Here is a 144,179-nt window from a genome sequence, read left to right as displayed (position 1 = left end):
TATGCAGGATGTTATGCTGATTCATCTCCCTATGAATCGTTGCAAATAATCACGTGCATAAATCTTTGATGCTTTTCCTTCATTTGAATCCGAGAATTGTTCTTAACATTTTACGATGTACAGTTTTAGATGAAAAAGGAACACAAACCCAGGAGTAATATGGGAAATTAAGTTTGTTATATCTTATGCACAACATAAGTGCTGTTAATTTCTTTAATTTGTTGCACTAGAAGTTGCATTAACTGAAATGCCAGTAGTAGAACAGAAGACAAGCCGCCCATAAAAAACTATTACTCAATAATAGTAAATAAAACTCAGTAAATAGCTATTACTCAATAAAATTGCAACATGATGATGTTGCTATTCTTCCTCCTGCATGAAGTGTATTGATAGCTAGTTGACATGAAATTGACTAGAAAAACATACATCTTAAATTTAAAATGTATATATATTATACAGTGTGGAACAATTGAACCAAGAATCCATTCCCATAACTCAATGGCTGTAAACCACTTGGTCTTCATCGCTAAAGTTTATTACGCCAACAAAACCACTTTAATTGGATCACTGTCTTCCTATCAGTCCATTCTACTCATTACTCTCTCTGTTCTGTTCTGCCGCAGTAAGCATATATTAAACTAAGCAATTTTAGATGACTTTGCATCTGAATAATCCGAGTACTTTTTCAATGCTGTTCCTCCTCAGAATGCAATATATTGCAGAATCTTTATTATTCCAATAACAACTGCATTGTATAAAAGTATGATTATTTAAATATAATACCTGAAAAAATAGCTGTTCATTGTAGAGCTATACAGCTATTCTGTGCTATACAGCACAGAAACAGGGCCTTCAGCCCAAATTACCCATGCTGACCAAGATGCCCCATCTACAATTGTCCCAACTGCATGTGTGTGATCTATATTGTTCTAAGCCTTTCCTATCCATATATCTGCCCAAATACCTTTTAAATCACTTAGATTTTTTAAATATTTACAAATGCATATGCAAGATCATTATTTGTGTTGTTTCGGATAAAGGAAGCTGGGTCAGTTTTGCCATCCACTTTCGTGTTTGCACCTTAACATCTTTTTCTTTATAACATCAAGATAAAAATGGCCGCACCAAGGAATCCATGTTTATAGTGCAGAATGCTAATCTGACAAAGATCTGATTTAAACACAAATTATAGGCAAATATATATCCACCTTCAGTTGTAGTCCAGCATGAACTTCAAGATGTGATTCATCTCATTAGGGATGGTTTGCAGCAGTTCCAATTGCCGTTGAAAAGTTGCTGGTAAATATTGAGGTAGAAGTGGAAAGAAATAGGTTGGAAGAGTTGTCCATGTCTCCTTAGCCCTTTTTAAATGAGGAAAAACTGACTTTTGGCTCAGCTGCAATGGGAGCAGAATTTAGGTGTACCCTTTCTTTCAGAATTGTTCCTGCTGTCTTTATGAAAACGTAAGAGAGCATCTCAGATAGAGCACGTGAATAGTGGTAGAACACTTAGACAGTATACAGTCGCCAGATTTGGCCCCATTTTCAAGTACCAGTTGTTGTAAGTGCAGGGTTCTTGACCTGATCATGAAGGCCCGTTGTCCTGGCATCATTGCAGGATGGCCTGGCTAAGCAGAGCCGTGGTGTTCTCTGCCGCTGCTCCACCGCTGTAGGCTGCGTTAGGTTCACACGCTTGGCCTCTGGGAGCGGTGGCTGATCCAGCTGAGTCCCAGGCTGTTGCAAGGCCTCCAGCGGCTCACTCCACCATCCATGCAATGCATTCCCTCACGCAGCCGGTCTGCTGATGGGCCCTCCGTCCGTCTCCGTCCTATGGGCGCGCGAGCCGGGCCTTCCGGGTGCGTTCCCGGTCTGCAGCGCAGTTCCAAAAAGGTGGATATTGACAGGGAAAGCAATCGCCCATACCTCTCTGACAGTTCCAGCCCAGTCTTGATGTCAGAGTCAGACAGAGATATTAGCTGGAATGGAATTTTTCTGGTGGCATCGTTTTCGGTGGCGTGACACTGATGTTAAGAGAACTTTTAAAACTAAGCTTTGGAAAATCTGAGATCAAATCTAAATGTTAAACAAATCCCTATCGTTTGTAACTGAAGAGCTATGAGTTCAGTTGCTAATGTTTGGAATCCATGAAGTGAGTATGTACTCAAAATATTGCAAAATATACTGGGACATCATCAGAGAGGTAAACATTTCCAAGGTGGACAGTACAGGGCTGCCAACATTGGGTGAGAGTTGAGAGTGAGATATTGTGAGGGAGCATAGCGACCGAGGGGGGGAGGCTGTGTTCCCCCTCCCATAGTAGGCTCCGGAAGTGGCACCAACTCACCCAGTCCGCACCTGGCTCCAGCCGGGGTTAAAACTCCATGGGGTGTGGACAGAGCGGTCGACGGACATAGAGCCGCCGGAGGTGAGGGTGGGAGGTGTGTGCCGTGCCTCAGGAGGGAAGGGGGAGGGGGGTTGGTGCTGGGACCACCGCCGTCGTGTCTCACCTATCACACCATCTGCATGGGAGAAACTAAACTACTTATTTTCCCTCCAAAATCATCCCGCAGGCCGGTAGTTTGATAGCCCTGCTTTAAACCAATCTCCTCTAGTGTTTGAATCACATATCCTGGGAAAAAGACTATGCATTCACCTGATATTCCCCTCATGGTTTTTACTCACCTCTAAAACAATTTTTGCTTTATTTTGAACTTTCAGCACCCGCAGATATTTGAGCGTGAGAAATCTTGTGATCAGCGTGAGAGCGTGAGAATTTTGTGAAATGCGTGAGTCTCACACTCAATGCGTGAGAGTTGGCAGCCCTGCTAATAATGCAAACATTTTATGCAAGTTCCAATTGTTTGGACAAAAATCACTTATTACTGCTTTATAACAGTTAAGTTACTTTAAGACCATTTCAGAAATGATGGCACTCAACAATCAACTAACAAATTAAAGCAAACTAAAAAGAAATAACATGTTCCCTTTCCTGACTCGACCTCACAAGTACTTTAACGCTGTTAACAGAGCAAAGGGATATTAATCTCAAAAATCAAAATGGGGAAAGTGGGGGCAATTTTGCTTAAATGGTCATTCTAAGCCCATTCAGATCTTCATAGAGTCAGAGTTATACAACATGTACGTGGCTGGTCCAATTTGTCCATAATGATCAAGTTGGCATTCTGCGTGCCCAGGGACTGGCTGCTGTTCCCAGATTAGCTCGCGTCCCAGGGACTGGCTGCAGTTCTCAGGTCGGCTCGCCTGCCCCGACCCAGCGAAAACCAATGGAAAAAAAACTTGTTTTTTCGGGTTACGGGCGGGATTCAGCCCGTGTACCGTAGGTTGCTGAACCCTGTCCTAGATGTTTGGCCTCATTGTGGTCCTCCCCATGTTTTACAACCGATTCACCTGGTTAGTTTTATCTCCGGCTGCTTCATGTTGTCGGCGGCTGCACATCCAACCAAGAAAGAAGAGAAGAGAAGAGATGTGACGTCACTCACAGCCGCCAACTGACGCGCTTCCCCAGACTGCACAGATCGTTGTGATATGGCGCAAAAAAACAAACTGTGCAGGGACTGAAGACAGCGTGAGAATTCTGTCATCAGCGTGAGAATTGGCTGAAATATACGCTCAAAGCGTGAAGAGTTGGCAGCCCTGTCTAAGGCCAGGATGTGACAACAGATGCACAGGGAGACACATACACAAAGGAAGACACACACACACACACAGGGAGACAGACACATACACACAGGGAGGCAGACACATACACACAGGAAGACAGACACACACACACACACAGGAAGACAGATACACACTCCCACAGGAAGACACACACACACAGGGAGGCAGACACACACACACACACACACACACACACACAGGGAGACAGACAGACACACACACACAGGGAGACAGACAGACACACACACACACACACACACACACACACACACAGACACACACACACACACACACAGGGAGACAGACACACACACACACACACACAGAGAGACAGACACACACACACACAGGGAGACAGACAGACACACACACACACAGGGAGACAGACAGACACACACATGGGGACACACACACACACACACACAGGGATACACAAACACACACACACAGGGAGACACACACACACGGGGAGACACACAGAGACACACACAGGAAGGCACACACACACACAAGGAGACACACACAGGGAAACAGACACTCACACACACCTTTCCTCTCCCCCCCTCCATCCTCCCCTTCCCTCCCTCTTTCCTCCCTTTCCTCCCTCTCTTTCCTCACCCTCCCTCTTTTTCCTCACACTTCCTCTTTCTCCCCTTTCTCCTTCCCTTCCTTCATCCCCTTTCTACATTCCCTCCCCCTGTCTCTCTTTGCCTCCATCCCTCCCTTTTTTTATTTCCCTCTCTCTTTCTCCCCTTCCCTCTCTCCCCTCCCTCTCTCTCCCCGGCCCCCCAGTGGGGAGTCTAGCGGACACGGTGTAGCGTGGATTGGTGGCGCTGGTGCTGCCGTGTGAGCTGAAGGGCAGGAGGGAGGGAGGGAGGGAGGGAGCGAGGTTGCCGCAGCAGCCGGAAGCGCAGCGCTCGCAGACGGCGCACAAAAGCGCTGACACCCGCTGCCCGGGACCGACACGCTTCCCCAATCCGTGCAGATCGCTGTCATGTGGCGCAAAGAGACAAACTGTGCAGCAAAGATCCTATAGCTCCGCAATAGGATCTTTGCTGTGCAGGGACTGAAGACAGCGTGAGAATTCTGTCTTCAGTGTGAGGGCGTGAGAATTGGCTGAAATGCGTGAGTGTCACGCTCAAAGCGTGAGAGTTGGCAGCCCTGACAGTACCTCAGTAATATCAGGTCGGCGCAAGGCATTAGACTTAATAGGAACCTTATCATTCTGAAGGTCGTTGTTCACAGGTGGTGGTGGTGGGAATGTTTTTAGGCACAATTGGCTTTGGACATTATATTGATAAAGTCCATGGAATGAAAAGCTTCTTGGATACAAGGCACCACTCGTGCAGAGCAAATGCAGCATACACCCACCAGATTGATTTTTGAAATGGGGACTACAAAGAAAGGTACTTACTGCACTCCCATGGAGTTAGATGAGGTAGACTGGGCCCTTGCATTTTCAATTTGAAAGAATGAGAAGAGATCTCTTGAAATATACAACATTTCTACAGGGCTTGACAGAGTAGATGCAGGCCGAAGGCTGTCCAGAACCAGGGAGGAACAGTGTCTCAAAAATTAGGATAAAGATGAGAAGAAATCCAGTGGACACTGTGCCTTTGGAATTCTGTACCTCAAAGGATTGTGGAAGCTCAGTGGCTAAATAAAGAGATTGAAATATACTAGAATAATAACGGGTCCAAGGGATTTGGGGTTGGTGGAGGAAGATGATACTGAGGTAAAATATCAGATTTAATCGTGTTGAATGGCGGGGCAGGCATGAGGGGTCAGGTAAACCCACTCCTGATCCATTCAAGTCACAAACTACAAAAGTAAATGTTTCTAGCTGACAATATTTCTGTCCATGAACAATTTCCATTGTGCATTACATTAAGCCATTAATTTGTAATACACTGGTAATTTAGCTGGCAGTAAAATTACAGTTTACACCAGTGATAATATCACTGAGTGTAGAAAGCATTTTGAAAAAAGCTTTCTAGGTCATTTATCTGCCCAGCCAGCAGCTAAATCATGAATCATGTGGAACTCTAATAATTATTATATTTTTGTCAATGACATGGAAATACATAATAAATCACTCATATCCGTTTTATTTAATAATACAATCACTTAATTTGTTCTTTTACAAAGTTTTTTTTATCTCATCTCATCAGAATTTTATTTAATATGAAATTGATGTATTAGATCTGCAAAAATAATCTTTTGGGCTTCACGGACCAAATCTTATGATTTGAAATGTATTATTATGATTAATTATTTTATCATATCAGATGCTTACAGCTTTCTATTGTAGAATACATTTTTTTGGCGAATTAACTCGATTAACGTCAACTTGCAGATTTTGATTTGATTTTTTCGTTTTGAATTTAGTTAAAAAAATAATTGAGAAATGCTCCCAATATTTGACAAATGTTCCTTTAATAAAAACACAGAAGCTTGTTTTCAGGGAAAACCTATCTAGTTCATAATCACCAGCATTAATATAAATATTTCAGGTATTCTTTGACTTGGTGATTGGCAAATATAAATAATGGGAGGTTACAGCCAATAGGTTTTTCATTTATTTTCAATTGTTAAATTACTGCACTAACACAGTGACATTTATCAATTTCTTGTAAAAAAAAATGCTGTTCATTTATATTATTTTTGGTATCCTTGAATCAAGTTAGTTTCTTTCATCAAAATCTTTTTTTAATATTTCTGCTTCTGAGAAATGTTATCCTACTAGATAAAGGAGTCTTCTGATAAATTATCCTGTCAAATTGCAGGATAAAGGTTAATCATTCATTAGTTGTTTGTTCTTATAAGGCTTGAATGGACCGTAGATTGAAAATGGAACCCACTTCATAGATTCAATGAAGTTCTAACTCTATCCTGAGCAGTTGAAGTTGAATGTGGTTACAATGTTAGTTTTTTTTAAGCTATCAAATTAAATTCAGACAGCATTCAGAACCTCACCAAAATACTTCACGTAAATTAGATGAATTATGTTCAACACGCCCATCACAGATCTCCAACCTCTTCCCAGACATTTGCTGCCTGGCGCCAGGAACCAGTGATAATACATTGAAAGTTGTTGGCAGGTTTGGGAATGGTTTTATTATTCCAATGCTATGGAGATTAGCATTGGCACCTCTGTCTACAACCTTGTCACACGTTCATCCAACATTATGAGGAAACCTTTCTTCTCTTTTATTTTGATTTTGGCTGAAGAATCATTCGTAATGTCTATGATGGCAAAACACTTGTTATATCGAAACAAGGAATTCAGATGCCGGTTAACAAAAAAATGATACAAACTGCTGGAGTAACTCAGTGGGTCAGGCAGCATCCCTGGAGAGCATAAAGAGGTGACCTTTCTTCAGTCCATCAGTCTGAAGTTAGGTCCCGATCTGAAACATCACCTACTGAATTCATGTTCTCCAGGGATGCTGCCTGACCACCAGAAACACTCACTATATATGGATACCTATATTTATGCAGATAATGGCTACCAATTTGTTGTTATAATAAATGGCTGTGAATTTTTGGGCCTTATATGAAATGAATCATATTCCACTCACACTTTTCCATAGAAAACATGGACACTGACGAGAATGCTGGACAGCTTAACCATACCACACCTAAAATGAGAAACCAAAATAAAGATAATAAACTGTTATGTTTAAGAAAGAACTGCAGATGCTGAAAAAATCAAAGGTAGACAAAAATGCTAGAGAAACTCAGCGGGTGAGGCAGCATCCATGGTGCGAAGGAATAGGTGAAGTTTCGGGTCGAGACCCTTCTTCAGACTGAAGAAGGGTCTCGACCCGAAAGTCACCTATTCCTAATAAACTGTTATGATTTATTTGCATGTTTCACAAGCTACATAATACGATCCTACTCAAACATGTCAACATTCTGCGAGCTGTTTATCTAGGTAAACAAATGATCAAAAACTCACCTCTCGTGCCTCCTTAAACCAGTGATTGCTTGATGACCCGAAATCTGAGACAGTTTCACCAAGTGGTTTGGTGGCTGTAACTTAGTCGTTTTAGAAGATGTATAAGCTATTGAACAATGCAATTTACCAGGCCAGAACCTTATTGAATCTTTAGAATGGAATGCATTGTCAATCTACAGTTGTTTCACTTGCATTACAAACCAAACCATTTTCAAACAAATTCCACCACAAGAATATCCAAAACATATTGTTCACTAATGATCTCAGAATATCCAAAACATATTGTTCACTAATGATCTACTAGCCCCACTAGGAACAACTAACCCTAAAGATAATTATGATGCCTTCAGCAAGAGAAGAACAACAAGCTAGATCACGTTCAATCCTTCTGACCCCTTGTGCTTTTCTCATGGCCACGCCCATTTTTCGCAGCTTCGTGGGATTGACCAACCCTGCAGCATGACGCAGCCTGCAGCGGTGGAGGATACCAACAGTGACATTTAGCCAGGCCAACCCAGCAACCCCACCAGGACAACGGGCCTTCATGGCCAGGCCAAGAACCCTGCACATACACCAACCAGGACTTGAAAATGGCGCCAAAAACTGGTGGCTCTGTATACTGTCCCGGTGTAATACTGTTATACATGTGTACTGTATCTGATATGCTTATCTAAGATGTATTTAGATGTCCCAAGATGTATCTAAGATGTATCTAAGATGTATCTAGATTGTCTAAGATGTTCGAAATAAATAATAATAAAAAATAAAAAAATAAAAATAAATAAAAATCTAAGTGCTTATGTATAGTAATACTTATACTGGACTGGATACAAAAATGAATTTCACTCTACATTGGTACATGTGATAATAAAGTACCATTGAACCCCAATGGTTGAATGAACCTCAACCTCATGAAACATACACTGAACCAATGAACCTCAACCTCATGAAACATACACTGAACCAATGAACCTCAACCTCAATGGTTCAAAGGCACTTTGTTGTCATGTGTACCTAGGTACAGTGAAATTCCTTTTTTTGCAAACAGTTCAGTAAAAATCTTCTTATACATAGTCACAATCATTCTTAAGTACAAGAATGTAGGAATAGTAGACAAATATTGGCACATTTCCGGCACCATTTGTATGTTTCAAGTCCAAAGTTGTTAAAAATGTAGAGTGGTAACTTTTCCATTCCAGCCCATTGTTCTGGTGGTGGCACTAGGTTGGAGTTGCTGGGTCGGCCTGGCCAGGCAGTTGTTGATGCTCCGCTGCTCTGCACCACTGCAAGCTGCAACCGATCCAAGCGTTCGGCCTCTTGAAGTGGCACCTGATCTAATCGAGGCCCAATCCGGACATGTCAGCCCTCAAATGCACCATTCCCTTGTCTCACATGGCTGCCGCTCCGATACTGTGCACCAGGACGCTTGCCGCAGCCGACCACGGAGCAACCAGTGCACCAGCGAGTGCACGGGAGGTAAGGTCACAGCCCACTTACCAGCGCCATTGTTCCTGCCTCAACCACCATCTTGAACAAGTATGGAAGACAGAGCTGAGCCACAAGATTCTACTTGCATCTCCCCCACCATGACCTTGTGGCTGCTTCACACTGTCAATGGCCTTTTCAACTGTTTTGAAATATCTCTAATAATCAAAGACATTAAATGCAGTTCATTTATGTTCAAGTAAAAAATTAAAACTGAATTTAAACTGATTTTAAATTTGTAAAAATTAATTAAAAATGTAAAGAAAACATGACAAAGAAAAATAAAAAAAACACAAAACTGAACTTACTTTTCTGTTAAGATCACCAACCCAATTCAAATGAATGGGAACTCCAAACTTGCACCAGTCAAATGAATGTGTATGTCAAGTATATATTATGTGCATCGACCCCATGTATCTCTAGTGAATCTGTAGATCTAAAGTGAGTCCACAATGGAGCAGGAGATCAGGTGTGCTGGCAGCTGACTACATGGAGAGACCTCTGGCATTCATCATGTCGAGAAGCACCCTGTCAGATTGCATCACAACTTGGTTTGGGAACAACTCCATCCAAGACCGCAAAAAATTGAGAGAGTTGTAAATGCTGTCCAGTCTATACAGACCAGACTTCCCATCATCGACAGAGGGCGGCAGCAGTGGTAAGTTGCTGCATTACAGCACCAGAGACCCGGGTTCGAATCTGACCATGGGCGCTGTCTGTGTGGAGTATGGAACATGACCGTGCGATTTTTCTCCAGGTTTTCTCCCACACTCCAAAAACGTGCAGGTCTATAGGTTAATTGGCTTCTGTAAGTTTCTCCTTGTATGTAGGGTGCGAAACTGGGATAACATAGAAATAGTATGATTGGGTGATGATTGTTTGGTGCAGACCCAGCGGGCTGAAGGGCTTGTTTCCACGCTGTGTCTCTAAAGTAAAACCACACTGCCTTGGAAAAGCAGCCAGCATAATCAAAGACATCCCATCCAGTCATTCCTTCTTCTCCCTGCTTCCATTTGGCAGAAGAAGGAATGGCTGGGATGGGACAGAAAGTGTGTACCATTAGACTCAGGAACAGATTCTTCCCCTCTGTTATCAGGCTTCTGAATGGTCATTCCATAAGCTAAGGTACTATCCAATTCACCTATAGTTTATCTGATTTGTTTGGATTGCCTCAAAAACAAAGCTTTTCGCTGTACCTCAGTACATGCCACAATAATAAACCTTAACCAGCAGGTCAGGTGAAGCTACCCAACAACCCATCAATACTGTGTAGGAAGGAACCGCACACAGATGCTGGCTAAAACTGAAGATAGATACAAAATGCTGGAGTATCTCAGCGGGTCAGGCAGAATCTCTGGAGAGAAGGAATGGGTGACGTTTTGGGTCGATACCCTTCTTCAGACTAGTCTGAAGTTTAAAGTGGGCTGAAGAAGGGTCTCGACCCAAAACGTCACCCATTCCTTCTCTCCAGAGAAGCTGCCTGTCCCGCTGAGTGAAACCATCAATACTTCTCATTCCATATATCTCTCCCAGCTGAAATGATATCAATACACTCAATTACACTGGCATTTTATGAAGTATTTCCTGCTGTAACAATTGTGTTTAAAAATAGGTTGAACTTTAACAATATGCAAAATAGTATAGATGTTTAACTAAAATGTTAATGACTTATTGATTTTGAACGACAGAATTTGTCTGAAACAGCAGTGAAATTCTTACTACCGTGTCATCCATAATTTGAAAATATGTACATGGTATTATTTACCAGCGCGACAGCTCACTAACTGAGGTCATATCAAACACCATTGAAGAAAGATCAGTTATGAGGTGGGCCAAGGAATGGCAAATGGAATTTAACTCTGACCAGTGTGAGGTGTTGTTCTTTGGTACAGGATGTCTAACCAGGGCAAGACTTACAGAATAGTTCCGGAGAGTGTTGCAAAACGGTGAGATCTGGGAATGCAGGTGCATGGTACCCTAAAGATGGCGAGTCTGGTGGACAGTGTGATGAACAAGGCTTTTGGCACGCTTGTCTTCATTGCCTGAAGTATTGAGTACACAAGTTGGCACATCATGATGCAACTGTACAAGTTGTTGGAGAAACCACACTTGGAATACTGTGTGCATTTCCAGTCGCCCAGCTATAGGAAGGATGTCATTAAGTTGGAAAGGGTGCTGAAAAGGTGCATCAGGATGTTACCTGGGCTTGTGGTCTTGAGTTATAGGGAGTGGTCGCATAGACTTGGGCTTTGTTCTTTGGAGCATAGGAGGTTGAGGGGTGACCTTATTGACATGAACAAGATCATGAGAGGCAAAGATAAAGTCATAGTCTTTCCCAGGGTAAAAGACTCTAAAACTTGAGAGCATAGCTTAAGGCTGGAGGGGAGAGATTTAAGAGAGACCTCAGGAGCAACAGAGACCAGTCCATATCTGAAATGAGCTGCCAGAGGAAGCTATAAAAGCAGATGCAATTGCGACGGGCAGCATGGTGGTGCAGCGGTAGAGTTGCTGCCCTACAGCGCTTGGGGCGCCGGAGACCTAGGTTCGATCCTGACTGCGGGTGCTGACTGTACGGGGTTTGCACGTTCTCCCCGTGACCACGTGGGTTTTCTCCGAGATCTTCGGTTTCCTCCCAAACTCCAAAGACGTACAGGTATGTAGGTTAATTGGCTTGGTATAAGTGTAAATTGTCCTTAGTGTGTGTAGGATAGTGTTAGTGTGCTGGGATCACTGGTCGGCGTGGGCTCGGTGGTCCAAAGGGCTCATTCCTGTGCTGTATCTCTAAACTAAACTAAACTAAAATAAATAACATTTGGACAAATATCTGGATAGGGAGGGTTTAGAAGGCTATGAACCAAATGCAGGCAAAAAGAGAGCTTTAAAAAAAAATGTTTAGTTTATTTTAGTTTAGTTTAGGAGATACAGCATGAAACAGGCCCTTGGGCCCACAAATTCCACGCTGACCAATAACCACCTGTCTCGTTCTACCCTACACACCAGGGACAATTTACAGAAGCTCGTTAACCTACAAACCTGCACATCTTTGGAATGTGGGAGGAAACCGGAGCACCCGGAGAAAACCTACATGGTCACGGGGAGAACGTATAAACCCCGCACAGGACAGCTCCCATAGTCAGTATCGAACCCAGGACTCTGGCACTGTAAGGCTGCAACACTACCGCTGCGCCACTGTGCCACCCTTATACACTAAAGTATTCAATTAAAACATCTGACACTACAAAGTTACCAGCAAGCAATCATGAAAATATCCTTCATATCTGAGAATTCCCTGCCCACCGCATATATATTAATACATATTTGGTTTTTAGATATTTGCAAACTATAACTATTTGGCTACATATTTGCAGTCATATATTTGTTTTGTTCCGCAGTCCATTTATCCAGACAATTCACAATGATGAATGCTTGCTTCCTGAACGCATCACTGTGAAATACTAAACACCAAGGTCCATAATTTGTAGCTATTTCTTGATTGATTTTCAATAATCTAACAAGTTGTAGTTTGCTTATTGAGCTTACAGCAGAGCATGGAGCGCAGTGGGACACCACTCTAAAAACTCATTCAACCTGGTACAATTAGAATTCTAACAAATGTGTAGGAAGGAACTGCAGATGCTGGTTTACATCAAAGATAGACACAAAATGCTGCCTGTCCTGCTGGTATAACTCAGCAGGACAGGCAACATCTCTGGCGAGAGGGAATGCGTGACATTTCTTCAGACTCTTCTTCAGACTCAAATTCTACCAAAATTGGATTAAAAACGTCCAGCTCCCCCTGCACAAAAGACACCAGCCAACCACACTGCACACTGCTTTGGGCTAGGTCTCTCTGGGCTTCTGCACCATGGGGTCAGATGTTGAGATCTCAGTGTCGACTCAGGTGGCGTAGTCCAGAGATACTGCCCCCCAAAACACTGCTAACAGCTGCCGATAGGAAGCAAAGTTAGGGGCTGAAGCTCAACCTTGGCTCAAAACCGTGAAGAAATTTAGGCAGATTCCAAGGATTCAATACAGGCCAGATATTGTTGCTCTGATATTTACACCAGATGGAATGTCATGTTCATTCATTTCTCAAATTGGATCCTCATTGCTTTTATCAGAAGTATTCGAGGAGATGATAAACACATACTTAATCTGCTAGTAACCAAAGGGTTGAATTATTTCTCAGCAATTTCAAAGCTTTCAGAATGTGCTTGCACAAGATGCACGTTTACTTTGCATTGTTAAATTCTCTGACCAGCATTTGGAATGAATTCTACTAACTATCCTTTCTCAAATCAAAAGTGAGTTTGGTATTTAGACACAAAATGCTGGAGTAACTCAGTGGGTCAGGCAGCATCTCTGGAGAGAAGTAATAGGTGATGTTTCGAGTTCCGACATTTCGTTTCTCCAGAGATGCTGCCTGACCCGCTGAGTTACTCCAGCATTTTGTGTCTATCTTTTGGTATAAACCAGCATCGGCAGTTCCTTCCAACACACAAGTTTGATATTTAACCATATATAACCATATAACAATTACAGCACGGAAACAGGCCATCTCGGCCCTACAAGTCCGTGCCAAACAACTTTTTTCCCTTAGTCCCACCTGCCTGCACTCATACCATAACCCTCCATTCCCTTCTCATCCATATGCCTATCCAATTTATTTTTAAATGATACCAACGAACCTGCCACCACCACTTCCACTGGAAGCTCATTCCACACCGCTACCACTCTCTGAGTAAAGAAGTTCCCCCTCATGTTACCCCTAAACTTCTGTCCCTGTACATTAACTTTAAATTGTACTTTAACAAAGTTGTGCATTGAAATCATGAACAATATGTAAACCAATTCCTGGATCACACTTATGCTTTTTTAAAACTAATATTACCAACAAGGAAATCACAAATGAACAAGATATGAAAACCCACCTCTTCATCATCCTCACTGAAGCGGGCTCCTCTGGGATTTTTATTTATGGCCTGGGCAACGCCAATGATCTCACCATCACTGTTTTGTATTGGCATGCACAGCAGCGATTTTGTCTTGTACCCTGTCAGTTTATCGATTTCATCTCGGAAACGACGGTCCTAAGCAAGAAAATATAATATATTGGTTATCGCCTTCTAGTTTCAGCAATAAACATTTGATCAGCTTTTAATGAATTAAAAAACATCAGAACAAATAATGTAAGAAATTTCTCTACTGTGCAAACCTAATTTATATGTCGACAGGCATGGTTTAGAGGGATAGAGGCCAAATGCAGGCAGGTGGGACGGGCTAGATCGGGCATCTTGTTTGGCATGGGCAAGTTGGACCAAAACGCCTCTTATCCACGTTCTCCAGAGATGCTGCCTGACTCGCTGGGTTACTCCAGCACTTTGTGTCAATGTCCGATTAAAATATTACTTTAGCCTAAGCCTGTTTAAATATTAAAAACGAATTTTGCAACAAATGATCAGAATTTTTGGACATTTTGTGGAAGTGGAGTGTACGACAAGTGTTAATAGATAAGCCCATAATGTCAAATAGGCAACCGCCATTCATCTGAACGTCCACCTGTTCTGAATACTTTCAATGTTTATCCGTATTCATTACAGCCCTAAGGTAGCAATTTAAACTCAAAGTGTATGGTCAGGTTGCTCAAATTAAGTTGGAGTATTTCAGATATCATGATTCCTTTCTCTGCTCCTGGATAAGAGAGCAATAGCAATCAAACCAAATACTTACTGCTGATCGCTATGACATACAGATATTTGTAAAACAGGTGAAAACCATTTGCAGAAAGGTGATGCTAACTCGGCAAGAAGATTGCAGATGAAGTATAGCACAGGTTTAGTTTAATTTAGTTTAGTTTAGTTAGTTAATTGTCACATGTACAGAGGTAGAGTGAAAAGCTTTTTGTTATATGTGGAAAGACCATACATGATTACAATTAAGCCACAGTGTACAGATACAAGATAAAGGGAATAACATTTAGTACAAGGTAAAGTCCAGTAAAGTCCAATTAAAAATTGTCCAAGGGTCTTTTATGAGGCAGATGGTAGCTCACGACCACTCTCTAATTGTTGGTAGGATGGTTCAGTTGCCTGATAACAGTTGTGAAGAAACTCTGAATCTGGAGTTACGGAGGTAAATATGACGTTATTCATTTGAGAAGGAAGACTAGAGAAATGTAATATTTTTTCATCTGGAGTAACTAATACAAGTGGATATTCAGAACAAATTATGGATCAAGTCCCTGACTATTTGCAGCTTGTTAACCTGAAATGCTGAATAGGCACATTCCCTATTTGTTAACTGTTCCTCAGTCCATGACAATACATTACTCAAATTACTACGATCTATTATCTTGTACAGTCACCTTTCTTTTTCTTGGGATGTCCCTTGAGATCAAGGTTGACTTGCTCCCACTCTTGTACCAAGGTGACTGATGGGGTCAATTTGGGACCCATAGGGCTTATCCCAGATATGTAACAGTCAAAGGAGGCGAGGAGAGAGGTGTTGAGGCAGAGAATGGATCTCATTGAATGGCAGAGCTGGCTCGAGGCCAATTAACCTACACCTCCTCCTCGTTCTTATGTTTCTTAAATCAATTTCTACTCACTTATAGTACAACTAAATGATGCGGCGATAATTTAGATAAACATTTCAGCTGCTTAAGTTACTTCAAGATATTGTTTAAAATGTTTCAATGCTTTCATTTTGCTTTAGATCTTAGTGCCAAGGGAATTGTTGGCCCTGTTCAAGCCCAGAAGTCCCTGTCAACTGGAATGACAGACACAGCAGTGAGATAATTAGGTCTGCCATCATATTACATGATGAGGTGATAATGGAGATAAGTTACTGGTAATTAGGCAAGAACAGGTGCTGCTGGTTAGACAATGAATTTACAAGATTAAACCACAAATAGTAATTTCATATAGCAATTTTTCCTTTAGAATTGGAAAACCCCTGTCCTTTTATCTCTTCCCTTCCCATTGTCCAGGGACCCAAAGAGTCTTTCCTTATGAAGGAGTGATTCACGGGAACATTTTTCTAAACAAAAGCTTTTCACTATACCTCCGTACACGTCATAATAACAAACTAAGCTAAACAAAAATACACAAATGTACTCAGCATTTTAATATCTGCCCCACTAAAAAGGGACACAAAATGCTGGAGTAATTCAACAGGTCAGGCAGCATCTCTGGAGAAAAAAGAATAGGTGACATTTTGGGTCTAATATACGATTTACAGAGTACTGTGTTTACATATATTCTGTTCTGCTGCAAGTAAGAATTTAATCTGGAACATGTGACAATAAAACACTCTTGACTTGACTCTTGTTTATCATGACCCCCCATGTCATTCTCTGGGGATTTCAACTGTTGCCTAACAGGAAAAACATTGAATTGTTGATACACGGTGTGTTATGTGGGTCTGAATGAGATCCAAATGCAACGTTTTGCAAAAGGCTCTGCTGAGACGTAAGTGTACTGGGGAACTGGATTTTATCCACCCATCTTGTGCCAACACCCATTCACAGGTGGTATTCACAACCAATGTATTTTCAGGCCATGAGACCTGGAAATCTGCCCATTAAAATAAAATTCAAGTTTGTTTCAAATAATATGAAAAAGAGAGATTAGTCCTCTAACGGTAATATGCTAATGGAATGAGCAAGAGAAAATTAGGACACAGACAACAGTCTATAACATTCAGCTTAATTACATATTTTGGGAGTTATCAATAGTCGTTTATGAAAATCTTCAATTATGTTCTGCTAAAATCTCAAGGGTTAATGAGGCATTTTTCTCATTTACTTTTCCGCAAGCTAACTAATGACACTATTACAAAGTAATTTCATCTTATTAACAAAAGCACACCATTTAGCATTTTTAGTTAAAATATGTTATCCATCAGGGCATTATTAAATAATTTTATGTTTTATTTTAATGCTTAAAACTTTTACTTCATTATTGCTACACCAACATTATAATAAAATGTACTGTACTATGTTACTGAGTTGTGTATAAAACTGCAGCAGAAATAATTGTCTTTACAATTTACACCTTTTGAGAATCTGTCAATCTCTGCCTTCAAATTACCCAATGACTTGGCCTCCACAGCTGTTTGTGGCAAAGAATTCCACAGATTCTTGACCACCCCCTGACCAAAGATATTTCTTCTCATCTCCTTTCTAAAAGTACGTCCAGTAACTTCAGCTCTGGTGTCCACTAGAGCTGTGTCGAGTTGTATCAAAAACTTGACAACTTTTATATTCCAAAACCCTTGAATCAAGTCAAACGTCTGCTCTGCCATTTCCATCAACTGGTGCACTTCTAACAGCGTTTTCCCATATAATCATAGGAGATGCAACCCCTGTCCTTTTATCTCTCTCCTTCCCACTGTCCATGGACCCAAACTATCTTTCCTTATGAAGGAGTGATTGACTGGAGCATTTTTCAACTTGTTCTACTATTCAACATTGACAATATGATCAGACAAAGCAAACGCAAATGAACGACCATGTTGCGAATACTGAATTCTACAGCTTCAGGTAACTTACTTTGTCTGTTTCTATCAGAGCTGTCTCTTTCTGCCTCAGGTTATACTAGTGTGATATTAGCTCAATTTTTCTTCTTTTATCAGCACATCGTTTACATTCCTTTGTTGTTTTTTTTTGTCTTTCCAACTTCTCTCACTTTCTCTGTTTCTAACTCATTAACACATTGATCAGATGATGTCTTCAATTGATCCCTATATCACCCCTGGCATCACCTTATTAAGGATATTCCCTTTGTCCTATCCACATCTCTGCCATCCTCTTTACAACTTACAACAGACTTGTTATCTCTCTTCCTCAGTTCTGACCATGGGTGTTAGATTGACACGTTAACTCTATTTCTCTTACCACAGATGTTGCCTGATCTGCTAAGATCTTCCAGAATTTTCTGTTTCTTACTGTGACAAAATGGGGGTAAGCTGATCTATAAAGAGAGACTGAAAAGATTGAGCCTAACCTTATTGAAGTTAAGAACAGAAACAAGTGATAATATTGAAATGTGCAAGATTGTGAAGGCAATTGACATAGTAGATGTTCCCCAAGTGATGTTATCTGTAAGCAGGCATATAATTTTTGACTAAGGTGTCACTAGTTAGGAGATAGATGCGAAGGAATCTCCTCGCTCAGAGGATCACAAATCTTTGGAATTCTTTACATCACAGAGCTGTGGAAACAGTCAATGAATCTATTCAAAGTCGAGATTGGTGATATTAAGGTCAATTGAAACCCATTATAAACTAAAAATGTGGGAACAAGAGTATACCCAGCTGCATGCCCAGCGCACTGTTTACTTTGAGACCTTGTTAAGATAAAATACTCATTTGATTATAAAGTAACTGATTTACGAGAATAATCCCAGAAATGACTTGGTTAATATATGATGAGCATTTGACGCCATTGGGCCTGTAGTCACTGGAGTTAGAAGGATAAGGGGGGACCTCATTCAAACTTACCGAATAGTGAAAGGCCTGGACAGAGTGAATGTGGAGAGGATGTTTCCACGGGGAGAGTCTAGGAGCAGAGGCCATGAGGAGATGAGGAGGAATTTCTTTAGTCAAAACGTGGTGTATCTGTGGAATTCATTGCCACAGACGGCTGTGGAGGCCAAGTCAATGGATATTTTTAAGGTGCAGATTGACAGATTCTTGATTAGTAACAGTGTCAGGGGTTATGGGAGAAGGCAGGAGAATGGTGTTGGGAGGGACAGATAGATCAGCCATGATGAATGGTAGAGTAGACTTGATGGGCCGAATGGCCTAATTCTGCTCCGAGAACTTATGAACTACTGATTTCCTGACCATTCGGATTTGAACTAGATATATATATTCCATTATATCTTCTCTGCAATTCTGGCTGCAGCACTTTTGTGTAACTTATTAAATCAGACAATGAAATCTGTTGCACATTGTGAATGGGAGTTTGTGGAGCCTGACAGATCAAGGGAAGACAATTGGCAACACCCCTGCCAACACATAATAATAATAATAATAACTTTATTTGTTAAGCATCTTAAAAACAACCAAAGCCGACCAAAGTGCTGTACAGAAAAAAAGAAAACAAGCAAGACATCATAAAACAGGCAGAACAACAGAACATATAACTAACACGAGGCGCATAAATTACATACAAAAATCCAAACAATAAATTTTTTAAAATAAATAAATAAATAAAAATGTACTTAATGCATTGAAAAGTCCAAGATTCCCCTATCATCTCTGTGACTGTACAACAGTCAAAGTCAAAGGTAAAGATTCGTATGTAAAGCTAATGTGTAGAACTCTGACAGAGAGTAATGTAGGTGAGTAGTTATTTATGCTGAAAACACCAAACAAACTCTTTTCTAATTAAGGCACAGCCAATTACGGGTACCAGTGAACATTTTGCACGATCACCTATTCATCGTCCACAACAATTATTTTCACTACTATTATTCACCCTATATCTGATATTTGAGCAGATCTGTACTTTTAATGGCCAAAAGCTTGCAGCCAACAACAAAACAAGCATAGTCGCAGAGGGCAAAATGAACTGCAGTGGGAACCAACAATGAAAATATTGTCAGGGAGCTAAAAAGATTTCTCTAAAGTAAATAGAAAGGATGGGGCTAGGCGTTGCAGTACCTCTGAATCAGTATAACAGAGACAACGTGACAGGAATTGAAAATAATGTTTTGATGACCGGAATAAGATCAAGTTCTCTCTTGGAATTATTTCAGTTTGTGGTGCCCCATGTCGGACAAGGTTCATGGGAAGAGATAGGTGACATTAACTGGGTTAGGTACACACAGATCTGCCTGAATGCCTTGCTAGAGCTTCCCCTTGCTCTAAATGATCCATTGCCTATGGGTTGACTTTTGCAAGTAGAAAAAATCAATCATGACCTTTGCAAGTAGAAAAATCAATCATGACCTTGACAACAGAAAGGTAATTCCCTAAACCAGTAAGAAGTAGAAAAAAGGAACTGCAGAGCTGTTTTACAAAAAAATGACACAAAATGCTGAAGTAATTCAATGGGTCAGGCAGCATCTCTAGAGAACATGGATAGGTGACATTTCTGGTCAGGACACTTCTTCAGGCTGAAGGTCACCTAAACCATGTCTTTTTTAACTAGAGAAGCTACCTGACCTGCTGAATACTTCGATAATTTTCTGATTTTTTCACATTTCCAATGTCTGCAATATTTTAATTTCAAATTGTTCTGGTGATTCCTCATTGCACCCCTTCCAATACGTCCTCCTGAGTGCCTAATGCTAAACATTACACTCTATGATGGATTCTACTGCTCTAGACAACAGTAGCAAGTAGCAATTCAGATGCAAAAACAACCCACTGGACCATTGAAACTAGTGTAGGAAGGAACCGTAGATGTGCTGGTTTACACCGAAGATAGACTCAAAATGCTGGAGTAACTCAGCAGGTCAGGCAAGATCTCTGGAGAAAAGGAATAGCTGACGTTCCAGGTCGAAACATTCTTATACGTAGAGGAAGAAGACTTGCTACTTGCATCTGAATCTGAAATTTGCATCTGAATACTCGAATTTTGAACTTCTATACCAGATCTCCTTCTTCCTCATCAATTCCTAATTTTTCACCATTTTGAAAATATTCTATTGCTTTTCAGTCCTTTCTGATGACCTTTCTGTATTGAAATCCATTTGCATTCACAAAATGTTTATGCTTCTTTGGCACCCGTCCCATTGATCTCAATTTACTGTTCCTCCTGACTTATTGTTATCTGCAAAATTTATTTTCCATCTTCATCCAAATTATTTTTTACAATATGTGGTTGATTTTGCAGAACAATCTTTAGAAAACATTTCTTGTCACATGTTGCCTTTTTGACCCAGCCATTTTTGAATATAATTAAGATAGACACAAAATGCTGGAGTAACTCAGCATCTCTGGAGAAAAAGAATAGGTGACGTTTTGGGTCGAGACACTTCTTCAGACTGAGAGTTAGGGGAGAGGGAATCTGGGAAAAGGTACATGGCCAAGGCGCCCACAATGGTCCATTGTTGGTTGTGGAGGACGTGATAATGAGAGAATACAAACTGTAAAACTAGCAGGGTGACTGGGTTTGGGGAGGAACAAAGAGAGATGGAATGCAAGGAAATACAATTAAAGAAATCAATATTCATACTGCTGGGTGTATGGACACTAATTATTGGAAATAATTTCCATGTGGAATCATATCGAGTAACCTCTGGAGTCTTATGGAGATTCCTTTGTCTATATTACTGCCAACATAATTTATTGGGATGATGATATACGACTGTGCTATAACTATGCCATGCTATCTCTCTCTGATCATCTCATATTTGCTGAGGGTACATTCAGTCACATTTTAATCATACTTGCTGATGCTCTATTCTTAATAAACATTCTTATTAACTTCCCTTCGATTGCCCTCGAGTTTATTAGTTCTTCTTTCACATTTTCTTAAATAATAGTGATGTTAGGAAATTGTCAGGTCAAACAAGACAATTCCTGAATCAAGGATTCATTATAGGACAAATTACAATGTGAATAAATATGTTATGATTTTACAATAAGACATTTGGCAAACCAATTCCACACCATTATTTAATAAAATTCCAATTAATAAATCGAGAAGATAATATTGGAAATGAAAATAATATTTACTCTTCAAATGTGTAATTTTTCAAAATTTTAGGAAAAAAAAACTTGACAATTGAATGTTTTTTAAAAATGCAGGTTCTCCCTGACTTACGTAATAGGCGACTGTGGGTTAGCATGTGATGAGCACTTGACAGCACTGGGCCTCTACTCGCTGGAGTTTAGAGGTTGAGGGAGGACCTCATTGAAACTTACAGAATAATGAATGGTATAGATAGAGTGGATGTGGAAAGGATGTTTCCACTGGTGGGAGAGTCTAGGGCCAGAGGTCATGGGCCAGAGGTCATAGCCTTAGAAATAGTGGGTGCTTGTTTAGAAAGGTGAGAAGGAATTCCTTTAGTCAGAGGGTATTTAATCTGTGCTGCATTAAACTACAGAGGGCTGTGGAGGCCAAGTCAGTGGATATTTTTAAGGCAGAGATAGACAAATTCTTGATTAGAACGGGTGTCAAGGGTTATGGGGAGAAGGCAGGAAAATGGGATTAGGAGGCAGAGATCAAGAAGGGTCTTGACCCAAAACATCATCCATTCCTTCTCTCCAGAGATGTCCCGCTGAGTCACTCCAGCTTTTTGTGTCTATCTTAGCCATGATTGAATGTCGGAGTGGACCCAATGTGCCGAATGGCCTAATTCTACTCCTATAACTTGTGAACTTGTGACTTATGTAAACTCGCACTTAAGCAACCGATTCTTTATCCCACTGCTTTATTTCCGAGTTGTACATCTCAGTGGCAGCGCACGAAGGCCATTGGATGCGTCAGCTTCCTCAGGCCAATCAGCTGTTATAGTGGATGCTCCCACATGGTCTCTGCGTGGGAGCTCTCACATGGTCTTCCGTCTTACACAACATCCAATGAGCGTAGCTTGACTTCTCCTGACGTAGGTGCTGTCGTAGGTTGTCGCTAGGATGACGTTGGTTGTCGCCGGTTTTTCGGCGACCTGCCACAACTATGACAGTCGCCGGCAGTTGCCTAAAAAATCGCTAAGTGGGACAGGCCCATTAGAATTAGTATACCTTCCCTTCTCCCCCTGGATATTAATTACAGGCTTTGGAAGTATTACAGATTCAGTTTCTGTTTACCAACTAGTATCCTTCTTTCATCTTCATCTATTCAGCAAATCTGTGGAATGAGGTTCAGAACATCGCAAAGCATGTCACTGTTTAAATTTATTTATCACTTCTCCTGAATACTCTGACAGTCTGACATTCTGGTGTGAATGTTTATGCACTTATCCTTTATTTTTCTTCTGTACCTCACCATCAGTTTTGGTTTTATTTTATTCTACATGCATATGTTGCAAAGCACTATGAACAGATAAACGCACACGATCTAGGTTTACGTGTATTATTCTCACATGTACTGCGGGACAGTGAAAAGCTTTGTTTTGCATGCTGTTTAGTTTAGTTTCATTTAGATTTGTTTGGAGATACAGCATGGAAACAGATCAGGTAATGCTATAAATAAATAAATATACTCAAGCCAAACCTAAGTACAATAGGTAGAGCAACGGTGGAAGATACAGGGTGCAGAATATAGTTCTTAGCATTGTAGCGCATCTGTTCCATAGATCTCCAACTCCTTAATCCTCACTTACACAACAATTGTATACAGGTTTATTCAAAAAAGTAGTGATGTAGACGTTATTACGATGTAAAATGAGCTGTAACTCAGGGCAAGTTCATGGTCTCCAGTGGCTCATGTTTTCATAGGCAAGCATTGACCAAGTCTTCCTCACAGCTCAGCTTGTCTCAGTCTTCCATACCCATGCATTGAAACGTTGAAGTCAGTGATGAAGTGGTGGTCGGATACTAACACCTATGACATCCCGCTCCACTGCTGGCTTTGCCGTTAGCTGTCCTTTGTTTTGCTGTGGCAATTGAATTACAACTTTATTTATTTCCAAGAATAAACTTTATTGAGATTAAAAAATATATACAAAACAAGAACTGTGCAAACTCTTCAGACATTCTCAGCTTGATACATTAGTTCATGTCATATTTAGTAGTGTTTGCAACAACCTAAACCAAGCGCCCTTGCCACTCTCTTCTCTTATTTGATGGGTATCCCCACCGGACTGCCCTGAATTACAACTGGTACACAGGATGGCAGTGGAAGGAAGGCACTGCATGGCACCATACCAGATATTAGCCTGCAATATCAGCTGCCAACGTTCACATATCAGTTGTGTCATGTGAGAATCAAAACCATTTGTTTTTTTTGTAAAAAGGGAATATGATGGTCATCCCTTTTTGCCCCTATTGTAAAGTTGGATAATGTTGCCAATATCAAGATTAGCGGCCTATGAGGAACCAGACAATCTTCTTCTTCTGTGACCATTCACCAAAGTTATCTCTCATTCCAATGAAGAAAATAATTCCGTGCTTAGTCACTAACATAGAAGATCCTCGGAAAGGAATGGCAGGGGATTCCTTTTGTTACTGTCAAAGGTCTTGGCACAGGCAGAATATTCCCATTTCATGAGGTTAATGTAGTTACCTTAGCAGCCTGTGGCAAAGAGGTGTTTGACGTCGGATTTGAGATGTGGCAGATTTCAGTGTCAGTCCCCGTAGTGAAGAACTGACATCTCACAGGTTGGTAGATAAAAAAGCTGGAGAAACTCAGCGGGTGAGGCAGCATCAATGGAGCGTTGGAATAGGTATCGTTTCGGGTCGAGACCCTCCTTCAGATTGATGTGGGGGTGGGGGGGACGGGAAGAAGAAAGGAAGAGGCGGAGGCAGTGGGCTGTGGGAGAGCTGGGAAGGGGAGGGGAAAGAGGGAGAAAGCAAGGGCTACCTGAAATTGGAGAAGTCAATGTTCATACTGCTGGGGTGTAAACTACCCAAGCAAAATATGAGGTACTACTCCTCCAATTTATGGTGGGACTCACTCTGGCCATGGAGGAGACCCAGGACAGAAAAGTCGGATTCAGAATGGGAGGGGGAGTTGAAGTGCTGAGCCACTGGGAGATCAGGTTGGTTATTGCAAACCGAGCGGAGGTGTTGGGTGAAGCGATCGCCAAGCCTACGCTTGGTCTCACCGATGTAAAGCAGCTGACACCTAGAGCATCGGATGCAATAGCTGAGGTTGGAGGAGGTGCAAGTTAACCTATGCCACACCTGCAAAGACTGTTAAGGTCCTTGGATAGAGCCAAGGGGGGAGGTAAAGCGACAAGTGTAGCATTTCTTGCAGTTCCAAGAGAAAGTACCAGGGAAGGGGGTGGTTTGGGTGGGAAGGGGCAAATTGACCAGGGAGTTACGGAGGGAGCGGTCTCTGCGGAAAGCCGAAAGCAGAGAAGTTGGGAAGATGTGGCCAGTGGTGGGATCCCGCTGGAGGTGGCGATGATGGCTCGAAAGCCTCCTGCACCTATTGTCTATTGTCTGTGATGGAAGGCAATAAAGTTCAGTCATCTTCCTCATTTATTCACCCATGGTCGGAGATATCGGTAAGAAGAACAGCCATCAGCGCAGAGTTAAAGCTTCACTGGTGTCATATGGTGCCTGCTCTGCATATTTCTTGCACTTGTCAGGGACTTGCACAAACCCCATTACCACTTTGCTTCAGAAGTACGTGCTTGTGCCACACATGCCATTTAGTCAAGTCAAGTCACATTTATTTATTTATTTAGCACATTTAAAAAACAACTCTCGTTGGCCAAAGTGCTTTACTTTGGTATAAGAATAGTATAACAAACAAACTACATACATGTAGCCCTCGCTCAGAGGACGTCAAGGAAGGCTTGGGAGTACAGATGAGTTTTTAGTCTCGACTTAAAGGAGTCGATGGAGGGGGCAGTTCTGATGGGAAGAGGGATGCTGTTCCACAGTCTAGGGGCTGCAACCGCAAAGGCGCGGTGGCCCCTGAGCTTATGCCTAGACCGCGGGATATTCAGCAGCCCCAAGTCGGCCGATCTGAGGGACCTGGAGATGGTGTGGTGGGTGAGCAGACTTTTAATGTAGGTGGGGGCAAGCCCATTGAGGGCTTTGTAGACATAAACAAGGATGCTAGTAGATATTTAGAGTCTACTAGCATCTATAAAGCCCCTACTATCTTGCCTGGTTCGTTCCTTTCCCAGAAGGACACAAAATCACATTTGCCCAGTTCCCAAAGCTGAAATTTAAACTGTGCTGAGAAAGGGAAAAAAAATGGATGCAGCCTTTGATGTACCTATTCACGATAAATGCTGCCTGGCAAGATCACATTTTGCTGGTTAGTATTTGATCATCATGCTTTGCAACATAGGCTGAAATTGCCTGATGCTATCATTAACATCTACATAGAAGAGTGTGTAGAAAGGAACTGCAGATGCTGGTATATGCCAAAGATAGACACAAAGTGCTGGAGTAACTGAACAGGTCAGGCAGCATCTAGGGGAAAAACAATGGGTGCTGTTTCAGGTCATGACCCTTCTTCAGACTTCTATCCACATAGAAGAGGTTGCCTGTCAGCAACTGTTCCATTCTATCAACTGCGCACTCACAACCATAGAAGAACACTTCACACACATGGAGGTCCCCGATACAAATTGGAAATTAAAAATATCGCCAGTTGTTTCCATGCACAATTATTAACCCAGTTTAAATTAATGCAAGTAAAGACACAAAGTCTGGAATAACTCATAGGGTCAGGCGGCAGCTCTGGAGAGCATGAATAGTTGACGTTTCATGTCAGGACTCTTCTTGAGACTGATTGCGGTGGGGGGAAGAAAGCTGGAGGAGGGGAGAGGCAGGACAAAGCCAGGCAAGTGATAGGTGGATAAAGGTGAAGGGAGTGGGGATTGATAGGCAGATGGTTGGACAAAGGCCAGTGATGGAAGACAGAGGATGCAATATAGGTGCATGAGGATGGGGAAGGGGATAAATGTGTGCAGGCCCAGGTGGGGCATAGGGAAGAGAAGGGGCACCAAAAAAAGAGGGAAAGAAGGGGGTGGGGGTTGTAGGTTAGTTACCAAAAATTGGAAAAATCAATATTCATACCGTTAGGTTGTAAGCAGAATATGAGGTGCTGTTTCTCCAATTTGTGTGTGATCTCACTGACAACAGAGGAGATCCAGGGCAGAGAGGTCAGTTTGGGACTAGGAAGATGAGTCAAAATGGTTAGCAGCCGGGAGATTCAGTAGGCCTTGGTAGATCGAGTGCAAGTAGATCAGCGAAACGGTCACCCAGTCTATGCTTTATCTCGCCAATGTACAGGAGACCACATCGGGAACAAAATGGGCAGAATGGCCTCCCTTAATGTGGAAAATTTATGTTAATCTATGGATCTGACACTATAGATACATTACCATTTCCTCATCACAATGGAGTCCAACACAATTTACAATAACAAGAACATAACACCATTACTTCAGTCTTAATCAAAAAAAGGCTAGCTGTTCTTCATAGCAATAACTGCAATATTATTCATAAATTGTTCTTTGCTTAAAGCAAAGTCCCATATTTCCCAAGATATTTTTAAATGCACCATTGTTAATATTCAATAAATGTCTCTCTGTTACTTTGATGAATAACTGTAAATTTAAGATTCAGAAATCGTACAAAAATGTTTATAACTGTTATTAGCTATTAACAAAAATGTTATCATTAATTATTATTTCAATTTGTTATGAAGTAAATAATTCAGTTATTATGACTTCATACTTAAATGTTTTAAAGGTATCTCTGCGCCAACTCAAAATGAATAAACAATGAACAATGTCAAGGGGATCTTTGTTCATGCTGTCAAGTGTGCCATATACAATATCACAAAATATTTGTAACCTAACGCACTGATAAATCCTGTTTCATTTTATACAGCAGCGTATTTGGTTCAGTATTTCTGTTTTGTAGATTGAGCTTATATTAAAGTCATCTAATGGTTGTATTCAAATTTAGTAAATTAATTGAGCAGATAAAACCTTATGTAGAAAAGTTTTTTTGACAATGGTTTGTTAAAAGATAAATGGTTTTAATAATGTTTATTCCTTCTGGAGGCATTTAAGCAGCATTTTCCTGTTTATTAACCATAATTCCAGTGATGTTTTCCCTTGTACTGAGCCAAACTTTGCACATAACTTCAGATGCTTCAACAGAGATGATTAACCCCTCTGGAAATACTCAGACAACAGAATCGTGTTATAATTTTGTGCAAATACATTCAGATCAGCTTGTTGAATTTTGTTCATTCATTCTTTAACATGTTTTTCTCTATTTCTCATTTTACATAGTTCCTTTCAGCCATCAAAATACCAGTGTGCATTCAACTTATTCCAAATTTTCAGCAATGCTACCCGATTCACATAATATGAGGGAAAATAATCTGCTATAAACAAAGGAATCCAATCCCATTTCTTTCGCAACACATCCTTCTTGTGAACATAATTACTATACATTAACTAATTCATACATCCAACTTTTTCCAACACCAAGATGCTGTGATATCTAATTAGAATAAGTTGGAGAGGCCAATGTTTGAACAGAAAGATAATAATTCCTCAACTGTTGTTAATAAACAGATTAAATTATAATTTATGAAGCCTGAGCATAACTTCACAGCTTCCTTTAGACTTACTGGTGCCTGCATGAAACCTCCATGCTGGTGTTGAATGTCTCAGAAAATTGGACCATAAATTGTTGTTACGTTTCCTAATTTGTCGTGGGGCCCTTTACTACCATGATAAAATGAATTTCTGGCCTGCAATGAATTTGTGCCTCTCACCAACATATTGGAGGAAAGGAACGCGCTTTAATGTTATACAAGCACACATTTGTAATTTTGTTTATTTCTTACTATCTCATAAATATGGAATGTGCAACTTTATATTCGCATAGAGCGTGTTCAGGTTTCCGTCGGGAGCTTGGTTGTTTATCTTTGCTGTATCATGAGGGACAGATTAAAATTGGGTTGTCAAGGGGATCTTTGTTCATGCTGTCAAGTGTACCATATACAATTTTTACAAAATAGTAATATTGGATATGTCCTGTGGAGATATTAATGGACTGAACTATCCTGCTGTTCCCATACAAGATAGCTTAAAGATTAGCATTAAAAAGTGGAAAATATTTATTGAAAAGAATGTCAATAATACTGAAATAAATAATTTGATGTAAGTGTTTATATTTATTGTTTGTGGAGAAAATATAAATGAGGACTGAGTGAACATTTTAAATTTCTAGACATTTGCCATCACTTACAATTTTTCAAGTGTCTACCTGAGATTATGTAGAACGTAAGGCCCAGCACAATGAACTGTGGTTACAAAACGGAAGAAACTTGGTTAAAAGTTTAAAGAGATAATCCTGATGACATTTAACATGTGCAAGCTGCCCAGACAAATTGTGCAAAATCTTTTAAATGCAAAAAACAGAAACATATGAGAAACAGAAATAGTCAGATTGAAAGAATACTTGTTTAAACTTGTATTAAACATAACATGACATCCATGTGCGGGCTAATTCTTTGCAGTGATAGAGTTGCTGCCTTACAGCACCAGAGACCTATGTTCGATTCTGACTATGGGCGCTGCCTGTGCTGAGTTTGTACGTTCTCCCTGTGACCACGTGGGTTTTCTCTGTGTATTCTGGTTTCCTCACACATTTCAAAGATGTGCAGGTTTGTTGGTTAATTGGCTTCTGTAAATTGCCCCTAGTGTGTAGAATGTGAAATTGAGATAAAATAAAATATAGTGACAATAATAAACTAAACTAAACTAGTGTATGGGTGATTGTTGGTCAGTGTAGACTCGGTGGGCTGAAGGGCCTCTTCCCACGCTGTATAAAGAACTAAATAACTACAACTTCCAAAAACGCTAAAGAAAACGATAATACAAGCATTATTGGTTTTACAAAAAAACACAATGTGACCATGTGACATTTAATCAAGTGAGCATTCTTTAAGGAATAAATCCTTGGGAGAAATTAAAAATGTCGAAATGAAACATTTCTGAACCAAATTGAAAAAATGACCATTTAGACAGAGGACAAAAAGATAACAGAAATACTGTAGACTATCCAACAGTTAAGAAGCTATCCACTGCTTTTGACAGCCACTAGATTTTATAATTACGAATAGTTGTTGTTGCACAAGTAACTTTATTGGGAGATGGGCTTGGTCTCTCTTCCAGAGTATGTCTGGAGTCATTCACTACTTTCAGGTGGATGTTTGTTGATGCTGGTTTTCTTTTCCTAAGCAGGAACGAGATTTTCATTTTTATAAAGTGATGGCAAACAGCCTGGGCTCAATTGATGCTGCATTCTTGTTCCCAGAGCCAAATGGGAACTTTTTTTTCCAAGTTGCATCTCAATAGATCCCAATGGCATTATTAATGTCGCTTTGTTAACGATCCACCCAAACTCTCTTCCAATGCACTTGTTGGCATCAGAGGAGAATGAGAATGATACCATGTGATTTAACAACATTGTAATCTATGTTCCTCTCCCCTTCCTCCAGATTATATCGAGGAAGCTGTGTGGTGGCCAGTAATTCACACCTGTCTCAGACATTTTGAGCATTTGGTATCACCACCCTCTATCCACAAAAGCACCAGCGCAAGTATATTCATGCTAATGGATCTATTTATACAGGATAGGAACGAACAGCATTGAACAGGGTCAGAGAGCAGGGGATTTTTGCCCAAAAGATTACTCAGATACATCTTGATCAGTCTGAAAAAAGATCTCAAACTGAACCATCAACTATCCATGTTCTCCAGGGATGCTGCCTGACCCACAGAATTACTACAGCATTTTATGTCCTTTGTTGACTATCTTGATGGGCTCTGCTTATAGAAACATAGAAAATAGATAGGTGCAGGAATAGGCCATTCGGCCCTTCGAGCCTGCACAACCATTCAATATGATTATGGCTGATCATCCAACTCAGTATCCTGAACCTGCCTTCTCTCCATACCCCCTGATCCCTTTAGCCATAAGGGCCACATCTAACTCTGTCTTAAATATAGCCAATGAACTACCTTCTGTGACAGTGAATTCCACAGATTCACCACTCTCTGTGTAAAAAATGATTTTCTCATCTCGGTCTTAAAAGACTTCCCCCTTATCCTTAAACTGTGACCCCTTGTTCTGGACTTCCCCAACATCGGGAATAATCTTCCTGCATCTAGCCTGTCCAACCCCTTAAGAATTTTGTAAGTTTCTATAAGATCTCCCCTCAATCTTCTAAATTCTAGCGTGTACAAGCCGAGTCTATCCAGTCTTTCTTCATATGAAAGTCTTGCCATCCCAGGAATCAGTCTGGTGAACCTTCTCTGTACTCCCTCTATGGCAACAATGTCTTTCCTCAGATTAGGAGACCACAAAGACATTATGGAGAACATATGCTGAATTACATTCACAAAAGTATTTTCCACTGAACTCACTAAGCTGCTAGTCAGTGGGGAGTTACCTGGCTCGGCACTGTATTTTTTGATACAGTTACAGATCTGCCACCATAAAACAAGAGGCTTTTCCATGGACAAACCAAGTGGTCCTGCATGGGTAATGACCCAACTGACATCTCTCATATGTAGAATCTGCCTTCCATGCCCCTGGAATGGAACAAACATCCTTCTTCTGCACACATACGCCTCACCGTCCAACTTCATTCAAATCAAAGGTGCTGCAAATTATGCTGAATAGTAGACAGGGAGCAGCAGTGCCTAGTGGTAGAATGTTACTGAAGTAAATACAGTGAAAGATCTTGTGTCTGAGGACGATAATAGAACACACCTCAGAGCACTCCACACAAATAACCATGGATGAGATACCATTAGCTGAGAAAGCTTAACAAGCCCCTGGCTTGGGGGGGGGGGGGGCGAGACAAAGAGGGGCCCGGAGTAGGAGGACCACTGAGAGACGGTTTCAGGATGGTGGGGGAGGGGCGGAGGGAGAAGGAAGAGGGACCATCGGGATTATATTGAATACTTTTGTAAATTTGTCAGTGCCCTATTCGCGGTGATTTTTTGCATACTTGGGACGTATGAAAAAGCAAATAATTTCACTGTACCAAGTGCACATAACAATAAAGTATTAATCAATTGTAGTTCAGTCCTAAAGGTGTTTACAAGACATGCCTGAGCACATGAACTTAGGTCTGACAGCAGGAATTTAGATCAACTGTTTCCATTGGTTTCCCCTACACTCAGGTTTCCACCGAGTCCAGTTTCATGCTGCTGTGTGCAGCAGAAGGTGGTCACAATGAATGAGTGCAGTGCCTTTGATGTGCAGTGCACTGGTGAATCATTCATGAAGAAAATTTGACATTCTTCTCAATGGTGTGCATTATGACCCCGCGAAGTAGGCCCAGAGGACATCTTTCTCAATGTGAAACGAGAGGCTGGAAACCTTGGCAGAAGTTGCCTTCAGTGGCTTTGGGCAAAAAAACAAACTGCTTGAAGGAACTCAGCAGGCCCATCCCCCACACACCGATCATCAAACCTCTTCTTCCTTGGCCAACCTTTCCTATCCCCTCCCCCATCTGGTTGCATCTGATCATTATCCCTCCCTTATCTTGTTCCCCTTCCCACATTCCAGTTTCTGTCTCTAATATGCATTTCCCCCGCACCCACCTGGCTCCTTCTCTGTTTCCACCTATCACCCAGCAGACTGTGACTCAAAATGCCCCCATCCCCCTCCCGCACCTGGCTCCATCCGTCCATGATCCACCACCTCATCTAATTCCACCTATCACCTACCAGTCCCTTCCTCTCCTCCCCCCACTCATCTCATCTATTTTCACTCTACACACGCCATCCTGATAGATTCATGTAGTCAAGCAGCACGGAAACAGGCCCTTCAGCCCAACTTGCCTACGACAACCAAGATTCCCAGCTACATTTTACCAACTGCCCACGTTTGGCTCATATCCCTCTAAACCTTTCCTATCCACGTACCTGTCCAAATGTATTTTAAATGTTATTATAGTTTTAACCACCTGAAATGTCAACCACCCCTTTGCCTGCACAGATGATACTTGTCCCTCTGAGTTCTTCCATCTGTTTGTTTTCTGCTCAAGATCCCAGCATCTGCAATCTCTTGTGTCTTCAGCGGCTTAGAGTTTAGTAGGTGAGCCAGGTTGAAATGACAATATTTACAAGCCTTTCTGATGCTTACTTGCAAATGCAATGTTTGAAAAGGAAGGGCAGAAATCTTTCCCAAAAGAAAAGAGAATCAAAAGCAGCATGAACAGTCCCAACAAACCTCACCTTTGGACTTCACGGCCACTGTCCTGCAAAACTCTGACCAGAAATCTGCTAAATTAATACATTTGTTTGGAACTTTTCCCTAAGGATATCGATTCTATTCTGTACGGAATAATTGTACACAACAGCTGACAACTATCCCCTCCCCCATCTGGTTCCATCTGATCATTATCCCTCCCTTATCTTGTTCCCCTTCCCACATTCCTGTTCCTGTCTCTAATATCCATTTCCCCCGTACCCACCTGGCCCCTTCTCATAACTAAAGATTGGTTATCATAGTAGGAAATAAAGAGAATAAGAAACTATCTAAATATTAAAAGATAATTTTGTCTTTGTAAATGACATTCTAGAAACATAGAAAAATAGGTGCAGGAGTAGGCCATTCGGCCCTTCGAGCCTGCACCGCCATTCAATATGATCATGGCTGATCATCCAACTCAGTATCCCATCCCTGCCTTCTCTCCATACCCCCTGATCCCTTTAGCCACAAGGGCCACATCTAACTCCCTCTTAAATATAGCCAATGAACTGGCCTCAACTACCTTCTGTGGCAGAGAATTCCACAGATTCACCACTCTCTGTGTAAAAAAAGATTTTCTCGTGTAATAACTAGGACTACCTAAAGAATTAGATAATATAACACAAAAAGAAATTCAATAAACAATAGACAATAGACAATAGTGCAGGAGTAGGCCATTTGGCCCTTCGAGCCAGCACCGCCATTCAATGTGATCATGGCTGATCATTCCCAATCAGTACCACATTCCTGCCTTCTCCCCATATTCCCTGACTCCGCTATTTTTAAGAGCACTATCTAGCTCTCTCTTGAAAGCATCCAGCGAACCTGCCTCCTGAGGCAGAGAATTCCACAGACAATATAGAGCAGAACCATTTCTGTAGTTCGTTGTCAGTTTCATTTTTACAGTGAGGTACAGTATTAATCTCAAGTTCTAAATGAATGAGAAACAAAACATAACTCATCCGGGAAGACTGCTCAATCCCCAACATGAATTCACCTATTTCTCCTCTCCCTACATTCCTTTCTCTGGGTTCACAATTTGTAACTCTTCATTCATTTTGTCTCACAACTTCTGTCTTTCATTTCTGGTATTTTGTCCAACCACCTGTGTTGACCTATTACTTGCCTAGATTTGTCTTGCCCCTCCACTCTTCTAGCTTTCTGTCCGCCCCTACCCCCTACAATGAGTCTGAAGGGTCCAGATCCGAAACTTCATCTATCCATGTTCTCCAGCCTTTGTTGGGTTAGTCCAGCACTTTGTGCCTTTCTCTGTGAACCAGCAGCTGCAGTTCCTTATTTCTACATGCATTCAGTTGCAATGGATCTTTTGAGTATAAGGTGCCAACGTTGTCCTCCAACAGTAATGGGTGTTTGAAGCGACACGATGCCTGCCTTTGAGCGACAAGCTAGACTGACACCATGTGCAATGGTGGTGTAAGCAAGCGACTGGTTTCATTCCTCTCTGCAGCAGCAGATCTATTGACGCAATATGGTGAGGCGACTTTGCAGCGCCCCCTGCTGCTCTGTGCGCTGGAAAGTGAGTTTTATTCGGATGAAGGGCAGGGTTGATGTTTGATCAGTTTGCGGCCGGAGGATCACTCCAGTCTCTGCAAACACTTTGTTACAGTCTCTTTGCTGTGCCACTTCCAAATACTGCAGTTTAAAGCGCTGTGCGACTCCTCCGTCACCATTATATCAATGGGTTATATCGTGAAGCTATGCAACACTGGGATACGAACTCCGAACGAGTTGTTCGGATTCGGTCTGAGTCGTTATTTATACTTTTATTGGGTCATATGACCACAGTACAACTGTTGAGTTTTGCTAGAGATTGGAATGGTCCTATGGTGTCTAATAGAACTTAGAACAAAAGTTAACATTGTTTGGAGCACTTGTGCAGCAAGATTACGAATGATCTGCATTATTTAACATTGTGTTCGAGAGAGTTATACATTATTTGTATGTGTTCTGTTAACTTTTTCTTTACAGGAAAGTAAACAGCACGCATTATATTTTCCCTTCTATTATAATTACGAGAACAACAACCTAGTGCTCTGCTCATCTGCACAAGCTGAATGCACGTTGCAACAACATCTAAGTAGGATTTCTGGGGGGGGGGTTTAAAATAGTCTGTTTTCATTTTGAGGAAAGAAACCAGTGGTGCCAGATTTTGTCGATTAATGTTTGGAATTGCTCTGGCTGTTTCATTTTGATGCTTCAAGACTGCGATCTGGGTCAGAAATAGGAAAACATGTCAAACTTCAAAAAGGTTTTGCTGCCTCGAGCGAAATATTTGATGTAATTTTGTTAAAGCACATCTAAAACATTGTTTTACGCATTATTTGTAAGTCGTATTTTAACCCTTTTCCGAAATAATGGAACCTTGTGTAATTTTCTCCATTTGAAATTGGTAGTGACATTTCCAAATATATTCCCCTTTTCTTTCTTTATAATAACAATTGAGTTACCCTTTTATCGAGAGCCTGTAAATAAATCACTGTGCTTTAATGATCAGCAATACGATACAAACTGTAAAACAAAATACAATCTACAGACTATGTGGACGTCACTGCTAATGGTCATGGGCGCCCATTCTAACTTGATAACCATTTCACTGGAATAACTGAATGATGTTCCTTTTAAAGCATCTTCACACTAACTTGATGATGCTTTTCTTTCTTTTAAATTATGATCACCTTTTTTATAGGAATATGCAAGAGTTTAGAAATGTGAAAGTCCAAGTATATCTGCTGTTAATCTGACTTAATTTAGCCATATCATCAACTAAGAGAACGGTGGAAATGATGCCGTTTGCAAAGTAAATTGTGTGTATATCTCAGATCCAGAAAGTGACTGCATATATCTAAAAGCAACCGAAGAACAGATGCGTGGCGAATTAAAAGCGCTGTTCGCGCCTATCTTTTAGGCAAAGAAAGCGTGGGGCAAAATAAAGTGTTCGTTTCATTTGCACTTACCCACTAAACTCGAATTCTTAATGAACGCTGCAATAATGGGCTTTGCAGGGGAGGGATGCAAAGAGACTGAAGCTTGTTTTATACATAAATTGTGTTCCTTTTATACATAAAACGAAGTGCCGGAGGAACTCAGCGGGTCAGGCAGCGTCTGTGGAGGGATAGACGAAGTTTCGGGGTGGGACCCTTTAAAAAAAATTATGTTTTAAGTTCATTTAGTTTAGTTTAGAGATACAGCGTGGAAACAGGCCTTTCAGGTGAACGGGTCCACGCCGACTACACTAACTAGTTCAATGTTATCCCACTTTCGCATCTTACGCTCTGGGGGGCAATTAACCTCACGTCTTTGGGATGTGGAAGGAAAACGGAGCACCCGGAGGAAACCCACGCGGTCACAGGGTTGCTTTTTGCAAATTGCTTTTGCAGTTGTGTAGAACTTTTATCCATGGCATCCTCGGTATAGAAACTACATATTATTAGTCATGTTTTATACCCTAAGGCTTATAAATTGGAGCAAGTGCTTTAGCTGGTGGCTTTCTGCGGGGTAGATCTTACCTGATAGGCATCAGGGATATTGACAGTTTCCCCATGCTCCGCCACATAACCAATGATCCCTTTCCCCCACGGCACCTGCACTTCGCTGGAGTTGTCCACTCTGCACGAAGGCAGTACCGTGGTTCCTGCGTGCACGTCAAAGAATTTGGAAATGAGTGTCTTTTTGGTGGAGCTTCCTTCCACGAGGAACAAGGAGCAGCGGTCGGCATTCACCAGTATGCAGACAAATATGAGGATCTTGTAACTTAGGCTGGTCAGGTCCAGGTCGTTGGATATGTCTTTCACTAATTCCAGAAAGAATTCTCTCTCATTGCTATCCCTGAGCTCGTATTTATAATCGATGGCCGTGGATGTATACTGAGGGAGGTTCACCCTGGATTCTAGTAAGGCGCTCAAGATATGGGCCGTGGTGGGAGGCAGCGAACTCGCTTTCCTGAGCAAAGCTCGCCGCCTCACGCTGGAAAGCGGCTCCTTGTCTCTGGAGTTGACATGCTCATCGTAAGTCCTGTTCACGGTCATTGCCTTGGATCGGGCAAAACTTTTTCTGAGCTCCCTCTGTGACGGTCTCCTCTGCAGGCCGTCAGCTTTGGACGCCCATGACTCTTTGGGTGAAACTTTCTTTTCCGTGCTGGAAGCTAACGTGGTTTTGCCCAGATGATGCTGTTTGAGCCATTTCTCCACCGCGCTATATTTCCCCTTCCTCAGCAGGTAATCTTCGAAAAGATCCGGATGGTTATCCAGAAAAGTTTCCACTTCGGAGAAGTCGAGTTGGGTTGATCTCGACATAACTGCAGCAGAGGGAATCTCGGTGAAAGCAACGGGTGATGTCCCACAGAAGTATTGTAGTGGCATGCCCCGGCGAGACTGCATAGTCTACAGGTCACATTTTCAAGCACAACACCGGCGAGGAGTCGTTTGAACGCGATGCTTTGTATTTGTGAATCGCCATAATCCCTCTAACTTTTGGAGGAAAAGAATCCGCACTTACGATAGATTTGACAGCAGCCCTTGGTGCCTTTCCGACAGTCCAGTCCTGTATGCTAGCTTTCCATCCAGCGTGTGCTGAGCCTGCGTACCAAGCCGCGGTCGACAATGACAGAGAAAGCGTGGATCCTCCTGATCTACTGACGTAGGGGGCACTGTGGCGGTCTACTCTGACCGTAACAGAACAATTGTTTAACTGGTGCAGTACAACCGTGTAAACATTTTTGCTGAATCTGGCAGTGTATACTACCCCTGCAAAGTTTAAGCAGCGCTGACATCTTTGGAAAAGGAGAGAGTGTCTAATTTCCATCAAGCCGGCACTGCACTAATTGAGGAACAAGGCGAAAAGGAAATCGGACCATGTGTAAGAATCGTGAGATTACTATGCTAAGGAATGCAAAGTACACGATACGATACGAGATATTAATCACTCGCCGATCCTGTGATCGGGCACCTGGTTACGATAATAAAGCATTGCTGGCCAGCTATGTAGCAGATATTTTGATCAATATGAATATGTATGGTAAAAAAAAACCATTTTATTGTCCTACGCAACTAATCATTATGATCTCAAAGGATAACCGGAGAATTAAAGAGAATGATATAGAAGAGGCGTAATTCACAGCCCAGTCGCGTGTGTTTTTGTGGAACCAATGCTTTGCGTCTGCCTGACGACCTCCCCAAGGATAAATTCTCCATGGAATTTGCGTAAGGCATGTGAAGGAGTTCCTACGTCTGCATTTAAACACGTCCAGTGTCCACAAGCCTGATACAGGTTTTGTGTGGTAAGACCTCTCCTGAGATGTGTCATAGGTTAAATCTGTCGTTGCCCCATTTTCGTCCTCCCCTTTATGTTATCGAAGAGCGTTATGTTATGTTATGTTATGTTATGTTATGTTATGTTATGTTATGTTATGTTATGTTATTAGCCGGCACTGCCAGCTCACAACTTGTTTATGTACACTTCACTAATCTAGCACCGAGAACCGAACAATGAAGAAAACCATCCTCAACATCCCCTCTCCACAACCCCATGCTTATGTTCCGAGACCAATGTATTAACGCAATCACCGTGTATTCACCGGTAGAAATGTAATGAAATAATCCAACAGATCACCAGAATAAATAAATACAACGTTAAGAAATAACCTACCCATGTTCTCCAGAGATGTTGCCTGACCTGCTGAGTTACTTTAGCACTTTGTGTCCTTTTGTGTATTAATCAGCATCTGCAGTTATTTGTTTACGTTAAGAAATATTACTCTTGATTATCAATTAAGTTCGCAAACATCATTTGTTGATTTGTTTCTGGGGATGTGCTTTTAATATTTAAGCGTCACTTTGAGCCGAGCCTGGGACAAAATGAGACGGGGCTAATAATGTGAAAGACCTGTGCTTTTATAAACCCAATTACATCGGCTTCTCGCAGATGACAATCTGTGTTGTTTTTTTGCAGTGACAGATGCCTCGCGTGGAGTGCCGTTTTTACTGAGAGGGTTGAATCTTCTGAAATAGTCTGCGGGAGGTTAGTGACGAAGTCCATACCCTGAGTTGAGCGGAGAGCAGACGTGAACACTTCCATCATCAGCGGGGCCACGCAGCTCTGAGCAAACGTCAGACAGAAAGAAACCGCAGCTTGGAAGCCAACCGCACAATGATTGCCACCCACCATACCAGATATTATTCTCCCTAGGTCGGTCAAACCCATTGTTGTCGATTATCCGCTGCTATAACAGCACCGTCAATTTTACTTATTGATGAATGGAAAGTGGTAAATCGCTTATGCTCTGCCAAGATTTAACAGCCAATATTTCCGCTTCTAATAGATTAGTGCAATGTAAGTTTTAATATGTGCCCAATGTCAATATTGTTGTGAGAACTAAACATTTATCGGTCTAATCTTTTTTTAATTATCCGTGGGTTTTTTTAAATTCCGAGTGAGGAAATCTGGTGTAATATTCCGGCATGTTTAAAGCGGAGATTGACAGATTCTTGAATAGTCGGGGGGTCAAGCGTTATGGGAGAATGGGGTTAAGAGGGAAAGAGATCAGCCATGATTTGAATGCTGGAGTAGACTCGATGGGCCTGAATGGCATAATTTTGCTCCTATGACACGAACATGTTGTTAATTGATAGATTTTGAAAACAAATACTTCCATATAATTGAATAGTTGTGATCATCGTTGAAGGTACAAAGAGTTAGTGTTGTAGACAATATTTTTTTCCAGTTTCAGCGGCTCGCCACTCTCCGCGGTGACGATCTGGTTTTAGTATAAGTGTAGGAACAAACCCAAGATCACGCAAGGACAAGCAAGGCTGTCGACCGTTTCAGTCGTCCCTGTCCCAACCAGCTAAACGGTTTCAACGTGCAACTTTGAACACCGCCTCCAATATTTATTTACCTGTTATCAACATTACTACAGGACAGCGGTTGTGTCCCACATTGCTCAATGTCATGGATTTAAATAAATCGAGTCAGAGAAAGCTGGACAGATAGCCAAGCCTTTATCGTCTATAGATCACAAAGTGTTAGGATGAGGAAGAAGATATTTAAATTGGTCTTCCCAGAAATTATGGCATATTTTACCCAGATACTAACCAATTTTTAAAAAATCAAAAATTCAATCATTATTCTATTTCAAAAGGTAGGCTGACAAAATCCGACCACAACACATTTATAAATGAGCAGATCTAGTTTAGTTTCAAGTGTTTTACATTCTCTGGAGGGTACAAAGTACTCCCCAGCCAGTTAATTTGGAAGAATACATCACTATTATAAATGGTCACCAAACCTTGTACAGCAGGGTCACACAATTATGGGATGAATGGGCAGCCACCTTTATTTTGTTCATGTAGAATGAAAAATAAGCTCTTTTTTTCAATTCCAGGATAATTAAACTGTTCTTCAAGCAGTGCCCTGGGATCTTTCCAATCCGCCCGAGTGAGCAGATACTTCACGTCAATGTCCAACATGAAAAATGACTCCTTTGACATCTGACAATGAAGCGTTAACTATGAATTGCTCTGAAATGTCTGCCTAGATTGTGTATTCATGCCCTAGAGAAATGCTTCAAGCATGATTTATTCAGATGCATTGAGACAAACAAAAAAACAATGTCCAAATTGTTGAAGAGTAGTTACAATGAACTGCGGATGCTGGTTTATAAAAAAAACAACAACATTCCATAGTAACTCAGTGGGTCAGGCAGCATCTCTGGAGAACATGGATGGTGATGTTTTGGGTCGGAACCCTTCTTCAAACTGAAATGAGGTGTGAGGGCCTGTTTTGGAAACATTTTGGGCATTGTGGGATTAATGAAACAAACCTCTATAAATAAAACAAAGGGAAGCATTTAAAATATAAACTGTATTGATTTTTTAAACAAATAAGCAAGATAAAATGGAATCAGCAGCCATCTTCATCCATATTGTCCCAATGTGTGGTCATAAATTCTGCTAATTCACAACGCTATGTTGTTCATAAACACCGCTAATTCCAAAAAACATTATTATAGCCATGCTTTAGTATTTTACTGTTGATATACATACAGCTATTATAAAGTATAACTTTTCATCAAATCCTGAGTTCGAGCTTCAGTCAGATTCCCGTGCTGAATCAATCTACCCCTTCAAATAGTCAATGAATGGAGACCATATTCTGATAAAAAAAAGTTCTTATTTGTCCATTAAGACAAGTCTAGTTCTTTCCAAATGTAAGGTCTCCGAAATTTCCATAATCCAATTTATATATTTTTAAATTTACTTTTGGTTCATGAGTTGTCCCGGTGGTTAATGTGTTGCCCGTTTGGTTCATGAGTTGTCCACACCATTGGCAGAATATATATTTGCTATATATATATATTAACATTTTGAGGTAGTAATGTGAAATGAAAGTGGAAGGCTTTGCAAGCCCTTTGCCCTTTGATATTAATAAAGAGAAGGAAAAAGGTCCAGGCATAATATTGCTGTGAAAAATCAGTAGAGCGCACATCAAAGGAAATTGCCGGTTTAAGTAGTGAAACAGCAGAATCAGACCAATCATTTTGTAAATGTCATGTTTGAAGACTACAAGACGGAACGATCAAGAAATGACGGAGACCACTAGATATAGCAAAAGCTTCAGGATTAGACAATGAAACTGAAGACCTGCATTCTTGAATTAGTCTGTCTCTCGACTAGCTGTTTCATTACAGTTACAGCACAGGCTCCCTTCAGACCATTAGGAAAATTACCCAGATGTGCCCTGTAAACACAATGTGAAACAAATCCAATCTGGATAACTACCCTCCAATCAGTCTGCTCTCAATCATCGGCAAAATGATAGGAACTCTTATCGACATTTCTACCAAGTGGCAGTTGTTCATTAATCAAGGCACTGAGCATAAAAATCAGAAAGTTATGTTACAGCTTTATAGGACTTTGGTTAGGCTGCATTTGGAGTATTGTGTGCAGTTCGGTCACCTCATCAAAGGAAGGATGTGGTGGCTTTGGAGAGGGTTCAGAAGAGGAGATTAGTTTAACTTGGCATCATGTTCTGCATGGACATTGTGGACCAAAGGGACTGTTCCTGTGCTGCACTGTTCTATGTTCTAATAACCATTGCTCAGTTTGGACTTTGCCAGGACCATTTTCTCCAGAACGCTACCTGAATTGGAAGATATTAGCTATTAGGACAGGTTGGAAAAACTTGGATTGTTTTCTCTGGAACGTCAGAAACTGAGGGGAGATCTGAAAGTTTATAACATTTTGAGAGGCATAGATAGGGTAGACACTCAGAACCTTTCTCCCAGCGTGATAATGCCAAAGACTAGAGAGCATATCTTTAATATGAGTGGGGGCAAAATTGAAAGAAGATGTGTGGGGCAAGTTTTCTAAATAGAGACTGGGAGTGCCTGCAACACACTACTAGAGGTGGTGGTGAAATGATAATGGCATTTAAGAGGCTTTTGGATAGGCAAATGGATATACAGGGAATGTGGGGATTTAGACAATAGACAATAGGCAGGAGTAGGCCATTCGGCCCTTCGAGCCAGCACTGTCATTCAATGTGATCATGGCTGATCGTCCCCAATCAGTATCGCGTTCCTGCCTTCTCCCCATATACCCTGACTCCGCTATCTTCAAGATCCCTATCTAGCTCTCTCCTGGAAGTATCCAGAGAACCGGCCTCCACCACGCACTGAGACAAAGAATTCCACAGATTCACAACTCTCTGTGTGAAAAAGTGTTTCCTCATCTCCGTTCTAAATGGCTTTCCCCTTATTCTTAAACTGTGGCCCCTGGTTCTGGACTCCCCCAATATCAGGAACATGTTTCCTACCACTATCGTGTCCAAACCCTTAACAATCTTATATGTTTCAATAACATGCCCTCTCATCCTTCTAAACTCCAGAGCATACAAGCCCAGCCACTCCATTCTCTCAGCATATGACAGTCCCGCCATCCCGGGAATTAACCTCGTAAACCTAAGCTGCACTCCCTCAATAGCAAGAATGTCCTTCCTCAAATTAGGAGACAAAAATGGCACACAATACTCCAGGTGTGGTGTCACTAGGGCCCTGTACAACTGCAGAAGGACCACTTTGCTCCTGTACTCAACTCCTCTCGTTGTGAAGGCCAACATGCCATTCGCTTTCTTCACTGCCTGCTGTACCTGCATGCTTACTTTCATTGACTGATGAACAAGGATCCCCAGATCCCGTTGTACTTCCCCTTTTCCCAATTTGACACCATTTAGATAATAATCTGCCTTCCTGTTTTTGCTACCAAAGTGGATAACCTCACATTTATCCACATTAAACTGCATCTGCCATGCATCTGCCCACTCACCCAACGTGTCCATGTCACCCTGCATTCTCATAGCATCCTCCTCACAGTTCACACTGCCGCCCAGCTTTGTGTCATCTGCAAATTTGCTAATGTTACTTTGAATCCCTTCATCTAAATCATTGATGTATATTGTAAATAGCTGCGGTCCCAGCACCGAGCCTTGCGGTACCCCACTAGTCACTGCCTGCCATTCTGAAAGGGACCCGTTAATCCCTACTATTTGTAATCCCTACTCTTTGTTTCCTGTCTGCCAACCAATTTTCTATCCATGTCAACACTCTACTCCCATTTGTACAGGCAGAGGTGATTAGTATAACTTGGCATCAAGTTTGACATGGACATTGTGGGTCAGAGGCCTGTTCCTGTACTGTACCGTTCTGTTCTAATAACCTTTGCCCTTTGCGAGTAGGGGAATCGAGAACCAGAGGACATAGGTTTAATAGGAACCTGAGGGGTAACTTTTTTACACAAAGGGTGGTGGGTGTATGGAACGAGCTGCCAGAGGTGGTGGTTAAGGCAGGTACTATCGCAGTGTTTAAGAAATATTTAGACAGGTACATGGAAAGGATAGGTTTAGAGGGATATGGGCCAAATGCAGGTAGGTGAGACTAGTGTAGATGGGGCATGTTGGTCGGCGTGGGAAAGTTGGGCCAAAGGGCCCTTTTCCACACTGCATGACTCTGTGGCTCAACATGATAGTGAGGCCATTTGGTCTAAGGTGCTAGATTAGGGTTCCAACATCTCAAGAGGCATGGGCTCAAATGCCATAACTGTCAGCATGTGTATAATTGATCCATCTTTGGGGTGGCAGTGGCAAATCTAGTAGAGCCCCCACCTCACAGCTCCACAGAACCGCAGTCTGTGGGGAGTTTGCATTTTCTATTTGTGACTATATGAATTTGCTTAGGTGGCTTTATTTCTTGTATCATCCTTCACAGAACCTTCAGAGACTCAAACCAGGGAATGACCCTCACACTGAATGGCGGGGCACTGGGGAATGTTGTCAAGCAGAGCGATTTAGGAGTGCAAGTAGATAGATTCTTGAAAGCAGCATCACAGGTAGATAGGGGTGGCTGAGACAGCTTTCAGCACATGGGTCTTCATCAGTCCAGGTACTGTGTATAGAAGTTGGGATTTGACGTTATAGTTGTACAATATATTGGTAAGGCCACATTTGGAGATTTGTGTTCTTTTTAATCATAGTCATAATCATACTTTATTAGCCAAGTATGTTTTGCAACATACGAGGAATTTGGTTTACCAATTGTCATGCCAATAAAAAGGAACAGAACATGCAAAATACATTTTACCATGAACATCTACCACATGACTCCTCCACATTCCTCACTGTGATGGAAGGCGAAAAAAAGTTCAATCTCTTCCTTCTTTATCCTACAGCGGTCGGGGTCCTCTAACCTTCCGCTAACAGGCCAATCTTGCACCCGTCGCCGGCAGCGGGCCTCCTCGTCGGGGCGATCAGGCTCCTGCATCGGGGGGGGGGGGGGGAATCTCAGCTCCCCCGCGCTGGCCCATCTACCCCAGGTCGTGGCTAGTCAAACGTCGTGTGGCTTTTGGAGCTTCCCGACGTCAGTCTCAACCCGAGACTGCGAGCTCCTTGATGTTAAAGCCCGCAGGACGAGGTTGAAGTGTCGATCCCATGCAAAGAATCAGCTCCAATGGTAAGTCCATGTCCCGCGGTGAGCCTCAAAGTCAGCCCCAAGCAAGGCCTCCAGCTCCATGATGTTAGGCCGCAGAGTAACCAGAGATACAACCCAGAAAACAATCGCATCTCCGGCAAGGTAAGAGATTGAAAAAATGTTTTCCGCACACCCCCATCCACTCCCCCACATAAAACAATCCAGAGAACATTAACACATACTTTTTAAACACACTAAAAATAACAAAAAAAGGAAAGGACAGACATACAGTAGGCCAGGCTGCTATGAAAGTGCCACCTCATAGGAAGGATGTGAAGTTGGAAATAGTGCAGAGAAGATTTATGAGGAGCTACAGGGAGAGGTTAGGCAGGCTAGGACTTCATTTCTTGGAGCGCAGGAGGATGAGGGATGATCTTATAAAGGTGTTTAAGGTCATGAGGGGAATACATAGGGCAGATACACAGGGTCTTTTACCCAGTGTAGGGGAATCAAGAACCAAAATACATGGGAAAAGATTTAATAGGAACCTTCAGGCAGGTATTATCGCAATGTTTAAGAAACAATTAGACAGGTACATGGATAGGAAAGGTTTAGAGAAATATGGGCCAAATGTGGGCAGGTGAGACTGGTGTAGATGATACATCTTAGGTAGCATGGGCAGGTTAGGACAAAGAGCCTGTTTCTATGCTGTATAACTGTACGATTCAATCCCTGGGACATGAGGGTTGGTGTTATAATTGGTCTCTGTAAATTTTCCCAAGTATGTGCATGAGTTGTAGAATCCTTAGAGTGGTGATGCAAGGAGAATAACATTTGATCAATGTAGGATAAATGTAAATGGGTGGTTGATGGTTGTCCAAGGCTCTCTGACTATACATTCAGGTTGTTCAGCCACTCCAAGTTTCAAATTTGAAACAATGTTTTTCCTCTCTATTGTAAGAGCTGAATTACTATTATTTCTGTGTTGACTAAATTGCCATAGAAACATAGAAACATAGAAAATAGGTGCAGGAGTAGGCCATTCGGCCCTTCGAGCCTGCACCGCCATTCAATATGATCATGGCTGATCATCCAACTCAGTATCCCATCCCTGCCTTCTATCCATACCCCCTGATCCCTTTAGCCACAAGGGCCACATCTAACTCCCTCTTAAATATAGCCAATGAACTGGCCTCAACTACCTTCTGTGGCAGAGAATTCCACAGATTCACCACTATCTGTGTAAAAAATGATTTTCTCATCTCGGTCCTAAAAAACTTCCCTCTTATCCTTAAACTGTGATCCCTAGTTCTGAACTTCCCCAACATCGGGAATAATCTTCCTGCATCTAGCCTGTCCGACCCCTTAAGAATTTTGTAAGTTTCTATAAGATCCCCCCTCAATCTTCTAAATTCTAGCGTGTACAAGCCGAGTCTATCCAGTCTTTCTTCATATGAAAGTCCTGCCATCCCAGGAATCAGTCTGGTGAACCTTCTCTGTATGACAAGAATGTCTTTCCTCAGATTAGGAGACTAAAACTGTACGCAATACTCCAGGTGTGGTCTCACCAAGACCCTGTACAACTGCAGTAGAACCTCTCTGTTCTTATACTCAAATCCTTTTGCTATGAATGCTAACATACCATTTTCTTTCTTCATTGCCTGCTGCACCTGCATTCCTACTTTCAATGACTGGTGTACCATGACACCCAGGTCTTGTTGCATTTCCCCTTTTCCTAATCGGCCACCATTCAGATAATGGTCTACTAAGGCAGGTACAGGATACTGAGTTGGATGATCAGCCATGATCATATTGAATGGCGGTGCAGGCTCGAAGGGCCGAATGGCCTTCTCCTGCACCTATTTTCTATGTTTCTATGTTTACTTTATTGTTTTTGCTACTAAAGTGGATAACCTCACATTATCAACATTATACTGCATCTGCCATGCATTTGCCCACTCACCCAACCTATCCAAGTCACCTTGCAGCCTCCTAGCATCCTCCTCACAGCTCACACTGCCCCCCAGCTTCGTGTCATCCGCAAACATGGAGATGTTGCATTCAATTCCCTCATCCAGATCATTAATATATATTGTAAATAGCAGGGGTAACAGCACTGAGCCTTGCGGTACCCCACTAGTCACTGCCTGCCATTCTGAAAAGGACCCGTTTACTCCTACTCTATGCTTCCTGTCTGCCAGCCAGTTCTCTATCCACATCAATACTGAACCCCCAATACCGTGTGTTTTAAGTTTGTATACTAATCTCTTATGTGGGACCTTGTCGAAAGCCTTCTGAAAGTCCAGATATAACACATCCACTGGTTCTCCGTTATCCACTCTAATAGTTACATCCTCGAAAAATTCTATAAGATTCGTCAGACATGATTTAGCTTTCATAAATCCATGCTGACTTTGTTGAATGAATTCACCACTTTCCAAATGTGCTGCTATCCCATCTTTAATAACTGACTCCAGAATTTTCCCCACCACCGATGTTAGACTAACTGGTCTGTAATTCCCCGTTTTATCTCTCCCTCCCTTTTTAAAAAGTGGGGTTACATTAGCTACCCTCCAGTCCTCAGGAACTACTCCAGAATCTAAAGAGTTTTGAAAAATGATCACTAGTGCATCCACTATTTCTGTGGCTACTTCCTTAAGTACTCTGGGATGCCATCAATCTGGAATTCTCAGAGATTAATTTTTCATTTGCTTTTGCTGTTTCATCAATCTCTTAATCCCAAATATTCAAAACTTTAAAAGAACCAAAATCAATATTCTATTGTATTTTTAATTTATTGATGCTTGAGCAACTTATTACTATGATGTGTAATGTTTCATTCCTTTTCTTCACTAGTCACCATTTTTCTCCTCATCATATTTATTTTCTTGAAGGTCCATGCTAAGGTGTGATTAATCTTTTCAGTAGGTTGGTCTTCTTCTGACACTTATAGCTGTTAGCCTATTGGATTCATGAAGAATCAGAGTGAAGTGAAGCCTTGTTCTTTTTCACATCTGGCTGAAATGCATTAATATGTCCTTATGTTCAATCCAGAGTAACTTGGCCTAACAACCTGCCATATTAAGGCTGATACTAATCCAACACAGTGCTGACAGATGTCAACATTTCTAAGATTCAGATTCAATTTTAATTGTCATTGTCAGTGTACAGTACAGTAAACTAACACAAAGGGGGATGGTGTTGTGGAGCTGCCAGGACTGTACAGACCAATTGCTTAGTGTTTCCCCTATTGGAATAAGCTGTGAAAACATTAATTCTGTCAGATAAATATCAGGAAAGTAAAGTTCATTTTTAAGTTGACTTTTTCTGGAATTGAGATTCCTTTTTGTATTGTAGACCACAACATGTCAACATTGTTGGGAGTAATTAATTCATTATTTAAAATGAAGCCAGTTGGGATTACCTTTAGTATGCATGTGTTCACAACACACATTTTAAGGCTGAGTAGGACTAATTCATTGCAACTATTTACTGATTATATGTTATAAATCTGAAATAAATAACAAAAAATGCTTTGAATGCTCAGCAGGTCAGGAAGCACATGTGGAAGCTTCATATTCCGAAACAGTAATTGTTTCTCTCCTCAGATGTTTAGAAAGGTCCCAAATTTCCGGTAGGCGGCGCGGCTCTGGCCAGCAGCGGCCTCTGCAGTCTGTCCGCGTTTTTATTATTTTCTGTCTGTGTTTTAATGTAGTTTTTGTTATTTTTTTGTTGGGGTGTGTGGGGGGGGGGGGGGTGTGTGGGGGGGTGGGGGTGGGAGAAACTTTTTAAAATCTCTCCCTGCACTGGAGACCCGACCTTTTTTCTCGTCGGGTTTCCGTTGTCGTTGAGGCCGCAACGAGGAGCGGCCTCCAACAGGAAGAAGCCGGGGACTCAGGTGCTACTCACCGTCGCCGTCGCGGGGCTGGCCGAGTCCGGAGCGGTTGGAGCGGTGGAGGAGCGCTGTTGCTGCTGCTGCTGCTGCTGCTGAGTCGGAGGCTGCTGCTGAGTCGGGGGCTGCTGCTGCGGGTCTGCGGACAGCGGCGCCGGGAGCCCGCGGATCCCTGGAGAGAGACCGCTTTTCGGGGCTCCTGCAACGGCGAATTCTCCCGCCCGAGTTGCGGGGTCGAAGAGCTCCTGGAGCGGGGCCTAACACCATTGCCCCGCGCGGCTGGAACGGCCGCGGGACTTTGCGAGCGCACACCGGGGGCTCCAACACCAAGACCCGGTGTGCGACCTCGCACCACCCGGCGTGGCTTCAATGGCCGCGGGACAATCGCCATCGCCAGCCGGGGGCTTTGACTTTGACTCTGACATCGGGGGGGGGGAGAGTGCAGTGGAGAGATAAGTTTTTTTTGGCCTTCCATCACAGCTATGTGATGGATGTTTATGTAAAATGTAATTATGTTGTGTCTGGGTCTATTTGTGTGTAATGTATGGCTGCAGAAACGGCATTTCGTTTGGACCTCTAGGGGTCCAAATGACAATTAAATTGACTCTCTTGAAATGTGGGCAAGTAAGACTAGTGTAGATGGGCATCTTGGTTGGCATGGGCAAGTTAGGCCGAAGGGTCTGTTTCCATGCAGCATCTGTGGAAACTTCTCATTCTCAAACAGTAATTGTTTCACACCTCAGATGCTGCCTGGCCTGCTGATTGTTCTTACCGTTTATATTCCAGTTCATTTCCGTTGTCTTGACCACAACTGAATGGATCAAAATTCCCAGCTGGAGAAACTCATCGGGTTAGGCAGCATCTATGGAGCGAAGGAAATAGGCAACGTTTCGGTTCGAAACCCTTCTTCAGACTCCCTGATGACCATGGATCTTTACCTTAAAAGAAAATAAACTTTCACCCAGTGAATGTGTTTTACGTTTTGAATAGTGAAAATTAGTTATCAATATTTATCCGTCATTCAAGAAACACCAAAGTAGCTTTTCTTTGCGCCGTCCACCGCCATTGACGGAATTTAAACAAACAATCAGAGGGAATAGCAGGTTTTTGGTGTTGAATTACTAGAGTCAATCAGGGCTGTGGGGGATAATCGGGCGGCAGTGGATCTTTTTTTTTTAAATCACAGGAGCAGGTAACGCAACGTGCAGTCTCCACCTGTCCTTCAGGGAATCAGCGGTGGCTGAGTTGATCCGCATCCAGGGAGGTTTTCACGGCTTACTTTGAATGGCAAGCCCGTCGGGTGAACTCATGAAAACCGGGTGGAATTGATTGAGTTCTTTTGATGATCTGTGTAGTGTATTCGGCCCATCAGACAGCATTTGATAAAACATTGTATAATATAAAGTAGAAAAATTGCAGCCAACGAAACTAAACAAAACAATTTAACCACGGATACAACTGCGGCCGAGGAACAGAGAAGACGACATCAGTGAGTGAGCACCTCTCCTGCCGCGGAGGGAGTGTGCGCTCCTGCCTCCAGAGGGCAGTGACGGAACCGCCGCACCTTGCACCGAGTTGTAGACTTCAGAAAACAAAAGGTATTGTCACAATTAGCTGATGCTTCAAAAAGACAACAGTAGAGTATAGCACAGACAGAATTTAAGATGTGAAATGATACAGCGCAGAAAGGAGACAGGCAATACATTAGAATAAGACAATGAGTGCTGGAGTAACTCAGCGGGTCAGGCAGCATTTCTGGAGAACATGGATAGGCAACGTCTCGGGTGGGTGGGAGAGAAAGCTCGAAGAGAAGAGGGGCAAGACAAAGCGTGGCAGATAATCGGTGAACACAGGATGGATGGGGCGGTTGATAGGCAGATGGTTGGAACAAAGGCCATAGATGACAAAAAACAGTAGGTCTAAGGTTGTTAGATGTTACCTAAAATTGGAGAATTCAATGTTCGTATTGTTGGATTCTTAGCTACCCAAGCTGAATATGAGGTGCTGTTCTAGTTTGTGTGTGACCTCACTCTGGCAATGGAGGAGGCCCTACACAGAAAGGTCGGTATGGGAATGGGAACAGGAGATAAATGGCCAGGAACTGAGAGATCCAGTAGTCCTTGGCCGACTCAGCACGTGTTTGGTGAAATGGTGGTCATCTATGTTTGGTTTATACATTAAAATAAAGCTATTTTAAAAAGTGCAGGAAGGGAGAAACTTGGTGCTTTAGCTAAAATTTGCTGGAAAGGTAGAGGTAGCTTCTAAAGTGTATGAAACCTTGATTTTATAATTATTAAGTGAAATCCAAAAGCAATGTGAAGTTCTGTTAAACTTTTACAACATATCAAGCCTCAACATATCAGCCAAATGGGAGCCTGCTGAATGCTTATGTATGATGAAATAATTGATCTGATGATACAGTGTGGGGTATAGTATATATTTTGCCTTTCATAAAGCATTTAATATAGCACAGGTCAGGAAGAGTATCAAGGCTACAGGGTGAAGTGGATGAAGTGGAATACACAGTCTGTTATGCAGAAAGACTTGAGAAACTGGATTTGGTCTGCCTGCCATGCTGTTACATTGAGTTAAGGTGAGGTGACAGAGGTGCTTAAAATCAATAATGTTTTGATGAAATTAGAAATAAAATGTTTTCAGTGGACGAAGGATCATTTTCCTGAGGGCATAAATTTAAAGTAATTGACAAAAGAGTCAGAGGCCACACAGCTCTTTATTTTAATGCAGTGGGCTATTAATCTGTGGAATGCCGTACCTAGAAAGGGTGATGGAAACAAATTCAGTGATAACTTTCAAAATAGAGAATAAAGCATTGGAGAGATCGCATATATTGTTCATTATTATAATAGGCTCTTGAGAATTTGCAGGTTATGACACATTGTAGCAATGGAGGAGAGGTGAATTGAGAAGGGTGCATTAGACTCAGTTGAAAAGCACGGCACATACAGGAACAGTAACACTGTTAATACTGACCAAATTAAAGACACCATAAAATGGAGGATCCCTGCACTTGTCAGAATTGCTTAACCCTTGTCAGCTGATATTTACAGGCTTTGCCAGCCAGTCTAGGCTCAGACTGATATGCAGGATGGTGAGGGATCCAGGTGTTTTCCTTGTTTCGCCTAACTTGATAAAATGTATTAAGGTTTTGCAAACAAACCTTGAATGCATCATTCCGATTGGATCGCTGCAAGGGCATTGCAAATAGTATAAATTGCATTTCGTTGTCTCTGTATGTTGCGAGATGAGAATCTGAATCTGAAATAATGTTGCGAGACGAGTGCCCTGTTAATTGTTGATTGGTTGAAATGTTGCGCCTTGGAGGAACTATTTGAATCCCAGGGCACATATTGCACTGTTCATCTGTGTTTGCTTCCTTCTAGAAGCTTCTTTCAAATACAATGTATTCAATATTGTCTTATTGGGTTAGAAAACTGTCAATTATGAACTGTTATAATTAATGTGTTTAATTGTTTTATAAAGAGACCACCCCCATTTGGTTCTGCCCCTCAAGGTTCGAGGACCTATAAAAGGTAGCTCCCACAAGGTCCAATGTCGATCTTCTGGAAGAATTGTTGGGACTGCGAGACCTTTTGCAGTGTCTCTGCTTGCACGAGGCTGGAATGGCTTGGCCAAGCAGATACAAGGATCGAACTCACGGTGGTTAGGGGAACTGTTGTTGTGTTATCCAAAATAAAGTTTAGTTGCTCGTGCTTGATTCAGTATTTTATTGACTGAAACTAGACTGGGGGGAGCTTCGAACGAGCTATTTACAACACAATCAAGTTAAATGCATGGCTGGAGTGAGGGAATGGGAAGAGGGACGAATTAAGATTCCTTGGATATTAGGTATAGCTATGAATTAGAAGGATTCCCTTTCTATTAGGATGGAGAGTGACATTGTTAATTCAGAAACAATGGTTCTGAACTTAAAGAAAGGTAACTTTGAGGGTATGAGACGTGAATTGGCCAAGATTGACTGGCAATTAATTCTAAAATGGTTGACGGTGGATATGCAATGGAAGACATTTAAAGACTGCATGGATGAACTACAAAAATTGTTCATCCCAGTTTGGCTAAAGAATAAATCAGGGAAGGTAGTACATCCGTGGATAACAAGGGAAATCAGGGATAGTATCAAAGCGAAGGATGATGCGTACAAATTAGCCAGAAAAAGCAGCATACCGGAGGACTGGGAGAAATTCAGAGACCAGCAGAGGAGGACAAAGGGCTTAATTAGGAAAGAAAAAATAGATTATGAAAGAAAACTGGCAGGGAACATAAAAACTGACTGATATGCAAAAGTTTTTATAGATATGTGAAAAGAAAGAGATTAGTTAAAACAAATGTAGGTCCCTTGCAGTCAGAAACAGGTGAGTTGATCATGGGGAACAAGGATATGGCGGATCAATTGAATAACTACTTTGGTTCCGTCTTTACTAAGGAAGACATAAATAATTTGCCGGAATAGCAGGGGACCGCGGGTCAAAGGAGTTGGAGGAATTGAGTGAAATCCAGTTTAGCCGGGAAGTGGTGTTGGGTAAATTCAATGGATTAAAGGCCGATAAATCCCCAGGGCCAGATAGGCTGCATCCCAGAGTACTTAAGGAAATAGCTCCAGAAATAGTGGATGCATTAGTAATAATCTTTCAAAACTCTTTGGATTCTGGAGTAGTTCCTGAGGACTGGAGGGTAGCTTTTAGTCTAACATCGGTAGTGGGGAAACTGCTAGAGTCAGTTATTAAAGATGGGATAGCAGCACATTTGGAAAGTGGTGAAATCATTGGACAAAGTCAGCATGGATTTACGAAAGGTAAATCATGTCTGACGAATCTTATAGAATTTTTCGAGGATGTAACTAGTAGCGTGGATAGGGGAGAACCAGTGGATGTGGTGTATCTGGACTTCCAGAAGGCTTTTGACAAAGTCCCACATAAGAGATTAGTATACAAACTTAAAGCACACGGCATTGGGGGCTCAGTATTGATGTGGATAGAGAACTGGCTGGCAAACAGGAAGCAAAGAGTAGGAGTAAACGGGTCCTTTTCACAATGGCAGGCAGTGACTAGTGGGGTACCGCAAGGCTCAGTGCTGGGACCCCAGCTATTTACAATATATATCAATGATCTGGATGAGGGAATTGAAGGCAATATCTCCAAGTTTGCGGATGACATTAAGCTGGGGGGAAGTGTTAGCTGTGAGGAGGATGCTAGGAGACTGCAAGGTGACTTGGATAGGCTGGGTGAGTGGGAAAATGTTTGGCAGATGCAGTATAATGTGGATAAATGTGAGGTTATCCATTTTGGTGGCAAAAACGGGAAAGCAGACTATTATCTAAATGGTGGCAGATTGGGAAAGGGGGAGATGCAGCGAGACCTGGGTGTCATGGTACACCAGTCATTGAAGGTAGGCATGCAGGTGCAGCAGGCAGTAAAGAAAGCGAATGGTATGTTAGCTTTCATTGCAAAAGGATTTGAGTATAGGAGCAGGGAGGTTCTACTGCAGTTGTATAGGGTCTTGGTGAGACCACACCTGGAGTATTGCGTACAGTTTTGGTCTCCAAATCTCTGAGGAAGGACATTATTCCCATAGAGGGAGTGCAGAGAAGGTTCACCAGACTGATTCCTGGGATGTCAGGACTGTCTTATGAAGAAAGACTGGATAGACTTGGTTTATACTCTCTAGAATCTAGGAGATTGAGAGGGGATCTTATAGAAACTTACAAAATTCTTAAGGGGTTGGACAGGCTAGATGCAGGAAGATTGTTCCCGATGTTGGGGAAGTCCAGGACAAGGGGTCACAGCTTAAGGATAAGGGGAAAATCCTTTAAAACCGAGATGAGAAGAACGTTTTTCACACAGAGAGTGGTGAATCTCTGGAACTCTCTGCCACAGAGGGTAGTTGAGGCCAGTTCATTGGCTATATTTAAGAGGGAGTTAGATGTGGCCCTTCTGGCTAAGGGGATCAGGGGGTATGGAGAGAAGGCAGGTACGGGATACTGAGTTGGATGATCAGCCATGATCATATTGAATGGCGGTGCAGGCTCGAAGGGCCGAATGGCCTACTCCTGCACCTAATTTCTATGTTTCTCCCCTCCCCACTCCCTGTCCCTCCACCCCCTTACCATCTCTCCCCTCTCTACCCCACCTCCCACTCTCCCTTGGCCTCTCTCCCCACTACCCTTTCCCTTCCCCACCTCTCTCACCCCATCCCCCTCCCCATCTCTCCACCTCTCCTCATCCCCTTTTCCCCTCCCCTTCTCACCCCACCCCATCTTCCTCCTCTCCCCGCATTCCCCTTCCCCCCTCCCGTATCCTCCCTTCCCCCATACCCACTCTCCTCCTCTCTCCCATCCTCCCTCCCAAATAGCCATAAGCGCCTTTTGAGTGGTATCTATGTGATCATACAGTGTTTTGGATAAAATTGATGTCTGCCCTCTATCATAATAGGTCAAGATGCTTGTGCAAAAAGAGTAAAATAGTCCTCTCTCTGTGTTTTTCAGTTATTTAATGGCCTTGAAAAAGATAGAAACATAGAAACATAGAAATTAGGTGCAGGAGTAGGCCATTCGGCCCTTCGAGCCTGCACCGCCATTCAATATGATCATGGCTGATCATCCAACTCAGTATCCCGTACCTGCCTTCTCTCCATACCCCCTGATCCCCTTAGCCACAAGGGCCACATCTAACTCCCTCTTAAATATAGCCAATGAACTGGCCTCAACTACCCTCTGTGGCAGAGAGTTCCAGAGATTCACCACTCTCTCTGTGTGAAAAAAGTTCTTCTCATCTCGGTTTTAAAGGATTTCCCCTTTATCCTTAAGCTGTGACCCCTTGTCCTGGACTTCCCCAACATCGGGAACAATCTTCCTGCATCTAGCCTGTCCAACCCCTTAAGAATTTTGTAAGTTTCTATAAGATCCCCTCTCAATCTTCTAAATTCTAGAGAGTATAAACCAAGTCTATCCAGTCTTTCTTCATAAGACAGTCCTGACATCCCAGGAATCAGTCTGGTGAACCGTCTCTGCACTCCTCTATGGCAATAATGTCCTTCCTCAGATTTGGAGACCAAAACTGTACGCAATACTCCAGGTGTGGTCTCACCAAGACCCTGTACAACTGCAGTAGAACCTCTCTGCTCCTATACTCAAATCCTTTTGCAATGAAAGCTAACATACCATTCGCTTTCTTTACTGCCTGCTGCACCTGCATGCCTACCTTCAATGACTGGTGTACCATGACACCCAGGTCTCGCTGCATCTCCCCCTTTCCCAATCGGCCACCATTTAGATAATAGTCTGCTTTCCTGTTTTTGCCACCAAAATGGATAACCTCACATTTATCCACATTATACTGCATCTGCCAAACATTTGCCCACTCACCCAGCCTATCCAAGTCACCCTGCAGTCTCCTAGCATCCTCCTCACACCTAACACTGCCCCCCAGCTTAGTGTCATCCGCAAACTTGGAGATATTGCCTTCAATTCCCTCATCCAGATCATTAATATATATTGTAAATAGCTGGGGTCCCAGTACTGAGCCTTGGGGTACCCCACTAGTCACTGCCTGCCATTGTGAAAAGGACCCGTTTACTCCTACTCTTTGCTTCCTGTTTGCCAGCCAGTTCTCTATCCACATCAATACTGAACCCCCAATGCCTTGTGCTTTAAGTTTGTATACTAATCTCTTATGTGGGACCTTGTCGAAAGCCTTCTGGAAGTCCAGATACACCACATCCACTGGTTCTCCCCTATCCACGCTACTAGTTACATCCTCGAAAAATTCTATAAGATTCGTCAGACATGATTTACCTTTCGTAAATCCATGCTGACTTTGTCCAATGATTTCACCACTTTCCAAATGTGCTGCTATCCCATCTTTAATAACTGACTCTAGCAGTTTCCCCACTACCGATGTTAGACTAACTGGTCTGTAATTCCCCATTTTCTCTCTCCCTCCCTTCTTAAAAAGTGGGGTTACGTTTGCTACCCGCCAATCTTCAGGAACTACTCCAGAATCTAAAGAGTTTTGAAAGATTATTACTAATGCATCCACTATTTCTGGAGCTACTTCCTTAAGTACTCTGGGATGCAGCCTATCTGGCCCTGGGGATTTATCGGCCTTTAATCCATTCAATTTACCCAACACCACTTCCCGGCTAACCTGGATTTCACTCAATTCCTCCAACTCCTTTGACCCGCGGTCCCCTGCTATTTCCGGCAAATTATTTATGTCTTCCTTAGTGAAGACGGAACCAAAGTAGTGATTCAATTGGTCCGCCATATCCTTGTTCCCCATGATCAACTCACCTGTTTCTGACTGCAAGGGACCTACATTTGTTTTAACTAATCTCTTTCTTTTCACATATCTATAAAAACTTTTGCAGTCAGTTTTTATGTTCCCTGCCAGTTTTCTTTCATAATCTATTTTTCCTTTCCTAATTAAGCCCTTTGTCCTCCTCTGCTGGTCTTTGAATTTCTCCCAGTCCTCCGGTATGCTGCTTTTTCTGGCTAATTTGTACGCATCATCCTTCGCTTTGATACTATCCCTGATTTCCCTTGTTATCCATGGATGTACTACCTTCCCTGATTTATTCTTTTGCCAAACTGGGATGAACAATTTTTGTAGTTCATCCATGCAGTCTTTAAATGTCTTCCATTGCATATCCACCGTCAACCCTTTTAGAATTAATTGCCAGTCAATCTTGGCCAATTCACGTCTCATACCCTCAAAGTTACCTTTCTTTAAGTTCAGAACCATTGTTTCTGAATTAACAATGTCACTCTCCATCCTAATGAAGAACTCAACCATATTATGGTCACTCTTGCCCAAGGGGGCACATACAACAAGATTGCTAACTAACCCTTCCTCATTACTCAATACCCAGTCTAAAATAGCCTGCTCTCTCGTTGGTTCCTCTACATGTTGATTTAGATAACTATCCCGCATACATTCCAAGAAATCCTCTTCCTCAGCACCCCTGCCAATTTGATTCACCCAATCTATATGTAGATTGAAGTCACCCATTATAACCGTTTTGCGTTTGTCGCACGCATTTCTAATTTCCTGTTTGATACCATCTCCAACTTCACTACTACTGTTAGGTGGCCTGTACACAACACCCACCAGCGTTTTCTGCCCCTTAGTGTTTTGCAGCTCTACCCATACCGATTCCACATCCTCCAAACTAATGTCCTTCCTTTCCATTGCATTAATCCCCTCTCTAATCAGTAACGCTACCCCACCTCCTTTTCCTTTCTGTCTATCCCTCCTGAATATTGAATATCCCTGGATGTTCAGCTCCCAGCCTTGGTCACCCTGGAGCCATGTCTCCGTGATCCCAACTATATCATAGTCATTATTATGTTCTTATCATATTATTGTTTATAGAAACAATAGAATAACTTAACTGCCACTTTTCCTGGATTTTGAAAGCACAACAGCTGAGGTGTATTTCTCTAGCTGTAACACATTCTGGAAAGATGTGGATTCTGCAAAAAAAAACCTTCTTATTAGGGATTTAACTGCTTTTAACAAAGGTACATCTGACAAAAACAGGTTCAGCTAATATTGTAGAGAGGAGAAAAAAATCAAGATGAAGAACAGAGAACAAATTAGAGATGAATTATATAAAAGAAAAGGTGGCGCAGTGATAGAGTTGCCTTGCAGCGCCAAAGACCTGGGTTCGATCCTGACCACAGAGGCTGTGTGCACGGAGTTTGCACGTGGTTCCTGTGACCACGTGGGTTTTCTCCGGGTGGTCCAGTTTCCTCCCACATCCTGAAGATGTGTCGGTTTGTAGGTTAATTGGCATCTGTAAATTGTTCCTAGAGTGTAGGATAGAACTAGGGTACGGAGTGATTGTTGGTCGGCGTGGACCCAGTGGGCTAAAAGGCCTGTTTCCATGCTGTATCTCTAAACTAAACTAAGATTGGATGTAGATATGTTGGGTTCACTGTACTTGTGGCTGATGCCTGTTGAAGATTGTGTGTTGGTTTTTTATGAACTAGGGAACAGTTTGGGGGAAAGAATGGACTTTTCATTTCCTAATAATGGGGTGAGGTTGAAATTAAGCACTTGATTTCTGATTTGCTGGATATGGCAGCATTGGAGGTGGCTGGATCACAATGGGTCCATTGTTAGAACTGAATTGTTAGAACTGCATTGTTAGAACTGAAATAAATGTGGGAAGTTCATCAGTAATGTAGCAGGAGTTTCCAAAGTGAGACAGATTGGGAAATCTGCTAGTCTTTGGTCTTCTGTGCTTCTGGATATATGATTACACATCACCTTCAAGAGTAATGACCTCCATGATTGCATTACCAAGGCATATTTTGGACATTTTATAAGACTCTTGGGTAAGATTTACTGCAATGCAGTACTGATGGCTACAAATAGAAGAATATTTGCATCATAGCTATGTCACAACTTAAAGGTTGTGTGCAGTAAATCTAATCTATCGCACTACAAAATGTCATCACCATAAATTATATAATTACATATACCTGTTATAATTAATTTGGTAGATGTTGGGTCAAAGTGTGTTGCCAATAGCTATGTTTTCATATATTAGGTTTATGTTTGTTACTTTAAAATGATGAAAATAGTTGCTAATAAAAAATGTCATGTTGTAACACAAACTATGATGGCATATAGTTCTAAAACATATCCATTCACTTCCATAGCAAATTTGCAGCTTGTAGCTTGTTGTTAAAGAGAGTTAGATTTAGCTCTTAGGGGTAAAGGGGGGGGGGGGGGGGGGGGGGGGGGGGGAAGCAGGAACAGGGTACTAATTTTAGTAAGTAAGTAAGTTTACTTATATAGCACGTTTTAAGTCAACTCGCATTGACACCAAAGTGCTTTACATAAAATAGATAATAAGTTTCCATACAAACCATAGAAAAAGGTTTAAAAAAATAAAGAAAATGGACACAACACATTATAGAGTTCAACACAAACGTCCCCCCACAGCAGAATCAAAAATGTCCACTGTGGGGAAAGGCACCAGAAAGTTAAATCCTCTTCCTCTGTGAAACACCCGAGGTCGGGGCCCATTTGTGGCCTTGCAGCCAGTCCGATGATTTTCAGGGCCCTCTTGCCGTGAAGATGGAACTCCGGCGTCGGGTGAAACATTCCTCAGCGGCTTGGAAAGCCTGGAGCGGCTGCCTCCTCCCCGGAGACCGGGGCACTCGTAGTCCTCAGGCCGCGCCGGTTGGAGCTCCGACCCCGGCGAACACGATCCCAGGCTCCGCGGCACTCCAAATCCAGCGCCGCCCGCGGCCGGACGCCCGCAACCCCCAGCTCCGCGATGTTGGGAGTCGGCGGCCACAGCGCTCCGGAGCTTACCGCACGGCGACCCGGTAAGGCATTGCCCGCTCCATGATGGTGTCCCAGCGCTGCGCCGCCGCCAAAGCTGTAGTCCCGGCCGGTCCCGACAGGAAATGCCGCTCCATTCTCGATGGTAGGCCGCGAGGACGGGGCGAAGAAGGGATGCTGCCTCTCAGACCAGGTAGGGGATTAAGAAATAGTTTCCCCCTTCCCCACCCCCACCCACCACATAAATGACCTCCAACTAACATTTTTTAACAGGACTTAAAATTTTAAAAAAAGGTGAAGAGACGGTCTGCGGGCAAGCTGCCATACACAAACGGCGCCCACTCCTGCACATTCGCCATTTTAGATGCTCAGCCATGATCATATTGAATGGCGGTGCTGGGGGATAGAGCAGGGTGCATGACAAATATAGATAAATATCTTAGCTGGCAGTCAAAATGGTTTGAATGGACATTGTTTTTCATTTATACGTTATCTGTGTAATTTTTATTGACAATTTATAATTGGACTTCTGTAGGTTTTGGCGAACAGACATAAATGGCTGTCGTCTTTTGTCTGGTGAAAGTAACATAACTGCAAGATTTGGGGGGGTGAGGACTGGTTCTGTGATTTTGACCCATTAACAGTAAAGGAATAGTGATGCATATTCAGGTGCAGATGTGTGATCAGAAATAAATTTGGTGATGGTATTCCAAAGTGTGTCCTTCCTTGTCAATCTAGGAGAAAGTGCTTGTGGATTCAGATTCAGATTCAATTTTAATTGTCATTGTCAGTGTACAGTACAGAGACAACGAAATGCATTTAGCAACTCCCTTGAAGAGCGACATAGCAAACGATTTGAATAAATAATAATAAGTGTCCGGGGGGTGGGTGGTGATTGGCAGTCACCGAGGTACGTTGTTGAGTAGAGTGACAGCCGCCGGGAAGAAGCTGTTCCTCGACCTGCTGGTTCGGCAACGGAGAGACCTGTAGCGCCTCCCGCAGACAGCGCTTGCTTTGGACAGACTCAATGGAGGGGAGCGTGGAACCAGTGATGCGTTGGGCAATTTTCACCACCCTCTGCAATGCCTTCCGGTCGGAGACAGAGCAGTTGCCATACCATACTGTGATGCAGTTGGTAAGGATGCTCTTGATGGTGCAGCGGTAGAAGTTCACCAGGATCTGAGGAGACAGATGAACCTTCTTCAGTCTCCTCAGGAAGAAGAGACGCTGATGAGCCTTCTTGATCACAGTAGAGGTATTGTGGGTCCAAGAGAGGTCATCGGAGATGTTGACTCCCAGGAACCTGAAGCTAGAAACATGTTCCACCTCCGTCCCGTTAATGTGGATGGGGGTGTGCGTGCCGCCTCTGGACTTCCTGAAGTCTACAATGAGCTCCTTGGTCTTCTTGGAGTTAAGGGCCAGGTTGTTGTCAGCGCACCATGCTGCTAAGTGCTGGACCTCCTCCCTGTAGGCCAGCTCATCGTAGGCCAGCTCATCGTTGTTGCTGATGAGGCCAATCACCGTTGTATCATCTGCATACTTGATGATGGTGTTAGTACCATGTACAGGTGTGCAGTCATAGGTGAAGAGGGAGTAGAGGAGGGGGCTCAGCACACAGCCCTGAGGAACGCCGGTGTTCAGGGTGAGGGTTGAAGAGGTGTGCTTGTCTAACCTCACAGACTGGGGTCTGTTGGTTAGAAAGTCCAGTATCCAGTTGCAGAGGGAGGGGTCGATGTCCAGGTTACCGAGTTTGGTGATCAGTTTTGATGGTATAATGGTGTTGAATGCTGAGCTGTAATCGATGAACAGCATTCTTACGTAAGTGTCTCTGTTGTCGAGGTGGGAGAGGGCGGAGTGAAGTGCCGTTGAGATGGCATCCTCCGTACTCCTGTTCTTGCGGTAGGCAAACTGATAGGGATCCAGTGTGGGGGGTAGGCAGCTTTTGAGGTGTGCCAGGACCAGCCTCTCGAAGCACTTGGTGATGATGGGGGTAAGTGCAACTGGGCGGAAGTCGTTGAGGCTTGCCGCAGTGGAGTGTTTTGGCACTGGCACGATGGAGGTGGTTTTAAGGCAAGTGGGGACAACTGCTTGGGCAAGTGACAGGTTGAAGATGTCAGTCCAGACGTCTGTCAGCCGCGCAGCACAGGCCCTGAGCATGCGCCCGGGGATGCCGTCAGGGCCAGCAGCTTTACGTGCATTAGTCCTACTCAGTGCCACGTACACGTCGTAGGGGGTGAGTGTGAGGGGTTGGTGATCGGCAGGTAGCACAGCCTTGATGGCTGTCTCTAGATTGTCCCTGTCGAAGCGGCCATAGAAGTGATTAAGCTCCTCAAGGAAGGAGGCGTCGCTGGATGTGGGGGTGATGTTGGAGGGTCTGTAGTCCGTGATGGCCTGGATGCCTTGCCACATGCGTCGGGGGTCGGAGTTGTTGTTGAAGTGCTCCTCAATCCTGAGCTTATGGCAGTGCTTGGCCTTCCTGATGCCCCTCTTCAGGTTAGCCCTGGATGAACTGTAGGCTCGAGCATCGCCTGACCTGAAAGCGGTGTCCCGTGCTTTCAGCAGTAGCCTGACCTCGCTGTTCATCCATGGCTTCTGATTCGGGTATATGGTCACCTGTTTGAGGGAGGTGACACTATTGATGGTGGAGTTTATAAAGTCCAGAACAGAGGATGTATAGGAATCAATGTCCGTGTGAGAGTCAAGGGTGGCCTGGGCTGCAAACGCCTTCCAGTCAGTGTTTCCAAAACACTGCTGAAGTGTGAAGTCCGCTTCCTCTGACCAGACTTTAACTGTCCTCACAGTTGGATTAACCCGTCTGATGAGTGGGGAGTACTTAGGGAGCAGGAACAATGAGACGTGATCAGACTGACCAAGGTGGGGGAGGGGGATGGCTTTGTAAGCTTCAGCCATGTTGGTGTAGACTTTGTCCAGTGTCTTGTCTACTCTAGTGGGGAAGGATACATGTTGGTGGAATTTGGGGAGTACAGTCTTCAGGTTGGAGTGATTGAAGTCTCCCGCAACAATGAAGGCTGCCTCGGGGTTGTGCGTCTGTTGTTTGCTAATGGCAGTATGCAGCTCTTTCATTGCAAGCTTGGCATTAGCATCAGGAGGGATATAGGCTGCAGTCACAACAGTGGAGGTGAACTCTCTGGGCAGATAGAACGGTCTGCATCTAACCAAGAGGAACTCAAGGTTAGCTGAGCAGTGACTCTCGATGATGGTGGAGTCCGTGCACCATGCTTTGTTTACATAAATGCACAGACCCCCCCTCTGGTCTTACCAGAGTCTGATGTCCTGTCCGCTCGGAGTAAATGACGCCCTGATAGCTGGATGGCGTTGTCAGGAACGTCAGTGTTGAGCCAAGTTTCAGTGAAGATCAAGATGTTGCAGTCCTTGATCCGGTTGTGGGAGGTGATTCTTAGCCGGAGTTCATCCATTTTGTTTGCCAGTGAGCGCACGTTGGCGAGGAAAAGGCTAGGAATCACTGCCCTGTGTGGGGCTAGCTCTAACCTGGCCTTTAACCCACCTCTGCGTCTCCGGCGGTGTTTTCGTACCCGTCGCCGTCTGTTGGTGCTTCTGGTGGGCCGAGCTGGCTTGGTGCGCGCTGGTGTTCTGCCGCTCCGTTGCTCCGCGTCTGCGTTACTCCGCAGGCGGTCTTCAGCCCCGCGGCTCTGCTGATGGTCTCCAGCCCCGGGGCTTACCTGGCGTTCTCCAGCCCAGCGGGTCGGGTGGCGGTCTCCAGCTCCACGGGTCGGGTGGCGGTCTCCAGCTCCACGGGTCGGGTGGCGTTCTCCAGCTCCACGGGTCGGGTGGTGGTCTCCAGCTCCACGGGTCGGGTGGTGGTCTCCAGCTCCACGGGTCGGGTGGCGTTCTCCAGCTCCACGGGTCGGGTGGCGGTCTCCAGCTCCACGGGTCGGGTGGCGTTCTCCAGCTCCACGGGTCGGGTGGTGGTCTCCAGCTCCACGGGTCGGGTGACGTTCTCCAGGTGGCGGTCTCCAGCTCCACGGGTCGGGTGGCGGTCTCCAGCTCCACGGGTCGGGTGGCGTTCTCCAGCTCCACGGGTCGGGTGGCGTTCTCCAGCTCCACGGGTCGGGTGGCGTTCTCCAGCTCCATGGGTCGGGTGGCGTTCTCCAGCTCCGGGGTGTTCTCCAGCTCCACCGGTCGGGTGGCGGTCTCCAGCTCCAGGGTGTTCTCCAGCTCCACGGGTCGGGTGGTGGTCTCCAGCTCCACGGGTGGGTGGTGGTCTCCAGCTCCACGGGTGGGTGGCGTTCCCCAGCTCCACGGGTCGGGTGGCGTTCTCCAGCTCCACGGGTCGGGTGGCGGTCTCCAGCTCCACGGGTCGGGTGGCGGTCTCCAGTTGTGGGTTTGTGTGGTATTTAGAATAATAGAGAGATGCAGCATGAAAACAGGCTCTTCGCCCCCAGGACAACAACAACAAAGCACTCCACTGCAGAAACAGCACCTCGCATTTTGGTTATTTGGTATACAACCCAATGGTATTAATATTAAATTCTCCAACTTTGGATAACACTCCCCACAATCTGCACATCTTTGGCATGTGGGAGGAGACTGGATCACCTAGAGTGAACCCACAAAATCCCAGGAAAAACATGTAAACTCCACACAGACACATCTGGATTTTCCAATCAAACCTTTATTAATCACACCAAAGTGGCACCCAGTCTGTTGTCGGAAGACTTGACGAGTTGCTGTTGTGCATCTTATAAATCGTACACTGGTTCCGCAGAGAAAGCATGATTGTCTATGACGGAAAATCTTATTTTGAATCTATTCCATTTAACACAGTGCAAGTGCAGCATTATATTCCATTGACGCACGGAAAACATTCTTTTTTCTAAATCTATGGATAAATGCCAGCAGATAAGCCCATCGCCTGGCCATTGCTGAACTGAAGCTGTAGCGCAGTCTCTCACTCAGCAGTGAGACTGAATAAAGCAGTGCAAACTTCTGAAAAATTCCTAGCTCATTTGGCTAAGACAGTACATTATCAAACCAGGCCATCTAGTTCCCAAGCCACTTGATGTAACACTCCAAAAAACATTTATAATCTACTGCAATTAAGGGCTATCACCCTCGACAACCCATGCTGCAGGCAATGGGTAAGCAGCTCTTAGAAATGAAGACATGTGGAAAACAAACGGTGAGCAAATGCACAAAGGTAATTAGTTTGATATTCATAATCTAATTGAATTTACGTGATTGGAATGTGCATTTTTAGTGGCTTTTACTTATGCACTGTTTAGAAAGTTGACAATGTGATGCCAGTGTCAAAGCAGAATATTGGTGAGTGGGGAAGAGATCAAATAGCATGCAAATTAGGATGTTGGTCCAACTCATCCTTGCCAACCTAGGTGTCTTTGTGAGTTTGTCCCATTTGCCTGCATTTGGCCCATATCCCACTAAACCTTTCCTATCCATATACCTCTCCAAATGTTTTGAGTGTTGAGTGTACTCAGTCCTAGTACCCACCTACGTTAAAAGGTCTGCCTCTAAATCTTTCCCCTATTACCTTAAATCTATGCCTTCTAGTCTTAGACTCTCTTACCCTGGGAAGACGTGGCAATCCATCTTATCTGTGCCTCTTATTATTTAACAAATCTCTGCATGGCTTCTCCTCAGCTTCCTTCACTCCAGGAAAAATAGTCCCAACCTATCCAGTCTTTCCTCATTACTCAAGCCTCCAGTCCCGATTAAGGGTACTGGTGTTGCTTATGAATTGATCTTACTGGAAAAAGGTGATATACATTGTAACCTCCCCTCCTGTTCCTCCACTCCCTCCCAAGAAACTTCACAGGAATGATTTCAAATAAAATTTGCTGTTGAGCCACATGAGAAATGAGAGAGATAATCAGAATGAGGAAAGAGGACAAGGAATTTTGTGAGAGGAAAACGAGGAGAGAGGCAGAAGAACACAAACATCTCGGTGTTACAGGGTTGGAGAAGATTGCAGATGTGACATTTGTGTAAAACCTCATCTCTTTTGCTTGCTTTTGTGTGGATAGAGGGCCATATTGCAATATGTTGGAAACTAAAATGTTACATATTTCCAGCAGCGGTGTGGATGCAACCAAATACATAATATTTAAATGTATTGGCAGCGACAGGCATTACATGTGCATAGTTGCGTGACTGCTCTACGGAGCATCTGTATTCAGTCTGCTGAGGCAAACTTAACTTGCTTTGAGTTGCGGATTGAGCTAGCAGATTTTAGTTATAGCTCCTGCTGGTAGCAAAAATAGCCTTGTGTTTTGGTTATTCCTGAAATTATAATAAGAGCGAACCCCAGAGCATTGGTGTTATAGGGCATAGGTGGTAGCATATTTTGAATTCCTACCTCTACCTATCTTCCCCATAGTTTTTTCTTCTACTTCTCTACCTTTCCTCTTCCTACCCAATCCTTATCTATTTTCCACCCTGCTCCTCTTTCCACTCTTCCACTTCCCTAACTTTTTCCTAACTTGGAGATTCTACTGAGAGGATCTCAAAGATGATGTCCGACTCTCCTGATGAATAAAGCCTTTTATTTCTACAACTCAGTTCACATGTCACAACGGACATTATCTCCAGCTATTTCTCAGGATGCTCCGGGACCTAATGAGTATTTCCTATTATTACATCTTATTTCCTGTATTCATAATCACTAACATCCTTGCCTGGTATCTCCCTGACTCCCTGATGGTAATCAGCATCAAACCAGAGGGTCTGCCCATTTCGATGAATGTTGAAGACCATACTAAGAGCAGCATTTAGGTTTAGCTAATATTAAAGTGTCAGTGTTTCAAACACTGAGGTGTGTTTCCATAAGCAGTGCATCAAATTAGAGTAGTGTATAACTGTTGTATTTATGTGCAAGCTGCTCACTTAAGCAGCTCACAGTCCCGATAACAGAGGCGGTGGATTTGTGGTAGACATCAGTCGATAATCTATGCCCTGTGGAGAAGACAAAGAGATCAAGTGAGGAGAAGGAGGTGTCTAGAGATAGTCCAGGTGAATTTAATGGCAGGTTGGAAGTTAGTGGTGAAGTTAATGAAATCAACAAAGTCTGCATGGGTGCAGGAGGCAGCCCCGGTGCAGCCTATGCTTGTGTCAATTCTTCCCCTCATCAGGATTGAGCATTAAATGCTGGAAAATGTACCTCTTACATTTGAGTCTCTTTAAAACCCATTCATCATTAATCAGGTTAAAGTTTTCCCTGGGATCTTTGATTGGATCCAAAACAATCCAAAAGTTGGTAAATATTTCAGTAAAATCTTCAAGTGTGAGTGATTAGAAAGATTAGATTCATGCATTTTTCAAACACAACAATTAGGACATATTAATGTTTACAATAATGCTTCTGGCAATTCCTGATTTGGAAGGAAAACCATGGTTAAATGAGATTGCCATGTCACATAACATGAAGCTTGAGTAATTCATGTTTTTTTTCAAATAAATATTTCTATTATCTCATGTAAATTTGCTCAGCAAACATCTTGTATGAATATCAGATTTGGCAATGAATATTGATGTTGACAAATTTGTTAATCCGGGACTAAACAATAAACCCTATCAGTTGGGAGTTGATGTCACAAATAAGGAACATATTTAATGTCTACCATTAAATGTCTTGGCTCTGTTAAGCAAGTAGTCAACATATTGTTTGCCTGACATTCATTGACTTAAACTGGTTATTTCTCTCAGCAGTTTTGTGATATATTTGTACGGCTGGGGAAACTGATACAATAGTGTCAAGGTCAGCAAATCCAAATGGTTTTCAAGGTAAATAGTTGTGATGCCACCAGAAGTGGATCTTTCAGACAGGGAATTTAGTATTTGGGTGATAGCCATCAAAATAACTTGGGTTGTTCCTCTTCAACTTGGCCACAACTTCCCTGACCTGTCTTCAAGAAGGTGAATGTTGCCTATGTTTTCCTTGGAACATTAAAGCCTATGGCTCCATTAGTTCTGTCAGTAAGCACTTTGTGTTTGGTGATGTTTAGTCAACTAAAAGCTGTTCTTTTGTGAGATGAGCTGACATTAGTTTATCGGCAAAAAAACAAAGTTGGTGGATTTGGAATGTGTTCCAGGAGAGACTGTCGGAATTTCAGGTGAGACTGTGGGATTTCAGGCATGTGCATGGGGTAATTTCTACTGTTCGTTGGCCACAGGAGTGTTTCATTGATTGTCAGCGTTCTTTAAGGAATATGTTTCTCCTCATCATTAGGAGGTTCAATGAGGAACAGCACAAGAAGTCACTGGATGAAGCTTTTTAATAATAAGATTCAACTAACATTGGCTTATTGAGTAGATATTTTCAGTCATGGATCACTATTCCCATCCCCATCCTTGCTTCTTCCAGGATTTGGATGTACTGCAACAAAAAATTCAATGAACTTGTATATGTGGTAAAGGTCAATGAATTTATTTTCAAATGCTGTTTCTTACCGACTGCAGCACATTTTCACACTATTGCCCCAGGCCTCACAACAGCATTTTACAGCTCGCATGTACTACCAACAATTCATCCATCACGGGCACTTTGGATAACATTCCTAAAGCACTTTCCTCTCACTCTTTGATGATCAAGATGGCTCAAAGCCAACATCAGCACAAACAAGCCTTTAGGTGATGTGTATGATTTATCTTAAACACTGGGGAACAGAACACTAGGCATATTAAGAATCCATAACTCATGGCACGGCTGAGATTATTGAGAAGAATAGAAACATAGAAATTAGGTGCAGTAGTAGGCCATTTGGCCCTTCGAGCCTGCACCGCCATTCAATATGATCATGGCTGATCATCCAACTCAGTATCCTGTACCTGCCTTCTCTCCATACCCTCTGATCCCCTTAGCCACAAGGGCCACATCTAACTCCCTCTTAAATATAGCCAATGAACTGGCCTCAACTACCCTCTGTGGCAGAGAGTTCCAGAGACTTGCCACTCTCTGTGTGAAAAAAGTTCTTTCTCATCTCGGTTTTAAAGGATTTCCCCCTTATCCTTAAGCTGTGACCCCTTGTCCTGGACTTCCCCAACATCGGGAGCAATCTTCCTGCATCTAGCCTGTCCAACCCCTTAAGAATTTTGTAAGTTTATATAAGATCCCCTCTCAATCTCCTAAATTCTAGAGAGTATAAACCAAGTCTATCCAGTCTTTCTTTCATGACATCCCAGGAACCAGTCTGGTGAACCTTCTCTGCACTCCCTCTATGGCAATAATGTCCTTCCTCAGATTTGGAGACCAAAACTGTACGCAATACGCCAGGTGTGGTCTCACCAAGACCCTCTACAACTGCAGTAGAACCTCCCTGCTCCTATTCTCAAATCCTTTTGCTATGAAAGCTAACATACCATTTGAATAGTACACTCCATCCTCCTCCCATCCCAATTCTCACTTCCAAACTGCAAACTCTTGGCCCAAACAACCCAATTCCCCTTGCTATAGCTTTATCTTTATGTATTTATCCTTCCATTTTCCCATGGAGGGCATTGTTGAATAGTGTGAACATGAGGAGCAGAATCTCTACATCACTTAATCCAAGTCACAACCACCAATTAGAATCTGACATTACTTATTGTATACGCAGATTTAGTGTATGCATGCAATGAATCATCCAGCAACAATAGCTTGCTGACAAAGCAGAAAGAAGAGGTATCTCCAGTACCAGTTCTCCTGAGAGATTTCATGAGTTCTGCTGGAAGTGATTAGTGTCTCTTTTGTTAGAGAACTTAAATGAGGATTTTCTTGGCAAGCATACAGGAAATGGCATTGAAATGCCTGGTGGATTGGCTGGCCTGCCAGACCGCATACATGCATTCTCAATGAGAATGAATGACCACCAATACTGTGCAGGACTATACCCAGAACTTGAAGTCCATTCTTTTGAGCATGGAATTTGTGACCAATTCCTTTGCAAATGTATAGATACAATAATCATGCAGCATCTTATGGATATGTCTTCTTTTATTTCAGCAGAGAAGACACCTGACATCGTACTGCTGCAGTGAAAGCTCATATTGAAAACTGGCATTGAAAACCACGCTTCAAAAAAATCTTGTGCAGTGTCATGACAATTTAGTAATCTATCCTACATCACGTTGCGAAGGCTGGCGAGGCAGTGGCTCCATCAGAATGGATCTGGTAATCATCTCGATATGATAGATATCAAGACTTACTACTCTACCAATTGCCTATGAATCATTGCCTATGAATCGGACTGCTGTTGATTATGGTGAGAAGGCACAACCCATGCATGAGGTGTCAAGGCCCAATACTTACTCCAGGTCATCCTCTAAAGGCTATTACAATCCCCGACGTTGAAAATCAGCAGCCTTCTACCTTCCATATATTTGCAGCCATTGCATAAACACATAAATGTGTTTATGCACTGGAAGGTATTAGGACAGGCAAGGGCACATGAAACCAGGCAGCAAGAAATGCACAAGGGTAATGATGTGATTGGTGGTCAGCAAACAAATGACAGAAACGATGAAAATCGCTGTAGAATGGGGAAATGAAATTGTAAATATAAAGACGCTGTCTGGTGAATTTCTCTGTGATCACACAGACAAAAACGGACTCCCTGCAGTCTGCCACTGAGAAAGACATTGTCGAGATCCCCTTCAACTAGTGACTAAAGAGCTACTCCCAGAATCACACTGTGGATTCTGTCCTGGTAGGGTGTCTTATTACAATGCAGGATGCAACTATTCAGTTCTTTGATTCCAAGCCATTTCCCTGCCCCATTTGCCTTCTCCTTATTTCTCTGTACCACTGTACTTCTCTGTAGATCTTTTCCTCTCACTCACCCATCAACCCACTTACATCAATTGAATGCGCAATGAAATAGATAAATGAACTTCAAAATGTAGATTGTGGGAAATAATTTATATCCAAAATACCAAAAGGGCACTAGAGATTAAATTACAGCAAATAAGAAAGTAAATACAATATTAAAATAAAAGGGCAGCTCTGAAATTATGCATAATTTTAAAGGCAACTAGGTAAGGACCCGTTGGGTCCCGTCCCCTCGGTTGCCCGGAGGGGGGGGGGCAGTCTGCAGCGTCACACACACACTAACCACCCCCCTTGATATTATATTAATATTATTCTCTGCTTTTACCCCAACCCCGCCCTATCCACTCATGCATAACTCCCAACTCACAGGCTTGTCTGGTGAGGGAATGGATTAGAGGGAGAGGGGGCAGAGACACAGAAGAGGGGGGGGATAAATAATTATTGAAACAGTAATGACAAAAAAACGCTTAAACATGGATGTCCTTAAAGCAACGTTAATGCATTCAAAATTTCGAATTTAAAGCAAAAAAATGAAGTTCAATCGGACTCTTATCTTTAAAGATGTGGCAGTCAGCATTAAACTTTGTTCACATTTGGTTCACAAAGTGAGAATGACCATTGCGAATGTTCTGGAAAGATGAGCCGGGAGGCTCACGGGAATCAGGGGGCGACATCACTTGCAGCACATGGAACACAGTGAAAAACCGGGGGGGGGGGGGGCAAGGAGGAGTAGAGGGGTTGGAGGGTGATGTCACTTGCAGCGTGTGGAATACAGCGGAGCAGAGCCATTGTGACGTCACCATCTCGTTTATTTTCAAAGATTTGTGAACATTTTCATAAATAACTCAAGAAATAAAAGCTCAAAATTTTCAGCTAAACCAATTTTTGACTTCACCGGATAAATCTCTACAGGAATATGTAAAAATGTTACCGTCAGGGCATCGTTTTTTTTTTTGAGCAGTATGATTATACACACACCCACACACATCCAAGATCAGAGTTTTATAAGTATAAAGATAATGCGACTGACTAACTGAAGAATTGAATAGCATTACTGCATAATTATTCGAGAGTAGTGAGTATTTTGTTGATTAGTTCTCGTAATGCAAATGGTTAATGATACTGCCTTATTGTCTCAGATACCCAGATACAATCCTGACCTTGAGTTTTATCTATGTGGAGTTTGAACTTTCTCCCTGTGGAACTCTTGAGTTTCCCTTGATGCTCTATTATCCTACCTCATATCAAAGACATTTACTATTATAAAATCGCCCTGAGCATAGGTGTGTGGCAGAGGGGGTGAAAGTTAATGGGGATGCATGGGGAGGGGGTGTGGAAGAGGAGAGTTAGTGTAAATGTGTATTTGATGTTGGAATGGATGCTGTTCTTGAGCTACATATTACATTTCCTTGCTTTATGATTTTCAGTCTATGACTCTAACAAATATCCCAAAGAAATCAGAAATCAGTGTGGAAAAGACGATCACATAGCAAAAATAAACCATGTATGTTATAAATTACTAATAAACACAAAAAATACTGGAGATATCCAACAGGTCGTTTGAGAAAAACATGTGTTAAGTCAATTATGTGTTAAGTCAATTACTTCTCAACAGAACCAATTAAAACGTCATTAAACTGAAACCTTTTTTATTTTTTAAGTTTACTCAAAGGAATTAATGATAGATGGCGTGATTTCAGCAGTTCTCCTTTGTTAAATCAGACCAATTCAGTTCCTGGATTGGAATTTGAAGCTGTTTTCTGTCATATTTCTCCCATTATATAACAAACAACAAAAAATGTATGACTGACTTGGCAAATGAAATTCCGCGTTTGTTGCAAAACATATTTGGCTAATGAAGTATTATTGTGATTGTGATTGTGAAAATAAGCAACTATAATGGTGAGGTACATGAAGCACCTTGAAGAGTGTGATGGTGCAGGTGCTGATGGAAGGTGAAGCTTGCCAATGATATCAACAAATGGAGGCACAGGCATTAAAAGGCCTGTCTCGCTTTGGCGACTCTTTAGGTGACTGCCAGGGACTAGTTTTACTGGAATGCACCTACGACACCTGGCGACAACCTACGTCAACCTACAACAGCAAAAATTGGCACCACTGTCGACAAAAAATTTGCAACATGTTGACATTTTTGCGGCAGTCGCCTGTGGTCGCTCAAAAAATCGCCTAAGTGGAACAGGCCCATAACAATACTGCCTCACAGTTCCAGAAACCTAGATTCAATCCTGATCTTATACAGTTTAGTTTGTGTGATGTGCAACCACAAGATGTGAGATTCTAGGGGTGGTGTGAAGGTAGCAGCAGGTCAAGTGTTGGCTAGTAGGGGTGGGATAAAGTAGGGTAGTGTTAAATAAGTGGTATCTCTGCTCTTTTCTTTCCAAGTATAATCCATTGAAAGATTCCCACTCCCACCTCTCCACAAGTCAGCAGCTTGTTGCAACTATGTAACAATGCTGTAAGCCCAGTGTTAAGGTGTGCATATCCTTATGGCTTATTCCAAAAATATGTTTTCATTGACACAATCTCAGACCTATTTCCTTGTCTATATAATTACACTAGACTAAGTGGGACCTGTTGGGTCCCATTCTCACACAGGAGGCCTGGTCCCCCGACACCATATTCCACCACTCACCCATAGCCCCCAGCTGCACAGGAGCGGCTGACGGGTTCCCATTGTGACGCTCCCCCCCCCCCCTGATGGGGTCCCATTGTAACGTAGAACATGCAGGCATTACATAACAACAATTTAAATGTTGCTAGACCAAGTGCAGACCCGTTGGGTCTGTTCCCGCAACGCGCAGTTGCAAGGGGGGGGCGGTCTGATGTCTTCGCGCAACGCCACTCGCTAGGCGTACGCCGTGAAGACGCTGCGTATGACGTCAAGGTGCTGCATACGATGTCGAGACACTGTGTACGATGTCGAAACGCTGCGTATGGGGAAGTGGAGGAGAGCCGAGGGGGAAGTGGAGGAGCGCCGGGCGGCAGCAGCGAAAATCGCTAGCGAAATGTGAAAAATGGCGGCGTTTTTGGATGAGAACCGGGCAGCAGCAGCCGTTATGGTGGCTGGCCAGCAGGAGGCGAAAAAATGAGTTAATGGAGGGGGGGGGGGGGGGGGGGGGGGGGAACATTTTATTAAAAATGTGTACAGAAAAATGTCTAAATGTAATGAGGAGTGAATATGCGAATGTAAAAGTGAAATCGCTAATGAAATGGAAAAAATCTCAGAGTTTTTGCATGTGGTTTTGGCGGACCAACGAATCAAAGGCCAAAAATCTAATCTGAAAATCTAATCTGACATACACCCACAAACAAACACACAGAGTTTTAAAAGTATACTAGACCAAGTGCAGACCCATTGGGTCTGGTCCCCGAACGTGCTTCAGACCCCGAGTACGGGGGGGGGGATTTTATTAAAAAATGGGTACATAAAAAAGTCAAAATGTTTTGAGGAGTGCATCAGTGAATGTAAAAGTGAATTAGCTAGCGAAATGGAGGGTAAAGTGTGTGAAAGCGGCCCCATCAGAGACTGTGAGGCCTCGCATCCTCGGCGCTTCTGACACGATGACTCTGTCACGCTGATTGTTTCCCAGCTGCTTTTCGCCCACATCTGATGTTTGGCTTGAGGCAGGGTGACAGAGCCGGGCGTCAGTTGGGAAAAATGTCGGCGTTTTTCGAGCAGAGCCAGGCGTCAGCAGCCATTATGGTCGCTGGGCAGCAGGAGGCGACAAAATGAGTGAGTGGGGGGAGGGATTTTATTATAAAATATGTACATAAAAATGTCCAAAAGTTTTGAAGAGTGCATCAGTGAATATAAAAATGAGTTCGCTAGCGAAATGGAAAAAATCTCGGAGTTTTTGCGTGTGGTTTTGGCGGACCAAGGAATCAAAGGCCAAATATGACACCCACAACTAAACACACACACACACCCACACAGAGTTTTAATAGTATACTAGACCAAGTGCAGACCTGTTGGGTCTGGTCCCCGAACGTGCGTCAGACCCCGGTTGGGAAAAATGTCGGCGTTTTTCAAGCAGAGCCATGCGTCAGCAGCCTTTATGGTCAGCAGGAGGCGACAAAATGCTTCAGACCCCTAGCACTGAGTTATGGTGGCTGGCCAGCAGGCGGCGACAATGTCTGCGGTTTTCAAGCAGAGCCCTGCGTCAGCAGCCTTTATGGTCACTGGCCAACTTGAAGAAAATCAGCAGAGGCACGCGTTTAATGACAACATTCTTGGTCGAGACAAAAAAAGTCGACATTTTCTTCAGACCCCTAGCTTTTCCACAATCATCCTCATTTGCCTTTATGGATCGTCATAGCTATAGCTTTGAGGGGAATGTCAAGTTTGAGCATTATCCTAGGAATGAGAACAATGTCATCTTTGAAGGATCCCATGTTGATTCTTGCAACGATCAGATGATTGTGTAGCTTTTCCACAATCATCCTCATTCCATTGCATAGCTTTGAGGGTTCCAAGTTTGTCACTAACATTGGAGATCCTTTTTTCAACTCCAATTTGTATGATGCTAATCCAGAGATCTCGAGTGAATCGAGGAATTCTGTTGGGAAGCGAGTAGCATTAGTTCCCTTAGTGACAGCATTGAAAGAAAAGTACTCTTTAATGATTCCAGGGAAGCGTATGATACATGTAGAATTGATCCTTCTCATCGTATCGTTGTGCGGAAGCCAGATACAATTGTCAGAGAATAATTCTGCAGGATTGTCAAATGCGGGATAGATGAAATGAATACAATGCTCCAGTGTTTTTGCTGATAGAACCATGTCTTGCGGCATATTAATTTCATCATCTTTGTCCCCCCCCCGGTGAATGCTATGTACTTACCTTTCTCTGTTTCTCTCCTGAGTATAGGCCTCGTGGCTGTGAGTCTGGAATCAAGGGGTTAAAGGCTCCTGTACCCGATTGGCCAAGCTGCGTCAGGTGACGGGTGACTCATCTGAAGCTTAAATCCCAGGATTCTCTCTCTTCTTCGTAGACCCTGACTTGTGAGCAGCCTGCTGGTGTGAGCTGAGGAAGGCCTGGCCACATGGCATAGAACTTTGTGTACTTTCACCATTACTTGTTAACAAATATTGAATTGGGACGGATAAGGGCTGACCTTAGTGTTTTCGGGTATTTTGTTTCAGGGTTATATCTCTTTAGGCAGGTTTTAGAGTCTCTGGTTCGACGGCCCATCACGTGGCTGGCTGGAGCATTGTTTAATTGTTTGTTAGCCCATCCATATCCCTGACTGGGTTGTTTGAAACAGGTTTGGGTTTTGTGTTCCATTGAATAATTAAAACTATTTTTGAACTTGAACCTGGTTTTTGAATTATGTTACGCGACTCTGAAGTACCTGCATTCGGGAGTCGTAACAATCTTCATTTTTTTTAATGTCGTCTTCTCCAACTTTCAACAAAAATTGAGAATAGTCGCCTTCTCCCTCTATCAATCGCATATTTGTGTGCAATTGAAACTTTGTGAAAAGTGCCCACAAGTAGGATTTCTTGATGCAGGAATTTTCAACATCAGCATCATTTCACTACAGGAAGGAGTTGTTGAAAATTGCCACAACAAATGGTAAGAATGCCGCCAAAAGGCTTAGTGTTGCTGCGTACATCTTGAAGAGTTCTGTCCGCCACTTCAAAGCTCTCTCTCCTAATCATTGGGAATTCAGCTCAAACAATGACTCATCAAACGTGCACTGTTAGAGTTCCTGTCAATGTTGCAGTGTGTATCCTCGGTCACTTGGATGGGTATATGGAATCAAGAATGCGGAGTTCTTCCACCAGGCATGAATGTAGCTGCTATCCCAGAGGATGCTACAGCAATAGCCACATCACCTTGACCTCTAACTTGAGAGGATCAAATTGGTGATAAATGTTTTTCCCGTTCCTCTTGGCAAATCAATGAAAAACATTGAAGGAAGCTTGCATTGCACACCTGGTCGTACACTGCTCTCTGCTCAGCATTCAGGAGAAGCTCATTCTCCTCAACAAATTGTTCTTGTTCAGTTCTATCGTATTACAATTCCTGCAGCAATTCTGGATTGTCATCATCAAGGTGCATCTTTCCATTTCTTGGTCAAGGCAAATGAAAGCATTCCATTGTTTTGTTGTAATTCTCAAGCTTGTCTTGAATATACAACAGAGCCTGATCATGATGCTTCTCTTCAATCATTATATTAGGATCACTCATTGTTCTCCGTTCTTTTTCAAGGTAATCTTCAGACACTGAATTCTTGAAGTGATCCCATAATTGTCAAGTATTCGTCAGCAAAACAAACAAATAAAAGAAAAACACATTATTATCTGAATGGTGGCCGATTAGGATATTATCTGAATGGTGGCTGATTAGGAAAAGGGGAGATGCAACGAGACCTGGGTGTCATGGTACACCAGTCATTGAAAGTAGGCATACAGGTGCAGCAGGCAGTGAAGAAAGTGAATGGTATGTTAGCATTCATAGCAAAAGGATTTGAGTATAGGAGCAGGGAGGTTCTACTGCAGTTGTACAGGGCATTGGTGAGACCACACCTGGAGTATTGTGTACAGTTTTGGTCTCCTAATCTGAGGAAAGACATTCTTGTCATAGAGAGAGTACAGAGAAGGTTCACCAGACTGATTCCTGGGATGGCAAGACTTTCATATGAAGAAAGACTGGATAGACTTGGCTTGTACTCACTAGAATTTAGATTGAGGGGGGATCTTATAGAAACTTACAAAATTCTTAAGGGATTGGACAGGCTAGATGCAGGTAGATTGTTCCCAATGTTGGGGGAGTCCAGAACAAGGTGTCACAGTTTGAGGATAAGGGGAAGTCTTTTAGGACCGTGATGAGAAAAACATTTTTCACACAGTGGTGAATCTGTGGAATTCTCTGCCACAGAAGGTAGTTGAGGCCAGTTCATTGGCTATATTTACGAGGGAGTTAGATGTGGCCCTTGTGGCTAAAGGGATCAGGGGGTATGGAGAGAAGGCAGGTACAGAATACTGAGTTGGATGATCAGTTGGATGAATGGCGGTGCAGGCTCGAAGGGCCGAATGGCCTACTTCTTCACCTATTTTCTTTGTTTCTAAATCTCTCATTGCACTGGGGAGTCTTGTCTTCTCAGCATCTTACATTGTTTGTTGCCAATGGTCGTCAGTCTGCAACAAACCTCTTTGTCTGCAGACGTCTTTGAAGGAAGGATGAATTTCTCCATCATGTGTCTTCAATGAATCGAAGGATACTGGCTTTTTTACGTGATGGAGAAGCAGTCTCAAGTAGTAGAGGTCATCACATCTTGGGGACATGGTATACACTCATCCCAGAACATTGGCTTCAAAAAGACCTGGAAGATCTTCCACTCTCTTCCCAACCTTCCTTCTTTGCCATCTCTTATTGTTCCATGTGTAAAATCGGGGAACATCAGCGTAGTAATAAGGGTTTCGGCCCGAAACGTTACCTATTTCCTTCGCTCCATAGATGCTGCTGCGCCCGCTGAGTTTCTCCAGCATTTTTGTGTACCTTCGATCTTCCAGCATCTGCAGTTCCTTCTTGAACACATCAGCGTAGTAATGTTGACTTACGTAGTAGTAGAGTTCTGCTGCCATGGCCTGCCACTGCCTCTCCTCACCGGCTTCAGGAGGGGGTAGGTGGGGAGCATCCTGCAGCTGGGGACAGGGACGACTTCAAGCTGGGGCTGGTGGGGGGGGGGGGGGGGGGGGGGGGGGGGAGCATCCTACAGCCGAGGGAGGGGGACGGCTCCAGGCAAGAGCCAGTGTGTGGGGGGGGGGGGGCAGAGAGGAGAGCATCCTGAGAGGGACGGCTTCAGGCGTGGGCTGTCGGGGGAGCATCCTGCAGCCGGGGAGGGGCACAGCTTCAGGCAGGGGCTGGTGAGGGGAGCATCCTACACAGCCGAGGGAGGGGGATGGCTTCAGGCGGGGGCTGTCGGAGTCGGTGGGGGAGGGGGAGCATCCTGCAGCCGGGGAGGGGCACAGCTTCAGGCGGGGGCTGTCGGGGGCTGGTGGGTGGGAGAAAGAGTCTTGCAGCAAGGGGAGGGGGACGGCTTCAGGCGGGGGTTGTCGGGGGCCGATGGGGGAGGGTGGTAAGGGAGTGCTGCCTTGGCTTACCACTGCAGTGACCGCGACTCTGGCTTGCCACTGCCTGCCGCTGCGGTGGCCTTCCGCTGCCATCGCCTTCCACTGCCGCTCCCCACCGGCTTCAGAAGGGGGGGCCGGTGGGGAGCATCCTGCAGCTGAGGACAGGGACGGCTTCAGGTGGGGGTGGAAGCGTCCTGCAGCTGGGGACGGGGACGGCTGCAGGCGGGGGTCGGAGCATCCTTCAAACGCGGGAGGGGGTGGGCTTCTGGCATGGGCCAGTGGAGGGTGCTTTCTGGAGGGCTAGTATGAGCGTTGTTGGCCAAATAGACTGGCTTCCAGAGGGCTAGTTCGCACATTGTGGGCCAAATGGACCTCTTGGTTTAGACCTGCAGCTTCCGTAGTCGGGGGAGGGGGACGGCCTGACTGGGGCCAGTGGGAGGGAGCACTGCTGCAGCCTGCTGCTGGGGGGGGTTGCGAGGGGAGGGGTTGGGGGTGTGTCGGCGAGGGTGATGTGTCTCGCTAGAGCCCGGCCCCCTCAATCCCCCCCACACTCACTCCTCACTTCCCCAAGATCTCGAGGTTGCAGCAGTCGTCGTCGTAGTCGGCCAGGCTCCACACACCGTGCCGTCTCCGCACACCGGGCTGCCTCTGCACACCGGGCCGGCTGGTTCTGGACTCACAGCTTCTAGACTCACTCACTGACTCACGGCTTCTGGACTCGCTACTCACTGACTCACGGCTTAAGGGCTCGCTACTCATTGACTCACAGCTTCTGGACTCACTACTCACGGATTCTGGACTCACTAGCACTCTGGTGCCAGGAGAACCGCCTCCTTTTGAACATCAAAAAAACGAAGGAGCTGATCATGGACTTTAGGAGGGCACATCATCCGAGGACGTACACTCCATTGAGTATAAATGGGGATCCTGTGGATAGGGTGAACTGTTTTAAATATCTGGGAGTCCACATCTCCGAGGATATGACATGGTCATCGCACGCCTCAGCACTGGTGAGTAAGGCAAGGCAGCGCCTTTACCACCTCAGGCAATTGAGGAAATTCAGAGTGTCGGCGAGGGTCCTACAGTGCTTCTACGCTAGCGGCCGTGGAAAGCATCAATCCCCCCCACATTACATCTGGTTCGGGAATTGCTCTGCCCAAGGACAAGAGGTTGCAGAGAGTAGTGCGTTCGGCCGTCGGCACTATGGGAACTTCACTCACCCCCCTGCAGGAAACTATACAACAGGAGGTGCAAGCTCCAGAGCAAACGGGCATGAGAGACTCTCTCCACCCCTGCAACGGACTGTTCCAGCCGCTACGGTCAGGCAAACGTCTCCGTTGCCATGCAGTGAGAACGGAGAGGTTGAGAAGGAGTTTCTTCCCAGAGGCAATTCGGACTGTAAACGCCTATCTCACCAGGGACTAACTCTACAGACGGTTTTCCTTCTATTATTTATTATGTAAAAGAATATGTGTGTTATGATTGTGTTTATAATTTGTTTGGTTGTTTTGTTGTTGTCTTTTGCACAAAAGTCCGCGAGCATTGCCACTTTCATTTCACTGCACATCTCATATGTGTATGTGACTCACTACTCACGGATTCTGGACTCACTACTCACTGACTCACGGCTTCCAGACTCACTACTCACGGCTTTTGGACTCACTACTCAATGACTCACGGCTTCTGGACTCACTACTCACGGCTTCTGGACTCACAGTTTCTGGACTCAGCCCGGCATTCAATGCTTTATTCTCCTCGTCCCGGTGATTGACAGCGGGTGCCAGAAGGGGCGTTGCCTTCCTGGTGACAGACAGGAGAGAAGACCAATCTGCTGATCTTAGGATTTTTAAACCTTCATAACTTTTGTAATATTCCACCGATCGGACATAAAATGGTCTCCTTGGAGCACAGGAGAACGGTGAATAAGGTGGCGAAATATCGTAGCGCTATCGGGTACCGTTTTTGCACAAATTTAAAACAACGCAAACTGGAAGAGGACAAGATGAGAGTTTTAGTTAAGTATACATTTCTTGATGTATTGCTCAACTAAGAGGAAATTAAAGGGAACCAATTATTTTTGAACATTCTTAAATTGCTGTATTGAATTTTTTTTTTATTCCCTCTTACACTCAGATGTTGGTAGATGTGAAGAATGCTACAGGAGTGCACTGATTTTATTGTTTAAGAAACAACGGTTCTTAGCAATAATTCAATAGATAATTCTTGACTACACTTCAAAACAAGGCAATTTGTTTGTAAATCCAAGGGAACATATGGCCTAAACTGAATGTGATTGTGCTAATATATTTTATACACTAATACATTTTCAAAAGTATCTAACGTTATTTTGGAAGTTGAAAGCTTGTATTGGTCAAATAATTTCCATTACAGTAGTTAATATCAAGTGACAAATTAACATTGAATGCGATAAGCAGGTAATTTATCGTAGTTATTAACGTCTCTCTAAATTTTCAGATGACTGCCCAGATAAAATGCATTTCAAAATTAAATTAAACATTTTATTAAAGGATTTATTCATGATGATGCTGCTTTTTTTAAATAAGCAATTAGGTCAGAGCGTTCAGTTTTCTTCTTGAGACCAGCAAACAGCATTTTTGTTCCAGGAATGTAGCTTTTAGGATTCTCCAAATATTCCATTAAGGTATTCTCTCCCCATGTAATCCCTGCATATAAACGGATAATTTAGATTGGGGACAAGTAATAACAAAATGTATGCAGTAAAGTTGCAGTCAAAATTGCAGTACCTTTATTCTTGTTTGCTTCAGTGTAGGTATATCCTGCAGCAGATCCAGTTTTACGTCCAAAAAGACCCCAGAGATTAGGTCCAACCATATGTTTTCCACCCTTTTCAATGGTGTGGCACACAGCACATTTTTGCACAAAGATTTTCTTTCCTTTCTCTGGATCAGCCATTTAGATACTAATGTGACAAAGTGGGAAACATTAGACATTTCACATGAATTACAGAAATTTTCTGTCAAATTTTTAAATTAATTTTAACATGTCTTTCTGTAAATTGTAAATAAAATATTATTTTTTTAATGAACGTTTTATTATTCACATGCTAATCAGAAAAATAGATTTGTTAGTTACCTAGACAAATCATAATCTAATTTAGTGAGGCTGATTTTTCTTTCCCTTACATCCATGCATTTCAATTTCACAAAGCAAAACGAGGCATCATATCTCGGTCTCATACCTATTTATACTTGACAGACATTTCCAGTATACATCAACTTTCGATAGAGAACTAAATAAATAAGTGGTATCAGGACCTGGTAACGGGAGGTAAAACAACAAAAACAGACTTGGTTGGTAGTCCCCTTTCTGCGGAGTTTAATGTTATAATAGAGCGATTGTTCCTATTTTCTTTTTCTTTCTTTTCTAGGATCTATTTTCTCACTTTACTTCCTTCTCTAAGTTCTTTTCTAAGGGGCTTTCTTTTCCCAACACTCTTGCACTTCACGACTCTCGCGCACTTTCTTTACTTTCCTTACTTCTACCTTTTTCTTAAAGCTCAAAAAAAATGAAGCGGTACAAAAAATGTATTAAGATATGTGTTGTGTAGTATTGTAATTTACCGTACTTCTAATAAAAATAAAATTAAAAAAAAAAAAAAAAAAAAAAAACTTTCGATAGAGAAGCTGAATTAGAAATAGCTACTTAAGATTGTAGGTTTTTGTAAATCATGTGGAAGTAACTTTAAACTAAACTCCCACATTATTTGTTTCCCTAACACTGAATGTTACTTGTGACAATATAATGCATATTCACCATACTTTCAGTTGTTCGACTGAGTCTGAAAACTATAGTCCTTTAAAACGATAGGAAACTATCTACATTGGAAATGGTAAATTATTTTTGGATAGTGTAGATGGTTTATGCATGCAACCTATAATGTAGCTACCTCAATACCACTAACCACGCCCAGTCATCTCAGTATAACTGTGATATCTTCCCCTTGCTCCTCCCTTGGTTCCAGTACGCCTGAAGACTAGATGCAGTCAGTACTGGGACGTGTTTGACATGTGCCTTTATTAAAGACTCAGTAAAGTTACAGTGTGTCAGACTTAACTCCTTTACATGGTGTCAGTAAGTTAAACGCACGCCTCCTGTTTATCGGGTTTTATTTGCTCCTAGTTTTACTAGTGTTTAATTCCCTATTTACCATGGCATTCTCGTGCCGCAAGCCCTCTACCCTTGTCTTTAACACTGACATTGCGGAGCGATGGGCTACTTTCGTGATGGACTACAACCTCTTCATCAACATCGTGCACCGAACCGATCCCGATGCGGTCAAAGCCTCACTCCTGCAGAACCCTGCCGGTCCCGATGCTATGAAGCGTGCTCAGGCTTTCACTTACAATCCAGCGGTCCTGGATGGCAATGGCCAGGTCGTCGAGCCGGCGGAATCTGCCAACGACCCGGTATGTCTCTTACGCATGTTTGCGGAGATTTGTGACTTGCCCTCCAACCGTATATTGGAGCGGGCTAGATTCTTTACAAGGAAACAGCAGCCTGATGAACCTGTTGAATGTTTTATCGCTGACCTGCGCTACCTTGCTCAACGGTGCTGTTTCGAGAACATGCGTGATCAGCTCACCAGAGATATTTTGCTCACTGGCATGCTAGATCAGAAGCTACGAGCGGAGCTGCTGCGAAGACCGGATCTCACCCTGACTGAGGCTATGCATGCATGCCAAATAGCTGAGGTGGTTGCCCCGCTACATGGGCAGAGGGGATCTGACAATCGGGCTATTAATCTGACTGGTGTTGCTATGCCCCGTCGCAAGCAAGACAACGTTCGCCCTGCACCGCGGCTGACTTATGCCGCTCGGGTCCCGCTTGTCAAGAAGTGCCCCAACTGCAATTATGTCCACTCTATGCAGTCGCAGTGCCCAGCATTTGGTAAAGCTTGTAATTTCTGTAAGAAGATGAACCATTTCTCAGCTGCCTGTCGCTCCCGTGGGAACGTTCCTCCAGTTCCCAGACAAGTTTTAAACAACCTTCAACAAGTTGATAACAAATTCGGTTCCCAGTCTTCTGTCGACACTGCCCTTGACTCTGAGCCCAGTATTTCCATGGGAGATGCCAGTGTTTATTCTCTCCTTCATAATCAATCTCGCCTCCCCGATCCTTATGTGCTTGTCACTGTCAACAACAAATCCTTCATTGCTAAGCTGGACACGGGGGCGAAGGTGAATGTTATGTCAACATCCCTGTTCAGGAAGATAAGGAATAATGAGCTGTTAACTGCTGATCGCTCCATATTGCGTGCTTATGGGGGAGAGGAGCTAAAACCTGTGGGGAGGGCCACCTTCCACTGTGTGCTGAAGAAATCTTCGCGTGACCTGTTGTTTTTCATTCTTGACTGTGACTGTGTGACTCTGTTGAGCAATCAGGCGTGTCAGGATCTCGGCTGGTGTCCTTTGACCGTACTGTCCACGAAGTGCGGGTGATGCTGAATCCACTCTCTGAGTACCCTGACCTATTCGATGATGATCTGGGTAAGCTGCCCCTAGTATACAAGATCGCAACTGACCCGTCGGTTGTACCAGTGGTCAGTGCTCCACACAGGGTGTCATTTGCCATGAAGGGCAAGGTCGAAGCCATGCTGAAGAACATGGTTGACATGGGAGTGCTTGAAGCTGTCAGCTAACCCACCGAGTGGCTCTCCACCATGGTCGCCACCATGAAGAAGGGTAAGAACGAGATACGGGTGTGCATCAACCCCAAAAACTTAAATCTGGCAATAAGACGTCCTCATTACCCCATGAGGACTGTAGAAGATGTTGCTGCCCAGGTCGGTCAGGCCACGGTGTTCTCTGTGCTTGATGCCAGGAGCTCATTCTGGCAAATACCTCTAGACAAACACTCCTCAGACTTAACCACTTTTGGCACCCTCTTCAGAAGATTCAAATTTTTGTGGGTGCCATTCGGCATCAACTCTGCTAGCGAAGTGTTTCAATGCTCCATGGAGCAACTGTTTGCCGGTCTGCCGTGTGCCATTATCGTGGATGACATCCTGGTTTATGGGAAAGATACTGCTGAGCACGACAACAACCTCCGACGTGTTCTAGACCGCGCTCGCCAGATCAACTTAAAACTTAACCCGTCAAAGTGCAAGTTCCGTGTAGCTGAAGTACCCTATGTTGGCCACATCTTCATAGCCCACGGGCTGAAACCTGATCCACATAAGACCAACGCTATCTCCGAGCTGCCTGCCCCGACCGACGTGACCAGCCTGCAGCGTTTCCTGGGCATGGTCAACAATTTGGGAAAGTTCATCCCCGACCTCAGCGAGTTGAGCGCACCCCTGAGGCAACTGATGAAAAAAGACATTGCCTGGTCCTGGTTTCCCCAACACCAGCAGGCTTTCGACCTTCTCAAAACAAAGCTGATTAGCACACCGACTCTCAAGTTTTTTGATCTGCAACGTCCAATTGTAATTACGTGTGATGCTTCCCGCTTCGGACTCGGTGCTGCCTGCCTGCAACTCCATGATGACGGCTCGCTGCAGCCCACTACTTATGCCTCGCGTACCATGACATACACTGAGCAGTGCTATGCACAAATCGAGAAGGAGCTTCTTGCGGTTGTATTCGCCTGCTCCAAGTTCAAGGACTTCCTTTTCGGTACCAGGTTCACCGTCGAGACGGATCATCAACCCTTGGTGACCATCCTCAATAAGCCTATCCATATCGCTCCAGCTAGACTCCAGCGCATGATGTTACAGCTCCAGCGGTTCGACTTTCTGATCGTGTACAAGAGAGGCACCGAGATGCATGTGGCTGACGCGCTGTCCCGGGCCCCCCCGGTCCTCCTGTGACAGGCACCCCTACGAGCAGGAGGATCTGCAGGTACTCAATGTCAACTTTGTTCCCTCTAAGCAGCTGCAGTGCCTGGTTGAGCACACCGCCAACGACCCCGACCTGCAACAGCTCGCAGCTGTCATCCAGCGGGGGTGGCCCAGCAGACGCACCTCACTGCCTGCGGGTGCCCACCCTTTCTTTCTGGTCCATGACGAGCTTGTGCTCCGGGACGGCATCATCATGAAGGGTCACAAGGTGGTCGTCCCTGCCTCCCTATATGACTTGTACTACAACGCTGTCCACATGGGGCATCCCGGAGCCGATGCCACCGTCTCACATGCCCAAGAACAATACTATTGGCCCGGCATGGCCAAGTACATTAAAGCCCGAGTAGCCTCCTGTCCTGATTGCAACACTCTTGCCCCACATCAGCAGCGCCAGCCACTTCTGCAGCAGCCTGCGCCTGCCATGCCCTGGACCTCGCTGGTTGCTGACATATTCGAACGGCGAGACAAGCACTACCTGGTGTTGGTTGATTCATACTCCAACTGGTTCGAAGTGGAGCTTCTCCCTGCTCTCACCTCTGAAATGGTTATCAGTAAGCTGCACAGACACTTTGCTACCTTTGGGTCCCCGGTCCGCTTGCAGACCGACAACGGCCGTCAGTTCACCAGTGCAGAATTCCAGGCTTTCGCTGTGAAGTGGAACTTCACTCACTATACCAGCAGCCCCGAATACCCGCAGAGCAACGGCCTGGCCGAGCGAGCTGTCCGCAGTGCCAAGAATTTGCTCGAGCAGTCTCGTCTCTCCAATGGTGACTTCTACCTGGGTCTACTAAACCTTCGCACCATCTCACGGGACCCTACCATGCGATCCCCTGCCCAGCGTCTGATGTCCCGCGTGCTTCGCCCACCGATGTCGATCGCCCAACAATCCCTGGTGCCTAAGGTCCTCCAGCTTGCCGCCGTTCAGCAACGGATTGCTCACAAGCATGAGGTACAGCGCCGCTCTCACGACAAGTCCTGCCGCCCGCTCTCAACACTACTGCCTGGCCAGGTCGTCTGCATGCAGACAGCCACCGGATTCTCCCGACTCGCAACCGTTGTTGGTGTGGACACTTCCCCGAGATCTTACCTGGTGTTGGCGGCGCGACTCACCCGTTGCAGCGGCCCCTACAGCCTGACTTTTTTGTTAGATGGTGTAAATGTGGGGGGCTGTTTAAATCTCTTCCCTGTCCGGGAGACCCGACTTTTTCCCTGTCGGGTCTCGGCTGTCGTTGGGGCCTAGCACCGTGGAGCAGCCTCCAACCTGAACGACCCGGGGGCTCCAGTCCCGGAGACTGCGGAGCTGCGGATCTGCGGACTCACCATCGTCGGGGGTGGCCGGCCTCGGAGCGTGGGGAGCGGCGGTGACTCGCTGCTGTGACTCGCCTCCTGGGGCTCGGAGGCTCCAGCAACGCAGCCTCCATCGGGAGCTCGCGGGTCTGCGTTCCCGGAGCTCAACGCGACTGTCACGTTAACAACCCGGACCGGGACAGTACATTACCCCACAGCTCCCCATGCCCGTGGGGGTTCCAACCTGCCCCGGTCAGCGGCCTTCGCTGGGACTTATCATCGCCCCTGGGGCTTGGACCTCCCTCTTGCCTTCCTCACAGTGGCTTCACTGTGATGGATGTTTGTGTGAATTTAATCCGTATGTCTGTAAGACAGTGTCGTTGTTTGTATGGCTGTGGAAACAACATTTCGTTTGAGTCTCACTGGGGCGATAATAAATTTTGTATTGTATTGTATCTTTGATGGAACTGTCTACCGCCGGAGCCGCCAGCACCTGTTGGCCTTAACGAGCCTTCTCCCCCGGATCCCTCGCTCCTCCTGCGTTTCGACCCTGTCGTTATCCCCACCAGTGTTCGGTTGGGTTCTCCTCCCCTCTGCGCTTCCCGGTTTTCGGGCAGATGATCTCCTCGCTCGTTCTCTTTCTCCTCCTTCTCCCCCGCTGCTCCTCCTGGATCACCATGTGCTTGGGTCACCTCCCGCATTCCCGGTTGGGTCTTCGCCGACTTTCTCCTTCCCGGCTGCTACTGCTCCGCCTCCTCTTCTATCTGGTGGGGAGGGTGATGGTGCTATACGCACACGCTCGGGTCGGGTTGTCAAAACTCCTGTCCGCTACGGTGATTTCGTTTAAATTTGCATGTGTTGTATAATCACACTGCCACTGTTATAACTTCAATTTTAGATTTCTAAGGGAAAGGATGTAGATGGTTTATGCATGCAACCTATAATGTAGCTACCTTAACCTCAATACCACTAACCATGCCCAGTCATCTCAGTATAACTGTGATATCTTCCCCTTGCTCCTCCCTTGGTTCCACAGTACGCCTGAAGACTAGATGCAGTCAGTACTGGGACGTGTTTGACATGTGCCTTTATTAAAGACTCAGTAAAGTTACAGTGTGTCAGACTTAACTCCTTTACAGATAGTAAGAGGACAAAACATAAGGGCAGCACTTAGTCGTTGCCCTGTTTTGGAATGTTTAAGGGGAGTTGTGGAGTTGCTTGCAGTTTTTGGATAGCATCATTCTCTTAGGACAATCTGTGGGATGCCATTTGAACTCCACCTTACTTGCTAATACGAGGAGATCTAAGAGCAAATTAATACAAAGGTCTCTTAACCATTCTTTTACAACTAAACATAACAACCCCATAATAACTGCGGCAGAGTGGTGCAGCGGTAGAGTTGCTGCCTTACGGCGCTTGCAGTGCCAGAGACCCGGGTTCGATCCCGACTACGGGTGCTGTCTGTACAGAGTTGTACGTTCTTCCTGTGACCGCAAGGGTTTTTTCCGATATCTTCGATTTCCTCCCACACTCCAAAGACGGACAGGTTTGTAGCTTAATTGGGTTGGTATAAATTGAACATTTTCTCTAGTGCGTGTAGAGTAATGTGTAGAGTAATGTTAATGTGCGGGGATTGGACAGTGTGGACTCAGTGGGCTGAAGGGCCTGTTACCATGCCGTATCTCTAAACTAAACTAAAAAAACTAAATAATTGACAGAATCAAAGGGAGTGGCAATATCCTCAGAGGCACAAACTAAATAGTGTGGCTGGAAAAATCTGGTGTAAAAGACTTTTCACCAGAAATATGATAGAAAACTATTCTCTTACCTGGATGAGTGCGGCTGCAACAACACTTAAGAGTACAACAGCCGCTGAGAAAAAACAGAGTCTTTTAAACTGCACCCGGAAACATTAATATTCACTCCCTCCACTGCCAGTGCACTGTGGCTATACTGTGTACCATCTACAAAATACAATCTGTCAACTTACCATGGTTTCATCAATAATACTTTAACACAAGATGTCCAGCTCCTAGAAGGAAAAAGGTTGCTACTGAAAGAGAATGCAACCTTCGGCAAATTTCCATCCTCAATCAGTGTGAATCAGCAACAACATCTCCTCCTCGCTGATCGTCAACACAGGTGCGCCTCAAGGCTAAGTGTTTAGCCTCCTGCTCTACTCTCTTTACATCTAAGACTATGTGGCTAAGCACCAATGCCATCTATAAATTCACTGACGAATGTGGTTGGCTGAATTACTGGTGGTGATGATTCATCGTACAGGAGAGAGATAGAACACCTGGTTGAATGTTGCCGCAACAACTATCTCAACATCGAAAAGACCAAATTATTAATCGTTGAAAGGGGAAGTTGGCAGATCGTGTGCCAGTTTTTTTTTGGTGGGTCACTGATGGCGAGAGTTTGCTGTTTCAAATTCCTGGGCATGAACATCATGGATGACCTCCCTTGGGCACAGCAATCATAAGAAACTGCACCTGCGCCTCGTCTTTCTTAGAAGTTTAAACGATTAGCTGCACCTCTGAATCCTCTAACAATCTTCTGCAGATGTATTGTAGAAAGCAACCCGACTTGTTACCTTGTAGCCTGGTGTGGCAATTCAAAGGTACAGGAACACAAGAGGATGCACAGAGTGGCGACCTCAGCCTGGTCTATCACAGGCCTTCCCTCTAATTAAAGCATTCACATGAGACACTTCCTCAAGAAGGCAGCATCTATCACCATGGATCCCCCGCATCGTGCCCTCTTTGCGCTGCTACCATAGGGCAGGAGCCTGAAGTCCCACACCACCAGGGTCTTGAACAGTTACTTTCCTATAACTATCAGGTTCTGGAACCTGCATAACACAAATCCTATCACAACAGAACACGATGGTCCTCCTTTTGCACTACCATAGACTTGTTGTTTTACAATTAAGTTTTGTACTAATATCTTGTTTTTTTTGCAGTCTTTCTTTTAGACATATTATGTGTAATTTATGCAAAAATGATGTATATATTTTTTCTGTTTGAATGTATGTGCCTGTGGTTTGCTTGAGTAGGTCTGGAAGAGACAACCATTGGTGGCTTCTCTCAAGTGTTTTGAAATCTACTTGAGTAGATCTGGAAGATTTTGCAGGGACAGTATCGATGGCTTATCTCAAGTCTTTTGAAATCTGCTTGAGTAGATTTGGAAGATCCTGCAGGGGCAACATTGGTGACTTCTCTCAAGTGTTTTTAAATCTATATTTGGAAGACCTGCATCAGTGTCCTCTCTCAAGCCAACAGTGAGGCCCCCAATTACATTTGGTCAGCTCTGATGGGAAGTCCACCTTGTTCATCGGCTTGGCAGTGATTGCAGAGACCGATACTCCCTGAGCACTGTCACAGGGAATTAACAGGAGAAAGGATTCGAGAATATTCGCAAAGGAAAAAAAAAGATCGACCCTGTAGAATCCTTGATCCCAAAACTCCTTCTTTTGGAGAAAGGGCATCGGGGGTAACAGCGAGAACCCGGTCTTCATTCGCCGAAAGCCGTGTAAATGGAGAAAGGAGAACGTCAAAAGCTCTTTCCCTCAAACCGACAGTAGCCGAAGGTGCACGATGTTATCATTGATGCCAACGTTTGTTCCCGTACACCATCCACCCCGCCCAACGGCTTCCTCCCTCCCCACCAGTGTGTGGCGGGTCCCGGGACCCGCGGGGTGGAAACAAATCATCCACCCGGACAAGACTGCACAGGAGAAAAGTTTCCGAGCCGCGGGAGCGGGAGTGAAAGCGGCGCGGTTGGATGTACTGACCGGCGGTCGGACGGACGGACAGCCGGCGGCTCCGTTGCGGCCGCCTCGGCCTCTGCCTTCGCCGCCACACACGCGGCACAGCCGTTGGGCGCGACCCACCCCGACACGTGGCAGCCGGCGCCCGCCCGCGAGGGAAACCCGGGGCAACAGCGCCCCCCGCCCGCGTCACAATGGGAGGATCACTGGTGCTCTCAACCAAAGGATGCTCCTCTAGTATCTTTGCTCTCAGCCACTTGCTTCCAGTGAGCAGCAAACCGCCTGGAGCTCATATCAGATGTATAAGCATAAACATCGGAGCAGAAGGCCTTCGATCCTGCTCTGTCATTTAATACCCAAAGGTATGAACACTGAAATCTCCAATTTTTGGTAACGTCTTTCCACCCTCCCTTTCCTAAGACTGGCCCTTCAGCCCCATCACCTCAACTCGTCTATGCCGACCAAGATGTCCCCTCAACTCTAAGCTAGTCCATTTGCCCCCTCATTTGGTCCATCAAGCCAATGTCCTCTGGTTCTTTGTTCCCCCTATCCAGGGCAAACATTGCATTCATCCCTATCAATTCACCCTCATGATTTTATGCCCTATCCAGATAAGTAGCCAAAATTTTGTCCTGTAATCAGATAAAGCATAAAAAGTTTAATTGACACCCAATTCTTTCAAAGAAGTTGTGAGAGTACCTACCTCAACTACCTCCTCTGGCAGCTCATTTCATTAAAAAAAATGCCCCCTCAGGTTCCTATTAAATCTCTTCCCTCTCCTTTATCCAATGTCCTCTGGTTCTTTGTTCCCCCATCCAGGGCAAGACATTGCATTCGCCCTATCAATTCACCTCATGATTGTATGCACCTCTATAAGATCACCCCTTAGCCTCCTGTGCTCTAAGGAATAAAGTCCCAGCTTGCCCAATCTCTCCTTCTAGCTCAGGGCCTCGAGTCCTGGCAACATCCTCATAAATCTTCTCTGCACTCTTTTCAACTGAACAACATCCTTCCTATAATATTCCAAATGTGGCCCCAGCAGCGTTTGTACAATTGTAACATAATGCCCCAATTCAATACCCTGACTGATGTAGGCCAATGTACCAAAAAGCCTTCTTTACCATCTCTACCTGTGATGCCCCTATACTACTAAATCCCTGATCCCTCTGCTCTACAACATTCCCCAGGGCCATATCATTCACTTTGAAGGTCCTGCCTGGTTTGACTTCATAAATGCAATACCTCACATTTATCTGCATTAAATTCCATTAGTTAATCTTCAACACACTTGCCCAACTGATCAAGATCCTGCTGTATTTTTTGATAATCATCTTCACTGTCTACAATACCACCTACTTTTGTGTCAACTGCAAACTTACTAATCATGCCTTGCACGTTCTCATCTAAATCGTTGATATAAACAACAAATGGCAATGGGCCCAGCACCAATGCTTGAGGCACACCAGTTTGAAAAACAACCTTCCACCACCTCTACCTTTCCATGAAGCCAATTCTGTATCCAGGCAGTTAGTTCATGCTGGTGGCCATATGATCTAATCTTCCAAAACAAAGGCCTGTAAAACTGCAGCAATTTCACCAACTGTCTGACCCTTCTACTCGCCCCATCTTCATTTCCCCTTCATCTATTAATTTCCCCATCACCCTGTGGCTTTACATTTCACACCTCCCCTTATCTATTTGCCTCCTTTTCATCTCAAACCTTTGTCCTATCATCTTCCAATCAAACCCTCATTTGTGTCCACCCTCCTTATTTACCTAGCTCTGCACTGTCCCCACCTCTTTTCCAGCTTTCACTCTCCCCCCCCCCCCACTACAATTAGCCCCAAAATGCAGGTGAGATATCATCAAGACCTGCATAATTTAAAAGTACAATTACACATTTTTGTGCTTGTACTCAAACCCTCTTGCAGTGAAGCCCAACATGCTAATTGCTATCTTGCTGCACCTATATGTTTGCTTTCAATGACTGACCAGAACACCGATTTTTGTGTACATTAACACTCCGCAAAGTATTATTTACAAAATACATCTTCACATTTACCAACATAATACTATTTAATTTATCTAAAGGAACTTGAAGCCTCTGCATACTCCACGTAATTTGCAATCCCACCCCAAGTATCAACCGCAATCTTTGAAATAACAAATTTGATTACCTCATTTCAAATCACTGATATATAATGGTGAATTGTTGTAACACTGATCCTTGATGATCCTTGATGAACACCATTAGTTATCTCCTGTCGCTAAATACATTTATTCGTACTGCCTGTTTCCTACCTGTCTGCCAATTTTCAATTGATTTTCAATTGATATATTCCAAATGTCATGTAATCCCAAGTTTGACAATAGCTTATAACATTTATAACATTTTTTCCATTACTAATGTCAGTGTGCGGTTTACTGTTTTCTCTCTTCGGATTAAAAAAAAAAAGGTTAGCATTCCCACCCACCAATTTATGGGATCGACTTCATCCATCGATATCTCTATAATTATAAAACTCTGATCTTGGATGTGTGTGTGTGTGTATAATCACATCTTCTCAAAAAAACAGCGCGCTAACAGGTAAAATACTTATACCGGTAGAGATTTATCCCGTGGACTCCAAAATCGTCTTCTGAACAATTCCTGCTTTATTTCTCGAGTTATTAATCAAAATGTTCACAAATCTGAAGAAATATTGAAAAAAAACGTCTGGCTTTGGCTGATGATGTCACAATGGCACTGCGTGCTGCCGTCTTGGATCTGCGCGCTGCGAGTGACGTCCCCTCCACCTCTCCCTCCCCCCCAATATTCAAAAGACGTAACCCTTTCAACCCCCCCATCTCCCCCTCCTCGACACCCTTCCTCGCTGCCCTTCCTCTACCCCCCTCCTCTCCCGCCCCACCTCCTCTGCCCCCTTTGTCTTGATCGCGTTGCGAGTGACATCACCACCCCCCGCCCTATCGGCTACAATGTTGCTATCCCAGGACCTTGAGTCCTTGGCAACAAATGTCCTTCAGGGGAAGAATCTGCCAGCCTAGCCCAGCACATATGTGATTGCAAAGCCTTTTAATTGCTCTCTAAATTAAAAATTTAATGATTAGATTTGGATAACGAAAGATGGCGTTGTCGGTGACATTTACATCACATTAAAGAATTAAAAAATGGAAGTGGAATTGCATTTTTTTAAAGTTTAATATGAGGGAGAGCCGACCTGCACAGTTGGGGGCTATGGGTGAGTGGTAGAATATTGCGTTGAGGGAACGGTTTGCATTGGGGGAATGGGTGAGTGGTGGAATGTAATGTTGGAGACCGGTTGCGTTGGGGGACCAGGCCTCCCTTGGGTGCTATGGATGAGTGGGCGAATATCATGTTGGGGGAACGGGTTGTGTTGGGGGACCATGCCTCCCGTCTGACAGGGACCCAACGGATCACATTTTAAGTAAGTACGTTTATTGGCTAAGTATTCACATACAAGGAATTTGCCTTTGTGCTCCGCCCACAAGTAACAACATGACATACAGTGGCAGATACGAATGACTCAGAAAAACATAAAAACATTAATAATAATAAAACATTAATGATAAAACACCATTGATCAAGCATGTGAACCAACAAAATACCAGATCAAAGAGAGGCTACAGATTTTTGCCTGTTGAGTGGAACAACTACTCGTGAATAAAAACTGTTTTTATGACTGGCTGTGGCAGCTTTGACAGTCCGGAGTCGCTTTCCAGAGGGAAGTGATTCAAAGAGTTTGTGGCCAGGGTGAGAGAGGTCAGAGATGATCTTGTCGCTCGCTTCCTGGCCCTTGCAGTGTACAGTTCATCAATGGAGGGAAGGTTACAGCCAATAACCTTCTAGCTGATTGGACGATTCGCTGCAACCTCCAGGTGTCATGCTTGGTGGCTGAGCCAAACCAGACCATGATGGAGAAGGTGAGAACAGACTCAACGATGGCCGTGTAGAATTGGACCATCATTGCCTGTGGCAGATTATGCTTCCTCAGCTGCCGTAGGAAGTACATCCTCTGTTGTGCCTTTTTTACTCTGGAGTCGATGGTAGCCCTCGACTTAAGGTCCTTGGAGATGATGGTTCCCAGGAACTTAAAAGACTCCAGAGATGTGAGTGTGGTGTTGTTGATGGTGAGTGGGTTGAGGGGAGGGAGAGCTCTCCAAAAGTCTACAGTCAATTCCACTGTCTTAAGAGCATTGAGCTCTAGGTTGTTGCGATGGCACCAGGACGCCAGCTGTGATTCTTCCTGTCTGTAGGCAGATTCCTCCCCATCCTGGATCAGTCCAATCAGGGTTGTGTCGTACGCAAACTTGAGAAGCTTGACAGAGGTGTCTGTGGAGGTGCAGTCGTTGGTGTGGAGAGAGTAGAGAAGAGGAGAGAGTACGCAGCCTTGCGGTGCTCCTATGCTAAGCATTTGCGGGACCGAGATGTCCTTTCCCAGCCTCACTTGCTGCTTCCTGTCTGTCAGGAAGCTGGTGATCCACCGACAGAGGGGTTCAGGCACAGTCAACTCGGAAAGTTTGGAGTGTAGTAGCTCTGGCACAATGGTGCTGAATGCAGAGCTAAAATCAACAAACAGGATCCTCGCATAGGTCCCCTGGCGGTCTAGGTGTTGTAGGATGAAGTGCAGGCTCAGGTTGACTGCATCATCCACAGATCTATTGGCCCGATATGCAAACTGCATAGGGTCCAGCAGGGGGATCGTGATATTTTTTAGCTTGGCCAGCACAAGCCTTTCAAGTGTCTTCATGACTGTAGTGGCCATTTGGCCTGTTTTGCATGCCATTGTGGATGGCATGTGCCTTTAAATTTTAGACTGCCTGTTATAATGTGGGTGGGATTTATGACGTGTCTTTGGGCATGTTTGCAGCTTAACTGCTTGCGCAGAAGTTTCGTTTTTAGATTCGTTTTGAAGAGACGATGGAGAAGGTTAATCCTTCGACCATGTCAAGCATGTCAAGGCATGTCATTGTTACGGAGATACGAGGAGCTTTCTAATATCTGAAGTAATGAGCTGGAGTTCGAAGAAGATTGATGTAACAAGTCGGAAAAACCTTGGATGTATCTTACTGTTTTCTATCTACAATAAAGAAAATATTCATTAAAAGACTGTGTGCTGAAGCTTTATGAATGGAGAAGCTCTGAAGGTCTCTGAGGCAGCTTGCATGCGTACCGAAGATATTCCCCTTATCCATTCTCATCCAATTAGTGGCTAGGGTGCTAATTACCTGAAAGATATGAAAAATCTGCCGCTACAATGACTACAGAGGTCAGTGCGACAGGCCTGTAGTCATTAAGACAAGTTATCCGTGTCTTTTTGGGTACAGGGACAATAGTGGAGACTTTGAAGCAGGCAGGGACAGTACATGTTTGCAGGGACTGGTTAAAAAAGTCTGTATAGACCGGTGCCAGTTGTTTCGCACAGAGCTTGAGAGAATCAGAAGGCGGTGGAGGCGGGGTCTCTGATTGCTTTCAAGAGAGAGCTAGATAGGGCTCTTAAAAATAGCAGAGTCAGGGAATATGGGGAGAAGGCAGGAACGAGGTACTGATTGGGAATGATCAGCCATAATCATATTGAATGGCGGTGCTGGCTTGAAGGGCCGAATGGCCTACTCCTGTGCCTATTATCTATTGTCTAGAGGGGGAAACATTGTCAGGTCCTGGAGATTTCCGGCTTTTCTGTCTTCTGAAATGACTCTCCACCTCCTCTATTTTTATTATTGATAAAGTGATGTTGTTCAGCAAGGAGGGTGTGAGTGAGTGTGAGAGGGTGTGAGGGTGTGAAAGGGGGGTGAGTATAGAAGGGCCCAGTGTTTGCAGATTGAGGTCAGGCTGTGAGTGGGTGTGGAGTGTTGGTTGTGGTGGGAAATGGTCCAGTCTTTTCTCCAGCCTTTAGGTGTGAAGTGGTGAATGGGAAGGAGAGGGTGCAGGGTCCATTCTTTGCAGACTTGGGTCTGGCTGTGTTGGTTGGGGAGGGAGGGTAGGGGGTACCAGGGTTACGTTTCTGATTTTCAAACCTGCAGTAAAACTCAATCTGGTCGTTGGTCAGCTGACGATTATCCAAAGAGCGGGGGGCTTTCCTCTTGTAGCTGGTAATTTCTTGTAAGCCCTTCCAAACTGAAGAAGAAGAATCATTTAAAAATAAATTGGATAGGCATATGGATGAGAAGGGAATGGAGGGTTATGGTATGAGTGCAGGCAGGTGGGACTAAGGGGAAAAAAAGTTGTTCGGCATGGACTTGTAGGGCCGAGATGGCCTGTTTCCGTGCTGTAATTGTTATATGGTTATAAGAGTCACTAGCCGAGAACTTGCTCCTCAACTTCTCAGTGTACCTTTCCGTGGCAGTTCTGATTCCTCTTCTCAGTTTGTACTTGGCGTGCCTGTAGAGGTCTGCATCCTCGCTCCTGTAGGCCTCCTCTTCAGACCGTCGGAGCTGTCTGAGTTCTGCCGTATACCATATGCCTTCTTTACCACTCTTTATGTACTTTTGTTGCCACTTTCAGAAATTTATGGACTTAGACCCTTATGGACTTAGATCCTTCTGTACATCAATGCTGATGTGTAATGCCTATAATTGTATATTATTAATATTCCATATGCAAGTTACAAACGCTAGACTTATATACTGCCTTTAGGGAGACCAGGAGTATGGATTTGCCAGCTACTATGTGACTGCAGGCATCTTCTGCTGCTTGGAAACAGTTCATGGCAAAATCCAAATTATTGATCTAAATGCCATGGTTTAACTACATATTGCCTTTGGTTGCCTGTGCTCATATATATATATATACACACACACACACACACACACAGCATTTCAGACTTTGGTCATGCATTGGGCAGCATTTCAGACCTTATGTTATGAATAGTTCTCAGGAATAGAACTCAACCATAGCCCAGGAGGTTCTGTGCCTTGTGTCTGTTCTATCATCGCCCTCTTTATCCTATATCCTAAACCACAGATATGCACTGCCCAGATCAAAAACACTTTATTAATGCCTCAAAAAAGCCAGTTGCATTGGCCAACAAAATCTGCCAGTCTGGCATATTCCAAAGAGTGTTACCAGCCTCAGCGACATATGCCAAGACCATGATTGTGTTGCTGTTTATTACTTAAGCACTAACCCGTGCTCATTTTAAACGACTTGACGGTAAGTTGCTGGAATCAGATTGGCAGTGTGGAAAACCTCCACGCGATAAAATTGGAAGATACATTTCTAAAATTATACACACGTGTGGAGACAGGCGAAAACATCCCATGGCTCCTTGAACTGTTTCGCTGTGTTATGGATATATATATATATATATATATATATATATGCAGGAGGGAACACAGCAATTTAAACAGGGATCCAAAGAAAATCGAATATATTTTCACGTGAACCTAGAAAATGATAATGATTTACCACGTCTTCGATTTGAAGGTGCAAACTGGACTGCAGTCAGTCAGCAGGAGTAAATGATACTGAAGGGTGGAATTGTCCGGTTGGTGCATGCCGAGCTAGGGGGCGATGTGTGGGGCGAGTAGTTCTGCAGGAGACGGTGGCCGCGCTTCGGCCCGACGAGGGGCGGCGAGAGGTGCGACGTTAAGCCGGTGGCTGCGGGTGTGTTGAACGATGGAGGACAGCGGTAGCTCCCGTCCCGTTGCGAACCTCGATCACCCTCCCAACAGCCGACTCTTCCTGGTGATCAGCAAGTCGACGTCGGAGGAGGTGATCAGGGAGAAGTTTTCTTTCTTCGGAGAGATCCAGGACATTTGGGTGGTGCGGGACAAGCAGTCCAAAGACCATAAAGGCATCGCCTACGTGAAATTCAGCCGATCGTCGCAGGCCTGCAGGGCCATGGAGGACATGCACGGCAAGGCCCTCACCGAGGACACCAAGCCCATTAAGGTATCGCCTTGCCTTCTCCATCCCTCCCTGCAGCCCACCACCAGTTCCTCTAACTTAATCTCATAAGGAATTGGTGTCGGTTTAGTTAGTTTCCTCTCCCCCGTCGATCAGGTGGTGAAGATCTTTTCATCTACAATAATAATTCGCATTTAAATGTCCCCCTTTATCGTTGCGAAATGCCCCAAGGCACTTCACAGCAGCGCACACAAGGTGATAGTAGTGACAAACAAAAGCAAAACTAATGAAAAGGTCGGTTTGTGCATGAGAAAGTTAAAGCACCAAAGGGTTTAGGAAATTCTGCAACTTATTGTAGATAACTGAAGGCACAGCTGACAAATGAGTCATTAAAACGTGAATTAGTTGGTTTGCGATGTAAATTGAGAAGTGTTGCACATAAGTTTTTTTTAAAAAATAAAATGTAGACAAATCAAACGAATGGGGAAGAATAGCATGGCAAATAGAATATGTGGAACGTGTAAAATCGACCACTTTCGCAGAATAAATCAAGAAACATGTTATTTTCTTTAAATGGTGTGAGATTATGAAGTGATCTGAAAATGTGTCACTGAAAATGTGCAGACTCTAGGCAATTGGGAAGCCAAATTATAGATTATTACAGATTGAAGCATTCTGAAACAAATATGAAACATCTTACTTGGATGACCTGAAATTAAAGCATATAATTAGTTAGTTACCTAATTGTAGCTAATTACAAAATTGACCGTTGTGACGGAAATAGTAAATAAACACCGAGAATGCCTTGAAAATTCAAAAATGTGATATTCTCAAGATCAGAACTTTAATATTATTGTATTATATGCTGTAAGTCTGTAACAGACAGGTAAAGAAATTACAATTTCTAGCAAAAGGCCAAGTCTTTATCGAGAAGATCAGAGCTGGTACATTGGCATTTAGTGATCGGTAGCATCATCATACTCCTCAGATTGTAACCAATAAGCAACTTTGTACACCTTGTTATTCCTCAACTTTTCAATTTTGGCATTATAAACTACAAGTTTTTGCTCTTCAAACCACGCATGACATGCCTTTCTGTCCACTACTTTCCCATTAAGAATGTCCTGTAGATCATCACATTTGGAGTAGTCCAAATTCGGATAATCTCTGCAAATGCTGTCTAAATCAGTCTCTTTTGCTGGGCATTAGGATTGACAATTTTGCATTTCTTCTTCAGAGACATCTGTTTAAATTCATCTAAATTCAATTACTTGATCTAAACATTATCCACTTCTTAAGAAAAGGCTAAATTTTTTTAATAGCCTGAAGGGCCTGTCCCACTTGGGCGACCTAATCCGCATGTCTAGAAGAGTGCCTTCGACCTTCAAGCTCGAGGGCACTCTCCTGGAAAGCCTCGAGCTGGATCGAGCGGCCGCGTTGAAACCGCGAGCTGGATCGACTGAACAGCGAGCTGCATCGACCGACCGCGCGCGCACACACACACAAACACAAACACACACACATCGCGAAGGTGGGGGCCAGGGAAAGAGGAGGAGCACTGTCTGCTCGATGAAGAGGAAGGTAAACGGCTGCCACAGAGTATGGTAAGTCCTTTAGAGAGCGTGGGGGGGGGGGGAGAAGGGAGACAGAAGGGGGACAGAAGGGGGACAGAAGGGAAGGGGAAGTGGAGAGAAAGGGAGGGGGAGAAGGAGTGGAGACACTTTTAAGAAGTTTAATAAAGTTTAGCGGGCATTTTACCTGCCGGTAGGTCTTCCTAGGTCGTGAAACTCCAATGAGCCAATCAAAATGGCCGGTCTGCAAGGTGATTGGCTACGGCCAAGAACGGAACTCACTATCAAAACATGGAGGGGACGGGGGACACAATTTTTTGGTGGCCACGCGCGCATGTACACGCACACGCACACGCGTGCGGCTTCGGAGGCACAATCCAGCGCTAAAAACGGCGATTTTAAAATCGGGATTACAAAAACTTGGGTGGGATATCCCCCACCTCTCAAAACACGGGGGGGGGGGCGTGTCCCCTCTGCCCCCCCCCCCCCCCCCCGGTTTTCCGCCCCTGACTACGGCTGCCCTCGAGTGCCTGTAAGTAAATAGCGACCCACTCCACTGCACTGCGAGTGAAAAAGACCCATGCCGACCAAATTTTACTCGCAGAAAATCTTCAACATCCTGAAAAAAATTTCCGCGACCTAGCTGAGGCCGCACATAGGCGGGAACTTCTCTCGAGCATGAAGGAGAGTTCCGGCCACCTCATACGACCTCCTAGGACCTAGCTGAGGCCGCACATAGGCGGGAACTTCTCTCGAGCATGAAGGAGAGTTCCGGCCACCTCATACGACTTCCTAGGACCTCGTGTCGACCATGCTGCGATAACAAACTGATCCCATCCACACAAAAATTCACAATATAACATGGTTTTCAAATCTCACTTTGTCAAGAATTTATATGCCAAATGGAAGGAATTTAATGTTTAATTCCCGTAAATTAATCCAGAAACATCCACTCTCAAGATAATCAAAATCACTATTTTTTGCACAATGCATCTGACTAACATTGTACTGTGGATATTTAGTATGAAAATATTGATCATGGATAGACAATAACACAAAATATAGATGATTTAGATGTTCTTATGACATGATTGCGCAAAACAAAAATAATGAATTTGATTTATCTTGAGAGTGGATGTTTCTGGAATGTGATCGATTGGAATGTTGCCGTTGCCATAAATTTTAAGCCCATATCGGCAGGCAAGACATGGCCTATTCGTAAAATGCCTAAATAACATTTTTTGCATCATAAGATTAAAATGAAGCCACGCCAAAAAACTAGATAATATATTAAAAAACGACATACCTTTTGTTTTGTCCTGATATTGCGATCCGTGATGTTGAAGGCGTTAGAAGTTGCGTTCAGGGCTGGCCTTAAGCCAATTGGACCAATTGCTTCCAATTGGCCCCCGCGCCTAAGAGGGCCCCGTGCTAATTTTCCATATTTCGTATGGAAATGCAATACGAATACGGAAATACGAATTTTGCTTTTTTAAATACGGATTTTTTTTAAAAACCATTTGCGTTGTTAAATACGGATTTAAAAAAAAAACGAACATGGGTAATCGTTACAATGAGTTACTGACTGCTACACTGGCCATGAGACGAAAACGGTTTGTTAACTACCACTATTAGCACTTGTTAACAGCCAGTAGTTAACACGTAGTTATACAATGTGTCATCAATACATCGATCCACATTCCTCAGTAAATGTAATTGTGTTTTGACCAAGTATTAATGACGCCGCGTTCCTTTGAATAAAATGACACGGAATGCAGTGTCATTAATACTTGGTCAAAACACAATTACATTTACTGAGGAATGTGGATCGATGTATTGATGACACATTGTGAGAATTTCTTAAAACTCACTGTCATTGAGGGCTCCGGACCGCAAGCACGGGCTTCTTCCTGCCAGTAAAGTCATTCACCCACATTGTGTCTCTGTCTTTTGCTCTCTCCCTCCCTCCCTCCCTCCCTCCCTCTCCCTCTCTCTCTCCTGCTCCCCATCTCGTCTCTCTCACTCCCTCTCTCTCACCCTGTCGCTTTGGCATTCCCGGAATCATTTAATGTTTTGCGGTGACGGCTGCATCTGCGGTTCCTTTCTGGTGGGGGGGGGAGTCCTGGCCCGTGGGGCTCCTGGTCTGTTCCCTCCACGGGTGCCGCCTAGTCCGCTGAGTTCCTCCAGCACTCTGTGTTTTTTGTTTGGCTCTGGAGTTGAAGGTGGACACAGGCGCGCTGTGGAGGCTCAGCGGGACGGGCAGCGGCTCTGGGGAGAGGGTTGCGTTTCTGGTCGAGACCCTTCTTCAGACAATCACAAGCACTCTCACCCCCCCCCCCCCCCCCCCCCCCCCCCCATTCCTTCCCAAACTCAGCCTCACGGACCCTACCCTAGTTCCTAAACACATTTCCATCACTGATTGCAATATATATGTAACACCACGTTGTAGGTCCTGTATCTTGGAGGCCGAAGATTAGGTTGTTAGCCAAGAAAGTTAGACTTGGCTATCCCTCAATATAGCAACATCAAGAACGATGTTGCAGTACTGAGGCATAGCCAAGTCTATCCCTCATTGCTAGCAGCTGATGGGAAGCGGCTGTATAAGGAGAGCGCCGCTGGGGGGGGGGGGAGAGGTCCTTTCACAGCGTATGGGGTGTCTGGCCAGGGGTAAAGCTGTGGGGAGGATAGGAACGTTGAGAAAGAGGGGGTTGGGATCATGCCAGCAACCAGCTCAAGAACAGGTCAGCGGATGATGGATAACAGGACAGCGGGTGGTGGAGCTTACTCCATGTGTCAGTGCGAGTAACCTCAATTTGGTCCCTCGTTCGCGCTGACACAGGGGTAAGCTACACCGCCCGCTATCCTGTTATCCATCACCCACTGACCCACTCCACTCACTCCACTCCTACAGAAGGCACCCGAGCTACTACTCCCTACAATGCGTGGCTACGCTTCTCAATGCTGCTTGCCCACCCTGCAACTTTACTTCCCCCCCCCGCCCCCCCCCCCCCCCCCCCCCCCCCCCCCCCCCCCCCCCAATGGTCCCTTGAACTAGTATTGTCATTCAATAAGATCACAACTGATTCAACTTGTCCCGGTGTGCTCCCTTTTTTCCCACCATCTCTCCACCTGCCGTCAACCTCCACCCCCCACCCATTCAGTAATTCAGAATTAAGGAGATTTGGAAGCCTTGGGCAAATTGAATTGTTATTTTCTTTATTTTAATTTATTTTTACAGAGAGGAGAACATTCTGCGCATGTGTGGTTTAAGATATTTTTAAAGCCGACTGACTGCCTACCTTGAGTAGTTACTCACGGCATGCCTGCAAATGACTCATAAACTATATATTTATATTTCTATGATTCTACAGACCTTAGCTGGGAACCTGGGGCTCACCAAAATTATTCCTAATTGGGCCCCGCACCTCCTAAGGCCGGCCCTGGTCGCGTTTAACTTCAATCCAGCGATGCAATGGTCCAGCAGATTTTTTTTTTTAAACCTGGGGACGGTAGCGATAACGATTTTTCTTCATCAGCTAGCAGCCTGGATCCACAGGTCACTGTTTCAAAATAAGGTATCAGCTATTCTGCACTGAGATGAGGAAAAAATCTCTTCACCCAGAGATCATGAATATTTGGAAGTCCCTGTCCAAGTGTAAATGGAGGCTGAATTGTTGATGGTCACTGTAGAGATTAGTCGACCGTTGGATGGTTGAGGGAGTCTAGGGAACTGACAGGTAAGTAGGGCTGAGATAGAAGATCACCTTTGGCCATTGAACGGTGTAACAGGCATAAAGGACAGATAGGCCTTGTATTTTTGTAAGATCTGAAAATGTGTAAGTGAGAATTCAAAACAAAGCATTGCTTAAGATGGATCCCATTAGATTTGCAAGTCTAGAGGCAATGGGTAAAAAAATATCAATGTGAGTTATGATGTTGTTGCAGAATTTTGATGAACTGTAAGTTACATAATGCAAAAAAATGCAGGATGGCCAGAGGGGTTGTAATAGTCAAATGTGCAGGCAACAAAACCCAAATGGTTACAACCGGGGATGAGAAGGAACAGAATCAGGCATTGCAGCTGAGACAGAAGTTATAGTCTTAGTACTGATACTTATGATGTTATCTACATCTGAGTTCACATTGACATCAAGCATGTCGATAGTAGTTGAGGCTGGTTTGGACAGGTACATGGAAAGGAAAGGTTTAGAGGGATATGGGCCAAATACAGGCAGGTGGGACTAGTGTGGATGGGGCAACTTGGGTGGCATGGGCAAGCTAGGCCGAAGGGGTGGGTTGCGAGGAGTGGAGAGAAAACTTTTAGACAACTGTGAAATCTGTGTCTTAAGAGCTAATTTTTAATCAATGCTCAAGATATTGGGTTTGCTCTTCTGATATTCATCGAAAATGTCTGCTTATCCAGTTCAGATACTACAAACAGTGAAATGGCTGAGGAAGAATGGTGAGGTGAAGTTGGATGTCATAAGCATGTGAAAGTTGATATTCGTCTGAAATAGTATTACTGGGATATGGTACACGCATGTTGAAATAGGGAATCAAGATTCCAACTTTTTAGAGGCTGGAGCAGTGATACGAAAGGAAAATGCACTGTCACAAAGGTTTAAAAAAAAAAAAGTTAAAAGAGGGAATAAAAGTTGTCCCTATACCATCCAGCTGACTAGATAGGAGAAATTGATGATCTAGCCAAGAGTCAATAATGTTCCACTAGACAGTTTTAACTAAAATTAATATTTATTAGAGAGTTGGTCTCGATGTATTAAAAAGTGGCTTGTGACTTCATAAATGCAAGTTTGTGAAGAAGTGTGTAAATGAAAGTTATTGTATTGTACTGAAAATAGACTTTTAATTATCAAGCTGCTGTAAGACTGTAGAAATGCAAGGTTACACAAAAAAGCTGGAGAAACTCAGCGGGTGCAGCAGCATCTATGGAGCGAAGGAAATAGGCAACGTTTCGGGCCGAAACCCTTCTTCAGACTGATCGGGGGCGGGGGTGGGCGGGGACAAGAAAGGAAAAAGGAGGAGGAGCCCGAAGGCTGGGGGATGGGAGGAGACAGCAGGGGGACTGAGGAAGGGGAGGAGACAGCAAGGACTAACAAAATTGGGAGAATTCGATGTTCATGCCCCCAGGATGCAGACTCCCCAAACGGAATATGAGGTGCTGTTCCTCCAATTTCCGGTGCTGCTCGCTGTGGCCATGGAGGAGACCCAGGACAGAGAGGTCGGAGACGGAGTGGGAGGGGGAGTTGAAGTGCTGAGCCACCGGGAGGTCAGCTTGGTTATTGTAGACCGAGCGGAGGTGTTCGGCGAAACGATCGCCCAACCTCCGCTTGGTCTCACTGATATAGATCTGCTGACATCTAGAGCAGCGGACGCAATAGATGAGGTTGGAAGAGATGCAGGTAAACCTCTGTCGCACCTGGAACGATTGCTTGGGTCCTTGAACGGAGTCGAGGGGGGAGGTAAAGGAACAAGTGTTGCATCTAGTAGAAATGCAACTTTGTTCAAACCAAGCTGTTTGAATGACAATAAAAGGCATTATATTCTTCTATTCTATTCTAATAAGATCATGTGATTGGAGCAGAAATAGGCACTTTGGCCCATCAAGTGTATTCTGCCATTCAATCATGGCTGATCTATATCTCCCTCCTAACCCCATTCTTCTGCTGTCTCCCCATAACCCCTGACACGTATAATAGAATGTTTTTTCATAACACTCCAGCTTTTGCTTTATTTTGAAAGGTGTCTGCAATGTAATGTACTAAACTGTAATTTCTTGATAGAATGGATAGATTAAGTTCTTGAAATTCCTACTTTATTGCACTTACTATGGTCTAATCTTTACATTGCATTCTATATAGTGATTAATAAGCTAATTATAATCTGTGCTTTTTAATTGACTAATTGTGAGAGTTTTGTCAGATTTGTTGAAACTGCTGGAAATACCATTTTCCATATAAACCGCCTAAATGAACAGCAGATTGAAATACATTTGTGCCACAGAGCCTGCCAAATATTTGAGGTTGACGCTGGCAGCTAATTTCAGGATAATGTTTATCTTTTTGTATGACACAGGCTATATAAGAAGTTGGCATGATTTCTCTATTGACTTTTCCAAGAAGAAAGTCGATTAACGCTGACGCTGAAGTTTGTTGTTTATACTACATCTGCGGCTGACCAGTGGAGCCCACATTCATGTGGAGGATAAGTAGGGCAAAACTGAAGTATATCACATGATGGACAAACATCAGTTTTCTTTCTTGTGTGCACACCAATTACAATTGTAATTTACCACAGGAAAATGCCATGTGTCAACAGATCTGTAGAATTCATTGCCACAAACGGCTGTGGAGGCCAGCTAAATGGATATTTTTATGGCAGAGATGGATAGATTATTGATTAGTATGGGTGTCGGGGGTTATGGTGAGAAGGCAGAAGAAGGGGTTGAGAGGGAAAGATAGATCGGCCATGATTGAATGATGCACTAGACTTGATAGGCTGAATGGCCTAATTCTGCTCCCATAACTTATGGACATGAATATCAGCTTTACCTTCTACCCACTGTTCCCTACTAGCACAAAATATGTTTGAATACAGGCAAAGATGTATTTAAAATCATGAGAGGATAGATCGGGTAGATGCACAGAGTCTCTCGGCCAGAATAGGTGAATCGAGGACCAGAGTACATAGGTTTAAGGTGAAGAGGAACAGATTTAATAGGAGTCTGAGGGGTAACTTTTTTGCAGGTGGTGGTGGGTGTATGGGACAAGCTGCCAGAGGCGGTAGTTGAGGCTGGGACTATCGCAATGTTTAAGATGCAGTTAGACAGGTACATGGATAGGACAGTTTTGGAGAGATATGGACCAAACGGAGGCAGGTGGAACTAGTGTTGCTGGGACATGTTGGCCGGTGTGGGCAAGTTGGGCCAAAGGGCCTGTTTCCACACTATATCACTCTATGACAATGACATAGGAATTACGCACACACATGTTCTTCCTTGGAGCTCTATAATTGCTGCCTATTCTTTCACAATCAGAAATTTGGTCTTTGATTAACGGACTGAGATACTGAAAATAATGTTTAAAGGGGTACAAAACTGCTTAATTGAGTATGTGGAAGCATAGTAACTCCCTAGTTAATCATTGACTAACTAGCTACTTAGCACCACCCAGTTTCACAGGAGACCTACTTCAGTAAAGAGGTGTACGGTAAAGAAAATGTGGACGCCATTATAAATCTGGACGAATATATGTTATTAACTTTTAAGAACACTGCTCAACTGGATACACACTAGGTGATACAGCTCCTACTGTATTCTGGAGGAGTGGGAGCGCCACGTTAACGAGTTTACAGACTTAGTAATCCTTGAACATAGCCAGCATTAAACAAAGAAACAAGTCCATCAAGGATAGCATTAGCATTCTGGCTAGTCAACCAATACACTTTTATTAAAATTATATCCACCAATCATAAAATAAATGTATTAATTATTTTCCAAAATATAATATAAAGTAAAACCCATTGATACAAGAATCAATGGCCCAAAGCCAAACATTTCCCATCAAGTACATACACCTATCATGTGACGTGCATTGTATTACTTGGTGTTGATCTTTATTTAATTTTTTTAATGTGGAACCCCTTCTTCACCAGGAGAATAAAGGGCTTTGACTCATTGCCTCAAGATTTGTACTCTCATGCATGGCCTCTGCAAACTCAGGTTTAAGGTCTGAAGAAGTGTGTCGACCTGAAACATCACCCATTTCTTCGCTCCAGAGATGCTGCCTGTCCCGCTGAGTTACTCCTGCATTTTGTGTCTATCTCAGGTTTACAAAAATCTGTTTCTTCTTGCTTCCATACCTGTACTTGCCCTACTGGTGCAGATTCTACAAAGAATGTCCCACGAGCATGCGACTGCATGCGGCAAGCGCGACCAAACCGGAAGCGGGGGCCGCGCGGAGGTCGAGTGATCCCCATACAGGGCCTGTCCCACCAGCATACGGCTGCATGCGGCGAGCGCGACCAAACCGGAAGTGAGGGCCGCGCGGAGGTCGAGTGATCCCGTACTAGTTGATGTGAAGTTCGAGCGAAGTCCGCAGGAAGTTCGGCGTTGAGGCGGTGCGTACAGCCTCAATGTGGCTGCGGGCCGGCAGGCCGTTGCTGCGCGGAATTTCTGGACCGTCAGTTTTTCGGAGCCCCGCGCGATGTTGGGACCAGCTCCGCACAACTCCATACGGCTCCGGCGATCGAAGTGGGACCGGCCTCGCGAGGCCATACTGCTCAAGCGACCACGTTAGGTCGCGCTAGTCGCATGCTCGTGGGACAGGCCCTTAAATCTAAGGCCCTGTCTTGATGATAATTGCCAGTCTGCAGTACTGGTACTGGCGAATAGGCATGTGGTGATGACTATAGGTGAAATAATCTAGGAAGACCTCAAAGCTTCGATTCCCAAGAAAGCAAACTCTTTGAAGGCAAAACGTTGAAGTGAGGTCCAAAACAAGGGGAAATAAAAGTTTGGATTTTCAAGTGCTGTACATCATATTATGGAACCTGTGTCTGGTCTGCAGACTTGATATTTAAATGCTAATGAAAAAGCTTGACCTTTAAACCTGGGGATAATAACAAACCAGTGTAGGTTAAATGGTGTGGCATTTATTAATTCAGAGTACCTGGGAAAAAAATGCCCTGGGAAGTGTAGGAACAGCGGTAGGCCAAGGGCTTATCACACTGCCTCTGCCATTAAATATGATCACAACTCAAAAATGTTCCTTCTTGTATGCCAACACCTTGTCCTGAATTTATGCCCCTAGTTCTAGACTAGCTCCAACAGAGAAAACATCCTCAAAGTATCTGCCATGTTAATTCCCTGAAAATCTGTGTCTCAATGAGATTATCTTCCATGTTTGGCACATACTCAATGCATCCTCAAAATACAACTTACTCAACACAGGAATCAATTTAAAAAGCATTTTCTTTTATTAGGAGATTAAAGAAGACATTGTAAGCTTTTCCTCAGGTGTATTCTTGCCAAAAGCCAAAGAAGCATGATAAGATAAATTGCTACCAAAATTGGTACCCCAAACATCACCTATTCCTTTTCTCCAGAGATGGTGCCTGACCCACTGAGTTTCTCTAGCATTTAGTGTTTATCTTGAAGATAAATTGCTAATTTTGTATCCCAATGTCGACATTCCATTTGCTTTCTTAATTATTTGCCTTACCTACATTCTTGTACAAAGGTACCTAGATATTTCTGAACATTTGACATTTACTAGTCTTGCATCATTTTTAAATTTCCATATTACTATTCTTTCTACTGAAGTGAATAACCTCACTTTCTCCCACAATTTATTCCATTTGGCATTTTCTCCACTTGAGTGGGTAAATATCCTTTTGACGTTTCCTCACCGTATACTTTCCCACCAAACATTCTATCATTGGTAAACAAGAGGCACTCGATCCCTGCATTCAAGTCAATAATATTGCTTTGTGTGCTGTTGAGGCTCTCAGCTGATCCTGAGATTTTCCACTAATTGCAACTTGCCAGCCAGAAATTGACTCATCCATCACTACTATTTCTGACAGTTGACCAATTCTGTCTGTGCTAATTTACTACCATCAATAACATGCGACCTTAACTTGTACAGTAACTTTTTTCAAAAGCAATTTGACTTTTGTAATACAAAGTTGATTGTTGCCTAATTATAAGATGATTTTCTAAATGTTCGGCCACAAATTTGTGAATAATTCCAGTATTTTCCTGATGACTGATAACTGATCTGTCGTTCCATGAATTTTATTGCACAGGTAGGCTGCAGGCAGTGAAGAAAGCGAATGGCATGTTGGCCTTTATCACAGAAGAATCGAATATAGGAGCAAAGAGGTCCTTCTGCAGTTGTACAGAGCCCTAGTGAGACCACACCTGAAGTATTGTGTGCAGTTTTGGTCCCCTAATTTGAGGAAGGACATTCTTGCTATTGAGGGAGTGCAGCGTAGGTTTACAAGGTTATTCCCGGGATGGCGGGACTGTCATATGCTGAGAGAATGGAGCAGCTGGGCTCACTCATGTCCTTGAAGCAGCTCGGGTGGCTGTGAGCGGCCGGGCCGGACAGCGTAACCGGCCACCACCTCAGCGCCTTCAGCCGGCCCCCGCTCACCTCTGGCAGCTCTCCGTCTAAAAACCTCTCTCTTGCCGCTCGCTGGCCTCACTCATGTCCTTAAATTCCGACAGTGCGAGTACCTATACGAGGCGATGGACAGGTTTGGCCTTGGCAATAGTTTCATTCATTGGGTCAGTCTATTATACTCGTCCCCGGTGGCCTCAGTACATACAAACGACCCACTGTCGCCCCACTTCCCCCTTCGGAGAGGTACCAGGCAGGGTTGCCCGTTATCACCACTTCTGTTTGCTGTCGCGATAGAGCCCTTGGCGGTTTGGTTACGCTCAGAGAAGGGCTTTAAAGGTATCACACGGTTTGACACAATTCATAAAGTCTCATTGTATGCGGATGACCTGCTCCAGTACATCTCGAATCCAGTCAGCTCTCTCTCTGTGATTACGAATATTTTAGAACGGTTTGGTGCGTACTCTGGTTATAAACTTAACTACCAAAAAAGTGAACTATTACCGATTAACTCATCGGCTAAGCAGCTCCCTCGCTCTTTAATAGTGAGATTAAACGAGTACTTACCAGTACGAAGTTTGATCTGTATTTTATGAGGAGTTACGATGAGGGATTACGTGAAGAACCCACCCAGTGCGCAGGCGCGGCATACTTCCAAGCAGCGGTGTGGAATCACAGGTAGACACAATATTGAAGTAAAGATAGTAAAGATTAATGAGACATCAGCTCGAGTTTGATCTATACAACGAGGGTGGGAGCGGAGGGCACGTAATCCCTCATCGTAACTCCTCATAAAATACAGATCAAACTTCGTACTGGTAAGTACTCGTTTAATCTCACTATTTTACTTCGGAGTCACGTGAGTGACTACGTGAAGACTTCAAAGGTCTGTGATTTCAAACCGTGTAATAGCTATATCACTGACTGCCGAAAGTTCATCGAGGGAGGAAGTGGTATCTAAAGACCAACGAATTTGTTAGTTTTTTGAAACAAAATTGTTTATTTAACAATAACAAAAAATAGCTCCCCTGGGCTTTAAATTATAAGTTTGCAGATTCTAAAATTTTGTCCGCAAACAAGTCCTTCTCCATCAGCGGTTTGTGGTAGAATTTTTGGAACGTTGATTCCCTTGACCATCCCGCTGTACTAAGGATGTGGTCTATGGGAACCTGCATCCGTTCCGCCGCTGACGTGGACGCTGCCCTGGTAGAATGGGATTTAAAAACATCCGTGTTAATCCCCGCGGCTTTTAAGACCTGTTTCAACCACCTAGATATTGTCTGGCTGGTAACCCGTCCAAAAGGCTTTTTGTGGCTGACCCATAAGGCTTTTTCACTCCCTCTAAGCGTTTGGGTTGTGTCTACGTAGTTGTATAGATGGGTCACTACACACAGCCTAGGTTCTGGAGGATAGGCCCGGAAGATTAACGGAGAGTTGGGCATACCTGGCCTGCTTTGTTTTACCAACCCCGGCATGGTAAATGTAATGGAATCTGGGGTGGTTACCATGTTGTCCAGTCTTAGTTGATGCAGCGACTGAACCCTTTGTGCAGAGACGAGCGCCATGAGCATGAGGGTCTTGATAGTGGACTGCTCCAGACTCAAGGATCCCACCGGAGGCCAACCTCTAAGGTGTGACAAAACTACACTTACATCCCATACATGGGTGTATCTGGGTGTAGGGGGTTTAGTATTATAAATCCCTTTGAGGAGTTTTATAACCAGAGGGTGGGATCCAACGCTGTGATGTCCTGTAGGCATAAGGTAAGCGGACAGGGCGCTCCGTGCTGCATTGATGGCACTGTAGCTCATCTTTTGGTCATGGTGCAAGTGGGCCAGGAATTCCAGCACGTCCGTGATCGAGGCTGTCTTGTATGATGTCCCTGCATCCAAGCAGTACTGCTCCCATTTCTTGATGTAGGTCAAGTACTGTTTCTTGGTAGAGACTCGCAGGGACGCCGACATGGTGGCGATTGTTCGTTCCGATAACCCCAATCCCTGGTAAGGCCTGTTCAGAACCTACAAACCAGGAGTTTCAATTTTTGATGGCATGGATGGCTTATGCCGGTTACCGGATGAGTCAATAGTTGTGGGTGGCTGTGAAAAACCATAGGTGACTCTACCACCATGTCGTGGAAAACTGGGAACCATGGTTGGGTAGGCCAGTCGGGTACGACCAGAATACCTGAAGCCGAGTCTGCTTGTATTTTCTGGAGTACCCGGCTGATGAGGCAGAAGGGAGGGAAAGCATAGAAGAAGAAATTTCCCCAATCCAGCGTGAAGGCATCTACCGCTGCTGCCTCTGGGTCTGGTTCCCAAGCCACATACATGGGTAGCTGGTGATTTAATCTAGACGCAAACAAATCTATATCTGGCGTACCATATTGCTTAACAATTCTAGCAAATATTTTTGGGTCTAACATCCATTCGATGTTGTCATTGAATTTTCGTGACCTGGTGTCCACCACTGTGTTTAGCTTGCCTGGTAAATAGGCAGCTGATAGCCAAATATGTCTCTCGACACACCATTGCCAGATTATAGTAGTCAATTTGTCGCATGATACTGATTTTATGCCACCCATGTGCCGGATGTAAGACACCGCCGTCGTGTTATCAATCATTAACCTGACATGCACGTGCCTCATATCGGATGCATATGCTTTTAGCCCATAAAAGGCGGCTAGCATCTCCAAATAATTTATGCCAAGTGATTGTAGTAGCGATGCCTCTGAATTAGTCCATCTGCCACCTGTGCTGGATATAGAGTTAGTAGCTCCCCAGCCTAAAGCACTGGCATCCGTTGTAATGGCTATGTTAGGATTGGTGACGGCGATAGGACTGTAACTGTGCCAAATGTTATCCACCCACCACTGAAGTTCTGTTTTGGCTTCAGCGGGTAAGTCCATAGGTCGGTCATAATGCCCCCTACTTAGACGTAGTGCATGAGTCCTTGCTCTTTGTAAATTCTGATAATGCAAGGGACCATATTGTGCAGCTGGAAATGCTGCTACTATACTACCAATGACTCTGGCTACATGCCGGATCTTTGGTTGTGTTTTTGCGATTAAGTTGTTACAGGCTTCTGCTAATGCAGCCTTTTTGTCTCTTGGCAGAGTGACAGTCATACAGATAGTGTCGATAGTGAAGCCTAGATAGTCCATGTTAGTTGTTGGCTTCAATATTGATTTATCTGGGTGTAGAACAAATCCCAATGTTTCAAGGAGTTGTTTAGTAGCTAAGACTCCTGCGACAGCTAGTTCCCTTGTTCTCCCCAATATGAGAACATCATCCAGATAGGCCATGACTAAATGTTTTTGTTCTCTTAATTTTTTCATGGCCACTTTGAGAACTTTTGTAAATAATCTGGGAGCTGTCGTTAACCCATTGGGTAATGCTCTATACTGCCATAGTTGCCCCATCCAGATAAATTTCAGATATCTGAAATGATCCTTATGAATGGGTACTAAATAGTAAGCATCCTTAATATCTATGCTTGCCATGAAGTATCCCTTGGAGATCAGTTGTCTGGCAGTAACAAATGTCTCCATTTTGAAATGTTGATACTCAACAGACTGATTTAGTGATGTCAAATCAATAATAATGCGACATCCACCATCTTTTTTGGTTTTGATGAATATATTCGATACAAATTCCAATGGCTCGTGTCTGGCCCTCTCAATGACGCCTTTGGACACGAGCCTATCTAGTTCAGCTTGTCCTTCTACCTTCTCTAATTGTGTGGGAAGGAATACCCTTTGGGGTATGTGCTGAACCGGCGGTTCTATGCCTGGTTTAAATTCAATTTTGTATCCACTGATACTGTTGAGTATGAACTTGTTGTTAGTAAAGGAGCACCAAACATGTTTGAAGAACCTTAAACGCCCTCCTGTTAATACAACACCCTTTGTCTGCGTATGTTGACAGGAACCAGACCCACCTACCTCCATGTTCATTTCTGGGAGCGTTTGCGATGGGTTTGGCCCGAGGGTGTCCTTGTTGGTGCTGTGGTGGGGCGGCGTATCTTCCCACGGCTCCGCTCTGGGCCCCGCTCTAAAAAAGAGCTCTGGGGGTAGTGGGAAGCGGTCACCAGGCTTTCACCAGCTCGGTACCTGCTGGTGGATGCCGAGGCGTGCTGCCAACTGGGTGTCTTCACCCTGCTCGGTCCTGGCCCTGCCCTCATGAGGCCTACAGGCTTGGCCGCCTCTTCCAGCTCCTTGAGCCTTTTCACCAAGTCGGCCCCGAATAGTAGCGCCTCCTTTTCTGGCGCCGGAGCTTTGCAAAGGCCCGCGTATTTGGGGTTGAGGGCAGGCCTGATGTTTTCACGCCTTAAATTGTTGAGCTCATACTGCGTGTTACACATTAGGGCCAGCACGTCCTGCTGAGGTGTAGAGAGCTCCTCGTTCCCCGTGGACCGAGCAAAGGCGGTAATGGCTGCGGTGTGGAGCTTCAGGATACGCTGCATCTTCAGCTCTTGTGTCCTGATATGCTGTCCCAGCTGGCTCCATATCTGGCCGTTTACGGTCTTTACTCGGAGCGCTTCACAGTTTTCCGGCGCTGTGTAAGTGTCGAGGGCCTCTTGTATGATTTTCTCCTGCAATGGCTTATTGGAGAGCCTGTTGATACTGGCCGCCATTCTTGGCGCTAGCATCATTCCGGTCCTCGGGGGCGCCGCATACCTGCTGACTACACCCAGTAGCTCTTCTTCCTCCAGCTCGCCTGGCATGCTTGCGCTGTCGTCCGCCTGCCCTTGTGATAGGCCAGTCCAGTCCTGGCCTCCCTTACTGACCTCAAACAAGGAGGGAACAGAAGGGTGTGGTGATGGTTTGGAGGAGGCCAAAGCCCGTCCTCCTTGGAGATGCCTTGCCTGCATCTCCTCCTCGAGCATCTGCTCGAGCAGCTGCCTTATGCAGCTTAAGCGGCTGTCTCCCCGTTTCGCCGGTGGAGAGTGTTCCCGTTCCTCCGACGAGTCGGAGGCCACCGGCCGGTCTGTTTTTCGGGTTGATTTTCTCCCTGTGCGGGGCGTCGCAATCGGCGGCACAGGGAGCGGCTCGGTGTCGGGTGTGCGGGAGCGTTCAAACAGCTCCTCAGCCGCTAGTGGCTGCCGCCCAGATATTGACCCCTCCTCGGGTGGAGTTGGGCAGGCAGTCCTCTTTGTTGGTCGCTTGCGGGTAGCCATAGCTTTCCTCCGTTAGCGACTCTCTGTAATACAAAAGACTCACTTACCTGAGGTCTTGTCTTTATCCTGCCGCTGGAGAGCCTGGCTCCAGCTGCTGCCGCTGTTGCGCTGCTGACGTAATGCCGCGCCTGCGCACTGGGTGGGTTCTTCACGTAGTCACTCGCGTGACTCCGAAGTAAAACCTCATTTAAATGGGCGGAGGACGGATTTCGCTACCTCGGCGTTTTTATCCCAATACCTATATCTGATATGTTCCGCACAAACTTCCTGCCTCTGGTTGAGAAAGCTGAAAGAGACTGACCGCTGGTCAGTTTTACCGTTATCCCCCGTGGCCCGGATAAATCTGGTCAAGATGGTCGTCCTACCCAAATTCCTGTATCTTTTCCAGCATGTTCCTATATTTATCACTAAATCTTTTTTTGATAAATTAGAAAGGAGAATATCTAAATTTTTATGGGGTAGCAAACCGGCCAGAATTCGAAAGACGGTACTACAGTCTCCTAAGAGTGACGGCGGTTTGGCACTTCCTGACTTTAGGCGACTGTACTACTGGGTTGCTAACTTGCAAAAAATCCTGTACTGGATGAATGATGATTGCGACCACTTACCGACCTGGGTACACATGGAAAAGGCGAGTTCACATCTCCTGTTGCGGTCTGTCCTATGCTCTCAACTCCCCCTTTTTATAACATCTGCGGGTGCAGGCCCAATTGCGTCCCACTCGCTCAAGATATGGAGTCAACTTAGAAAAAACTTTGGTTTACAAGGCCCTTCCATCTTGACCCCATGGCTTAAAAATCACATCTTTAAACCTTCAAGTACAGACTCCGCATTCAAAACCTGGCATAGTAATGGCATCAGTAGTATCAAAAGCCTATACAAGGATGGCATCTTTTCGTCTTTTGCGGAGCTTTCGTCCAACTATAGCCTCCCAAACTCCCACCTTTTTCGTTTTTTCCAGATTAGGGATTTTATGAAGAAGATATTCCCCCATTTCCCAAATCGTCCCCCTGAAACCCTGACCGATTCCATCCTAGCTCTAGATCCCAACCGGAAGAAATGCATTCTTTTTTGTACAACTTGTTAGGGTCGGTCATATTGAAACCTCATACCTCATTAAAAGCTGTATGGGAGGGTGAGCTGAATACGAAACTAACAGACCAGCAATGGGACTCTGCCTTGGATTTGATCCATTCTTCCTCCATATGTGCCCGTCATGGCCTAATCCAATGCAAATCCTTCACAAAGTCCACTACACAAACGCAAGATTATCTAGAATATACCCCGCTGTTAAAGACACCTGCAACAGATGCAATCAATCCCCTGCCAACCATAGTCATATGTTTTGGTCTTGCCCTAAGCTAGCAAGCTTTTGGAGGAATGCTTTCGATGTGCTAAGCAGAGCCTATGGCCAGACTATTCCTCCAAACCCACTGTCAGCTATTTTTGGTATTCCTCCCAACACCAACCTCTCTGTTGCGTTGAAGCGGGTCCTGGCTTTTACAACCTTGTTAGCCCGGAGACTGATCTTGCTTAACTGGAGGCTTACCTGTCCCCCGACACACGCCCGCTGGATCAAGGAGGTGCTCTACAACTTAAAGCTTGAAAAACTTAGGTTCTCTCTCAAAGGCTCTACCAAGACATTCCTAGATACATGGAACCCTTTCCTGGAACTTGTTAACTCTCTTAACTTGTTTCCGGATTCGGAAGAGGACTGAGTGCCCTCTATCACAGCTCTGTCTTATTGCAGCTGCTATCCCCTCAACCCTCCCCACACTTTTTTTTTTTTTTTTTTTTTTTTTCCATTTTTGTTTATCTTATCGTATTTGTGTGGATGTGTACGTATGTGAGTGTTGTTTGTCCCCGGGCGGCGAGGGTGGGTAAGGGTAAGGGTAAAGGTTTTGAGGGTCGTTTACATACTGTTGTACAATTATGTCCTGACTATCACTGTCTGTTATCATTGTATGTATGCAAATTGCTGTTAAATTCAAAATTCAAATAAAAAGATTTAAATTAAAATTCCGACAGTGCGATTGAGGTTACTCGGCTGGGGGAATTTAAGGATTTGCAGGAAGCGGCTGACATGAGCGAGCGGCAGGTAAGAGGTGTTCAGACGGAGAGCACTGCCAAAGGTGAGCGGGCCGGCAGAGGGCGCTGAAGTTGCGGCTAGTTCTGCTGTCGGGTCCCGGCGGCCGCTCACAGCTCCCCAAGCTGCTTTTATCCCCGGCTACAGTGCGTGGATTCGTGCCCGGAGTGAGTGAGTTACTGGCATTAGTACCCTCCCCGCAACTTTAATCCCTGGCACAGTGTCTCCACACGCTGTGAAAGGAACTCTCCCCCCAATTGGTCCCTTGAACAAGTGTTGTCTTTCAATTAGATGACAACTTTTCCCGGTACTCCCGTTTTTCCCACCATCTCTCCACCTGCCATCAATCTTCACCACCCACCCATTCAGTAATTCAGAATAAAGGAGACTACGAAGCCTTGGGCAAATTGAATTGTTACTGTTTTTATTTTTACGGAGGGAACAATCTGCGCATGCGTGGTTTAAATTTTTTTTTAAAGCCGACTGAGTGCCTACCCTGAGTAATTACTCACGGCATGTGCCTGGCTTGTACACTCTAGAGTTTAGAAGGATGAGAGGGCATCTCATTGAAACATATATGATTGTTAAGTGTTCGGACACGCTAGAGGCAGGTAACATGTTCCCGATGTTGGGGGAGTCCAGAACCAGGGGCCACAGTTTAAGAATAGGGAGTAAGACATTTAGAACGGAGACGAGGAAACACTTTTTGTCACGGAGAATGGTGAGTCTGTGGAATACTCTGCTGTGGAGGCAGATTCTCTGGATACTTTCAAGAGAGAGCTAGATAGGGCTCTTAAAAATAACAGAGTCAGGGGATATGGAGAGAAAACAGGAACGGGGTACTGATTGGGGATGATCAGCCATGATCACATTGAATGGTGATGCTGGCTTGAAGGGCCAAATGGCCTACTCCTGCACCTATTGTCTATTGATTTAGGACTTTTGATACGCACAATATAGAGAACTTTGTATGCTATGATGGTTCCAGATTCTTAAATCCAAAACAGGATGTTTTTTAGATTTGCTTTGATACAGGCATCCTGTAAGCTTACACAGAGGGACATTCTCTGACATGGCACATACCATATATCACAACAGGGGTGTTAATATTACCAGGAGAGTATTATGGACAAAATGCTGGTTTATACCAAGGATAGACACAGAGTGCTGGAGTAACTCAGTCAGTCAGGCAGCATCCCTGGAGAAAAACAATGGGTGATATTTCAGATCGGGACCCTTCTTCAGACTCAATACCAATGATGTATTATGCACGTTACTTCTTGCTTCAGAGAACCCTGAGATGTTGGAACACTTATTTATCTATACATAAGTTGTAGATTGCTCCTTTTAACTTTGACCTTAAGAAGTCAAATCTTTCACATTCATACGCGGCTCATTTGTAGCCAAAGAAAGAATTGCAGTTTATTAATGTTGAGTACTACTTTGGACCACTGAATGAGACAACAATCCAGACGTATAAACAGCTAGCTGATTTGTGGGCTAACTCAAACTCCCTTATTCCAATAGACAACAGAATAGCAATGATGCCAGAGACCATGATGCAATAACAGGAAAAAAATCAACCTTCAATCTGGAAAATAAAAATTCCGGCACATGAGGTGTGGAGAGCATGTTAGCTGTTGGGTAGTTCTGTGCACGTACCACCATAATTAAAAACAGCACTGAATATTCTCATGAGAATTGTTTAAATCATTGTTTTGCAAGAGGGAATCAGGGCTACAAAAAATATGGCTTCAAATGAATCTGCACTTACCTATTTTCTCAAAGTAGGTTTTACTTGGTAAGTGCATGGATGACTTTTCCTGGGTAATTATATGACCACTGCTTTTCTTTATATTTACTAATGATTGTGTCCCATGCAGCCGTCTCAATCTCAAAGACTGCAGATGATTAAAAACCTCAAGGATAGCAGTAGACTTCAAGGAAATGTGGACATGCTAGTACAATGGGCAAATAGAAGGGAGATAAACTCTATTGAGAAATGCAAAGAATTACATTTTGGTATGAAGAATGAGAAAACGCAATATCAACTAAATTCTAAATGGAGTACAGGAACAAAATTCTGGGGTTTAACATATATGGTTTATTGAAAATTATTGAGGACGTTGAGAAAGTGATGAAACAAGTTTCTAGGATCCTGGTCTTTAAATAATAAGCACCCATAATGCAACATTTATGCTACATTGGATCAACCACAGCTAGAGTATTGTTCGGGTACCAGACTTAGAGAAGCTTTGAAGGCTTTGGAAAGGTTGAAATAATTTACCAAAATGATTTGAGGAATGAGGAAACGCATTTGTTCATCACCCTCAAAAAGGATTGGTATCTAAAAGGAAATGTTTACAGGTTAATAGACTGACAGTGAGGTAGTGAGAAATAGACACTAAATTCTGGAGTAGCTTAGCAGGTCAGGCAGCATCTCTGAAGAGAGAGCATAGATGATGTTTCGGGTCGAAATCCTTCTTCCCACCACTAGCCACATTTTCCCCATCCCCACCCCTTTCCGCCTTCCGCAGAGACCGTTCCCCCCGCAACTCCTTGGTTAACTTATCCCGTCCCACCCAAACCACCCCCTCCCCAGGTATCTTCCCCTGCAACCGCTGCCCTATAACTCCTCCCTCGACTTTGCCTAGGGACCCCGATAGTCCTTTCTGGTTAGGCAGAGGCTCACTTGCATCAACCTTATCTACTGTATCCATTGTTCAAGATGTGAACTCTTATACATCGGCGAGACGAAACGCAGACTGGGCAATCGTTTCGCGGAACACCTTCGCTCAGCCCGCCTGAACCTACCTGATCTCCCGTGTACTTTCTAAATGATGAAAATATATGAACAGTGAAAGTCAGTAAAGACTTCTGTGGAATTTAAGGATGGACAGTTACTGAAAATCATTTCAAAGGTTGAAATACTATTTTGTAGGATGCAAGACAGAAGTTGTCTTACAATTGTACAAAAACCTCTTAGATCACACCTTGAGCAATTTGAGCAGTTATGGTCATTACATCTTTAGCCGAACATGTTGGACTTTGGGGGAGTGCACCTAAAATATACCAGAATAAAACAAAGACTACATTACATTTTGAGCAAAAGGGATACAATTCGGGATATGTTTTCAAAACATTGGATGTAAATTGATTTGCTTCAAATGTTCATTATGTTGAGAGGTCCAGATAATGTGATCAGAGAAATGATTTTCCCTGATTGCGGAATCTATGATTAGGAGACACTTTAAAAACATTTTTTTTTTAATCCTTTCAACATAGGAGAAGGTAATTCAGTTAATTGACTCCGTAGCAACCATAAATAACACTATCCTCTCCATTCACCAACTTGTTCCATTTAACCTATTTTCTCACAAAAGTTGATCAACTCCATCCTAATTCTCTTATCAACTAACAAGATTTCAATGGACAATAAACCTAACAGCCAGTGGGAGGAAACCAGAACTTCCAGGAAGTCACAGGGAGAACATGTAAACGTCTAGGAGAAATAAGTAGAAAGATTGAAGTAGTTTTCTGAAAAATGGCATTGAATGTGAGATCTCTTGTTAATTTTAAATCAGACTGATAGATATTTTGTTTACCATCTATAAAAAAATCCCACAGATCAAACCTATAAGCATTGTTCATAGAATAGCCATAATTTTGTTCATAGTCCTCAAGCTATAATCAGAATTTCCTAATAAAGGCTCTTCAGAATTTTGCTGTCAAAATGTTAATGCTTTGTCGAAAGAATATTTGTTGAAGTCGTGCAAATAATTTTTTAAAAATCTAATATATTCAGTGCCTGACATGAGTTATTTCTCTGTTGAGCATATAGCTATTGTAGGTACATTTCCAGATGCAGTACTAGCCTTTCTTTAAAAAAAATCTAGTTTGATTTATAGTTCACGTAGTTTTGGTGTATAAAGGCGCAGAAATTATTTGAAAGATTACAGGCCAGCCCATTATTATTACTTTTAAGTATGGGAATGTTCTCACCATTGACTATGAATTCCAAATCTACACGTTGTGAATATTTAGCACCTTTCTTTCCAAAAGTGGGCAAAATATTGACCATGTATTTCACGAAATATATGGTTTCTTGAGTTTTCTCTTTCTAATGCACAAATATTTGTGCACACTCTCAGCTTTGTAAAACAAATGGTGCATGGTGGTTGGTGTGCGATAGCATGGTAAGTAATTTCTGGGACATAGTTTTATCAGTTCTCCAATTATCTTTAAAAAAAAACAGGTGTTCATTGCACAGTCTAGAGGGTCTGGCAGCCATCGTGATGTCGAAGATGAAGAATTGACCAGGATTTTTGTAATGATTCCAAGATCTTATACAGAAGATGATCTGCGGGAAAATTTTAAGGTGAATTATCCAACTATATTTAGGTTTCTTGACTCCAGTTTTTATAATGATTCAGAATAAATTTAGACATGAAGGGTGTCTGGTAGAACTTGCATGAGATTTTCACAAACCAGCATTTGTTTTGTAAAATGTATATTTAAAAATAATGCTTAGGTCATACTTGGAGTGAAAGTAGAGTGAGTTTAGTGTAAAATTGTACGGCACAGAAAAAGAACAGCTCATGGGAAGGGAATTCAAAGTGGAAGGATAAGGGTTGCTGGCATTTGCTAAATTTGGGCAGGTCCTTTTGCTTTGAGTTTATTACTCCTAACATATTTAAACTCTTCTGAAACCAATATGTTAGTGATTCCCAGAGTAAATACAAAACATGGGAAAGCAGGATTTAGTTACTATGCAACAAATAGCTGGAATAAACTTCCTGAAGATTTAAGACTTGCCTCAACTTTGACCACTTTTAAAACAAGACTGAAAACTTTTATGTTTACTTTAGCTTTCAGCTAAATCTTAACTACATTGCACTTTTAACTTTTGCACTTTTTATAATGCATTTTTAATTTTGCTTTTCTTTTCTTTTAATTCTTCTATTTTATTTCATTTTATTATTTCATTTTATTGTATGACATGTTTTTATGTGAAGCACTTTGATTCTGCCTCGTGTATGAAATGTGCTATATAAATAAAGTTGCCTTGCCTTGCCTTAATTATGTGTGATCTTGATGTCCACTTGTTAGGATTAAATTTGAGTGGAGGCAAATATGCAAGCAAATGAATGTGTTATTGGTTATATGTAATTTTGTGATGCACACAAGTTTTTGAATCTATATCATGAATAATGGAGGTTTTTATTTCTGAGGAAAAACAACAAATTAAAGTTTTGTTTCATAGACCTTTACAAAATAAATTATAAATTGGACAAAAGGTACTGAATTTTAACCTATCATTTATATTTAGGAATTTGGAGATATTGAATACTGCAGTGTTATCAAGTACAAGAATACAGGAGAGAGCAAAGGCTTTGGCTATGTGAGATTTCTGAAACCTTCTCAGGCTGCTCAGGCCATTGAAAACTGCGAACGATGTAAGACTATGACTAAAATTAAACCATATTTTTGAATAAAGATTCTTTTTTTCAGGATGTTGAGTGAAAAATAGTAGAGGTATATGAATATTAATCTGAGTTTTAAAGAAACTAGTAAAATTGAGCTATGCATTTAAGATTATCTGGAGTACTTAGTCTGCATTTTGAATGACCTCAAGTCATAACGGACACTATTTCTATTAGGTGCCATTGATGACTATGATACAGATAATCCATTGCATGTGGTAGATCTGAGCCACTAGCCACGCTGACCTGCAGAACATAAAACTATCCATTAAAACTACAATTGTTTTGTGTCGTAGAAAGCATTTTATCAGGACATATGACAGCATGGTTTGGAAACAGCTCCATGTAAGACCGCAAGAAATTGCAGAGAGTTGTGGATATACCACAGACCAACATGCAAACTAACCTCCCTTCCATGGAGTCCCTCTGCACTTCATGCTGCCTTGGCAAGGCCACCAACATAACGCATACCTCCAGATTCAGGAACATTTTATTCCCAGCTCCTATTAGGCGACTGAACTGTCCTCTCACCAGCTAGAACGCGGTGCGAACCTCCCATCTACCTCATTGGAGACCTTCAAACTATCCTTAATCTGACTTATTTTGCACTAAATTATATACCCTTTAGCATGTATATGTACACTGAGGACGGCTTGATTGTAATCATGTATAGCCTTTTTATTAACTGGACAGCATGCAACAAAAAAGCGTTTCACTTTACCTCAGTACACGTGACAATAATAAACAAAACTAAAGAAAACTAAAACTAAACTGCAACGGAATTTTCTAAAGAAAATAATAACTTCATTTTTGTTTTGTTGGATAAAATAAGTTTATTGTTTAAGTGGTGATAAAACCACTACTGTAGTTAGCATTGTAACATTAGACGATAGTGTTTAAGTTTTAAGTTTATTTTAAGTTTTCAGCAATAGAGTAACTAGCCAGGTTATTTTGCTTCGGAGTGAGAATGCCTCAACATTTTTTTTAAAGCATGTTATGCTTGTTTTGAAATGGAACGATGAATCATAATGGAGCAAATTTTGCTGACTTGGTGGTTCAATTGAGCATTTTGAGTAGGAGTGTAGCTGAAAACATAACATCAAAACCTACCAAATAACAGATGTGGTGCATCTGTCATTATGCCGTGCAGGTTCAGTGGTGGGGCTCTGTCTAGTTGGCATCCCCCCCAAGATTGCTCTAACTTGGGGTCTTTCAGTCAGATCTGGCGCAACATATTTTCTCCATTCATTTGGATGGGCTTTATGAGCCTGGAGATTAGGAAGTAAAAGGTAAATTAAGTTTTACATTTAATCATACTGGGTTATTTTTAATTGTTTCCTAGTATTTTAATGTGTGCTTATTGATTTTTTTTAAAGTTGGTTGATTATATTTTAGATATTAATAATTTGAACCCACTGTAAAGGTTTAAGGTTATAGTTGCAATTTTGATGACATGTTTAAGCTTTAGGGCCATGGAACTATGCTACCTGAGGCTTCATTACGTCTTGCAGTCTTGACAGCTGGGCATAGGATGCCAGATTGGCCCTGTGCTACCAGCCAAGATAAGTGCATGCTGGCAGGGACTTTAAGCAGTGACTTAGAGGATAACCTGATTCTTGTAAATTCTGGCCCAATGTCAGGGGTAATGGGGAGAAGGCAGGAGAATGGAGTAGAGGGGGGAAGCTAAATCAGCTATAATTGAATAGCAGGTTGGGCCAGACTTGATGGGCTTAATGGCCTAATTCTGTTCCATCATGTATGAACTTGCATCTTTCATGATTCTGATAGAAATTGCATGCTATATAATTGGGAAGTTGAGAAGAGTACTTTGAGACATCAGAACAATAAATAAAATGTTCCTTACTGTGTGGGAATTCCACCCTTTAATTTGGAATTGTTCGTGCCTAAGATGTAAAATTAGAGTTTGTTCATTAATCATTCCAGATATCTGATCAATAATTGAACAAAGATGAAACCAATGTGTGGATTAAATTGTTATGTGTTGTATTCATGTATTTCCATTGCAAATAAACAATTGGGATGTTTCTTTTATTTAAGTTGATATCAGCTCAACCAGAGTGTGGAAATCTAACATGAAAATAAGGAAGTTGTTCTTAGATGTAGTCAGACTATTTAAAACATTTTTTAAAAAATGCTGTGAAACCATGGGTGGGCAATGATAATTTGTTTAAATTATGTTGTTGAAGTTAAGTTTAGCTAACATCTTTTTTTGTATTGGTTGCCGTGTGCGGACGTGGCGCCGACGGACGAGAAGCCGAAGCAAAGAAGTGGAAGCCAAATAACCGAATGGAAATGAAGCCGAGACACCAAATAACCGAATGGATACGAAGCCGAAACGCCAACTAACCGAACGGGTGGGACGCCTAAATGCAAACTAACCGAAAGGGCGGGACGCCTAAAAGCCAACTAACTGAAAGGTTACATCGTCTAAAAGCAAACTCACCGAATGGCCGCTCTGCCGAAACGCCACCTACCCGAAAGTGGGCGTCGCCTACAAGCCAACGGACCGAATGCCACTCAACAGAAAAATCAAATAACGGGCGAGACTTGTCAGTGATTGGTCCAGACCCCAGCGTCCATCACATCACTGTGGAGGGAAGAACATTGACCCACACCTCTGCTCCACCCGACCCACAGCCTGCGGAGGGTGGCCGTGGGAGAGTGGGGGCTGTCCCGAGGGATGCGCACCTTCGGCCGCTTCCAACTTGGTGCTTGGGTTCAGATTGTCCGGCTTGTGTGGGAAAATGACCCCCACTCCCATCTCCCCCTTCTCTCTCTCCCTCTCCCCCCCCTCTCTCTCTCTCTCTCTCCCCTCTCTCTCTCTCTCTCTCTCTCCCCTCTCTCTCTCCCCCCTCTCTCTCTCTCTCTCTCTCTCTCCCCCCCCCTCTCTCTCCCCCCCCCTCTCTCTCTCTCTCTCTCTCTCTCTCTCTCTCCCCCCCCCTCTCTCTCTCTCTCTCTCTCTCCCTCTCTCTCTCTCTCCCTCTCTCTCTCTCTCTCCCCCCCCTCTCTCTCTCTCTCTCTCCCTCTCTCTCTCTCTCTCTCTCTCCCCCCCCCCCCTCTCTCTCCCTCTCCCCCCCTCTCTCCCCCCCCCCCCCCCCCCCTCCCCCCCCTCTCCCCCCCCCCCCCTCCCCCCCCCCCCCCCCCCCTCCCCCCCTCCTCTCTCTCCCTCCCCCCCCCCCTCTCCCCCCCTCTCTCTCCTCCCCCCCCTCTCCCTCCCCTCCCCCTCTCTCTCCCCCCCCCCCTCTCTCTCTCCCCCCTCCCCCTCCCCCCCCCCCCCCCCCTCCCCCCCCCCCTCTCTCCCCCCCCCTCTCGCCCCCCCCTTCCCCCTCTCCCCCTCCCCCCCCCCCACCAAGTTGTAAGCGGCCGAAGGTGCGCATCCCTCGGGACAGCCCACACTTTCCCACAGTCACCCTCCGCGGGCTGTGGGTCGGGTGGAGCAGAGGTGTGGGACCATGTTCATCCCTCCACAGTGATGTGATGGACGCGGGGGTCTGGACCAATCGCTGACAAGTCCCGCCCCCGGCAACGTCCTGTCCGTTATTTGACTTTTCTGTTGAGTGCCATTCGGTCCGTTGGCTTGTAGGCGACGCCGCCTTTCGGGTAGGTGGCGTTTCGGCAGAGCAGCCATTCAGTGAGTTTGCTTTCTAGGTGACGCAACCTTTCGGTTAGTTGGCTTTTAGGCGTCCTGCCCTTTCGGTTAGTTTGCATTTAGGCGTCCCACCCTTTTGGTTAGTTGCCGTTTCGGCTTTGTTTCCATTCGGCTATTTGGCGTTTCGGCTTTGTTTCCATTCGGTTATTTGGCTTCCACTTCTTTGCTTCGGTTTCTCATCAGTCGGACCCACATCTGGGTACCATTAGTTGCATTTATTACTTTAGATATTTACAAACATTTGTGCATAAGAAATGAAATCTTTTGATGTCTGCAGAGTTTTGTTCATAGAGAATTAACAAAATGTTCTCATCCAGGCTTAATAGAGTGTGTCTCCTCAATTTTTGCACAGCTTTTAAGGCAATACTTGCTGAGCCAAGAAACAAACCTCCATACAATGACAATGAGTACAGTAGTGGGGCAAGACAGGAATCATCATCGTACACGTCAACATTTGATTCTCAAAGAGGTCAAAGTATGTTCCCTTATGGTAAGTGTGTAAATCAAGAGAAAACCGGGTAAGCAATAAACAGTGGTGAAAGGCTCCAATGGTTATATATAAATCCATTTGCGCAATTGTTTTGAAACTGACGTGACTGCTGTTAAAGTTTTTTGTCATTTGCAGCATATCATTTAATCTCCGATAAACATTTCGAGTGAATAACTGCTCGACATATTTCAGCAATCCATGTTGCTACTTATTTGTCAATTTTATACTTTCATATAATTATACAATAGTGTCCTGCTAAAAATACAACCAATTTATACTTTTATCGTGGATGATATTGAAGGATTAATAGTTACTATTCAGAAATTTTGATTTCAGATATATTTGTTTATATACCGATGCAGGTGAATTTCCCAACTTTGCAGCAAATGAAGTCAGGGGTGGTGAACTGAGAACTGAAATAAGAAGTGAAATGAGAGGTGGAGAAAATATCTCCTCTAGTCTCTCAGTGTCGACTAGAGGACTACTTTCACATGAACAAGTATATAGTCTCTTTGATATCATCCCGGGATTGGAATACTGTGAAATTCAGAGAGATCCATACATGGTTTATAGCAAAGGCAAGTACCATTGACCTGAACAATATATAAAGCAAATAACAGCCTGATATTCGTTAACTTGTCTTTGGAATATATTGTTTTCCGCATTCCCCATTTCTTCAAGCATGAAATCAATTATTTTGGCTTATTCTTAGTCAATTTGAATTGCCTTAATGTCCTACTGCTACCAGATTGAGTTAATTTAATAGAATCAACATGAACAGATGCATAAATTTAACCATTTAAGATTACAACAGATAATCTTAAATATTTGCATTTCTGGAAGTGATTTTTACTTTGCTAAAAGCAGAGTAAAAATGTTTTTACTGTGTAAAACATTTGAAACATTTGTAAAACATGTGAACTAGGTGTTACCATATTAAAACTGAATTATGACATTACAGCATCTATGTATGTATTACAAGGCATTTCATGTGCAAGGTATTTTCTGAGAATAAACATATTTGATGTAAAGCAGCAAAACTACTGTTATTGTGCATGTTTTTCAGTCGAGATCTTGTATTTGGAAATTGGTGGTAAATCAGACATGTACAGTATTTCTAATGCGTTGTCTTTCACAACACTAATGACCATCAGTATATTAACTTCCTATACACCCAGTGATAGGAAGTTAATCTTGGCTGAGTATTTGACTGGATGATATTGGTTAATAGTTTTCTCACAGCGGCAATGAAAATAAATTTGTGTTCTCGAAATTTGTTCAGAGTTAAAAGTGCACAATGGGTTAATCTGAATCGGGATAGGATTAGTGCTCATTAAACCATGGAAGGCCATCCGCAATTTCTGTTATCCTGCTTAAGCAAAGGTTTATATCAAGTATTTAGGTCTAATTTTTAACTATCAGTTGCCATTGTCATGAACAGAAAATTGGAAAATAAAAACTGTTTAAAAAAATAAAAAAAAATCAGTAATTTAATTTTGGATTTTACCTCATTTGTACATTGCAATTGACAATTAAAAAAATAAATCCTATTATGATTAATATTTTGCAATTCCAACGTTCAGAATTCAAATGATTTAAGTTTTTAAATGCTTTATCACTCAGAAAATTAAAAGTTATTTTACCTGTAGATGGCACAGTGGTTCAGTGTTTCATTGTAAACACCATTATTGAAAAAGCATTGTACATTCTGAAATAGCAAAGATCTGCTTTCATATTTGCAATTGGATCTGTAAATCCAGGTATTTTTGAGCAATATGTCTTGTTAGGCACAATTGTAGAGTGTCTTGCGGTTTATGTGATTATGAGGATTCTTTGAGATTTACTAAACTATTTATTGACTGTTTAAGCTGGTATCTTCCATAGGGAGATACTATTTCTATGTAGAGAAGAAAAAGATATTAAAGATAGATACAAAATGCTGAAGTAACTCGGCGAGTCGGGCTGCATTTCTGGAGGAAAGGAACAGATGACATTTCAGGTCAAAACCTATTTGGATAGGTTCTGTCCTGAAATGTCACCTAGGACAAGGGTTCCCAACCTGGGCTAAATTTACTCCCATCATTCATCTGTTCATCATTAGTTGTTCATAAATTAGTGAAATAACATTGTTATGTGCTATTAAAGTCGCCAGGGATAAACGGGACGAAAAAGGTTGGGAACCCCTTACTTAAGCTATTACGCAAAATATTACTTGGGCTGTAAATGAGCAACTATATTTCAAAAAAGTTGTTAAAAGACCAAAATCGAGTGTTGATACATACAAGAAATTATTTTTTTAGGATATGCACTTATTCGGTACAACAACGTGGCATCAGCAGTATATGCTAAAGAAAAGTTGCATGGATTTGAGTATCCACCTGGTAATCGTTTGGGAGTCAGTTACCTTGACGAACCTAGTGACAGGCGATCAAAGTAAGTATATCTGAGAAAACAGCTCTGTGAATTTTGTTTTGTTTTTGAATAATTGACCCTTGGCACTCGTGATAAAGTTAATTTTCACCATTTTTTAAATTCCATTTCAGCCCGGTTGGAATGATGGCCCTGCAACTTGTGGCAGCTCAGATGATGTCACTTGCCTGTAACAGTCCCGTGGGTCAGCATATGGTTGCAACATCCCCTGTGAGTACCAAATGGTAGACTATTTTACTTATCTAATTTTTTTTGCTGTTTGAATGTGGCTTTTGGATTTAAAAACATTTCTTGAAATTTACCACACACCTCTTCAATGCTTGTTATTGCTACTGGTCATCTAATTTGTGTTGCCAGTATCTTCTGCACAATGGTGCCTGTATCTTGGCAGACAGAATTAAATTAACATTTAAACGCCTATCTCACCAGGGACTAACTCTACTGAACGTTTTTCCTTCCATTATTTATTATGTAAAAGAATATGTGTGTTATGATTGTGTTTATAATTTGTTTGGTTGTTTTGTTGTTTGTCTTTTGCACAAATGTCCGCGAGCATTGCCACTTTCATTTCACTGCACATCTCGTATGTGTATGTGACAAATAAACTTGACTTGACTTGACATTAAAATTCCCAAATTCCTTAACTTGCATTAGTTGGGGAACATTTTTCCACAATATCTGACTTTTTCAGAACTTGGCCTATTTTAACAATCTCGAGGGTAATTAGGGATGGGCACCAAGTGTCAGACTTCCCAATTGTTGGAAAGAAAAAGGTTTAGCATTACTTTGTTTTTGTTCTCAGCTACAGTCAAAAATTGTTTCTCCTTTTTACCAGCTCAATTTCTCTTGTGACCTTCAAATGCTCTCGTTCATGCATCCTCAGATATTTCTTTCTACATAACCTTATACTCTTCCGACCAAAATTAGTTTAAACTTCATCTATCATATTTCATGTCCATTTGCTCAGAAAATCTGTTGTCATTCTCTAAAATTAATACATTAATTAAAATTAATACAGTTTCACTTGACGCACTTTTGAAATTATAACCATATAACCATATAACAATTACAGCACGGAAACAGGCCATCTCGACCCTTCTAGTCCGTGCCGAACACATAATCCCCCCTAGTGCCATATACCTGCACTCAGACCATAACCCTCCATTCCCTTCCCATCCATATAACTATCCAATTTATTTTTAAATGATAAAAACAAACCTGCCTCCACCACCTTCACTGGAAGCTCATTCCACACAGCTACCACTCTCTGAGTAAAGAAGTTCCCCCTCATGTTACCCCTAAACTTTAGTCCCTTAATTCTCATGTCATGTCCCCTTGTTTGAATCTTCCCTACTCTCAGTGGGAAAAGCTTTTCCACGTCAACTCTGTCTATCCCTCTCATCATTTTAAAAACCTCTATCAAGTCCCCCCTTAACCTTCTGCGCTCCAAAGAATAAAGCCCTAACTTGTTCAACCTTTCTCTGTAACTTAGTTGCTGAAACCCAGGCAACATTCTAGTAAATCTCCTCTGTACTCTCTATTTTGTTGACATCCTTCCTATAATTAGGCGACCAAAATTGTACACCATACTCCAGAATTGCCCTCACCAATGCCTTGTACAATTTTAACATTACATCCCAACTTCTATACTCTATTCTATACTCAATGCTCTGATTTATAAAGGCCAGCACACCAAAAGCTTTTTTTACCACCCTATCTACATGAGATTCCACTTTCAGGGAACTGTGCACAGTTATTCCCAGATCCCTCTGTTCACCTACATTCTTCAATTCCCTACCATTTACCATTTTTCTAAGCAGGTCATTTGAGCAATGGTCCTGATGCTGACCCCTAAGAACCACACTTGCATATTTTCCTACTAGTGTATACGATACATAGCACTTTTATAGGCACGCCCCTATTTACGTGATTGGGGAGTTCTGTAAACTCCTATTTGTGTAAACAATTCACACTAGGTGGTCCTGTTTGCTGAATGACCTGTATTATTGTAACGGGAGGATAGCGAGGGCTTTCTGTCCACTTCATAGCTATAAAAATGCTGTTTGAGTTCGCTATTTTTCCAGCTTCAGTCACTGTGGGTGTGACACTGGAAAGGCGAGTGAGAACAAGGGAGATGGATGGTGGATAGTAATTCACGGCTGATTCGGCAACACCTTCTATAAGGTGCACCAGTAAGCCCTTCTTCACCAGCTGCCGCATTGTGCAGTTGACGTGGCTGTTGTTGTAGCTCACATTGTAGACCCTAGATGATGGTGCTTTCTTCAGGCTGCTACCACCGACAGGACATGCCCGATCACCGTGGGGATCTCTCCCCTCTCACTAGCTGCCGCTTCTTCCTGGCGGCCGTCACTTTGTCTGCTACCCCTGTGACTGCCGCCACCTCCTTCCATCCCTTTATTCACTCCGCTGCTCCCCTCCTCCACCGCCATCTCCTCCACCTTCTCTCGCAGAGTTGGCAACATCTTCCTGCTTATGTCGGCGACTCTAGGGGAGAAGGAGAAGGAGGCAGAATTGGTGGAAGGTGGAGCGGGCAAAGCGACTGGCGACGTGAAGAAGTGGAAGGTTCCGGGGCCCCACAATAACTAAGCATGACCTGTTGGTATCGGCGGCCAGAACAAAGTGCTGCATCAGTCTGTCGAAGGCTCCCAACCCGAATTGTCACCTATCCAAGTTCTCCAGAGATGCTGCTTGACTTGTTGAGTTACTCCAGCACTTTATATCATTTTGTGTATTAACCAGCGTGAGCCATTCTATCTTTCTACCTATTTTTAAGGTGATTCCAACTTGCATAAAATCTGACTTGCATTGGGGTTTACGGAACGTAATCCTTGTGTAAATTGGGGAGTCTCTGTATGAGTAAAACTTTGGGGTGAAAGGTTTAATTTTTTTAACTAAATGCTAACAGAGTTAATGTTGCAGGTCTTTTATCAATGAATGATAGGCCATTGACCTGAAATGTTAACCGGCTTCTCTCTCCACGGATGTTCCTGGATCTAATGAGTACTTCCAATGTTTTCTAATTTCTGCCAGAGCTTGCTATCTTAATTTGAAAACTGCTGCTAATTTCTTAAAATAGCAAACATAATTAATAAAGCATCAAGTTCCAGGCCGATTATGGCATTGTGTTAATTATGTGATATAGACAATAGGTGCAGGAGTAGGCCATTCGGCCCTTCGAGCCAGCACTGCCATTCAATGTGATCATGGCTGATCATCCCCAATCAGTACCCCGTTCCTGCCTTCTCCCCATATCCTCTGACTCCGCTATCTTTAAGAGCCCTATCTAGCTCTCTCTTGAAAGTATCCAGAGAACCGGCCTCTACCACCCTCTGAGGCAGAGAATTCCACAGACTAGCAACTCTCTGTGAGAAAAAGTATTTCCTCGTCTCTGTTCTAAATGGCTTACCCTTATTCTTAAACTGTGGCCCCTGGTTCTGGACTCCCCCAACATCGGGAACATGTTTCCTGCCTCTAGCGTGTCCAAACCCTTAATAATCTTATATGTTTCAATAAGATATCCTCTCATCCTTCTAAACTCCAGAGTGTACAAGCCCAGCTGCTCCATTCTCTCAGCATCTGACAGTCCCGCCATCCAGGGAATTAACCTTGTAAACCTACGCTGCACTCCCTCAATAGCAAGAATGTCCTTCCTCAAATTAGGGGACCAAAACTGCACACAATACTACAGGTGTGTTCTCACTAGGGCCCTGTACCTGCATGCTTACTTTCATTGACTGATGAACGAGGACCCCCAGATTCCGTTGTACTTCCCCTGTTCCCAACTTGACACCATTTAGATAGCAATCTGCCTTCCTGTTTTTGCTACCAAAGTGCGTTAAATGCGTTGATTAAATTTTGGAAAACACTTCCGATGTCTTTAATAGGCAGAATAAATGCTATAAAAATGATTTTCCTACCACAAATTTTGTATTTATTGCAATCAATACCAATATACTTACCTAAAACATTCTTTAAAAAACTTGACCTGATATTACACATTTCATATGGGACTATAAATCACATAGAATTCAAAGAAAACACCTGTGTAAACCTAAAGAATTCGGCGGACTGACACTCTCCAATTTCTTGTACTACTATTGGCAGTGAATATTAAAAATGTAATTCATTGGTTGGACAACTCTGCTCAACAAGTAGACTGGATAATAATGGAGAAAGAGGATTGTTCTCCTTTTAACATAGGAGCGATCCTTTTCTCCCCGATAAAACTGAACAATACAATATATAAGAAGAATCCAATTATTCATATTACAATACGAATTTGGAAACAAATAAAATTAACTCTCAAATTAAGAAATCTATCGCTCCTCCCTCCAATAGTTGATAATCCATCATTTAAACCATCTATTATTGATAAAATGTTAACCCTTTGGGAAATAATAGGAATCAAAACGCTTGGAGACATGTATGAAATGGGAAACTTTTTATCATTTCAACAACTACAATTAAAATACCTGAAAAGTAATCAATATTTCAAATACCTTCAAATCCGAGATTACCTGAAAAAACACACACAAGAATATCAAACCTTAACCTCAGATCTATTAGATGAAGGAATGAACAGAAATGCGGAATCAAGTAATTTAATATCATATTTGTATAACATAATTTTAAACACAGAAATACCATCGACAGAAGCAATTAGAAGGGACTGGGAACAAGAATTATCTATAAAAATTCCGAAAGACAAATGGGAAAAATACTTGCTATATGTATATAAATGCTTGATTAATGTAAGACACAACTTAATTCAATTTAAAATTTTACATAGATTATATTGCTCGAAAACCAAACTGAATAAAATTTTTCCAAATATTTCTCCCATCTGTAATAAATGCTCATCTCAAAACGCTACTATAGTACACTCTTTTGTCTTGCATAAAACTTCAAAAATTCTGGAATGAAATTTTTACAAAACTATTTAAAATAAAATTGAAACCCAATACAGAACTGATTATCTTCGGATCAATGGAAGACGGATGTAAGCTGACTTCGTTTAAAAAATGTCTACTTAATTATGGCTTAATAACGGCAAAAAAACATACTTAAATTCTGGAAAAATGCACCCACACCGACACTCAAAATGTGGATTTCAAACGTCGGAAATGTTACACCTTGAAGATATGAGATTCCTCCTATCAGGCAAATCAGACCAATTCTTAAAGATTTGGTCTCCATTTATCGACTTATTACAAGCATGTGGTGCAACACAACCTTAGAAATTAATTGTGTCATAACCAGGTGAAGGGTGGGTAAAGATACGAAGGAGGTATATCCCTTTCAATTTCTCTCTATCTGCTTATTTCCCATCACCTTCTTCTTTCCTTTTTCGAGCAATATAATATTCTCTATCTCTATATTTCTTGCTTTTCTTACTCTTTTTTTTCTACTATTAAATTTAAAATAAGAAGTTGTACATGAAATGTAATATGTTATTCATGTCTTATATTATTGTACATCACTTCTAATAAAAAATATTAAAAAAAAAAAATAATAATAATTTATAAAGGCTGATCATCTCTTTCTGCCTGAAATAAACATTATAACCTCCTGAACTACCAATAATCAGGGATCTAGAATTGATATTAATCTAAAGGAGCAATGATTCTTGCTTTTTAGTTGATTATATTTGTTTGAAAGATGCTCATTTAAGGAGTGAGAACCATATCACCATGCTTGGGTTTTTGATGAATTTAGACACATTATAATTTCTAAATGAATGATATTGCTCTTATAGATTGGTAGTATTTATTATAATACCTATAGGGAAGAATGGCTCAAATATAATGTGACTAATGTTTATTACAGGGTTATGCACGTAGCACCAGTACCCCGATGTCAAGGTTGCAAATTGACTTTCTTATACCTGCACCTCAAAATTTTGCTGCTTCTGATAGCATAGTCAGAGAGCGACTCTTTGTGGTCTTCAATCCAACTGTTCTGCCTCTTGATGTATTGGAGGACCTGTTTTGGTAAGGAATATATTTACATTTCTCAAGTGCCTTAAAAAGACATTGGGTTTTGGCTGGTAACTTTTAGACTGAAGCGATCAAATTCCGATGTAATTATTTTCCCTTTGTATGGAATATAACAAGAATTTTAAAGATGTTCAAAATGAAAAGGGATATAAATCATTTTGGAACATTATGACAATCTCTTGATTTTAGGAAATTTATCCCAGCCGTAGAAGAAGACACTCGTCGTCATCTTCGGCAGTCCCTCGGGATTGAGGTTGTCTTCTTTTCATTCCAGTTTTGTGGGTTTTGAAGTGGCTGATGAGGGCAAAGTAGAACTTGCAGGCACTACTAGAGGTGGAGCAAGAGATTCTTGTTGAGGCAGGCAATTGAGTGATTTGGGAGCTAAGGCGCACTTCTACCAGCATTTACTTTGTTTTTTTGTGGGATCCTAATGAATGGTGGTTGTCAATGCTACCCATAACACTTATTCTACATTTGGCCTGGTCATTGGCGGCGAATGGGTGGGGATTCCTGGATTTCAAAAGTGGCAGTCACAAATCTCAGTTGGATCATGGTGATGTGAAGGATGGAAGTGAGTTTGTCACAATGTAGAATTGTAATTTATTACTAGACTAAGCTTCACACGGGAGGGCTGGTCCCGCAACGCAATGTTCCACCTCTCCACCAATTCCAACACACACACACACACACACACACACGCACACACACCCACACCCACACACACACACTCACACACACACACACACACACACACACACTCACACACACACACACACACACACACATACTCTCACTCTCTCTCACTCTCACATACATTCGCTCTCACTCACTCACTCACATACACATACTCTCACTCTCCCATACTCTCACTCTCACTCACTCACTCTCACATACATTCACTCTCACTCTCACATACACTCACTCACACACACACCATATATATGACAGTAAACTTTCTTGAATCTACTCACACGGCTGAGCATGGCCCTCTCCACTGTGGGGCTTCCGCAGTCAGCGGCACTTCCGCAATCAGCGTGACCTCTGCACTCAATGGAAATTATGCAATCAGCGAGACCTGTCCACTAAGCGGAAGTCACAAAATGAGAGGGACCTTTGGACTAAACACAGAATCAGAATCAGATCCATACTTTATTGGCCAAGTATGTTTTGCAACATACGAGGAATTTCATTGGCCAGGTCAGTCATACAATTAAAAGCAACAGATCAGTCAAAAACCCATTTTACCATGAAAATCCACCACAGTGACTCCTACACATTCTTTATTGTGATGGAAGGCGATATAAAGTTCAAGTCCCTCCCTTAGTTCTTCCTCGGTGGTGGGCCTCGAGCACGGGTTGACGGGACGGTCTTGACTCCCGTAGCCGGCGGCGTTTGGGCCCTCAGCATCGAGGCGATCAGCTCCCGCATCGGGGGGGATGTCAGCTCCCCCGCGCTGGGTGATCGAACCTCGCGTCGGCGCTGGTCGAACCTTCCGCGACGTTGGAGCTTCCCGACTAGCCTCTCCCTGAGACGGCGAGCTTTTGATGGTAAGTCCGCAGTGGGAGCTAATAAAGCATTTATTCCTTCCAAACACAGTCGGACCTAATAAAGCATTGCAGTTTCAAGCATCGGCAGGGCAGCAGGCCAAACAACTCATGGCATTGTCATTAAGGGCTATCAAATCATTTATTGCAAGTACATTGCAGACTCACAGTTCAGTTGATTCACAACTTAGAATGACAGTGGTGGCTTCTCCCTCGCGATCTTGCAGAGCGACTGACTCGCATCCAGGCATCCGGGATTATATAGTCCTGCCCTTCCCCCCCCGGAAGGGGTGTTACCTTCATCGCGGTGATTGACAGGCTAGAGGACCAATAAGCTAATCTCACGGTTTTTTAAACACTCATAACTTTTTTATTTATCATCGATGGGAAAAATCCTCGGGGCTGGCTCAGCGGAGGAGGAGATGGCCAAAAATCACTGCTATACCGGGTAGTGTATTTTCTAAAATCAATATACAGTGCAGACAGGAAGTGATCTGATTGAGCATTTTACATTAATGATGTTGTAATGGGCTAGACAGGGATCTGCTCTTTTCCCCAATCCATTTTGGGGACAGGAAAGAATAGAGGACACCTATCAGTTAAATGATTGGATTTAAGTCATTTGGGAAAAAAGGTAGTAGGGATAAGGGAGGCAGAAATTGTGATTGAGGAGGAGATGCAGTCATGGATAATTTTTAGAGGCTTAGTGAACCAAATGACTGTTTCTTTGGGGAAAATTGTATATGGTTAAAAGTTACTAATACACTTTTAAAAATTGTTTACTATTTCACCAGATGAATGAATGAATAATTTTGTGTTTTCATAATAGTTATGTGCTTTCTGTACTACAATCAATTTAAGAGATAATCTCTCACATTTTACTCCCAATTTAAATTTTGGATCATTTAATTCTTACTTGTAAGAATTTGTAGAGCCTCTTGCTCTAACTATTGTATTTGAACAGTGATATTTTAAGCAAGTATTGGATGATAAAACTGCTGATTGTCTAAGTGAAAAAGTGAAATTAGTGAAATATCTGCATATTTTAATTTTTTTGTAAAACATTTTTGAGGTTTATTTTGTTTCATACACTCAATGCTTCTCTCCTAGTCGTTTTGGAAGCCTGATTGAAGTGTACTTGGTGCCAGGTCGTAACATTGGCTATGTTAAATATGCTGAGCGACACAGTGCTACTAATGCCATGGACACCGTGCATGGAAAGGTTGTTAATGGTATCAAGCTCAAAGTAATGTTAGCTGATCCTCCACGAGAAGAGTCACACAAGCGACAGCGAACACATTAAGCAATTTTGCAAAAGTGTATGCAAAGGTAAGCTCCTTTTTTTCCATTTAGATTTACAGGACCAATGATGACAAGGGGAATACCATGTTGAGGAATGACATGGAATGATGCCTGCTGTTAGGCATCTTAAAGGTTTTGAAAATATTGTCAAGGCATGTTGCTGTGTCTGTAGGCTGATAATGGGAGTGCAGGAAACTGAACATCTGGGGCATGAGCAGACAGGGAAAGAAAGCTTCAGTTTAAAAGGTTAAAACGTACAGCATGGGGGATGAGAAGGGAGTTTGAATGGATGGTTTTCAATGAAAAATTAGGGTAGAGAAAGATAGGGTTAGGACGGGAAGAAAGGACAGTCATTTTTTTTAAAATCTTTGATTAAAATGAGACGTTGTATTTCCAGTAGTTAATTCTCCGTACCAAAGACTTGTAATCAAGACGACTGCAAGAGACTGGAGTTGGACCCGTTAATTAACCTTGTGATGAATTTGGTTTGTATCTAACACGCAAGAATAGCAACTACACACTGTCCAATACATTTCAGATAAGAGCTGCAGGTACTGTTTTTGTGAATCAAAATAGTGCAGCTCTAACCAAAGATTTTGAATTTCTGCACATCTCCACTTGCCTGAAGTTGCTGAAATCTTTATTGGCACAAGAAAGTGACCGTCCATTATTTTGAAGATCAGTTACTGGGTAATATTTTGTAATGAACAGTTGGATCAAGGTTGAGATATAGGCTAGACCAATGTGACATCAAATAAAATAATACATGGCGATTGAATCCCGAGTGAAATTACTTCAGCGATTCTCATTTTAGGAACCCGCAAACACTTGGTTTTAAAAGGCACTAAGTAAATTTTATAATTCGTGTTGAACAGTTATGGCAGCAGAAATTAAATGCTGAGAAATGGTAGTAGGATGTTCCACTAAAGTTTTTTAAATAAATTGTCATTATGTAACAGTTTCTGCTTTACTCATAACTGATCTTGGAAGTTTCCGCAACAGAACTGGAACAAAAATAATATTTCCCTTATTTTGAAAAGGAAGTTTTTAACCAATTTGGTTAGAAGTGGTTTTGATAGGTAATGCCTTTCAGAAATGATAAAGTATACCCTGCCATCAAACTCTGTATTTACAGTCCACAAATACACATTACATTTTCATTCGTTGACTTTTAACACAAGTATAAATGTTTAGTTTACAAAAGCATTATATTATAACTATTATTGCTATATATTTGCTTTATTCTAGGTTTTTATATTTTTGACAATTTCCTTATGACCCAAGGTATTTATATATTCGGGTTACATATCAAAATGAGTGCTGCAAAGTTTACTAGCACTCTTATATAGTAGATTTACTGCCACCACCATCCCTGGCGGTAAGTTCCAGGAGCCTACCACTCTGTGTTTTTAAACAAAAAAGCCGCACACATCTCCTTTCAATTTTGTTCCTCTCACTTCAAGCTCTACCCACTAGTCTTTGACATTTCCACCCTGGGAAAAAGATTCTGACTGTCTACCTTATCTAAGCCACTCATAATTTTATATACTTTTTTCAGGTTGATTGCTTCTATTACATTTCTTCTTAACCTCCAATGCTCCAAAGAAAACAAACATGGTTTGTCCAACCTCGCCTTATAAAATAATGCCCTCTAATGCCAAATACTTTCTTATACTCTATCTATTTGTGTTGCCACTTTCAGAGAGCTATGGAGTTGGAGCCCAAGATCTCTCTCTACATTAATACTGTTAAGGGTCTTGCTATTAATTGTATACTTTCCCCTAGCATTTAACTTCCCAAAGTGCAACGCTTCACACTTGCTCGGGTTAAATTCCATCTGCCATTTCACCCATTTCTGGAGCTGATCTATATCCCACTGTATACTTTGACAGCCTTCCTTGCTGTCTATGACCCCAGCAATCTTGGTGCCATCTGCAATTTTATTAACCAACCCATCTATGTATACGTCCAAGTGATTCATATATATCATGAATAGCAGGGGTCCCAGCACAAATCCCTGCAGACCTCCACTGGTCACAAACCTGAATAATGTTCTTCCACCATACCCGTCTGCCTTTTCTGGGAAAAACCAGTTCTGGATCCAAATGACCAAGTCACCATGGATCCCATGCATCTTAAACATCTTAATCTTCTGGATCAGTCTGCCATGAGGGACCATGTCAAATGCTTTACTGAAAATAAATGATGCAACATCTATCCTCATCATCACGACAACATCTACCTTTATCGCCTTCTCGAAAATCTCGATCAAGCTAGTAAGATATGACATTGCACGGACAAAGCCATGCTGAATGTCCCTATTTAGCCAATTCTCCTCCAAACGATCGTGGATGCTATCCTACTGGATTCTCTCTACTTCCCTTCTTAAACAAAGGAACAACATTAGCTTCACTCTGGTCCTCCAGGACATCGCCTGTAGTTAAGAAACGATACAAAGATTTTTGTCAAGACGTCTACAGTTTCCTCTCTTGCCACTCTCAATAACCTGAGATAAATCCTATCATGCGCTAGGAATTTATCCTCGTTGATACTCTTCAAGAGCCCCCTCTTGATCTCAAACTGCCCTAGCATTCTAGTATTCCCACACTGATCTCACTGTCCATGACCTCCTTGGTGAATACAGATGCAAAGTTTATTTTTAGTACCTTGCCTTAGACATTCTAAAATTGTTTACATTTTAAAACATGATCGAATTATTTAGGCTGAGTTTGAGTGTTTTGGAAAATTAATTAACGCTACTGCAATTCTTCAAAAATCCTATCAACCGATTTTATTAAATGCACTTTTTAATTTTGTCCGTAGCTTTCAATGGAATAATGAGATTCACTATGTTATCCATCAACCATCCCCACCCATAATTATCTCACTTCTTTGCTAATTAGTATCCTCTGTGCCCAATCTAGTTTGAAAGTTGAACTCTTCGTCATTACCTTTCAGTTAAAAATCAAGATTTGGAAGGTATTCCATTTCTTTATTGATATTTGGTAATATTTTCATTTTCAAAGCTAGTGATATTCAAAACATTTAAAAAAAAAAGTCACATTCGTAAGAATCATTATTTTTCTCTTTGAGGTGTCATAACTCAATTTATTTCTAGGTATGAAACAATGCTGCCAGCCTAATACATCTTCTCAGAACTAAACTGATCAAAATACATTGTTATCTTTTTTCCTTCAGGGCAAAGAGACTGATAAAACAATCAGTTCGTCCTAGCCAAAGCCTTGCCAGGAATCCAAGGCACACAAGTGTTTCAAATATTTAGTTTAAAAGTCAAATCATCTATTTTTCTTCAGGGGAATTCCAGAAAGTTAATATGTACTGTACATGTAGACTTTTCCTTGTTAACCGATGCTTTTTACATTTTCACAGCACCTTTTTATAAATGTTTTTGTTTCTGCAGAGTGGGGACAAATGACATGACACATCAGCTGACTGACTGGCTACTTGACAGTACACAGTGACTTCCACTCGTGACCTTTGCTAGTAACTGAGTAGTTTTTTTTATTTTATGGGAAAGGGCACAGATTGAAGGCCTTGACAGATATTAATTACAGTGTTTAAGACACATTTTAATAATATACACCTTGAAGAACATTGCTTTAATTCATGTAATCTTTGGATTCCCACGCAATATAATTTGAATTGTTCTTGTTCTGTTACCTTGCCTAAGTTGTGCAGAGCAAAATAAAATTCATTTGTCAAACATACTGGTTTTGTATACTTTCTGAATGTCTTTATTCCACAATGTTGTGCCTGAGCTTCACACTAAAATAAACTCTGATTTGAATCAGACTTCCAATTACACAAGTTCCTTCCAACATCCACCGAAAGATATATATTGAGATTACTATGATTCTAACATTGCTACTCTAAATGTCAACAAATTTGATAAAAGATATTCCAAAGGTAACAAATAATCTTCAAATGTAACTTGCTCCTAATGAATAAAAAGGAGGTTCCACAACGGGTTTGACAATCTTTTTAAAGCATATTTCCAAGCTACAAGAATCATAAGCGCTTTAGTATATTATACAGTAATGCATTATGTGCATATTATGCACAAAGTGCACTTTGTTCTGTCGGTAAACAAAATCACTCGTTATTCTGGATGTAATACAAAAGTAGAGTTTTAAGATTTATTTATGGATCAAATGGTTCTTGATTTTGTTTGCTAAACATTATAAAATAACGAGTACCGCATTGCACAGAAATTAACCCTTCCCTTCTCTTAGCAATCTGTCACTTTTTTTTGACTGATGAACCTCTGATTAAATGAGCCTGCTACAAGACAAAAATGATTTTTTTTGGTTATTGTGGTTTTGGTTAATTTTTCAGCCCCCTTCTTTGCCTGCTATTCATTTTCTTTATTCTCCAAGCTCCCTCCTCGGATGCCTGACCCACTGAGTTCCTCCAGCAGCTTTTCTTATTTTAATCAGGGTCTGAGTTTGCTAATACAGTAAATCAATTGGGCTTTAGTAGTTATATAAAAAAACCTGCTATCTGACAATGTATTAATTTTTAACTGACGTTTCAGATTCATTTTCCTGTGAGTGCTTGTGGTTATCAGGATATACTGAATTTACAGTTGTTAAAACTGACCTTGTATGAAGGCAAGTTTTCAGTTGTTCTCATCAGCCACATTGCGATATAAATTTTACTGATTGAAATCCAAGTGCTAAGGTACAGTTGATTTTGGTTGCAGATAATATAAAGATTGACAAAATAAAAATTTTGCTAGCATTATTAAGCATTAATACAATAGTAATATAATAAAAATGTGTAAAATCAAAGATAGGTGAAGTGGTCAGGATATTTGACCGATTCTCCTTTTAGATATTTGTACTATGGAGACGAGACTTTAGTCGCTGGAATATGAAGCAAAAAAACAAACTGCTGGAAGAACTCAGCAGGTCAAGCAGCATCTGTGGTGAGGGTATGGATGTTTTGGAACATGTCCTAATACAGGATTTCAACCCAAAATGTCATCTCGTTTCTGTCTCGCCCATTACCCCTTTCTTTGAAGAAGAGTTCTGTCCATGTTCTCCAGGCATGCTGCCTGACCCTCTGAGCTACTCCAGCACTTTGTATCTGTAGTATAAACAAGCATCTGCAGTTCCCTGTTATTTCCCTTCTTTATACTGATTCTCTTCCTGCTCCATTCTCAATCCTGATGCAGGGTATTGACCATTCTTTTTCACTTTTTGATCTGCTGAGTTCCTCAAGTAGATGTTTCGCCAGCAGTTTAATTTTTGCTTCAACTCTGCTGATTTCCTTGGGAGTAGATTAAAGCTTAATGATTATTTTGTATGAACCATCAAAGCATATCTAGAAGTGTA

The 144,179-nt window shown here is 43.2% G+C and overlaps 3 protein-coding genes across 4 annotated transcripts in view; 1 reads left to right on the top strand and 2 right to left on the bottom strand.

Moving 5' to 3' along the window:
• The window catches only part of pde11a (phosphodiesterase 11a), a 165,578-nt gene extending 126,773 nt beyond the window's left edge, over nucleotides 1–38,805 (bottom strand). Inside the window, exons 1-2 of the mRNA XM_055637901.1 lie at nucleotides 36,531–38,805; nucleotides 14,058–14,216 (exon numbers count right to left, since the gene is read on the bottom strand). Coding sequence (XP_055493876.1) covers nucleotides 14,058–14,216; nucleotides 36,531–37,400 — 1,029 coding nt within the window. The 5' untranslated portion in view covers nucleotides 37,401–38,805. The remainder of the gene's footprint in view (nucleotides 1–14,057; nucleotides 14,217–36,530) is intronic.
• Nucleotides 38,806–81,198: 42,393 nt separating this feature from the next.
• Nucleotides 81,199–98,495, bottom strand: LOC129698706 (cytochrome c 2-like). Of its 2 annotated transcripts, none has more exons than XM_055637900.1 (3): nucleotides 98,472–98,495; nucleotides 81,872–82,047; nucleotides 81,199–81,790 (listed from the first exon to the last, which is right to left on the bottom strand). In XM_055637900.1, exons 2-3 carry the CDS (start codon nucleotides 82,038–82,040, stop codon nucleotides 81,642–81,644), a joined length of 318 nt encoding a protein of 105 aa, XP_055493875.1. In that variant the 5' UTR covers nucleotides 82,041–82,047; nucleotides 98,472–98,495; the 3' UTR covers nucleotides 81,199–81,641. The 2 variants fall into 2 exon arrangements, with proteins under 2 accessions (XP_055493875.1, XP_055493874.1); XM_055637899.1 differs by lacking the exon at nucleotides 98,472–98,495 and adding an exon at nucleotides 91,070–91,213.
• A 102-nt stretch (nucleotides 98,496–98,597) lies between these two features.
• rbm45 (RNA binding motif protein 45) lies at nucleotides 98,598–142,550 on the top strand. Its single transcript, XM_055637898.1, has 10 exons — nucleotides 98,598–98,957; nucleotides 122,142–122,264; nucleotides 123,216–123,342; nucleotides 127,392–127,529; nucleotides 127,892–128,107; nucleotides 129,830–129,962; nucleotides 130,073–130,169; nucleotides 135,807–135,970; nucleotides 138,631–138,849; nucleotides 142,244–142,550. Exons 1-9 carry the CDS (start codon nucleotides 98,682–98,684, stop codon nucleotides 138,821–138,823), a joined length of 1,467 nt encoding a protein of 488 aa, XP_055493873.1. The 5' UTR covers nucleotides 98,598–98,681; the 3' UTR covers nucleotides 138,824–138,849; nucleotides 142,244–142,550.
• Nucleotides 142,551–144,179: the final 1,629 nt, after the last annotated feature.

Source organism: Leucoraja erinacea, chromosome 7 (assembly GCF_028641065.1).
Source record: "Leucoraja erinacea ecotype New England chromosome 7, Leri_hhj_1, whole genome shotgun sequence".
In the NCBI taxonomy this organism is placed as follows: Eukaryota; Metazoa; Chordata; class Chondrichthyes; order Rajiformes; family Rajidae; genus Leucoraja; species Leucoraja erinaceus.
This window is presented reverse-complemented; position numbering and strand designations above follow the sequence as displayed.

Excerpts from the sequence above, each read along its gene's own strand:
- LOC129698706 (XM_055637900.1), bottom strand. The coding sequence starts at position 82,040 with ATGGCTGATCCAGAGAAAGGAAAGAAAATCTTTGTGCAAAAATGTGCT. Across the intron at positions 81,791-81,871 it reads TGAAGCAAACAAGAATAAAG|GGATTACATGGGGAGAGAAT; the intron begins GTACTGCAATTT and ends GTTTATATGCAG.
- rbm45 (XM_055637898.1), top strand. The coding sequence starts at position 98,682 with ATGGAGGACAGCGGTAGCTCCCGTCCCGTTGCGAACCTCGATCACCCT. Across the intron at positions 128,108-129,829 it reads ATACATGGTTTATAGCAAAG|GATATGCACTTATTCGGTAC; the intron begins GCAAGTACCATT and ends TTATTTTTTTAG. Across the intron at positions 129,963-130,072 it reads CCTAGTGACAGGCGATCAAA|CCCGGTTGGAATGATGGCCC; the intron begins GTAAGTATATCT and ends ATTCCATTTCAG.